This window comes from Callithrix jacchus, chromosome 3 (genome assembly GCF_049354715.1).
Source record: "Callithrix jacchus isolate 240 chromosome 3, calJac240_pri, whole genome shotgun sequence".
In the NCBI taxonomy this organism is placed as follows: Eukaryota; Metazoa; Chordata; class Mammalia; order Primates; family Cebidae; genus Callithrix; species Callithrix jacchus.
The window spans coordinates 114,655,259-114,781,852 of NC_133504.1; the positions used below are offsets into that span (position 1 = coordinate 114,655,259).

Genomic DNA, 126,594 nt, shown 5'->3' on the forward strand with positions numbered 1-126,594 from the left:
TCTCTTTGCCTGCCACCATCCACATAAGATGTGACTTGCTCCTCCTTGCCTTCTACCACAATTGTGAGGCTTCCCCAGTCATGTGGAACTGAGGGTTCTCCCATAAACCTCTTTCTTTTGTAAATTGGCCAGTCTTGGGTATATCTTTATAAGCAGCATGAAAACGAACTAATACAGTAAATTGGTACCAGTAGAATGGGGCATTGCTGAAAAGATACCTGAAAATGTGGATGTAACTTTGGAACCGGGTAACAGGCAAAGGTTGGAACAGCTTAGAGGGCTCAGAAGAAGACAAGAAAATATAGGGGGCCAGGTGTGGTGGCTCATGCCTATAATACCAGCACTTTGGGAGGCTGAGGCAGGTGGATCATCTGAGATCAGGAGTTCGAGACCAGCCTGGTCAACATGGTGAAACTCTGCCTCTACTGAAAATAGAAAAAAACAGCCAGATTTGGTGGTGGGCACCTGTAATCTCAGCTACTCAGGAGGCTGAGGCAGGAGAATTACTTGAACCTGGTAGGCAGAGGTTGCAGTGAGCTGAGATCGTGCCACTGCACTCCAGCCTGGGCAACAAGAGCAAAACTTCATCTCAAAAAACTAAAAATAAAGTAAAAAAAGAAAATGTGGGAAAGTTTGGAACTCCTAGACACTTGTCGAATGGCTTTGACAAAAATGCCAATAGCGATATGAACAATAAGGTCCAGGCTGAGCTGGTTTCAGCTGGAGATGAGCAACTTGTTGGGAACTGGAGTAAAGGTGACTCTTGTTATGTTTTAGCAGAGACCCTGGCGGCATTTTGCCCCCTGCCCTAGAGATTTGTGGAACTTTGAACTTGAGAGAGATGATTTAGGGTATCTAGCAGAAGAAATTTCTAAGCAGCAAAGCATTCAAAAGGTGACTTGGGTGCTGTTAAAGGCATTCAGTTCTCTAAGGGAAGCAGAGCACAAAAGTTTAGAAAACGTGCAGCCTGACAATGCAATAGAAAAGAAAAATCCTTTTTCTGAGGAGAAATCCAGCTGCAGAAATTAGCATAAGTAATGACAAGCCAAATGTTAATACCCAAGAAAATGGGGAAAATGTCTCCAGGGAATGTCAGAGGTCTTCATGGCAGGCCCTCCTGTCACAGACCCAGAGGCTTAGGAGGAAAAAGTGGTTTCATGGGCTGGGTCCAGAGTCCCCATGCTGTGTTCAGCCTAGGGACTTGGTATCCTGAGGTTCAGCCATTCTAGCTGTGTCTGAAAGTGGCCAACACAGAGCTTGGACCATGGCTTCAGAGGGTGCAAGCCTCAAGCTTTGGCAGCTTTCATGTGGTGTTGAGTCTGTGAGTTCACAGATGTCAAAAATTGAGGTTTGGGAACCTCTGTCTAGATTTCAGAGAATGTATGGAAACACTTGGATGCCCAGGCAGAGGTCTGCTGCATGAGCAGGGCTCTCGTGGAGAACCTCTGCTAGGGCAGTATGGAAGGGAAATGTGGGATTGGAGCCCTCACACAGAGTCCCTACTGGGACACTGCCTAGTGAAGCTGTGAGAAGAGGGCCACCATCCTCCAGAGCCCAGAATCATAGATCCACTGACAGCTTGCATCACACACTTGGAAAAGCCACAGACACTCAACACCAGCCATGAAAACATCAAGGAGGGAGTCTGCAAAGGCACAGGGGCTGAGCTGCCAGAGACCATAGAAACCCACCTCTTGCATCAGCGTGACCTGGATGTGAGACATGGAGTCAAAGGAGATCATTTTGGAGCTTTAAGAATTGACTGCCCTGGCCAGGCACGGTGGCTCACGCCTGTAATCCCAGCACTTTGGGAGGCTGAGGCGGGTGGATCACGAGGTCAAGGGATCAAGACCATCCTGGTCAACATGGTGAAACCCCGTCTCTACTAAAAATACGAAAAATTAGCTGGGCATGGTGGCGCACGCCTGTAATCCCAGCTACTCGGGAGGCTGAGGCAGGTGAATTGCTTGAACCCAGGAGGCGGAGGTTGGGGTGAGCCGAGATCACGCCATTGCACTCCAGCCTGGGTAACAAAAGCGAAACTCTGTCTCAAAAAAAAAAGAATTGACTGCCCTGCTTGATTTCGGACTTGCATGGAGCCTATAGCCCCTTTGTTTTGGCCAGGTTCTCCCATTTGCAATGGCTGTATTTACCAAATGCCTGTACCCCCATTGTATCTAGGAAATAACTAACTTGCTTTTGATTTTACAGGCTCATAGGAAGAAGGGATTTGCCTTGTTTCAGATGAGACATTAGACTGTGGACTTTTGAGTTGATAGTGAAATGAGTTAAGACTTTGGGGGACTGTTAGGAAGGCATGACTGGTTTCAAAATGTGAGGACATGAGATTTGGGGGGCCAGGGGTGGAATGTCCCTAGCCAAATTTCATCTTGAATTGTATCTCCCAGAATTCCCACGTCATGGGAGGAAGCCAGTGGGAAGTGATTGAATTATGGGAACAGGTCTTTCCTGTGCTGTTCTCATGATAGTAAATCAGTCTCACAAGATCCAATGGTTTCAAAAACCCAAGTTTCCTTAAACAAGCTCTATTCTCTTGTCTGCCTCCATGTGAGACATGCTTTTCACCTTCTGCCATGATTGTGAGGCCTCCCCACCCATGTGGAACTGTAAGTCCAATAACCTTTTTTATTTTTGTAAATTGCCCAGTCTAGGGTATGTCTTTATCAGCAGCATGAAAATGGACTAATACAAGTGGGTAGAATTTAATAAACAGGGAAAGAGGAGTGGGGTTCCTCTACCACACCGGGACTGTATCATCTTCTGAGTCAAGGTGAAGGTAAACTGCAACAGGTCATGGTCCTTAGACCCCAGGACTAAGAAAGAAATTTAAAAAGGCTGTTTACAACACTCTAGTTCTAGGTACCAGGGTTTTTTGGTGCTGGGAAATGCCAGTGAAAAGATATGAAAACTTTCAAAACTAAGCCCAGTCAGTGGTTCAGGAGCAAGATGGTTGATATAAGAACATTTTGTCATCTGTTCTCCAGGAGTTAGAACAACCAACAAAGTGGGAAAAAACCCCTGGTTGTGTCATATTATGAATATCTTGGCTGGGCAGCTCATGCCTGTAATCCCAGCACTTTGGGAGGCTGAGGTGGTGGATCACCTGAGGTCAGGAGTTCGAGACCAACCTGGCCAACATGGTGAAACCCTGTCTCTATTAAAAATACAAAAAATTAGCCAGGCATGGAGGTGGGTGCCTGTACTTGGGAGGTTGAAGCAGGAGAACTGCGAGAACCTGGGAGGTTGCTGTGAGCTGAGATTGTGCCACTGCACTTCAGCCTGGTGACAGAGCAAGACTCCATCTCAAAAAAAAGAAAATCTGCTGCAGTCCGCCACTTTTCCCTTTTCGGATGCCTCTCTCTCACAAGAGAGAGAGCTGCTCTCCTCTCTTCTTTCTCCTGCCTATGAAACTTTCCGTTCCTTAGCCCACTCCACGCGTGTGTCTGTGTCGTTAATCTTCTCTGTGCCAGATGATGAACCCAGGGTACTTACCCCAGACAATGGTGCTGCTTCACGATCACAGGAAATGTCCTCTCTATAGAGTGTAGACCGAGTAAATGACTTTGTAACTTTACTTCATCTTCTTCATTTACATAGGGCGTACATCAAGTAACCAATGGAAACCAATAGAGGGTATTTAAACTTGCAAAAATTCTGTGATGGGGCCCTTGAGCCTCTATGCTCCAGCCTGCTCCCACACTGTGGAGTGTACTTCCATTTTCAATAAATTTCTTCCTTCTTTCCTTGCTTCGTTTGTGCATTTTGTCCAATTCTTTGTTCAAGGCACAAAGAACCTGGACACCCTCCACCAGTAACACCAGTACCAATGACACCCTGGAGCACCCTGCCCTGATCTCATCCCCTTTCAGAGACAATCTGAATTTTGCACTACAATTTCCTTGATTTTCCTTACAGTTTCACCACATATGCATGAATTGCTGATCAACATACTTTTGATTAAAAAATATGTTATCATGTAACATGTACTCATGTGGAATTTCTATAAACATCATCAAATACTACATGTATTCCTCTGACTTGCTTTTTTCCACTCATTGTTACATTTTTGAGCTCATCCATATTGGTGCAGACTGCTCAGGTTCATTCACTTTCACTACAATATAATATTATTTGTCTGATATTAATATAGCCACAGCAGCTTACTTTCAGCTAGTTCCCTGGTAGACCATTATCCATCTTTTGACCTACTGAGGTACTACATATGTTCTTGACAAGAACATATAGATGTATTTGTTTACTGTTAAAATCTGATCTGGCAATTTTTGTGTTTCAATGGAGGTATTTTAATGTGATTGCTGATGCGTTTGGGGAGAAAAGTCTGCCATCTTACTTTGTGCTTTCTATTTATTTCTTTTTCTACTTCTCTTTCTCCTCTTCTTTTTTGACTTCTTTAGACTTGAATGAGTTCCCACTTCTAGTTCACCCCCCGATAGGAAATTTTTAAAACATAGAATTTTAAATGTAATTAAACTATAAAATGAAAGGGAAGAACAGAAATATGTTCAGACACAGAAGGACTCAGAAAATGTACGTCTCACTCCCACCCCATCTTAGGAAGTCACATTCATGTCACCCAGCCAAATGAGAGAATAAACCAATGAAAGAGGATGTCTGGGAATCTATAAAACCTCAGGAAACAATAAAGAAAAGTTTCCGATGGAGAGAAGAACAGCAAGTCTAGAGAAGAATCCATCCAAATGGAGCAAGACGGTAGAGGTTTCAGAAAGAAGCTATGTAGGGAAAACAGAATTCCAAAGATTTGAAACCAGCATTGAGAAAATGATTAAGATAGGTAGGGTAAGAAAACCAAAAAAAAAAAAATGATTTGAAACTCCAGAAGAAAAAAATATCCTGACCTCATCAGCTAACTTTATTATTATTTATTATTAATCTTATTTTATGATCTGTGAAGCAACTTGCCCAAAGTTAATGCTTCCTCATAGGGCTATTATGAGGATTGAGTAAGTTGATAGAATAATTAGAGTGTCCAACAATTAATAAGGGTTACTTAAGTATTGATCACATAGAGGATGGAAAATGAAACTTGGCTCTGCCCTTAGCAACAGTCACATAGTCACAATAATGTTACTATTGCTTTTTAAACTAGATTCAGCCGTGGGGCAAAATACAAATGACTTAATTACTGTTACAGAATGAGATGTAAAGTTTTATGAACTTTGAAAACATATAAAAGTTTTGAATATAGGAGACTGTTTGGTGGGAAAATAAAAACTTTGAATATACAATATAAGATATCAAAAACACAGATGACAGAAGCTGGGCAGTAGAAATGAGGGCAAGAGAAGAAAGGAAAGGTAAGGACACTGCTCACCTCCTAAAATGGAAAGTCAAGGGATACTGTCTAAAGTTGAGGAAATCAAAAATAAAGGTCCAGTCAAGTATCTAAAGTTATAAGGGAATTGGGTGGAGTACAGTGGCTCACATCTGTAATCCCAGCATTTTTGGAGGCTGAGGTAGGAAGATCACTTGAGGTCAGGAGTTCAAGACCAGCCTGGCCTACATGGTGAAGCCCTGTCTCTACTAAAAATACAAAAACTAGCCAGATGTCGTGGCGCATGAGTTCAAGACAAGCCTGGCCTACATGGTGAAACCCTGTCTCTACTAAAAATACAAAAACTAGCCAGGTATGGTGGCACATGCCTGTAATCCCAGCTACTTAGGAGGCTGGGGCAGGAGAATTGCTTGAATCCAGGAGGCAGAGGTTGCAGTGAGCAGAGATTGCACCACTGCACTCCAGCCTGGGTGACAGAGCAAGACTCCATCTCAAAAAATAATAATAATAAAAATTGTAAATAAATAAATAATAAAATAAAATAAAGCTATAAGGGAATTAAATAGGAATTAAAAATAGTGCTGTGGCTTTATTGAGGTGGGGGAAAGGGTGACTCTGTAAATGAGCTAAATCTTCCTCTATCATGCAGAAAATCAGTTAATATCTAAAATTATTAACCGAGAGATAAGAGTATCATATGTTATTTGGAGACATGAAGATAAATCCCAAAAAAGTAAATTAAAAAAAAAACAGAAACAATTAAAAATTTAAAATTAGTTCCCCCTATTTAGCAGGATTGAGACCATGGAAAAGTAGGGCAGGAGACTGCTGCTTTTCATTATAAATCCTTCTTTACTCTTTTTTCCCCACCCCGCCCCAATCCTTCTTTATTATTTGAAAATGTTTAATCATTTATAGGTACCACTTTAAAGAAAAATACAAACTTTTGTTTTTTTTGAGATAGGGTCTTGCTCTGTCTCCAGACTGGAGTGCAGTAGCATGATCTTGGCTCACTGCAACCTCCGCCTCCTGTCTCAGGTGATCCTCCCACCTCAGCCTTCCAAGTATTTAGGACCACAGGCATGCACCACTATGCCTGGATCCTTTGTTATTATTATTATTTATAGATATGAAGTCTCCCTATGTTGCCCAGGCTGGTCTTAAACTCCTGAGCTCAAGCAATCCTTCTACCTAGGTGTCCCAAAATGTTGGGATTACAGGCATTAGCCACCACACCTGGCCTAAATCTTGCAATTTTGAAGTTCTTAAGTAGTTACTATTATTTATTATCATTCATATCCTAAATTGTTTTCAACTTCAAATGAAGATTAAATTTCTTCATGATGTAGGAAGAGGTTGGAATGTTGAACAAATATATGTGTGTGTGTGTGTGTGTGTGTGTGTGTGTGTTTGTGTATTGCCAGTTAAACATCTCAGGATGGACAAATATTTTTAGTTTTAAGGTGTACCAAATTACCAGCTTTCCTAGGGAGGCTTTAAGCCTTCGTCTCTCATGGTTTTAATTATACTGTTCTTTTCTTTCCCTTGGTCAAGTATTGGCAAGTTTGCACAATAATTAAAGTTTCTGAAAGCTTCTGGAAGCTTCCATCATAGCTACAGTTTCTCATACAACTTGGTTTTCTTTCCTGGTTGGGGTGGGCAGGAAGATAAGAAGAATCAGGAGGCTTCCTTGACATTGAGGAGGAGGTTCAAGATCTCTGGAGGGTCCAGGGTCCAATAACAGAACCGAATCCAACAGCATCCGCAGTATGATGTCAGTCAAGTCATTAGCACTAGCTAAGATCCCAGGCTTCTACTAAGCCAATGATGGACAAGGACCAAGGGACACCATGGGGCCACTGTAGCTGCATCACACTTCTCCCAAATACCAGGCTGTCCTGTGCTATCACAGGCTGAATCTTGGCAGTTTCTGCTCCAGTTTATAGATAGGAATCCTGTCATTTGAGGTGACTGGTGATTACCCAGGGCCTGAACACTACACCCTATTTCAGAAAAGCCTGTCAGCAAATAAAAAGAACAAACACAGACAGCCCCAACCCTGTTCCAGTTCCCAGTTACACTAATCTCGAAGGGCTATTTATATCTCTGCCCTTAGACTTTTGTTTTTTTATCTGGTTTTGCTTCCGTTGGGAGTGGGGGGCAGGGAGTATCTAAGTGTGTTTCTATTTCATAGCCTCTCCCTAGGAAGAGTTCCCAGATTTCATGAAGACAGCACAGCCTCGCTATAACTCCACAGCTATTGAGTGCGGAGACAGTGTCCCCACCACCAAAATGAAATCTTCCATCTGGCTACAGAAGGTGGTCAGGAATGTAATCTGGAGCTAGGGGCTCCACAATGAAGATATACCTGTAATTTATCCAAAGAAACAAATGTCGTAACTTCTTCCATAACACATACTCATGATCATAGAACCATATTCTCAGTTGTAACCTTCTGGGAATGTATTTCCATCAGACGTAAAGTGACTTAGGTTACTGGCATGAGCTTGAATTGCACAAGAATCTAACCACAGAAATAGTTTTCCACAGATGTTAATATCGCAGTACATATCTTCTCCTTTACGAAGTGAGTTGTAAATGATATGGTCTTAGACCAGGCACAGTGACTCATGCCTGTAATCCTGGCACTTTGTGAGGCTGAGGTGGAAGGATTGCTTGAGACCTAGAGGTCAAGGCGTCATGATGGCGCCACTGCACTCCAGCCTGTGTAACAGAGTGAGACCTTGTCTCAAAGAAGCAAAGGGAAAGGGAAAAAGGAAGAGGAGGGGAAAGGAAAGAAGAGGGGAAGGGGGAAGGGGAAGGGAAACAAAAAGGGAAAGGGGAAGGGGAAAGGAAGGGAAAGGAGGGAAATGGGGAAGGGGAAGGGAAGGGTAAGGGAAAAAAGAAGAGGATAGGGAAGGGAAAGGGAAGGGGAAGGGAAGGGGAAGGGGTAGAGAAGAGAAAGGGAAAGGGAAGGGAGGAAGGAAAGAAAGAAAGGAGAGAGAAAGTACAAAAAAGCGTATAAACATAGCAACCACTTGCCATATTTGGCATCAACCCTAGAGTAAGAGAAGGCAGATTTTGTGACAGTATAAAAGTGCTTTATGTATAGAATACAGATTAGCAAAGACAGAATGAGAGTATATCACAGTTTCTTTAGATTTAGACTTCTTTAGATTTAAATTTGGAATTTGGATTAGAATGGATAATAGTATGGAGTGAATTTATTCCCTTTTCAGTTTTAATGTCATTTTTATTTGTTTTGAGACAGTCTTACACCATCGCCCAGGCTGGAGTGCAGAGGCACAATATCGTCTCACCGCAGCCTCCGCCTCCCGGGTTCAAGTGATTCTCCTGCCTCAGTCTCCCAAGTAGCTGGGATTACAGGGGCTCACCAATTATGCCTGGCTAATTTTTGTATTTTTAGTAAAGACAGGGTTTCACCGTATTGACCAGGCTGGTCTTCCACTCCTGACCTCAAGTGAACTGCCCGCCTCGGCCTTCCAAAGTCCTAGGATTACAGGCGTGAGCCACTGCGCCCAGGCTTCATATTGTTTTTTAAGGTATTCATGGGGAACTGGAGTCAGCAGGAAGAAATTTGTTCAAGTGCCAAATTCCTGTTTCATAAGGAAAATTTTTTTAAAAATCTATATTATATTGTTTGCCCTTAGTTCTATCAGTTGTCTATTTCTGGAAACAAACCACCCCAAAACTTAGTGGCTTAAACCACCAACCATTTATTTTGCTTACAAATCTGCAATCTGTGCAGAGCTTTGACAGGACAGTATATCTACTCCACATGGCATCAGCTGGGGTAGTCGTACAAGGAGGATCTATTAGCAAGATGGCTGGCAAGTTGGTGCAGACCCTTAGCTGGGAGCTTAGTTGGGAGGTGGTCTGGGTTTCAGTTTCTCTCCACATGGGCCACTCATGGGCTGCTGGGTTCCAAGAGTAAGCATTCCAAGAAACAGAAAGTAGAGGTGTTAGTTTCACAAGGCTGGCCCAGAAAAGGACAAGGAGTCAGTTCTGTTTTCTATGGCCAAAAAGCCACAAAGTTCGGCTTCAAGGGGAGAGGCCATAGATCTCTCCTTTAGATGAAAGAAGTATTAGGCTGGGGGCGGTGGCTCACACCTGTAACGCTGGTACATTGGGAGGCTGACGAAGGCAGATCACTTGAGGCCAGGAGTTTGACACCAGTCTGGGCAACAAAACAAGACCCTCATCTCTAAATAAAAAAACAAAACAAGTCAGGTGCTGTGGCTCAAGCCTGTAACCCCAGCATTTTGGGAGGCCAAGGCAGGTGACAGCCGAGGATCACCTGAAGCCAAGAGTTTGAGACCAGACTGGCAACACGGTGAAACCCCTTCTCTACTAAAAAATGCAAAATTAGTCTGGTGTGATGGCGCACTCCTGTAATCCCAGCTACTCGGAAGGCTGAGGCATGAGAATCACTTGGACATAGGAGGCGGGGATTGCAGTGAGCAGAGATTATGCTGTAGTACTCCAGCCTGAGTGACATGGGGAGACTCCATCTAAAAAAATAATCAAAAGTAGCAAAAAATTGGGGGAAATGTTTCAAAACTGAAACACCAGCAATCTTTGATTTTTTTTTTTTTTTGCATGGTTTGCTAAATCTACATGGCCTTTTCAGAAAATCTAGTGCAAAGAGGGAAAAAGCATATATAGACATATGTCATATATCCAACTTCAGAGCTGTAAAGTGGCTTCACAGTCAAAGTGAGGAGTTTGGGGGAAGAGAAACAAAGGGGTGCGTGAAGTATGCAAAGTGTAACAAATGTAAAAGAAAAGAGAAGGCAAGTCATAGACCGTATCACAGTTTAAATACTGGGATCAAAACCAAAAAATTAAGGAGTAAAAGTAATCATCTGGACCTATTTATTTTAGCTATTTTTCTCTCTTTCAGATTTGTGCTTATCAAGTTTAGGCGCTTGGTACATGCAGAAATGTATATGATACAGATAGCATCTTAAATCTCTGGATGGAACAATGTGGACTTTTAATAAATAGTGTTGGAATGACTGGTTTGTTGCTGGAAAAAAGAGAAAATTAGATACAGAGCTCACACTATACACAAAAATAAACTCTAGATGGATAGGGAGCTCAATGTAAAACATGACGCCATGAAAGTACTAGAAGAAAACAGGAGGCTGGGCACGGTGGCTCACACTATAATCCCAGCAATTTGGGGGGCCAAGATGGGTGGATCACTTGAAGACAGGAGTTCCAGACCAGCCTGACCAACGTGGTGAAACCCTGTCTCTACTAAAAATACAAAATTAGCCAAGCATGGTGGCACACGCCTGTAATCCCAGCTACTTGGGAGGCTGAGAATTGCTTGAACCCAGGTAGCAGAGGTTGTGGTGAGCCAACATCATGCCACTGTGCTCCAGCCTGGGCAACAAGAGTGAAACTCCGTCTCAAAAAAAAAAGAAAACATGGTTGAATTCCTCTTAATCTCAGTGCAGAGGAAGGCTTTTAAACTATAACTCAAAAATCTAGAGGCAATAAAAGAAAATATTTGACTACATAATTTTTTTTTACATTAGACTACATATATTTTTTTTAATTACATGCCAAAAAAGTACCGTGAACAAAGTCAAAAGACAACAAACTGGGAGAAGATATTTGCAACATATTCCACATTCAAAGTGTTAATATCTCTAACATATAAAGAACTCTTTAAAACTGAGGCCAGGTGTGGTGGCTCAGGCCTGTAATTCCAGCACTTTGGGAGGCTGAGGCTGGAGGATCACTTGGGCCCAGAAGTTTGAGACCAGCATGGCCAACATTGCAAGACCCCATCTCAAAAAAATAAATTTTTAAAAATAAAACAGGTGTAGTTGCAATTGTAGTCTCAGCTACTTGGAAGACTGAAGCAGGAGGATCACTTGAGCCCAGGAGTTCAAGGCTGCAGTCACTGAGCTATCATCATGCCATTGCATCCCAGCATGAGCAACAGAGCAAGCTTCTGTCTCTAAAACAAAAGAAAATTGAGGAATAAGGACCAAACACTCCATAGAAAAATATAACAAAAATATGAACTGACAATTCTCACACACACACAAAATAAGATTTTAAAACAGCCCCCTTTGGGAAGCTACGGTGGTTAGATCACCTGAGGTTAGGAGTTCAAGACCAGCCTGACCAACATGGAGAAACCCCATCTCTACTAAAAATACAAAATCAGCAGAGCGTGGAGGCACAAGCCTGTAGTCCCAGCTACTCCGGAGGCTGAAACAGGAGAATCACTGGAACCTGGGAGGCAGAAGTTGTGGTGAGCCAAGATCACACCATTGCACTCCAGCTGGGCAACTAGAGGGAAACTGTCTAAAAAAAAAATAAAAAATTAAAATAAAATAAATAAAACAGCCCAAAACATGAAAAAACGTTCAAACTCAAAATTAAAGAAATACAGCTTAAAACACTAAAATACAATTTTTCACTGATCGAATTGGCAAAAATTAAAAAGCATGAAATACATGCAAGAGAATGTTGCTGGTGAGATGGGGAAGCAGATACTCTCATACATTTCTAGTGGGACTACAACTAGTATGACCTTTCTAGTTAGCTTGGCATTACCTAACAAAACTATATATGCACTTACCTTTTGACCACAGTCCCACTTCTAGATCCTATTCTGAAGATAAACCTCCAACAATAAGAACACACACATGCATTCTGTTATTCCTTGCAGCACTGTTTATCATTGCAAACTATTAAAAACTAACTGTCCACACACAGGAGATGGTTGAATAAACTGTGATATTCCCACACAATGGAGTACTCTAGAGCTATTAACAAATAATGAAGATGGCTGAGTGTGGTGGCTCACGTCTGTAATCCCAGCACTTTGGGAGGCCCAGGCAGGCAGATCACAAGGTCAGTAGTTCGAGACTAGCCTGATTAAACTGGTGAAACCCTGACTCCAAAAAAAAAAAAAAAAAATGAGGAAGATCTCTATTAGTTAACATGGAATATTTTCTGGGATTTAAGTTTATAAAAGCAAAGTGCAAAAAAAATAGCCATAGTGTGTTATCTTTCACATAAGAAATATGCATGTATCTGCTCATTTGTACAAAAGAAGTAGGAGAATAAACCAAAAACTGAAGAAATTGATGACCTATAGGGGATGAGTAGGAAAGGAGTGGAAAGAAGAGGGGAATAGGAGTAGAGCAGCCGAGATGAGGAGGGTATAACTGACTTAACCACACTAAAAGAGGTAAGAAAGAAAAGAACTACCCTAAGGAACTTTGGAAAACAGCATTTATTTTATTTTATTATTATTTATTATTATTATTATTTGAGACAGAGTCTCATTCTGTAGCTCTGGCTGGAGTGCAGTGGTGCTATCTCGGCTCACTGCAACCTCCATCTCCTGGGTTCAAGCAATTCTCCTGCCTCAGCCTCTGAGTAAAGAAGCTGGGAATTCAGGCACACACCACTATGCCCGGCTAATTTTTGTATTTTTAGTAGAGATGAGGTTTCACCATGTTGGCCAGGCTGGTCTCAAATTCCTGACCTCAAGTGATCTTCCCACCTCAGCCTCCCAAAGTGCTGGGATTATAGTTGTGAGCCACTGAGCTAGGCCTGGAAAACAGTATTTTCACTGGATATTGTGAAGCTAAAGATGAAAGGAACTGTACACAAACACTGTAATCGAATTAGTAAATTTGTTTCTCATAGAGGTATGTGTTAGAAATTCTGAAACCATTTTAAGATTAGATAAATTATGATGATGGATAGATAGGATAGAGATGTATGTATGCATATGCATCCATGTATACATATTCACATATATATGTAACTATACATACATACAGTACTAGCTGTACTGAAGTGGCCTAAAAGCAATGATAACCCAACAGCAATGAGCCCAGCTAGCAACCAGATCTTTCTTTTTTTTTTTTTTTTGAGACAGAGTTTCGCTCTTGTTACCCAGGCTGGAGTGCAATGGTGCGATCTCGGCTCACCGCAATCTTCGCCTCCTGGGTTCAGGCAATTCTCCTGCCTCAGCCTCCTGAGCAGCTGGGATTACAGGCATGTGCCATCATGCCCAGCTATTTTTTTGTATCTTTAGTAGAGACAGGGTTTCACCATGTTGACCAGGATGGTCTTGATCTCTTGACCTCGTGATCCACCCGCCTCAGCCTCCCAAAGTGCTGGGATTACAGGCTTGAGCCACTGCGCCCGGCCACAACCAGATCTTTCTAAACACCATTCTCCAATGAAAGGAACCAAGGCTCCTTGAGGAAGAGGTTAATTCCAGGGCTGGGGGAGGGAAAATACAAGATGAACCTGGAATATCTTGTGATGCTGGAGTGTAAGAAAGTGCTCATAAAGGATGAGGGCCTGCGAAAAGGACACAGGAGCCAAGCCAAAGGAGCTCTCAATGGCCAAAGTGGGAACACTGAGCAACAAAATAAGTAAAGAAAGTATTAGATTACAATCCATAGAATAAAATAAGTAAATAAACTAATGAATAAATAAATGGGAAAAAAAAAAGAAAGAACTTTTCCTTAGAGAATTTTAATGAATGAATGAACAAAAAATGAGGAAACAGAAAATTACTTTTGCTAGCAAAATCTACTAGGGAAACTAAAATTAGTAAGTGAAAGTGACAGGAGAAACAAGATATTTGCATAGTCTCAAGTAGCTCATCCAAGATGTTTGTTGATTACAAAGGGAAAAATAGTAACTTTATAGTGGAGTCAGGCAAACACCACCTTAGCCAGTAATCAAGGTTAACACCACCAGTAATAAGACATATTGACATCATATATAATCTGATATAATTACTGAGAAAATGGCAGAGAAACCCAATTAGGTTTCTAACCCAAGAGGTAGGCCTTGTTTTCCCTTTTTTTTGAGACAGAGTTTCGCTCTTGTTACCCAGGCTGGAGTGCAATGGCACGACCTCGGCTCACCGCAACCTCCGCCTCCTGGATTCAGGCAATTCTCCTGCCTCAGTCTCCTGAGTAGCTGGGATTGCAGGCACGCGCCACCATGCCCAGCTAATTTTTTTGTGTTTTTAGTAGGGACGGGGTTTCACCATGTTGACCAGGATGGTCTCCATCTCTTGACCTCGTGATCCACCCGCCTCGGCCTCCCAAAGTGCTGGGATTACAGGCGTGAGCCACCACGCCCGGCCCTATTTTCCCATTTTTAGAGGTGAGAAAACGAGCTCAGATCCTTGAGTTGACTTTCAGAGGCCACATAGCTAACAAGTTACTCACCTAGGATTTTAGCTCATGTCAGCTCAGCTCCAAACTATGGCTGTTTTTACAATGTTGCATCCAATTTCTTTGTACCTTTTTTATTATCTTATTATTGGTGGTATTACTATTTCTTTTGAAATTTTTGTTCATAGTTTTTGAATTTCTGATTCCATAGTTTAAACTGTCAAAAGACAAAATTATAAAAAATTTAGTTTAGAGCCAGGCGTGGTGACTCAAGCCTGTAATCCCAGCACTTTAGGAAGCCAAGGCAAGCAGATCATGAGATCAGGAGTTCAAGACCAGCCTGACAAACATGGTGAAACCCCGTCTCTACTAAAAACATAAAAAAATTTAGCTGAGTGTGGTGGCACATGCCTGTAATCCCAGCTACTCAAGAGGCTAAGGCAGAAGAAATCACTTGAACCCAGGAGGTGGAGGCTGCAGTGTCCCAGGATCACCCCACCGCACTCCAACCTGGGTGACAGAGCAAGACTCCGTCTCAAAAAAAAAAAAAAAAATAGTTTAGAAGATGTAATTGGCTTTTATTTGCAATTCTAGATTCAAGCAACAATCATTCTATGAAATAGAATGAGTGTTCTGGTGAGCTGAGCAGAGAAGTTTGACTTTATAAACAGAAAAGGGCTGAAGAAAGCAGAGACAGAGAAAAGGTAGATTGGTTGTTTCAAAATTACTTTCCTTGTAGGACTACAACAGAGAGGACTTCCTTATTACACTGACTCGGCTTGAATGAAATCTCCTGGTTTTTGAAAAACTGGCCCATTTCAATGTTCAGTTTGATTATATGTCACTTAGCACAAGTGACTCTATTCTGGTTTGGTCTCATCTTCTGGGGCCTAGAGAAGGAAGCTAGTCCAAAACACTGGCCTCTCATAAATTTTGTTTAGTAAAACTTTTCAGAAATGAAAGTGAGCTGGCACAGTGGGAGGCCCGGGCAGAAGGACTGCTTGAGGTCAGAGTAAGACAAGCCTGGGCAACACAGTGAGACCCTGTCTCAAAAAAAAAAAAAAAAAAAAAGAAGGAAAGAAAGAAAGGAAAAATTTTAAAAATTAGCCAAGCATGGTGGTAAGTGCTGGTAGGCCTGCAGTCAGAAGGCTTCCTGCTACTCAGAAGTCTGAGGCAACAAGATTGCCTGAGCCCAAGAATTTGAGGTTACAGTGAGCGATGTTGCATCATCGCACTCCAGCCTGAGTGACAGAGCAAGACCCTGTCTCTAAAAAAAAAAAAAATTAAGAAATGAGAGTGGCCAACTCTCCTACCATTCACTCTGAAGTCAGTTCTGGGGGATGGGAAATGTTTCCCACTAGAACAAGGCCGTTGTGTGAGGTTGTAGAGTGAGGATGTGTGGCATTATGGCAGACTCTAAGTGCTTAGAATCCCTTTTCAGTCCCAATTCCTAGTTGCCATCTACTAGCCACTTAATATTTCTATGCCTCAGGTTCCTTGTCAAATGAAGGTAATAATTGCACCCACCCCACAGAATTGTAGGGAAAATTAAAAAAAAAATACATACAAAACATTTAAAACAGTGCCTAACACATAATCAATGTTAGGGAAAACAAAGAAACAAATCCAAAAAAGGAGAGAGAAAAAGAGAAATGTCTGATCAGATATGGAATTCCAAATAGCTTATTTTTCTTCCAAATACTAAACTCCACAATAAAAAATGGCAACATGGCCAGGCGTGGTGACTCACACCTATAAACCCAGCACTTTGAGAAGCCAAGGCGGGAGGATCACTTGAGCCCAGGAGTTTGAGACCAGCCTGTGCATCATAGTGAGACCTCATCTCATCTTTAAAAAATAAATAGGCCGGGTGCGGTGGCTCAAGCCTGTAATCCCAGCACTTTGGGAGGCCGAGGCGGGTAGATCACGAGGTCAAGAGATCGAGACCATCCTGGTCAACATGGTGAAACCCCGTCTCTACTAAAAATACAAAAAATTAGCTGGGCATGGTGGTGCATGCCTGTAGTCCCAGCTACTAGGAGGCTGAGGCAGGAGAATTCCCTGAACCCAGGAGGTGGAGGTTGCGGTGAGCCAAGATTGCGCCATTGCACTCCAGCCTGGGTAACAAGAGCAAAATTCCGTCTCAAGAAATAAATAAATGAAATAAAATAAATAAATAAAATTTAAATTTAAAAATAAAAAAGAGGGCAACAAATATATACTAAATATTTATTGCATTAAACGGGGAAAGTACATTTTAAAAATCAGTAAGCTCTGCCAAACAGGTAAAACCAATCAAACTATATAATGAATCAAACCCTTTCCCCACTAAAAAGCCATATGAGTGTACCTAACACAATATAGATAAAGGAACACACCTTATTTGGCAAGAGATACATTCATTCTCAAGATAAAAGAAACATACCTTGAAAACTACTTCTGCTGGATTGCGCTGGCCAATAAGAGCTTCTGAAACTGCTCTTTGTACTATGCACTGCAATAGAAACACAGTTACCTCTCCCCTTTCATGCAGCTTTCATTTGTAGTGAGATTCTCTCCCAGGCCACAAGACACTTCCTGCTTGGAACCTGTTTACTAATTGTAAGTATTTTACAATTAAGAATTTCTTTTAAAAACTTAGCACTGAAAAAAAATGCTTTCTTTAAAAGTTATTTGATTTTGTTTTTTCTTAATGTTATATTTTGAGTTTTAGCTAAAATACTAATGTTTTCTTATCTAATTCCTTTAAATTTATGCATTTAGTCAAATTCAACAATTTCATGCTAAGCATTTTGCCAGATGCCAGACTTTTCTAAGTAGTGTAAGATACCAGCCGTGAATCCTCATCAACTGCCGCTTTCTGCAGCAAACACGTATTATGCATTGTATTTAGTAACGTGATCATTAATTTCTCTCTTTATTTCAATATGTATGTGTGTTGACTTACCATAGTCTAATTCTTTCTGCTTTACACATATTCTATTTCATCCATTCAAAATATTTAGAGACAAGATATGGAATTTTGTAGATTTAACTAAAGAATTATAAGAATCCTTGAATTCTCACTATGAAAGTAAGAAATTGCTTCAAAATTAAATTCTGCTGCTTCATTTATATGTATAAAGAGAGATGGAGAGATTATGAAATGGAAATGCTGCACTCAAAGCAAAAAGTGAAATTTAACATCAATAAACAGTAGAAAGAAAAGAAAAATCTCAATAATATATCTAGCATCTAATCAATATTAGTAATATGTATTAATATTACTGTAATTAATATCATATTATATTAATATTCGTGTATTTTGATAAGCTAGTGGGCTGTCCTCAGGAGTGAGGTGCTCATGGGAAGGAGAGACAAATACAAGATTGACTCTTAACTAAGACTAATAGATAAAATTAAGATGTTTAAAATATCAGCCAAATAAAGCAAGATTTACATTGAGATCATTCCACAGAAAGAACTTCCTAAAGAAAGGTATTCTAGCCTCATTCTCCAAAGCTCGCCCACCAAGATTCCCATTTCCTCCTCCACCACTTTTCCTGCATTTTCCAAGGTGGCTCCTGACAGCTTTTTTATCTGCTCCAGTGGGGTTACAGATGGCACGAAACAAAACAGCTGTTTGGTCACACAGCAATGGGCAGAAATGCTGGCCATGGATAGGAAACCTCAGGCATCTCCTTAGCCCTCACTAAATCCAGCACAAGACTTTTACACACCCTGGCACACAATAAAATATTTGCCGAGTTAAATTGGATCTGTAGTTATTAGCATCAGAAGAGAAATAAGGCCACTGGTCGTGGATTACAGTGTGCCCTGCAAGGCTACTGGCAAAATAGAATCTCTTGAAGTGCCGGTGATACTGCACCGACCTCGCAGCTGGAGGGAATGGAGCTAGTTTGGAATGTACTCCTGGGTGTGGCAGGAATCAGAGACTAATGGCTGGAACGGGAGGATTTTATTTAGGTGCAACGGCTCAGCGGATTCGCATCTAAAAGCCTGAGCCTTGAACAAAACCAGGGCTTGACTTTTATACTAGCATCTGTGGCGAAACGCAGTGGCCCGAAAGCGGGTTATAGAAGCAGAAGAAAGGCAGTTTATTAAACAGCGACAGGCTTATAACTCAGGCTTTCTTGTGACTTGCTATGCGGCCTAGGTGGCTGTTAGCTAGGCTTCCTTAGGATGCCTTTATAATCCTATCTCGTGTCCTTCGCTGTGGCGCCTAAATGGCTGCGATGCAACCTTGCTCAAACATGTCTTTTGACCTCTGCGGTGCTTCTCAGATAAAAGACAGAAACTCAGTCATTAGCTACAGGAAACAGGAATCTATAAACTCATATTGCAGAGCTCCCACGGAGGACGGTGGGAATTCAAAGGGAAGTTGCTCATATACCAAAGGAAAGGAAAAAATTTTTTCTTCCCCCGTCTCCTGCTTCACTAGGAATGCGGGAGGCCAAGGTATACTGCTTTTCAAATTCTCACAGAGGCAGCTACGTGCTCACCAAGCTGTGTCTATGAGAAGGGCCACCTTTTTCTAGTTTATAGGACAAAACCATGGCATAAGGGCAGCAGCCCTGCAAATGCGTCTTACAGATTCTTAGACCCTAGCTCATTCCATTTAAATCACCATCTCTGAATAATGTCGAATTCTACATTGCACAGATTCCTCAACCCTAGCTCATTCTATCTCACAATCTCTGAGCAGTGTCTAGCATTCTACATGGTAAACAAGCTGTCCAAGTGGTTTTTACTAAGTAAGCTTTGAGGACCACTGAACTAAGGAGACAAGCTGGTACCTAAGGTCCTAGAAAATCTAGATTTTCAAGAAGTTTTCTCTCCACTTATTGTTGACCTTTTACTTTGAATGGCTAAGGCTAAAGACTTAATAGCTGAAGCAAAGAGAATTGCGGTTGTTTGGAACAAGCAGTTTTGAATTTGTTCCTGTTTTATATTTTGTCGCAACTTAAAAGATATCTCGAATTTTTAAATGATCACAGAGGCACATACAAATGAGTTTGTGTTTGCTTTCTCCTCTCAGTTTTATAACTATCAAGAAGGTATATCTTTGAATAAGGTATCTCACAGGATAAGTTATTTAGACTCTTTTTAGAATAACCTAGAAGTGATAGATGGAGGTCCTGGATAACAGTTCCCTTTAGGACTATTCTCTGCAGCGATGAGCTGAGTAGCCTTCTCCACCAATACAGGTAATCTGCACTAGAGAGGAACTTATGATAGCATCAGAAACCTCCTGGGGCTCCCCCATTGTGCTCCAGTTCCTAGTGCTAATATTCACAGAAGCACCTGGGTCCCTGCAATTTCCCACATTCAAAAGAAGAAGTCAAAAGTACGAAAGCAGTGAAGGAAACAGAAACATACAATGTTGACTGTTGGGCTAAGGACTGTTTAGGCTACTACATGGAGGAAGTAAATGTTCACACAAACTAACTGGCAGTTAGCATATGGATATTTGAGATACAACTGCCTACTACAGAATATAAAGATGGCCACTGAGCGGACTTCAAAGGCACTCAAAAAATGTTCAGGACTCAAGCTGCTGTGAAGTCTAACTTTAGCCAATTTGAATACACAAGCACATATGTAATACACGAAACAAAGACATTCAGGTAAAGGAAAAACAATTAGATAATTGCAGGGAAGTTTTTATTCTGAAATCTTCAGATTGCTGTTATTATATTAAAAATCACAATATAGCCTTCTTTTTAAAAAAAGTGGCTAAATCAACATGTTTTTCCTCTGAAAGAGTTGTAGAATCATCTCTATTTATTGAATACCAGTTTCGTGCCAAGCATTGGCTAGGGGCCAAGAGAGAGGAAAAAAAATAAAAACAGCTGTAGTATCATTTGAATGACATGCCCTTCCCTTTTTTTTCTGAGATAGAGTCTCTCTTTGTCACCCAGGATCTGCCCGCTTCAGCCTTCCAAAGTGCTAGGATTACAGGCGTGAGCCATCGTGCCCGGCCTGGACTCCTTAAAAAAAATTTTTTTTCTAGTCACTGGATTTGCTTTTTGTTTCTGAAAAGGATATTTCTTGTTTTGATTATTTTTAAAAAATGATCATACAAAAAAAAATTCTCAGCCATGTAATAGTGGCTTACACCTGTAATTCCAGTGCTTTGGGAGACTAAGTTAGGAGGATGTTTTTCCTCTGAAAAGGAAGGAGCTCAAGGTCAGCTTGGGCAACATAGTGAGACCCCCATCTCTACAGAAAAGGAAAACAAATTAGCCAGGCATGGTGGTGTGCGTCTGTAATGCCAGCTACTCAGGAGGCTGAGGTGGGGGGGATCACCTGAGCCCAGGAGTTCCAGGCTGCAGTGAATTATGATCCTGCCATTGAACTACTGCCTGGGCATGAGAGAGAGAGACCTTAACACAAAACAACAGTAACAAAAAGTCTATCAGCCAATCACTCAGGAATAACCACCTGACATTACTGACAATTAGCCTTTTATATTTTTTCTTGTATTTGATTATTAAGTTGAAATGCAGATAAAATTTAAATACATATTATCTAGCATTTCCTGTAATGCTTCTTCCTCTAAGATCCCAAATGAGGGAAGCCATCACCCAAAAATATGGTTTTGATCATGTTAATACTGGAGTTGGGATTTAGGAAGATCTTGGGCCCCACCTGTGGAGGTCTAAAGAGTCAGGTGAAATATTGACCTTGTTTGCGTTTCCAGGGCTGGGCTCTCGCCGGTGTTTGCTGTGCACCATCTGGAGCCTGCACCACCCAAGGCCTCAGCCAGGCTGGAAGCGAAAGCTAGGTGGCGGGGGCGCTAGTGAGCACCCCTGTTACCAGGTCCCGAGCTAAGGTTTTGAGACACCTCAGCGAACATAGCCCACAAAATTCCCTGGGTGGGGATTTGGGACTTACTTTTCCCAAAGCCAAGCTAATCATTGTGACAGGGGTCATGACGAAAACGGAATCATTGCAACGTCCTTACCTCCTGTTTCATGAGGTTGGCCGCACGAGTGTGTCTAGAGAGCTGTGGTTGCTTCCTCTTACACTGAAAAGTGGGTATGTACAGCAGGACTAGAATCCAGGGCCCATCTAAGAAGCATTCAAATCAGCGCGGGGAGGGGGGCTGATAGTTTCTGGTATTACTTTCCGATCTGAGTGTTGCTCAGCGCATACCAACTGATGAAAACTTTTTACAATTTAGAAACGCCAGGTGAGCCTGGGCGCCTGGGGCCACAGAGCGGCACCCGCCCCCACAGCGGCTCTTGGAGCCTGCGGCCAGGGCTGAGCTCCGAGACCGCGCGCCCGCTTTCCGGTTCACGCCAAGTCCCCAGCGGCGCGCAACCCAGGCGAGCGGTCCCCGGAGGGCAGCCGCCCGCAGGCGCCGCTCCCTGATTGCGCCAGCAACAACAGGCGGTCTCTTTGGGATGGATTCTGTGCGGGCTGCCCTAGGATTTCACCGGCAGGCAGGTCTGATCCCAGCAAAGGAGACCCAGGGGTCCCAGAGCGGCGCTTGCCGGAGGCAGGATGCGGAATGCGGGGTGCGGAGTGCGGGGTGTGGGATGCGGGGTGCGGAGTGCGGGGTGTGGGATGCGGGGTGCGGAGTGTGGTCTAGGAGCCCTGCGCGCAGCTGCCGCTCAGAGTCCCCTTCCGGGTGCAGAGCGAGCGGAGAAAGTAAGGAGCCCACCCATCCACTCCCCGCCTCCTGAAGCTCCTGCTTCAGACCTGTCCCTGCAACTTGGGAGGAGCCAGGCGGGCTCTCCGCCTCCTCGATTCTCCTCCCTGGAAGAGGCCCAAAGGCAGAGGCCGCCACGTTCGCCTCGTTCCGTCACTCGACGGCTCTGCCCCCTGCGGGGACTCCTCTGCTGCCACCTACACACCCGCTGCTCGTGCGCGCCCGGAATGATCCGCTCAGCCAGCCCCTCTGGTTTTTTGTTCACTTATTGAAACTTCTTTGGCAGAAAATCTTGTTTGCTGTGGGATCCACAATGGTCCGCCTCCCTCTTTTATTGTAAAAGAGCAATAAACGGCTATTATGGTACATTTTTAAAAAACCAAATCAAGCAGAAGCCAAACCTCTGTAATGTATATTGAAGGGCACATCTAATACATTTAAAATAAACTCCAGCTGTTCAGAATACAGTTTATAGTATTTTTATTTATTTATTTATTTTTTACTCTGCTTCCTCTTGAAGGGTATCTTTTTAAATTGCATTTTAGGTTTTGGGGTACATGTGAAGAACATGCCAGATTGTTGCATAGGTACACACAGGGCAGTGTGATGTGCTGCCTTCCTCCCTATCACCTATATCTGGAATTTCTCCCCATGCCATCTCTCCCCAACTCCCCCCACCGTTGTCCCTCCCCTATTTCCCCCCCTACAGACCCCGGTGTGTGATGCTCCCCTCCCAGTGTCCATGGGGCATTTTTATTTAAGGAGAAATTACTTAGAATGAGCCTGTTAAGGTGGGTAGGTCAGAAACCCCATTTTACAGATTAAGTGGACTTTTAAATGACTAGTCTAATATCACAGTTTCAGAAACTAAGATTTGGGCAAAGATGTTCTCACTCCGAATCTAATTCATGTTCCATGACGTAGAGAAATGAGGAGTAATCTTACCAAGTGTACTTCCTAACAAATTGTCCCTACCAGGCAGCAAGTTCTATCAGGCCCGTGCTGACACAGGATTGCAGGCTCCCAGTAAATACGAAGTGAAGGACCAGTCAGGAAGCGGGAAGGCTGGAAAGGATTGCTCATAGGAAATCCATCTAAAGCAAAAAGGAGCAGAATAAATTAGGAGCAAGAAGGGGGTATATACACAAAAGTTAAGGATGATGCCTGTTAAAACGCGCTCTCTGAATGAAGAGATCCCTAAACGGGCTTTGTGTGAGCAACACGGCTGTTTATTCACTCGGGTACCGGCGAACTGAGGCAGAAAAGGGTGTCCGTGGAGGGCGGAGGGATAAGAGTTGGTTTTATAGGCTTGGGGTAAACAGTGAAAAGTTAGAGGAGTTGGAGTTTGCGGGGTTTTTTGTTTTGTTTTGTTTTGTTTTTTTCAAGCTGGGAGGGGGTCGTAGGTTTGCAAGCTGGGAGGGGGTCGTAGGGTTTGTTGTCCCGAGGTTGGCCAAGATCAGTTACAAAGTCCAATGGGCTGTCAATTGAGGCCGGAATAAGAAACAACAGAAAATGTCTCCAAGCTAAGTAGGCGCCCAGGGGTTGATCATTTCTGCCTCTTTTCATAATCTTCCAGTTATTTCAGGTTTTCGGAAAGCCCCCCTGGAAAGCCCTCCAGAGGTGTGTGTACGGTTCATGGGAGTCGCCATGCCGTCCACGGCAAGGTCAGACCTTACAATGCCATTTCAGAGAATGCTATTTTCCATAATTCACTACTTTCGTCCACTATCACAGGTTGCTCATTTGTTTCCCTGCCTTGTGTGGATACCAGGTACTGTCTAAAAACAGTACCTGAGCGACCCTGTTCCGCTCCCTTATCCCATGAGAAGCAACTGTTCACCTTTCCAGTTCAGTGAATTCTGTAGTTTTTGGTTTTTGGTTTGTTTGTTCGCTTTTGGGTTTTGTTTTGGTTTTGTTGAGACTCCGTCTCACTCTGTCGCCCAGGCTGGAGAGCAATGGCACGATCTCGGCTCACTGAAACCTCTGCCTCCCGGTTCAAGTGATTCTCCTGCCTCAGCCTCCCAAATAGCTGGAATTACAGGCACGCGCCACCACGCCCGGCTAATTTTTTCCATTTTTAGTAGAGACGGGTTTCTCCATGTTGGCCAGGCTGGTCTCGAATACCTGACCTCAAATGATCCTTCCGCCCCGCCCCCGCCTCCCAAAGTGATGGGTTTACAGACGTGAGCCACCAAGACCAACCAGCCGGGTTTGGCGAATTCCTTCCTCCCACCCCCAGGGCCTTTATCTTGTGAGGGGCGGAGATAGAAATTCTGTTCTTCGAACAGAGCAACTTCCTCTACACTGCCTCAGCTTAGTGCCTTACTAAAGAAGGCCTTTCAAGAGAAACCTCGAGACTTCTAACCCTGCTCTTTCCCTTTTCAGCCCACAGCTTTTAAGGCCCTGCACTGAAAATGCAAGCTCAGGCGCCCATGGTCGTGGTAACCCAACCTAGACTTGGTCCCGCACCCCAGAACTCCAACTGGCAGACAGGCATGTGTGACTGCTTCAGCGACTGCGGAGTCTGTAAGTGTGGGGGGAAAGAACCCCCTTAACTGATATGGAGGTGAATTACCAGGGACTAAATCCTTCCCCCATTCCTCCCTTATTGTGTAGAAAAAGTTTCTAACTTATTATAGGTACTCTGCATGTCAGGGAATCGTATGTTTAGCAAAAACAAAGCCTCTGTACAGATTATAAGTTAGTTTTTCTCCAGCCCTTCAAAGAACAGTTCATTCCTAAAATAAGTTCTAAGTTAAGATAATAGCAAAAGAGCTGATTGATTCTAACAACGAACTGGCCTGGCCTGATTATGCATAGACCTTACATTAATTTACAAATTCCAAGCTGAACTTCATTTGTTTTAGAAAGACTGTTCTTGTAACATATAAAGTAACTTCATTCTTTTAAAGTTACATTATGCCCAGCACCCAGGGGATAGTTTTCATCTATGGTTTCCATATGCATTCAGAGAAGAACAATTTTAATTTATCTATTTAGGGGTCTTTTCTTTTGTTTGTTTGTTTGTTTTTTTGTTTTTTTGAGACAGAGTCTTGCTTTTGTCGCCCAGGCTGGAGTGCAGTGGCATGATCTCAGCTCACTGCAACCTCTGCCACCCGGGTTCAAGTGATTCTCCTGCCTTAGCCTCCTGAGTAGCTGGGACTACAGGCACGTGCTACCACACCCGACCAACTTTTTGTGTTTTTAGTAGAGATGGGGTTTCACCGTGTTAGCCAGCATGGTCTCGATCTCCTGACCACATGATTGCCCACCTCAGCCTCCCAAAGTGCTGGGATTACAGGTGTGAGCCAACGCGCCCAGCTATATTTAGTTTTATTTACACACCTGAGAATAAAGAATTCTGGAGGCAATTGGCTTGTCGTGGGGAAAAAAAATCTCTGTTTTCTTTTTATAAGCTCTTAAAGATCTCTCTAAATGAACTTGGAGGAAAGGAAGTTTGGGGTGAGGTGGGCGTTGCTGAGAGGAGCAAGGTGCTTAGTTCTCAATAATGACAAACTCACCTGCAGAAAACTTGCTCTGAAGTCTGTTTGCTTGTCTTGGTCCACATAGCACTCTAAGACAAGAAAAGAAAATATGTTATCTTTTAACTTGACAGTTGCAATTGACTTTGAATGAGAATTGAATTGAACCTTGTCTTTGTTTTTTGTTCTTTGAGACAGAGTCTCACTTTGTCACCCAGGCTGGAGTGCAGCAGTACGATCTCGGCTCACTGCAACCTCTGCCTCCCAGGCTCAAACAATTTTCCTACCTTGGCCTCTGAGTAGCTGGGATTACAGTCATGCACCACCACACCCAGCTAATTTTTGTATGTTTCGTAGAGACGGGACTTCACCATGTTGGCCAGGCTGGTCTCAAACTCCTGCCGTCAAGTGATCTGCCTGCCTTGGCCTCCTAGAATTACAGTTAAGCCACCATGCCTGGCCTGAAATTGAACTTTGAATATGTTAAGAATTATACTGAGTAGCATAGCAAGGGAAAATTACCTTGGGAATGAAACAATTGAGTTTGTTTATTCACTGTCATTGTCTGGGGTGATGACTTAAGCTTCTCAGGACACTAGTTCAATATCTGGCAAATCAAAGTGAGAATTAGACCACATTGGTGAAACACTCTAAAGATAAACATTTTAACCCTCTCACCCCTAGTATTATTACCCAATTAAATGAAGACACAAGTTCTAATCAAAGCTTAATTGCTTAATAGCAGATTTTCTTGAATGTAGATCTGATCTAATTATTCTCCCCTCTTAAAATGTTTCAGTGGTTCCTCATAACTCTCATGACACACTCTTAAAACTCACAGTTTTTCATCATCTTGTCCCCAACCTGCCTCAACCCACAGCTAAATCCTCACCCCATCCCAGGGCCCCAGCCATATTGAATAAACACTAGCCTTTGCCAGGTTGTGCCAGATTATCTCAGAGGCTCTTTTCCTTTTTGTCCACCTTTAAAACATCTAATCATCCTTCAACAGTCGGCTCAAGCAGCATTTCCTACTCAGGGCCTTTGTAGGACCCATTTTTCTGGGTGACCTGTTGGCACCTTAAGCAGATTTCTGTTGGAGAACTTTCCCTATGATCTGCCTTCACTACAAGACTTGAGCCAGGGGCACTGTCAGAACTGAGGATAATGTCTGGAAAATGACTAAGTTTTACTGCATCAATGAACAAATGAATGAAGACCGAATTATGAAAAGAATGATATACTTTACAAAGAGGTGGTCATTCCTGAAATGATTTGGAGGTGAAGGGAGACACTAATGCAAAGCTGAACACTGAAGATGGATTTTGCAGCAGGCTGTGTGGTCAAGGTCCCATGACCTGAACTGCCATTTGCGAAAGCAAACTAAACTTTCAGCTGTGGTGGGGGCAGAGTGGAGTAATGTGTACCCTTGGTTTCATGTGTCTAGGTCTCTGTGGCACATTTTGTTTCTGGTGCCTTGGGTGTCAAGTTGCATCTGACATGAATGAATGCTGTCTGTGTGGAACAAGCGTCGCAATGAGGACTCTCTACAGGACCCGATATGGCATCCCTGTGAGTCTCTTACGACACCATCTCACTCAAATATGCAACCACATTCACAATAATTATTATAAACATGGAGATCATTTGATGTATACATCTTCTGAAATTGATTGAGAAGAGTTCTCTAGCATATGCAATCTTGCATTCAGTCGTAGCAACAGATCTGGTTATGTGACCTCCTTCTAGGTTCCTGCTGAAAACTTGAAATAATAAAACTCATTTTCAATGCATGTCATACAATGGAAGAGGACTGTTTAGGATCTACTGTGCCCCACATGCATTACACATATTATCTCATTTAATCCTCACATCATCTCTGTAAAGCGGGTAGATCCACACCATTTTGCCGAAGAGAACTTTGAAGTTTTCAGAGGTGGAGTAATTCGCCCAAAGATACTCTCTAATAGTAGAAAAAGAGTCGATACTCAATTCTAACTGTCCATTCATGTACTTTCCATTACACCGAGTCCACTTTATGTAGGTAAGAGATTATATTACTTAGGGTTCTCCTAAGTGCATTAAAAACAGAACCAATAAGATGGGAGTGAATGTGTGTGTGCTTGTATGCATGTGTGTGTGTGCACGTGTGCATGTGTGTGTGTGTGTGTGTGCACATATATATACAGGCATGCCTCAGATATACAGGTTTAGTTCTAGACCACCACAATAATACAAATATTGCAATAAAGCAAGTCACATAAATTTTTTGGTTTCCCAGTGCACATAAAAGGTATGCTAATAATACACTGTAGTCTATCAGGTATGCAATAACATTATGTCTCAAAAAACAACATATGTACCTTAATTTTAAAATACTTTATGGCTAAAAAATACTAATAATAATCTATCTGAACCTTCCACAAGTCATGTTTCTCCCTGTAGAAGGCCTTGCCTCAATGTTGGTGGCTGCTGACTGCTCAGGGTGCAGGATACTGAGGTTGGGGTTGCTGTGGCAATTTCTTCAAATAAGGCAACAATGGGCTGGGCGCGGTGGCTCACACGTAATCCCAGCACTCTGGGAGGTCAAGAAGGGAGGATCACTTAAAGTCAGGGTTTGACACCAGCCTGGCCAACATGATGAAACCCCATCTCTTCTAAAAATACAGAAATTAGCCAGGTGTGGTGGCAGGTGCCTATAATCCCAGCTATTCAGGAGACTGAGGCAGGAGAATTGCTTGAACCCGGGAGGCGGAGGCTGCAGTGAGCCAGGCTGCATTCCGGTCTGGGCGACAGAGCAAGACTCCTTATCAAACAAAACAAAACAAAACAAAAACAAAGATCAAATAAGGCAACAATGAAGTCTGCCTCATTGACTGTTCCTTTCATGAAAGGAAAGATTTCTACGCTGTTTGATAGCATTTTACCTGCAATAGAACTTCTTTCCAATTTGGATTCTGTCTTCTCAAACTTGTTACTGCTTTATCAACTAAACTTATGGAATATTCTAAATCCTTTGTTGTTATTTCAACCATATTCATAGCATTTTCACCAGTAGATTCCATCTCAAGAAATCACTTCCTTTTTTTTCTTTTTCTTTTTTTTTTTTTTGAGACGAAGTCTTGCTCTGTCAGGCTGGAGAGCAGTGGTATGATCTCAGTTCACTGCAACCTCCACCTTCCAGATTCAGGCAATACTTCTGCCTCATCCTCCTGAGTAGCTGGGACTACAGGTGCGTGCCACCATGCCCAGCTAATTTTTGAATTTTTAGTAGAAACGGGGTTTCACCATGTTGGCCATGATGGTCTTCATCTCTTGACCTCATGATCCACCCACCTGGGCCTCCCAAAGTGCTGGAATTACAGGTGTAGCCACTGGGCTCGACCTCAAGAAACCACTTTCTTTGCTCATCCATAAGAAGCAGCTCCCATCTATTCAAGGTTTATCATGAGATTGCAGTAATTCAGTGACATCTTTAGGCTCCGTTTATTTTTATTTTTATTTTTTCTTTTAGGCTCCATTTCTAATTCTAGTTCTCTTGCTGTTTCTACCACATCTATGGTTACTTTCTATACTGAAATCTTGAACACCTCAAAGTCATCCATGAGGAATAGAATCAACTTCCGGACAGGAGTGGTGGCTCAGGCCTGTAATCCCAACACTTTGGGAGGCCAAGGTGGGTGGATCATAAGGTCAGGAGTTCGACACCAGCCTGACCCACATGGTGAAACCCTGTCTCTACTAAAAATACAAAAGAAAAAAAATTAGCTGGGCATGGTGGTGGGCACCTGTAATCCCAGCTACTCAGGAGACTGAGGCAGGAGAATCACTTGAACCAGGGAAGCAGAGGTTACAATTAGCCGAGATCACGCCATTATACTCCAACCTGGGCAACAGAGCAAGACTTCATCTCAAAAAGAAAAAAAAAGAATCAACGTCTTCCAATCTCCTGTTAATATTGTTATTTTGACCTCCTCCCAAGAATCATGAATTTTTTTTGTTTTGTTTTGTTTTTTGAGACAGGGTCTCACTCAGTCTCCCAGGCTGGAGTGCCATCTTGGCTCGCTGCAGCCTCTCCTCCCACGTTCAAGCAATTCTCCCACGTTCAAGCAATTCTCCCACCTCATCCGATGGAGTAGCTGGGCTGTAGATGTGCACCACCTCACCCAGCTAATTTTTTGTTTTTATTGTTTGGTAGAGATGCAATTTTACCATGTTGGCCAGGCTGGTCTTGAACTCCTGATCTCAAGTAATCCACCTGCCTTGGCTTCCCTAAGTGTTGGGATTACAGCTGTGAGCCACCATTGATGGCTGGGTATGATGAGTGTTCTTAATGACATCTAAAATTATTAATCATTTCCACAAGATTTTCAATTTACTTTGCCTAGATCCATCAGAGGTATCACTGTCTATGGCAGCTACAGCCTTCAAACATGCTTTTTTTTAAATAATAAGACTTGAACATCAAAATTACTCCTTGATTGGCTGCAGAATAGATGTTCTTCTAGAAGGCATGAAAACAACATTAATCTCTTTGTATATTTTCATCAGGGTTCTTGGATGTCCGGGTACATTGTTAGTGCACAGTACTATTTTGAAAATAATCTTTCTTTCTGAGCATAGCCCTCAATAGTGGGCTTAATATTTGGTAAACAATGCTGTCAACACATGTGCCATCATCAGGCTTTTTGGTTCCATTTATAGAGCACAGGCAGATTTAGCATAATTCTTTTTTTTTTTTTTTTTCTCATAGGGTAGGGGAAAGAGAAGTGATTAATTAGCATAATTCTTAGCGGGGCTAAAATTTTGCAAAGAGTAAATGAGCACTGGCTTCAACTTAAAGTCACCAGTTGCATTATCCCCTAACAAGAGAGTCAGCCTGTCTTTGGCAGCTTTGAAGACAGGCATTAACTTCTCCTCTCTAACTATCAATTTCCTCGATGGCATCTTCCAATAAGGCTGTTTCATTTTCACTGAAAATCTTTTTGTGTGTGTGTGTAGCCATCTTCATCAATTATCTTAGCTAGACCTTCTGGATAACTTACTACACCTTCTCCATTAGGATTTGCTGCTTCACCTTGTGCTTTTATGTCATCTTTCCTCTTTTAACTTCAAACTTTTCTTCTGCAGCTTTCCTTTTTTTTTTTTTTTTTTTTTTGAGACAGAGTCTTACCCTGTTGCCAGGCTGGAATGTGGTGGTACAATCTCAGCTCACTGCAACCTCCACCTCCTGGGTTCAAGCAATTCTCCTGCCTCAGCATCCCAAGTAGCTGGAATTACAGGCATAAGCCTCTACACCCAACTAATTTTTTTTTATTTTTAGTAGAGATGGGGTTGCACCATGTTGGCCAGGATGGTCTCTATCTCCTGACCTTGTGATCCGCCTGCCCCAGCCTCCCAAAGTGCTGGGATTACAAGCGTGAGCCACAGCACCCAGCCTCTTCTGGAGCTTCCTTCACAGAACTGAAGAGCGTTGGGGCCTTGCTGTGTGTTAGGCTTTGACTTTTGGGAATGTTGTGGCTGGTTTGATCTCCTATCCAGACTACTCAAACTTTCTCCAGATCAGCAATAAAGTTGTTTCGCTTTTTTATCATTTGTATGTTCACTGGAGTAGCATGTTTAATTTCCTTCAAGAACTTTTCCACTGCGTTTGCAACTTGGCTAACAGTTTGGCCAAGAGGGCTAGCTTTCATCCTCTCTCTGGTTTCAATAAGTTTGCCTCACTAAGCTTAATTACTTCTAGCTTTTGATTTAAAGTAGGAGATGTGTGACACTTCCTTTCATTTGAACATTTAGAGGCCATTGTAGGGTTATTGGATGGCCTAATTTCAGTATTGTTGTGTCTCAGGGAATAGAGAGGTCCAAGGAGAGGAAGAAAGATAGGAGAACAGAACAGCTGGTTAGTGGGGCAGTGACAATACACACAACATTTATCAATTACACTTGCTGTTGGTATTAGTCCATTCTCTCATCACTATAAAGAAATACCTTAGCCTGGGTAATTTATACAGAAAAGAGCTTTAATTGGCTCATGGTTCCACAGGCTGTACAGGAAGCATAGTGGCACCTGCTTCTAGGGAGGCCTCAGGAAGTTTACAATTATGGCAGAAAGCAAAGGGAGAGCCAGCACTTCACATGACAGGAGCAGGAGGAAGGGGGACAGAGGTGCTACACACTTTTTGGTTTTTTTCTGAGACAGAGTCCCGCTTGTTGCTAGGCTAGAGTGCAGTGATGCAATCTCGGCTCAGTCCAACTCTGCCTCCCGTGTTCAAGTGATTCTTCTGCCTCAGCCTCCCAAGTAGCTGGGACTACAGGCACGCACCACCATGCCCATCTAATTTTTTTTTCTTTGGATTTTTAGTAGAGACGTGGTTTCACTATGTTTTCCAGGATGGTCTCAATCTCTTGACCTCGTGATCTGCCTGGCTTGGCCTCCCAAAATGCTCGGATAACAGACATGAGCCACCATGCCCCGCCTGTGTTACACACTTTTAGACAATCGGATCTCACAAGAACTCACTATTGCAACACAGTACCAAGGGGAAAATCTGCCGCTATGATCATTCAACTCCCACCAGGCCCCACCTCCAACATTGGGGATTACATTTGACATGCGATTTGGGTGGGGACAACATGCAAACTATATCATCATCTTATATGGAGATGGGTGCAGTTCATGGTGCCCCAAAACAATTAAATAGTAACATCAAAGTCTACTGATCACAGACCCACAGACTGCCATAAAGGATATAATAAGAATGAAAAAAATTGAAATATTGCAAGAATTACCAAACTGTGACACAGAGACATGAAATGAGCACACGCTGTTGGAAAAATGGCACCCACAGACTTGCTTGATGCAGGGTTGCACAAACCTTTAATTTGTAAATTGCAGTGAGCCGAGATTGAGCCATTGCACTCCCACCTGGGCAACAAGAGCAAAACTCTGTCTCAAAAAAGAAAAAAATGTATAGCTGATTATAAAATCACCTTTTAAAGAGGACCAAAGTGAGACAATTGTCTGCAGATGACAAAAACATTTTAGGGCAGCTACAGTTAAAGCCACAATTGACAAGGAAATTTACTTCTGTGGCACATAGTAATTTAACATAATTATAATTATTACTGATAACATATACTAAGTCATATTAGAATTATAGCAGTTTTACATGATTTTGGAACACATACCAGTAACACATTTACACAAACATAGACCAAAGAAAGCCATTCCATATTTGACAATGCTTCCTCTATGATTTTGTACCAAATAAGCTATTTTGGGACTTTAGAGGACCTAATATCTAAAATATTAGGTTAGAAAGACATTAATTTGATTTTGGAAAGTTTGTCAAATATCAAAGGTTTAAAACAATGGATGTCATAAAATAGAATCCCAAGTCACCATAAGTCATTCATTTGGGAAAAATAACTCCAAAAATTTTTTTAAAGAAAACCTTTACTCTATAGAAATTTAGATTTCTAAAAAATAAAAAGAAAAAAATCAATAAAGAAAACCTTTACTCTGATAGAGGAGACCACTCTCCAAACAAGACTCAATGAAGATAGCATAAAGCCAACGGGATCTGTCTCTTCTCTCTCTCCTCCTTTCTCCTTACCATTTACCCAAAGGAGAAAACAAAACTCTTTCATTATCTTTTAACATCACATACAAACCATCTTCAAAAGAGAAAACCAAATTTTATGTTCGCATTAGTGCATCTTTAATGTTAAAGCTAGTTTTTACCTAAAATTTTGCATATCTATCGAGTTTTAATTAGTTTGACTATAAGGTAAGATTTTCATAAACTTTTTAGAATGCTTTACAATTTTCCAACCAACAGCAGATCCATTTTCTAAGAAAACTCTGTTATTTAGACACATGGGCCCAGATTCTGGCCCCACATGTGTATGATTTTAATGTTTTAACCTATGAAAAACTAATTTCTTTTAGACCTTGGCAGACTTGTTTATACTCACAGAATTTTTTACAAGATCAACCCTTTACAAATCCTTTTCACTTTGCTTAACCCTTCAGTTTTGTCCCATTACTCTTTTAGGTTAAGACAGTCTTTAGCCGGGCGTGGTGGTTCACGCCTGTAATCCCAGCACTTTGGGAGGCCGAGGCGGGTGGATCATGAGGTCAGGAGTTCAAGACTAGCCTGGCCAAGATGGTGAAACCCCATCTCGACTAAAACTACAAAAATTAGCTGCGCATGGTGGTGGGCACCTGTAATGCCAGCTACTCTAAAGGCTGAGGCAGAATCACTGGAACCCAGGAGGCAGAGGTTACAATGAGCCAAGATCGTGCCACTGCACTCCAGCCTGGGCAACAGAGTGAAACTCCATATCAAAAAAAAAAAAAAAAGACAATTTTTAAAACCCTCTGAACTACACAAAATTACATTCCCATTAACTAAAGCCATATTCCTATGCCTCCTTGTAATCTTTTACTAAAATCATTCCCTACACACCTAGTACGTAAAACCGTTTCTCCAGTGGTCTCAATGACATGTTACAACATTAAAACTCTTAGCAACTTTTATTTTTAGTGAAAAACCTGATAAGTAAGAAATTTTAATTATGCACTAGGGGTGGAGCCTAGGTCATTAGACAGAAATGAAGATAAAGTCTGACTCTTTTTAGCATAGCTCCCAGGCATAGCTCTCCATATGCCCCAGGCCTTATCTATAATCTAATGCTCCAAAGTAAGTAAATCAATTTTCAAAAGTCAAATAAACAATTTAACCTAAAAGCATTTAGCAAAGCTGATATCTGACCTTAATTTAGACCAAATGTTTACATTTTCAAGATAATTTATTTTACCAATAATCTTTAAAACTGTCTATTTCCAAAAGTTTACTAAAGCCACATGAAGAAAAAGGTATTAAAGTTTCTATTTTTCTAACAAAATATTTGATTTATGCATTTATTTTTCTAAGCCAATTAATCAGAGCTCTTTTATATATAAACATCACTCTCTCTCTCTCTCTCTCTCTCTCTCTCTCTCTCTCACATGCATGCACACACACACACACACACACAAAAACACACATGTAAATACAGACATACAGAAGATTCGGCACTTCTAAGATTTTTTTCATTTGCCAGTTTCTTGATTGGATGACTGGCTTCGGGGTGGAGCCCTTGGAGGAAGAGGGCCAAGAAAGCATGCATTTCTAGGGCTAAATAAGTAGCAAATAAGCAGCTGAAGGCAAAGACGGATCTCCAAAATTGAAGGTGCTATTTTATACTGGTTTCTAGATCCCCAAAAGCAGGGAAATACTATGGGAGAAGGCAGTGTAGTGCTTTTAACTGACTGTACATTTCATTGCAAGGCAACCCAAGCCAATCAGCCCAACCTCATGGGAGTCTCATCTCCCACTGGGGAATGGGGATGTTTTCTTATCTTCCAGGTGGCCAGGAGCATGCTTCTCCGATCCAAGTGTGCAAAGAGTCAAGTACCCCTCCATACCTAGTGTTAGCCATCCCTTAAAGTATATTTCCTGCCTAGTTATTACACACCAAAGCTCTCTCATAATGCAAAGTAATTGCTGATACCTTCAAAACTCAAAACCATCAGATAACACAATGCAAAACAGCAGAGACTTTGATTTTGAGAAGGATCTATCCACTTTTAATTCCTGGGATTTCAGGAGGAAAACAGTGGGGTGTTTTTTTCCCCCAAAACATGGTCTCTGGCGCCTCCTCTGTTTTTCCCAGTGAGTCCCAGGCTATCAGAAGTTACCTTACTTACGGCCTCTCATGTGTATTAAGGATGACAAGACAAAGAAAAAGGAAAAAAATAATTCAGTCAATTGAGAAGAAAAAACCTTTTTTCAGAAAAACAAGTCCCAAGAAGAGGAAAACATAAAGGCCTTTTAAATATACTTATAGCTTGTTTATCCACTTTTAATTAAGCTGACATTTAACCATAGTACTCTTTAAAAAATAAATCCTTGCTTCAGCCATGCCAAGCAGCCAATATTTCTGGTTTCTGAATTTTACCAAAGGTAACCTCCTAGGTGCTTCAGGGACATGATAAGCACCTGTAAATCTTTTTTACAAGATTTACAGTCTCCACAAAGGTAGTTCAGAGAAAGGAAAATTCAAGAGGGGAAATCAGAAGCTATCCATTGTGGCGGGGGAGGGACCTCAATAAATGGCAAACCAGAAAGGAATCATTCCAGAAGCCAGCAATTGAACCCAGGTTACCACCATCAAAAGATGAAGCCTTAGCTACTGAGCTATACAGCATTGAGCAGTTTCGACTGCTTTTTCCAGGAGGAGCCTAGAGACGCCAATTTTGAGCTTACAAGGCTTTTAACTGCTCAAGAAAAAATTTTAGGACTAACTGACATGAACTCCCAAATTCCTGTCCTCTGGAGGGTAGAAACCAAAAGCAAGTGTCCCACATGGTCACAAGGTAAAGGTCTTAAGGACACAAAACAAGACGCAGAAATTTCATACAGTATTGACTACCATATACCAAGTAGGAAAAATAAGTTACAGGATAGTATGACCTCACTTTCAAAAAACAAAAGAGCTCCTGAAATGCCAAACTCTATATATGTCCATAGCTGTATCTTCCTCTAATCTATATTTTTATGAGTCAGAGGCATAGAAAAAATATAAGGAAAGCAGATACACAGCAAATTACTGATAGTTCATCTCTGGTAGTGACATTGGGTAGAAAGGGGTTAGATTGTTACTTTTCGCTTAATATCGTCCTGTGTTTCAATTTGTCATAAAAATTTTCTATAGCATTTAAGTTTTTAAATTTATTTTTATTTTTCTTTCTTTGCAGGTGCTTTGAGACTAATGTATTAGAGAAAATTTTATTATTATTTTTAAACTTTGTTCACAAGTGCTAACTGCCAGTAAGCATTTTTTGCTTCTGTAATTCACAAACTGGTAAATATTTTTAAATAAAAGTATAAAATAGTTTCGGCTGGGTGCAGTTGAGCATGCCTGTAGTCCTAGCCACTCAGGAGGCTGAGGTGATGAAGCTGCCTTTGCAAAATTATGACTGAGACTGACAGAGCTCAGACTTAACTGACTCCATCTTGCTCCTAATCTCCAAGCTGTCCTTGTTCATTCCTGGGTGTAGGCTGAACTAACTTTGGGAGAAACTTAGTTTATGGTTTAAACAAAAACGTTAACAGCCCCCAAAGCAGACTTCCCTCCTGCCTGAGAACTAGATTGCCTTTGTAGGAATAACATTAGCCACAAGATAGCTTAGGAGTCATGAAGCTGGAGGTTCTGACCCTCCCTCAACTGCTCCGAGATGAGTGCTTGATATAGTTTCCAGACCCTGCACTTGATGGAGATCAGGGTTCATCTGGTGCCCTGCCCATAACTGGGTTCCGTTTCAGGTTTATTAAGTGCCAGGAATTTAAATGCCACTTTTTTCTGATACAGCTTTAATTTGTTATTTATTTATTTATTTTTATTTTATTTATCAAAACCCTGAAACAAAGTGTTTTTAAAATCATCTAATTTTACAAAGTAGTCCCCGAAAGTTTCTTCCCTGCTTCTTCTTCCCTAGACCTGATGCCTTGGGAATTTTCCTTTGTATCTCCAGAGCACACACTTGTATTGCTGCTTCTTGACTTTTACTTAGGGGCATTATCTGTTAACTTCCCACTATGGAAGATGAGAATTTAGTTCTGTTTTCTCCTCCTCCTGCACCACACACATGCACCCTCTACCCCTACCCTGTTCTTTCCAATATAGTTATATGGTTAATTCCATATTCAGTGTTTACATGATGATACCTATATTTGTTTTATTCAGCTTCAGAGCTGAGTCATACAGTAAATATGATTGCTTTTCCTGCTCAATTTTGTTTTTCCTGGTATTAGTCATTATTGGTTTTTTTGTTAGCATTTTTCTTCCATTTACTTATGAGTCCCTTAACCCCAAATTATTTGTCAGTTTTCTTTTTTTTTTTTAAAGATGGGGTTTCACCATATTGATCAGGCTGGTCTCGAACTTCTGACCTTAGATGATCCGCCCGCCTCAGCCTCCCGAATGAGCCGCCGCGCCCGGCTATTTACCAGTTTTCTAAATCTATTCCCTACACCTTCAACACATAGATGTTTTATCATTTTCATCTTTATAATGAAATTGCTTCCTGTCCTATTACCCTTTGACTAGCTGCCTTTATTCCCAGTGCTTAGCTCTCATCCTGGGATCTCCCTTCACCATAGCCCTGGAGATTCCATTAGCTTCTCTGCTGTGTTAGACTTCTGCTTCTTATGCCCGGTATCGTCCTCTTTTTTGGTTTACACCGCATTTGGTGGAGCACATGCTCTGGTAACTTACTGTGACAGGAGGTCCGGGAGAAAACAGTTTTGAAATTCTACTTCCTAAAGCTGTTTTACTCTTATTCTTGATAGTTTGGTTGGACATCTCCTTGCATTTTCAGCAATGTAAAGTATAGAAAAATATTTTCTGTCATAAAAAGAGACAACAGTTGTATGAAAAAGCAAGGTAACATTTTCCTAAATGTATCCATCCAGACTCTGAATCTGAAATATCAGTGCCTTCAGCTTCTCTTCAAGATGTGGCAAGTCTTAACTCTAAATAGGTGGATTTGATGTTTTTATTTCTTTTTGGTTTTCAAACAGGGATCTATTTGTGATGACTATTTGGCAACCATTTGCTGTCCTCATTGTTCTCTTTGCCAAATCAAGAGAGATATCAACAGAAGGAGAGCCATGCATGCTTTCTAGCTTTCTAAACACTGATGGTGAGTCAATGCAGTCATTCCTCTTGGAATATGTGGGTTTTTAGAAATATAACTAAAGACTTTGTAAATTATTCATTGTTTTGAATAATCAGCAGTAACAGTTTCTTAAGTTCCTGAAGTGCTATCATAATGTAAAGATTGGCTTTGATTTCTTCTTATGAAGAAGATAGCTCTATACTTTGAAACCATATTTTAGTAAATAAAGGAATGGTGAATTTTCTAAACTTTTCAGAATTCTGGTGATCTATTAAGGAAGAACTTTTACTTGTAAAATACTAGAGTATGGTGAGATACAAAGACATGTTTCCTGCTAAGACAAACAAGTTAACAAAAGGAACTGGTAAATATAAAATAGAAGAGCAATGAATATAACATATTATATGATATTTGGATTGATTGTGGCGTAAAGCATCTATCATAGCAAGGTGAGGTCAAATAGAAAATTTCTGCTGGAAAAGGTGAACTATGAAATAGGTGAACATAGAATTTAGAATATTTGGAAATGTTACATAGAATTCACCATCTAAAATTCAGTAAAGTCATTTTCAACTAATTTTTCCCAGGACTGTCTATTGAGGATGTAGTTAAGTAGAAATCAACATAATTTAGTCAGTCCCCTGTAGAATATATCTTGAGTATGGGAAGAAAACAGTTTTTCTAACCTTTGCAATACCAATTTCCTTCCTGAAGTGATGAGGACTCTGTATAGGTTAATAAAAATAATACTTGGAAGATATGTTAAAAAATGTTCATTTACTTAGTAATGTGTCAAGGATCTAGGATCAAGTATCGAGTATACATTATCTTAGAAAGTAATATATCACTGTATCAATATCTAGGACTATGTAAGATACTGATACGGTGTTGTGTTGAGGGGTGGGCAAGATAATAAGCTAGTCCCTCCGTCATTACAGACTTTATGCTCAAAAAAATGGGGATTAAACAAACCCCTAACTAAAATGCAGAATTGAATTAATGCCTATAGACAAAGTGGTATTTCATGTTCAGAGGAGAAAAAGATCACATCTTGTAAGATGTGTGAGTGACAGTTTCTTGAAAGAAGTAATTTTTAATTCTAAAGAAGAAGTGTGTATTAGTTCACAACCAGTAACAGGTGGCACTCAAACTGTGCTAGTTCAAGGATTTAATGAAGACTGATTACAAAGGTGTGGGTGGGGCATTGTAGGTAATTGACAAGGGATGGTGTCAACTGACAATGGCCCCAGGGAGGAGAAGAGAGATCAGTTACCTGAATCCTTAAGGAAAGAGCTGTGTGAAGAAGCCTGCCCTGAAAGAAACAGTATCCTCTCCAGAGAGGGTTGTGAGCAGCCCAAGGCAATCCACATAACCGAAAAAGTACCCTAACCTCACTTTCGGATGTCCTTCTGGGCTTCCCATTGGCGGAACCCAGCAGAAAGGCAGAGGGCAACAAGGTGTCACTGTAGTCCACAGGTTACCTCCCAGGGCACACAGCAGGATGGTCAAGGGAATAAGTGAATCAGGTGGGGCAAACAGAGGATCACTGACACAAGATGTTGTTTTAATTAATAGAAATGGAGGCTGGGTGCGGTGGCTCACACCTGCGATCCCAGCGCTTTGGGAGGCCAAAGCAAGAGGATCGCTTGAACCCAGAAGTTCAAGACCAGCCTGAGGAACATTTGAAACTCCATCTCTTCAAAAAAACACAAAAATTAGCTAGGCGCAGTGGTGCATGACTGTAGTCCCAGCTCCCTGAGAGGCTGAGGTGGAAGGATCACTGGAGTCTGGGAGGTAGAGTCTGCAATAAGCTATGATCACACCACTGCACTCCCACCTCAGCAACAGCAAGACCCTGTCTCAAAAAAAAAAAAAAAAAAAAAAAAAAAAGAGAAAAGAAAAGAAATGGAATGTTGCTTCTAATCAGCAATGTTAATGTTAATGAAACTAAAAAGGCAAAAAAAAAAAAAAAGGATAAAATAGCTCTATGATCTTAGGTCCAATGTGGCTAGAACATATGACATAAATAGAAAAATAACAAACAATAAAAGATTTTAAAAAGTGAGTTGGGGACTTAGCATGCAATGTCATGGATACTAAGCTAATGACTTGGTAGGAATTAGGAAGTTATTGCAGGCTTGAAGTAAATAAATAGAACCATACTTTAGAAATATGAATCTAAAGCCAGGCATGGTGGCTCATGCCTATAATCTTTGGGAAGCCAAGGTAGGAAGATCACTCGAGTTCAGCAGTTCACCACCAGCAACCAGCTTGGGCAACATGAGACCTCGTCTCTACTAAAAAGTAAAAATAAAAATAAGTACAATTTTTAAAAAATAAATATTAATCTAATACCAGTATATAGTACGAACTGTACAGGATGAGGCCAGAGCAAAGATGTGGAGTTAGACCATTCCAACACTGTTTACTTAAATAAATACATGAAACAATTTGGATCAAATATCTACCCACACACTCATAATAAGGAGTCCTGGTAGCTCAAATGTTTTCTTTGACCTCAGGGAAAATATCTCACTGAATCTTTAGATGGGTTTGAAGTAAAATGCCTTGGCAATCCTGCCTCCTCCTCATCAGCTTGGACCCTACAGCACTCACTGGCAATAAAACCTTAGATATGCAGATATCGAAGTGGGAGAAACAAGAGAGAAAGAGCAAGGAATAACATGATTTATGTGAAAAGAGATTGAGACGAAGGACATAGGAACCAACTGGAAAATCTCCCCATAGTCCAAACTGGGCACTTCGAGGAACAAAATAAGGTTGTGTTAGATTATAACCTGAAGTGTCAAATATCTAAGAGTTTATACTGACATAAATGATTGAATAAAATTAGAAATTTGAGAGAAAAGGTATGTGTTGAAAGCAGGGAAAACTGAGAATTTTGAGAGCAAAGGAGTGGCAGGAGAATTTCTGTATAGGGGAAGAGACACAACTCACATTCAGAACTCTAAATATTTATGTAGAAACTCCTTGCTCAAGGCTATCAGAATTATTCCCCACTCTGAAGTGGGGGTTTGCATAGTGACTTCCTTCCAAAAAGTACAATATGAAAAGTACGGCATGCAGGTAAACTCTCTATACTGTATGGAGTAACTCCATGGCGGAGAAACGTGACACAACAACCTGAGCCAGGTAATCAGTGTCACCATCATTGGTAATAAGTCAGACTGGTAGTTTGCACCCCTGATTTGTTATGATGAGAGTGGCACTTTACCTTTGTGGTCTTCTTCCCAAAACCTCATAACTCCAGTCTAACCACGAGAAAAACATCAGACAAATCTAAACTGAGGCACATTCTGCAAAATTCATGACTGCTCCTCCTGAAAACTGTCAAGGTCATCAAAAACAAGGAAAGGCTGAGAAACTGTCACCATTTAGAGGAGCCTAAGAGAATGTGTCAATTAACTGTAATGTGGCATGCTGGATGAGATGCTGGAACAGAAAAAAATAATTGGGTAAAAGCTGAGTGATCTGAATATAGTATGGGCTTTGATTAATAAGAATGCATCCGTATAGGTTCATTAGTTGTGACAAACCTACCATGGTAACGTAAGATGTTGACCAACAGGAAAATTGGGTGCTGGATACATGAGAGCTCTCTGTACTATCTTTTCAACTTTTCCATAAATCAAAAATTGTTCTGCAATTAAAAGTTTATTAAAAATTACAAGCATACATTGAGAAAATTCAAAACTATTCTTTGTATGTCCTTTATAGGTGAAAAGTTCTGATTGAAGCAACAAAAATCAGCAGACACCTCTTCAGCTTGAGTTCTTCACCATCTTTTGCAACTGAAATATGATGGATATATTTAAGCATAATTGATGGCAAGAAAAAAGTCAAATTTTTGATTTTTTTATAAATGAATCTTGTCCCTGAGCTTAGCTAAATGGTCTAGCTTAGTTTCTCCTTGCTTTCATATTATGAAATTTCCTGGCTTATAAATTTTTTAATTACACTTGAAATATAAGCCAAATAAAAGATTTTACTGACAAGATTCTTCATGCTTCTTTGTTCTCCTTAAAATGTCTTTTTCACTAGTTAATTCCAAGGGTCGGTCTCATAATTTTGTTCTCATATTTTGGCTTCTCTTTTCTTTTTTTTTAAATAGACTTGGGAGTCTTTCTGTGTTGCCCAGGCTGGTCTTGAACTCCAGGTCTCTAGCAGACCTCCCATCTCAGCCTCCCAAGGTGCTGGAATTACAGGTGTGAGTCACTGCACCGGGCCTCATACTTTGGTTTCTTAGCAGGAGATTTTGGTTCACAGTAACCCAGCTTGCTTTCGTCTAAGAACTTTAGATGAGAGGGGAAAAAAAAAATAGGCTACAGATAACCATTCCAAGGCAGTTATGGTACATTCAGCCAACATTTTGCTTCTTCTCATGTTATCTGTTAGTATTATTAATGCTGACAAAGCAAGATTTTATGCCCCCCCCGCAAAAAAAAAAAAAAACCATACCAAGCTTTACTTTTCAATTGCACACCTGAGGGTGTTATTTATTGTGTTGGTTGATTTTCTTTCCCTTTTGAATATAAGAAAACTTCAATGATTAAATTCAGTGACTCAATTTTGGTTAAATATTGATGGGTTAAAGTGTGAAATGATTTTTTTTCACAGTTCTTATTCTATTTGATCCATCAGCATCATTTTGCCTGATGAAAATGTACTTCCTAATTTCCCCTAGTTCTCCTCCTACACTTCTGATTCCATTGCATTTTGGGGGGCAGGGGAAGTAAGAGGCAAAACTATTTGTCTTACAGATTTATTGTGAAATCTCGGTGAGACAAAATGTCAAAGCACCTGGAACTTAGTAGGCACTCCACAAATTTAAGAACTCTGCCCCTCCCTCCACTTACCCTATAGATGTGGGTTTTGCAGGGTTCTAGCTTGGGTCCACTCCTTTCACATCTCACATTCTTCTTAGATAGCATCATCTACTCCCATGTTCCAATTGCCTCTTAGGACCCCAAAGTCTGTAGTTGTTTCTCTGTACTTCTAGTTTCTCCCTTACTATTGAGCTTCAGAATGTCTCTTTTGCTGCCTGTGAAAACAAGTCCATCTGGATGTCCCCTAGACCTTGTCTACCCAACAGGTCCAATGATGTCACTTAGTTCAAGGTGAGAAATCCAGGTACCAATGACCCCTGAATTGCCTCATCTCACCTTCCTCCCTTTCCATGACATTCAGTCAGGCACCCACTCTGTCACCGATACTCGAAAGCCCCAAGGGGTGATCTGTTTTGTTTGCTGCTGTATTCCCAGTCCCTAGAATAATGCCTGATACCTAGTAGGTCCCTACTCAATGGTTTATTGAATGAATTAATCTGTCCTCTCCTCTTTCCTGCCATAAATGTAGTCCAAACCTTATTATCTCTTTGGCAAATCATGTTCATACCCTCTAAATTAACCTTCCTGCCTCGAGAAACTCCAGTTCCCCTTGCCTTCTCTCCAGTCCATCCTATACACTGTGTACCATGAGTTAAATTGTGAATTTTATAAAAAGAAAAAGACCCCAATATTTTCCTTAGTTCTTCACAGTATAGCCTCATTTTACCTCTTTAACTGACTCTCCTGCCAATTCTTCACTCATAAAATTCCCAAACTTCCCTGCCTTCAACATACATACTTTTTTAATATTTCAAATTCCAATTGTTCATTGCTGGTATATAGGAAAGCAATTGACTTTTGTACATTAGCCTTGTATCCTACACTCTTGCCGTAATTGTTTATTAGTTTCAGGAGACTTTCTGCATGTGTTTCTATATGGACAATAATGTTGACTATGTTCACTAATGTGAACAAAGACAGTTTTATTCCTCCTTCCCAATCTGTATAAAGCTGTTATTTCCTTATCTGGTCTTATTAGCTAGGATACTGGTATGATGTTAAACAGGAACCTGAGAGTAAACATCTTTGCCTTGTTCCTGACCTGGGGGAAAGCAGCTCATCATTAAGCATGATGTAGGTTTTTGTGGATGTTCTATATTGGATTGATGAAGTTCCTGGCTATTCCTAGTACACTGAGCATTTTTGTTTGTTCTGATTTTTAATTAGAGACAGGGTCTTGTTTTGTTGCTCAGGCTGGTCTCAAACTCCCGAGCTCAAGGGATCCTCCTGCCTTGTCCTGCAAAAGTGCTGGATTACAGGCATACCTGACCTACTGAGCATTTTTATCTTAAATGAGGGTTGGATTTTGTCAGATGCTTTTTCTGTACCTATTAATATGATCATAGTTTTTCCTCTTTAGTATGTTGATGTGATCGGTTACATTAATTGATTTTCAAATGTTGAATCAGTCTTGCATACCTAGAATAAATCCCCCACTTGCTCATAGTATATCATTCTTTTTACACATTATTATATTTGATTTGCTAACATTTTGCTAAGGATTTTTCCATCTATGTTTATGAGAGACTGTAGTTTTCCCTTTCTTGGAATGTCTTTATCTGATTTTGGTATTAGAGTAATGCTGATCTCCTAGAGTCAGTTAGGATGTGTTCCCTTAGCTTCTATATATATATATATATATTTTTTTTTTTTTGGAAGCTATTGTAGAGAATCGATATGATTTCTTTCTTAAAAAAAAATTTTTTAAGGAAATATTTCTGGGTCAAAGGTTTATTTCTTAAATGTTTGGTAAATAATCAGTGAAGCCATCTAAGCCTGGTGCTTTCTATTGTAAGAGGTTATTAGTGTATTGATTTAGTTTAATAGGTATAGGCCTATTCAAATTTTCTATTTCTTCTTGTGTGAGTTAACACAATTATTTTATATTTATTTTATATTGCCCAGGTTAGTCCCTAACTCCTGGGTTCGAGTGATCCTCCCACCAGGTATGAGTCACACCACACTAGCCAATAATACCAAATCTTTGCAAGCATAAACACTCACGTATCCTTACAACAGTCTCATAGGTATAAGAGTTATAAGCAGATGAACTGTATTCATAAAGAAATAGGCCAAAAAGCTAAATGTATAAACATATATCATATGATTGGTAACTGTGTGCACTCAACTTTATAACTCTGGTCATCTGAAATACCAAGATGGGTAACATAAGTCTTTTGATGAAATCAGTAAGAATGCGCAGTAAGTTATCATCACACACACATTTACCCAAAGAGCCAAGATCTCAAAACGTCTTATCTTTCACAAATACAGATATACAAAAAGGAGATCTTTTACTGAGGAAGTTGCAGTGATTTTACATACATGCACAATGCTTACACGAATTCAGCTTTGTGATAATGTACTTTCATGGAGTCAAATCTGCAAAAATGCATAAAATGAATTAGAACTTTCTAAACATCTTTACACAATTTATACCTTCGTTATTAAAAATGGAGGACTTGAAATTATAGGGAGCTAAAAAAGAAAAAAATTAATAAAAAATATAAATAAATAAATAATGGTGGACTAAGGAGGCTGGGCACAGCAGCTCAAGCCTGTAATCCCATCACTTTGGGAGGCTGAAGTGGGCAGATCACTTGAGGTTAGGAGTTCGTGACTAGCCTAGCCAACATAGTGAAACCCTGATGCTATTAAAACTATAAAAATTAGCCAGACATGGTGGCAGGTGCCTGTAGTCCCAGCTACTCAGGAATCTGAGGCAGGAGAATCACTTGAACCTGGGAGGTGGAGGTTGCAGTGAGCCAAGATTATGCCACTGCACTCTAGCCTGAGTGACAGAGCAAGACTCCATCTCAAAAGCAAACAAAAAAGCCAGGCGTGGTGGCTCACACCTGTAATCCCAGCACTTTGGGAGGCCAAGGCAGACAGATCATGAGGTCAGGAGTTTGAGAACAGCCTGACCAACATAGTGAAACCCATCTCTACCAAAAATACAAAAATTAGCCGGGCGTGATGGCACATGCCTGTAGTCCCAGCTACTCGGGTGGCTGAGGCAGGAGAATAGCTTGAACCTGGGAGGCAGAGGTTGCAGTGAGCCGAGATCATGCCATGGCCCTCCAGCCTGGATGACAGAGCAAGACTCCATCTCAAAAAAAAAAAAAAAAAAGGACTGAGGAGACAGAGCAAAATGGAGGAATAGAAGAAGGCTCCAGCTCTCATCCCCCTCCACAAAGACACCAATTAACACCTTCATAAGGTATTAAAAATCAGGTGAGTACTCATAGTACCTGGTCTTAACTTCATAATGCTGAAAGAGGCACTGAAGAAATAGAAAAAACAGTCCTGAATCACTGACGCCTCCTGTCCCACTGCAGCTGTGTCGTGGTACTGAAGGTACCTCTGGGTACAGGGGAAGGAGAACCCAGCAGTTGTGATGCATTGAACTCAGTGCTGTCCTGTTAGGGCAGAAAGGAAAGCCAGACCAAACTCAGCTGATGCCTGCCCACAGAGGGGGCATTTAAACCAGCCCCAGCCAGAGGGGAATCACTGATCCCAATGGTGTGAAATTGAGTTCCTGCACACCTCACCACCGAGGGCTACAGTGCTCTGGGTCTCTAAGTAAACTTGAAAGGCAGCCCAGGCCATGAAGACTGCAGATCTCAGGCAAGTCCTAGTGCTGAACTAGACCCAGAGACAGTTTACTGGGAGGGCAGGTGACATACTGAGACACCAGCTAGGGCAGCCAAGGTGGTGCTGGCATCACCCCTCCCTTAAGTCCAGGCTGCACATTCCATGGCTCCAAAAGAGACCCTTTCCTTCTGCTTGAGGAGAGAAGGAAGAATAGGGAGGACTTTGTCTTGCATCTTGGATACCAGCTCAACCGCAGCAGATTAGGGCACTGAGAAGAGTCGTGAGGCCCCCATTCCAGGCCCTACTTTCCAGATAACATTTCTAGACATACCCTGGGTCAGAAGGAAACCCATTACCTTGAAGGAAAAGACTCAGTTCTGGCAACATTCACCACCTGCTAACTGAAGGTTGGCAGGACCCTCAATAACCCGTAGTGACATTTAGGTACTATGTCAAGGATCTTAGTTGAGCCTCTGAGACTTGTTGGCTTCAGGTAAGACTCAGCACATTACTAGCCTTGGTGGCAACAAGGCAAAACTCCCACTGTTTGAGAAAAGCAGAGAGAAAAGTAAAGGGAGCTTTGTCTTGCACCTTAGGTACCAGCACAGCTACAGTGTGTAGAGCACCAAGTGGGCTCTTGGAGTCCCTGATTCTAGGACTTGACTGTTGGACAGCATTTCTGCACCTGCCCCAGGCCAGAGGGGAGCCCAATGCCCTGAATGGTGAGTCCTACGCCAGGAAGCATTTACCAAAAGCTGATTTAAGATACCTCCATCCGGCGGAGCGCAGTGGCTCATGCCTGTAATCCCAGCACTTTGGGAGGCTGAGGTGGGTGGATCATGAGGTCAGAAATTCGAGAACAGCCTGGCCAACATGGTGAAACCCTGTCTCTACTAAAAATACAAAAAAAAAAAAAAAAATAGCCAGACATGGTGGCAGACACCTGTAATCCCAGCTACTCAGGAGGCTGAGGCAGGAGAATCACTTGAACCTGGGAGGCAGAGGTTGCAGTGAACTGAGATCGCGCCATTGCCCTGGCAACAGTGCATGACTCTATCTCAAAAAAAAAAAAAAAGATACCTCAGTCCTTAAGGGAATATTAGAGGTAGTCTGGCAGTACATCTCATGGCCTGGGTTGGCAGTGGCTATGGGGTGAGGCTTCTCTGCATTTGGAAAGGGAAAAGAAGAATGGGAAGGACTGCATCTTGTGGTTTTAATACCAGCTCAGCCACAGCACAATAGAACACCAGGTAGACTTCTCTAAGTTTTTTGACTCTAGTTCCTGACTCCCAGATAGCACCTCTGGAGCCACCTGGGGCCTGGGGGACCTCACAACTCTGAAAGGAAGGACACATCTGGCTGGCTTTGCCACCAGCTAATTGTAGAGTCCCAGGGCCTTGAGCAAACATAGGCAATAGCCAGGAAGTGGTTACAGCAGGCCTTGGTGAGCCCCACTGCTGTGCTGGCTTCAGGTCTGACCCACTGCAGTCATAATGGCCACAGGGATGCTTGTGTCACTCCACCCCCAGGTTTATGTGTCTCAGAGCAAGGAGAGCGAGACTCCTTTTGTTTGGAAGAAAGTAAGGACATGGAACAGGAGTCTCTGCCTGATAATACAGATAATTCTTCCAGATTTTGTCCAAGGCTATCAAGGCAGTACCTCTATAAGTCTGCAAGAACACAGTGTGTTACTGGGATTGGGGTGCCCTCCAAAGCAGATACAGCTTACATCACAATATCCAAATACTTTCAAATATCTGGAAAGCCCTTCCAAGACAGATGGGTACAAATAAGCCCGGACAGTGAAGACTACAGTAAATACTTCACTCTTCAATGCCCAGACACTGAAGAACATTTACCAATATCAACACCATCCAGGAAAACATGACCTCCCAAATGAACTAAATAAGCCACCAGAAACCGATTCTGGAGAGAAAGAGATGTGTGACCTTTCAGACAGAAAATATCTGTGTTGAGGAAACTCAAAGAAATTCAAGATAACACAGAGAAGGAATTCAAAATTCTATCAGATCAATTTAACAAAAAGGTTCAAATAAAAATAAACAGATTCTGGAACTAAAAATGCAATTGGCATATGGAAGAATGCATTAGAGGCTTTCAGTAGCAGAACTGATCAAGCAGATGAAAGAATTAGTGAGCTTGAAGACAGGCTATTTGAAAATACACAGTCAGGGCTGGGTATGGTGGCTCATGCCTGTAATCCCAGCACTTCAGGAGGCTGAGGCAGAAGGATCACTTGAGCCCAGGAGTTTGAGACTAGCCTGGGCAATGTAATGAGACCCCCCTCTCTTAAAAAAATATAAAAAAACACAGCCAGATGAGACAAAAGAAAAAAGGATAAAAAACAATGAAGCATGCCTAAAGGATATAGAAAATAGCCTCAAAAGGGAAAATCCAAGAGTTTTTTGGCCTTAAAAAGGAGGTAGAGAAAGAGATAGGGGTAAGAAGTTTATTCAAAGGAATAACAGAGGACTTCCCAAATCTAGAGAAACATATCAATATCCAAATACAATAAGATATATACAAGAAGACACAAATACAAAGGCAGATTTAACCCAAAGAAGACTACCTCAAGACATGTAATAATCAAACTCCCAAAAGTCAAGGATAAATAAAAGATCCTAAAAGGAGCAAGAGAAAAAATACTAACATATAATGGAGCTCCAAGAAGTCTGGCAGCAGACTTTTCAGTGGAAACCTTACAAGCCAGGAGAAAATGGCATGACATATTTAAAGAGTTAAAGGCAAAAAACCTTTTACCCTAGAATAGTATATCCAGTGAAAATATCCCTGAAACATTAAGGAGAAATAAATACTTTCCCAGGCAAACAAAATCTAAGGGATTTTATCAACATCAGACCGAGCCTACAAGAAATGTTAAAGGGAGTACTTCAATCAGAAAGTAAAAGAAATTAATGAATAATAAATAACCATCCAAAAGTACAAAACTCAATAGGAAGTACACAGAAAGACACAGGATATTATAACACTGTAACTGTGGTGTGTAAACTACTCTAATCCTAAGTAGGAAGACTAAACGATGAACCGATCAAAAACAATAGCTACAACAGTTTTCAGGACATAGTATGATAAGATATAAATAAAAACAACAAAAAGTTAAAAAGCAGGAGGATGAAGTTAGGGCAAGTTTTTATTAGTTTTATTTTTGCTTTTTTGTTGTTTATGCAAATGGTGTTGTTATCACATTAAAATAATGGGTTATCAGATAGTATTTGCAAGCCTCATGGCAACTTCAAACCAAGAAACATAAAATGGATACACAAAAAATAAAAAGCTGGAAACTAAGTCATATCACCAGAGAAAATCACCGTTAGTAAAGGAAGACAGGAAGGAATGAAAGAAGGAAGACCACAAAACAATCAGAAAAAAAAAATGACAGGAGAAAGTCATTACTTATCAATAATAACACTGAATGTAAATAAACTAAACTCTCAATCAAAGACATCAATTGGCTGAATCAATGAAAAAAACAACACCCATAGATCTGTTGTCTACAAGAAACACATTTCACATATAAAGACACTCATAGACTGAAAGTAAAGGGATGGAAAAGCTATTCTGTGCTTTATGGAATTAATATTTCCATTAATGTTTCCATTAGCCAAAAAAGAGCTGGAGTCACTACACTTATATCAGGCAAATGGATTTTTTTTAAGCAACTATGCTGGCATCCTGGGGTAGTTAACACAGAGTTGGCATGAACCAAGGCCAGAATGCCAACCGAAAATAGATTTCAAGACAAAAAGAAGAGACCAAAAAAAAGTCACTATATCATGATAAAAGGGTCAGTTCAGCAAGAAGATATAACAATTTTAAATATATATGCACCCAACACTGGAGTACCCAGATATGTAAAGGAAATATTATTAAGAGCTAATGAGGTTGGGTGCGGGCTCATGCCTGTAATCCCAGCACTTTGGGAGGCTGAGGCAGGTGGATAACCTGAGGTCAGGAGTTTGAGATCAGCCTGGCCAACATGGCAAAACCCCATCTCTACTAAAAATACAAAAACAATGAGCTGGGCGTGGTGGTGCACACCTGTAGTCCCAGGTCCTTGGGAGGCTGAGACAGGAGAATTGCTTGAACTCAGGAGGTGGAGACTTCAGTGAACCAAGATCATGTCACTGCACTTCAGCCTTGGTGACAGACCCAGATTCCATCTCAAAAAAATAAAAAAAAAGAGCTAAAGAGAGAGTTAGGCCCCAAAACAATAATAGCTGAAGACTTCAACACCCCTCTTTCAGCACTGGACAGATCTCCCAGACAGAAAAATCAACAATGAAACATCATTTTTTTTTTCAATCTGCACAATAGATCAAATGGATCTAGTAGATAATTATAGAACATTTCATCCAATGGCTGTGGAATACACATGCCTTTCCTCAGCATATGGATCATTTTCAAGGACAGACCAATTTAATAAAAAATTTTAAAATTTCTGGAACAAACGCTAATGGAAGCACAACATACCAAAACCTATGGGATACAGCAAAAGCATTACTAAGAGGGAAGCTTATAGTTATAGTGCCTATATCAAAAAAGAGGAAAAACTTCCAATAAACAATCTAATGACGAATCCTAAAGAATTAGAGAAACAAGAGCAAACCAAATCCAAAATTAGTAGAAGAAATAATAAAGATCAGAGCAGCAATAAATGAAATTGGGCCAGACATGGTGGCTCACACCTGTAATCCCAGCACTTTGGAAGGCTGAGGTGGGTATATCATGAAGTCAGGAGATCCAGACCATCCTGACAAACACAGTGAAATCCCATCTCTACTAAAAATACAAAAAATAAGCCGGGCATGTTTTTAGTCCCAGCTACTCAGGAGGCTGAGGGAGGAGAATCGCTTGAACCTGGGAGACAGAGGTTGCAGTGAGCTGAGATCACACCACTGCACTACAGCCTGGGGGACAGAGCAGGACTCTGTTTCGAAAGAAAGAAAGAAAGAAAGAAAGAGAGAGAGAGAGAGAGAGAGAGAGAGAGAGAGAGAGAGAGAGAGAGAGAAGGAAAAGAAAGAAAGAGAGAAAGAGAGAGAGAGGAAGAACAAGAAGGAGGAGGAGGAGGAGGAGGAGGAGAGAAAAAAATGAAATGAGAATGAAGTAAATAATACAAAAGTCAATGAAACAAAAAGTTGGTTTTTTGAAAAGTTAAGCAAAATTGATCTCCTTTAGCCAGACTAAGAAAAAAAGAGATCTAAATTTACCTTCAGTATTGAAAATAATGCAAAGATGAAAAATACACAGCATAGCGAGTTGGTGTTATGTGTAAAGGGGAGAAGCCATACATGATTAAATCATTTGGCAGAAGAGATTTTCTGTATTTTGGTCTGCATTTTCACTTCTATGATCTTCAAAACACTCGCTTCACTTGTATTTGGGGAATGGTTGTGGTCTACAAATTTTGTAAGTACATGTTGTCCATTTGAAAGTCTGGTTATTTCTCAGCCATTGCAATTAGGTGACTTTCTACTTTCACAGCACTAATAACAATTAGCTTTTAAACTGTTTCACCATTAAGTAGCCTCATACACTTATTGCAGCCTTTTTGCAAGGGAACAATTTCACAGATCTCTTCCATTGTATGGTAAGCAATACAGCAAGAAGAAATGATATTCAGCTTCCCCAACACCAAATCTGTGTTAGTCAGGGTTCTCTAGAGAGACAGAACCAATTGGATATGATAGCAAATTTATTAGGGAACTTGGCTCATGCAATTATGTTGGCTGAAAAGACCCATGGTGAGGCCATCCAAAAGCTGGAGACCTTGAGATACAGGTCGCCTGGCTCAGTCCAACTCCAAAGGCCTCAGAACCAGGAAAGCCGATGGTATAACTCTCAGTCTGAGGCCAAAAGCCTCAGGACTTGGGCGCTACAGGTGTAAGTCCTGGAGTCCAAAGGTTGGCAAACCTGGAATTCTGATGTTCAAGACAGGAGAAAAGTCTGTCCCAGCTCCCAGAGAGAGACCAATTTGCCTTCTCTATTTCTTCTCTTTGGGACTCTGGTCGAGTAGTTGACACCCATTAACAATGAGCAGAAAAAATAATAATAAAATAAAATTTTAAAAAGCCAGGCACAGTGGCTCACACCTGTAATCCCAGCACTTTGGGAGGTTGAGGTGGGCTGATCACCTGAGGTCAGGAGTTCGAGACCAGCCTGGCCAACATGGTGAAACCCCATCTCTCAAAAATTAAATAAATAAAATAAAATAAAAACAGTGAGAACAGATCTTCCCCACTTAGTCCACTCAGGCTCACACTCTAACCTCTGGAAACATCCTCCCAGCTACATCCAAAATAATGCTTCTAGGTATTCCTTAATCCATTCAAGTTGACACCTAAAATTATGTCCACAGTCCACCCCCATCAATCTGGCACTCATTTCCATCCCCTTAAACCATACTTAATTTCCAAAAAAAGACAAGGTTATAGTTCTGCCTGACATGACATAACTAACATGATGCAACCATCCTGTGTACAACCAAAAAACACACTAATCCCCTTCCCCAGATTTTGGCTTTCAGGGTTTCAACACTGAGGATTTTAATCTTTTGGGACTGTAATTTTCAGGATTTTAGACATTAGAGATTTAGACTTTAGAGATTTTGAACTTTAAAGATTTTGACTTTTGGGGACATCAACATTTGGGGTTTGGAATTTGGGATTGTATCTTTCAGGTTTATGATTGGTACCAGTATTTCATCTACATTATCAAATTTGTGGGCATAGAGCTGCTTATTATATTTCTATATTATCCTAGTACTATTCATCAGCTCTATAGCAATGGGCCCTATTTCACTTCTGATATTAATCATTAGCCTTCTCTGTTTTAATCTTAGTTAGCCTGGCTAGAGTCTTACCAATTTCATTGATCTTCTCAAAAAATGGCTTTTGGTTTCATTGATGACTGCTCTAATCATCTCTAACTTTTATTATTTCTATGTATTTATTGTAATTATTTTATTTAATGTTAAATTTAAAAAATACTACTTAATAGAGTTTTGCCATATTGCCCAGGCTGGTCTTGAACTCCAGGGCTCAGGAAATCCACCCGAAGTGCTAGGACTACAGGCATTAGCCACCATGCCCAGCCAATTTTTATTATTTATTTTCTTTTTCGTATTTAATTTTCAATTCTCTTTCTAGTTTCCTAAAGTGGAAGCTTAGTTTATAGCTTTTAGGTCTTTCTTCTTTTCTAAAATATGCATTCAATGCTGTAAATTTTCCTCTAAGCACCGCTTTTGCTGGATTCCATAACTTTTGATAAGTTGTATTTTCATTTTTGGTTCAAAAATTTTTTTCTTTGATTTGTGTTGTGTCTTTTAATCTCCAAATATTTAGGGATTTTCAGCTTTCTGTTATTAATTTCTAGCTTAATTCCATTGTGAGCCAGCCATGGTGGCTCACACCTGTAATTCCAGCACTTTAGGATGCCAAGGCTGGCAGATCGCCTGAGCTCAGGAGTTCAAGACCAGCCACGGCCAATATGATGAAACCCCATCTCTATTAAAAATACAAAAATTAGCCTGGTGTGGTGATATGCACCTGTAATCCCAGCTACTTAGGTGGCTAAGGCAGGAGAATCACTTGAACCTGGGAGGCAGAGGTTGCAGTGAGCCGAGATTATGCCACAGCACTATAGCCTGGACAACAAGAACAAAACTCTGTCTCAAAAAAAGAAAAAGAAAAAGGAAATCCATTGTCATCATCTGAGAATATACAGTGTATAATTTCTATTCTTTTAAATTTTAAGGTGTGTTTTATGGCCCAGCTTGGTCTACCTCAGTGAATGCTCCATGTGAGCTGAGAATGACTCTGCTGTCACAGGATGAAGCAGTCTATAGATGTCAATTATATCCAATTGGCTGGTGGTGCTGTTGAGTTCAACAGTGTCCTTACTGATTTTCTCCTTGCTGGATCTGTCCTTTGCTGACAGGCATTGAAGTTAAGGTCTCCAATTATAATAGTGGATTCATCTATTTCTCCTTGCAGTTTTATCAGTTTCCACCTCATGTATTTTTTTGATACTCTGTTGTTGATACTCTGATTTTATTTTTAAATTTATTTTATTTATTTTGAGACAGAGTTTTACTCTGTTGCCCAGGCTGGAGTGAAGTGGCATGATCTCGGCTCACTGCCTCTGCCCCCAGGATTTGGGCGATTCTCCTGCCTCAGCCTCTTGAGTAGCTGGAATTAAAGGCATCTGCCACCATAACCGGCTAATTTTTTTATTTTTAGTAGAGATGGGGTTTCACCATGTAGCCAGGCTGGTCCTGAACTTCTTGACCTGAGGTGATCCACCCACCTCGTCCTCCCAAAGTGCTAGGATTACAGGTGTGAGCCATCCCAGAAACACTCTGGTTTTAAACAAGCATTTTATTATTCAGTTTCTCTCCTCTCTTGGCATAACAATTATAATCCTTTAAAAATGTTTTTATTGGTCGGGCGCGGTGGCTCAAGCCTGTAATCCCAGCACTTTGGGAGGCCGAGGCGGGTGGATCACGAGGTCAAGAGATCGAGACCATCCTGGTCAACATGGTGAAACCCTGTCTCTACTCAAAATACAAAAAATTAGCTGGGCATGGTGGCGCGTGCCTGTAATCCCAGCTACTCGGGAGGCTGAGGCAGGAGAATTGCCTGAACCCAGGAGGCGGAGGTTGCAGTGAGCCGAGATCGCGCCATTGCACTCCAGCCTGGGTAACAAGAGCGAAAGTCCGTCTCAAAAAAAAAAAAGTTTTTGTTTTTGTTTAGTGGTTGCTTTTCAGTTCGCAATATACATTTATAACTAATCTAGGTCAACTTTCAAATAACACTATACTGTTTCATGATAGTGCAGGTACTTCATAACAGGGTATTCCCAATTCCTTCGTCCCATGGTTTATACTTGTCATTCATTTCACTTATCCCTAGGCTGTAACTATCCACACAGTGTTGCTATAATTTCTTTAAATAAAGTTATCTACTAAATCAATTTAAAAATTTTTTGTTTTTTTTTCTTCCATTTGCTCTTCTCTTTGCTTTTCTCCTTAACATTTGAAGGATAATTTTGTTGAATAAAATCCTGTTTGTGATGTTTTTCTTTTAACATCTTAAATGTTTCCATTCTGCTCTTGCTTGCATTTCTGACAAGAAATATAATGTTATTCATGTTTCTCTATATGCATTTTTGTTTCTCTATATGCATTTTTTCTTCTGGCTTCTTTCAAGATTTTATGTTTTTGGTTTTCTAGTTTAGATATATGTCTAGGTGTCAATTTTTTGGTATTCTGCTTGGCTTTTTCTTAGCTTCCTGGACCTGTGGTTTAGTGTCTATTATTTTCAGAAAATTCTTAAACATTATTTCAGCTATTTCTGTTCTTCCTCTTTCTTTTCCTTCTGGTATCCTCATCGCACATGTGACACTTTTTATATTGTTCTCCAGTTCTTGGATATTCTGTTCCACTTTATTTCATTCCTTTTTCTCTTTGCATTTCAGTTTGGGAAGTTTCTACTGACATATTTTCAGGCTGTTTCTTTTCTTGGCCAAGTAGTCTAATGATAAGCCCATCAAAGGCATTTATTTCTGTGATAGTGTTTTTTATTTCTAGCATTTCAAATCTTGAGTTCTCATCTCTGTTTATATTACCTGTCTGTTCTTGAATGTCATCTACTTTTTTCCATTAGAGCCCTCAGAATGTTTTTAATCAGTTTTAAATTGCCGGCTCTGATCATTCCAGCACTCCTGCAAGATCTCAGTCTGGTTCAGGTGCTTGATATATCTCTTCAGATTGTGCTTTTTCTAATCTTTGAGAATGCTTTATAATTTTTTAGTTGAAATCCAGACATGATGTACCAGGTAATAGGTAATTAGACTTTTTTTTTTTTTTTTTTTTTAGACAAGAGTCTTGCTTTGTGTCCCTGGCTGGAGTGCAGTGGCACAATCTCGGCTCACTGCAAACTCTGCCTCCCAGGTTCAAGTGATTCTCCTGCGTCAGCCCCCCGAATAGCTGGGATTGCAGGCATGTGCCACCATACCCGGCTAACTTTTCTGTTTTTAGTAGAGAAACATGGGGTTTCACCATAGTACCCTGGCTAGTCTCAACTTCTGGTAACAGTGATCCATCTGCTTCAGCCTCCTGAAGTGGTGGTATTACAGGCATGAGCCACCATACCCGGCCAGTAATTAGGCTTTTAATATGAGGCTTTATATTGATTTGGGTAGATGGGCTGTATTTGAGGTTTACTGTAGCTGTCATCATTACCATTTTACTTTTTTATATATATTTATTTTTACCATTTAAGAAAATTTCCAAATAGTTAACATTTTAGTGTTCCTACCAATAACTGACCAGCAGCCTCTTCTCCCAGTAAGCTGATCTCAATTATGATTCTCTGTATTTGCCTGTCTCTCCAGGGTTTTGAGTGGTGGTTTGCCCTATGACTTTAATTCTTCCATGGATCTAAGAAAAACCATTGATATTCCAATCTGTTTAGTTTTTTGTTTGTTTGTTTGTTTTGCTGTAAGGAAGGATGTGATGACTTCCAAGATCCTTCCAGGTTGGAGCTGACACTGGAAACCACCTACCTACTTTTTTAAGCCCTTTTCCTATTTTTTTTTCTATAAAGCCCAGCTAAAACAACCCTCTGTGGAGCCTTCCCTGACTTCTCTCTGCTAATGAAGAGCTACTCTCTGTGTGCTCTAGTACTTGGAGCAAATGCAAGTAGTGAACTGTCTCTTGGCTCTTTGGATGCCTGGAGAATAGGCATTATGACTCATCTTTGTATTTTTAGCATATGGCATAAATCAATGTCTGCTGAATTGAAGAAAAAGGGAACAAAATACTCTTCGCTAACTAAAAACAAAAGTACTACTTTTATTTGGCTCATTTCTCCATTTATTAGAATAACCACATTTGGAGAGGCACAAAGCACTTAAGTTTTACATGACTACAAAGTTATCACAAATCTCAAACTTTTTAGCCACAGATATTTCACCTACTCTTTTTAAAGAAAAAGCTTTCAAAACATCTGAGTTAGCTTAATACACAAAAACCCTGAAATATACGGGAACTACGTATTTTTAAATGCTTGTACTTCCAGCTCTAATAATGTCTTCTTTAAACGGAATCCAGCATAAAAGGGATTGAAATGTGTAAGGTCATGATGCAAATGCTTTGGAGATAGTGAAACTGATCTGCACAACATGGAAAAAGATGTCATGTGCACAGAAGTTCTGCAAGGATTCACTGAGCCATCTGGGCTTCCATGGCTTGTGCTGTCCATTCTGGTGCTGTTTGACTAATTTTCTCCAAAAGATTATTCACTTGGAAACAAAGTGATTGGATCTGCTTGTCCCATGTTGGCAGGGCTTCTCGTGCTAAGGGAAAAAAATATATACAAAATTAAAATTATTCTTTGTATTCATAGGAAAGGTGAGTTAAAAGATACAGACCTTTTACATGCCTATTCTTGGAACAGGCATGTTCCTTTTTAATATCTAAAAAAAAGAAAAAATACATTCAAAGAAAAAAATAAAAACAATAAATACTTTCATTAGCTTTTAAAAGTCTAAAAATCTTAGCTAATAAAACTGGCCTATTTAAACAACTGTTAAGAAAAATGTTTCTTCCTTTTTGTATTTCTAGCATTTCAAAAGTACCCAAATTACTGGCACAAAGTATAAAACAAAACAAATATACAGATGCATGTCATTACTATTACTAGTAAAAACAAAATAAAACCAACTGACCCAACAACCTCAACCACAACAAAAAGACTGAAGCCGTCTTTTCATCACTAAGGCTTGCAGATTCATAGACACTGCCACCTACTGAGGAAAGCAAGTCTATTCACACATTCAAATCTGTCTCTACTTGACTCTGAAGGATAAATATTGTAACATTTAACCCCCCAGAAAAAGTATTCTTGAATCCGCAAGGATTTTCTCTATATCAGCACTATATAGTTAGAAATAAAAAATGGAAAGGAATGCCCCATTTAAAACAGCACCAAACTTTACAAAAAACGGGCACAGATTTAGTGAAAAAGTAACCTGTAAAATATTAATAAAGGGCAAAAGATAACTTGAGTAGACACAAATCACAATCCCAGGTGGAAATATACAATAATATAAAAATATCAGTCCTTCTCCTTTAATAAATTTAAAGAAACTCCAAAGACAATCCCCATTTTCTATTTTGCTTTCTAACCAGGGCAAAATTATTAAGTTAACATAAAAAATTGGTATTTGAGAATGGCCAAGATAATTCTGGAAATGAAAATCAGTGGTGGAAGTGAGGTATATCCATCCAATGGAATGCTATTCAGCTATAAAAAGGAATGAAGCACTGATTACCTGCCATGACATGGACGAACCCTAAAGATACTATGCTGAGTGAAATCAGCCAAAAGGTCACATATTGTATGATTCCTTTTATATGACTATCCAGACTAGGTAAATCCAGAGACAGAAGATGGATTGGTGGTTTCCAGAAGCTGGGGGAAGGAAGGAATGGAGAGTAACTGCTTAAAGGGCAAGGGCTTCCTTTGGGAAGATAAAAATGTTCTGAAACTAGACAGAGATAGAGGTTGTACGACATTGTAAATGTACTACAGGCCATTAAAATGTTTACTTTAAAATGGCTACTGTTATGTTTTGTGAATTTCCTTCTTTTTTCCTTTTTTCCTATAGAAATGGGGTCTCGCTATGTTGCTTAGGCTGGTCTTGAATTCTTCAGCTCCAGCAATTCTTCCACCTCAGCCTGCCAAAGCATTAGGGTCACAATTGTAAGCCACTGTGCCTAGCCCATGTGAATTTCAATTCAACAACAACAAAAAAAAGTAGTGGGAAGCAGTAGTTGCTTTACTAGTACTAAAATTTACTATAAATTTATTATAGTGTTGCAGCTCAGTGGAACCAGAGTACAGAAATAGATCCAAACATATATGAGGAACCAAATCAGATATGTCAAAGATCACAATTTAATCAGAAAGATTGTTTTATTTCATAAATGATACTTGGATAATTCACTATTCACTTAGAAAAAAAAAACTAGATCATAACCTAAAATTACCCAAAGAAATCAACTATAGATGGATTAAATTTCTAAATGTAAAACAATAGTATTAGAAAAATTTAAGAAAACACTAGTTTTATTCCAAGGTAGGAGACTTTCTTAATACAGGAAATTCAAAAGCCATAAAATAAATAATTGACCTATTTGGGTGTAAAAAGTTTAAAAATGTATTTATGTTATGCATTTCCAGAAGAAAAGCTGCCAGAATGGAAAAAAATATTCGTAACACATATTACAAATAAAGTTAAAATTATCAGCCAGGTGGCCAGGCACAGTGGCTCACGCCTGTAATCCCAGCACTTTCAGAGGCCAAGGTGGGCAAATCATGAGGTCAGGAGATCAAGACCATCCTGGCCAATGTGGTGAAACCCCGTCTCTACTAAACTACAAAAAATTAGCCAGGTGTGGTGGTACATGTCTATAGTAGTCCCAGCTACTCAGGAGGCTGAGGCAGAGGAATGCTTCAATCTGGGAGGTGGAGGTTGCAGTGAGCTGAGATCGCACCACTGCACTCCAGCCTGGCAACAGAGCAAGACTCTGTCTAAAAAAAAAAAACAACTATCAGCCAGGCACAGTACTTTATACCTATAATCGTAGCACTTTGGAAGGCTGAGGCAGAAGGATCATTTGAGGCCAGGAGCTCAAGACCAGCCTGAAGAACAACGTGTTTGAAATAGAAACAGACATTTAGACAAATAGTTACACAACTGAAAATAACTAGGATTAATGCTAGGAAGAAATTCAGGCTGACATAAGAACATTTAATTTAAAGCCATATCTAATCTGGAGAGTCAGGAAAATAATTTCTTTTTCATGTTTGCATTTTTTTAAAGAACATAATCTTGTACTCCATGTTATGTTAAAAAGTGAAGAAAAATGAAAAATTTAAAAAAATAAAAAATAAATTTAAAAAAAAGAACATAATCATTCCAGTTGTATTAGTGAACTAGACTAGAAAGGAGAGAGAAGAGAAGAAAGGAAAGAGAAGAGAGTATGAGAAAGAAAGAGAAGAGAAGAAAGGAAAGAGAAGAGAAGAGAGAGAAGAGAAGAGAAGAGAGAAGAGAACAGAAGAGAGAAGAGAAAAGAGAAGAGAAGGTTACTTCTCAACACCTGAAGAGGTTATGACAGCAGGGTTCAGAATAGGTTGGTGATAGTATGAAATGAAGAAAAGGACCTGGTACAGTGGCTCACACCTGTAACCCCACCACTTCAGGGATTCAGGAGCTTGAGGTGGGAGGATGGTTTGAGCCCAAGGCAAGGAATATGGGAGAAAGCTAACAATGTGGTTTGGGGCTGGCTGGCTGGTTCGTTGGTTGGTTGTGGGAGACACACAGGAAGGAAGATAATATATTCAGTTTTTGATAAGTTCATGCTAAGATGCCCGTGAAGCAATCAGGTAGAAACACCCTAGTAGTGAACCACAGCCATGGGGCTGGGACTTAGAAGATTCGCCCTAGAAAGGTTAATATAGGCAATACAGAGATGGTAGCTGAATCAAAGGAAATACATGAGATTACCCATAGAAACTGTCCCATAAGTGGGACAAGGTTAGGATTAAGCCCTAAGTAACTAGTATTTAAATTTAAAGGTACTACAGATTCTACAAAGATGACTATGAAGGATAGCTGGAGATACAAGAGGAAAAGTAGAATCATATGGAAGAGATGACAAAAGTCAAGGCTGTAGTGGTGGGGAGAAGGTTCAAAAAGTAGTGAGATCAACATTATTTGATATGTTGAAAAGTCAAGATAAGATTTGGAAGATATAAGAATTTTCATTAAAATGGGGGAGCCGTGAGGATGTGTAAATATTGATGGAAAGGAGCCAATGCGAAAATAAAAAAGGATGAAAACAGATAAAAATAACTGCTAACCTCAGGTTCCTAAACCAGTGTTTTTTAGTGGGAGGGGAGAGGGACAGGGGTCAGAGAAAAGGTCCAAAGCATGAGTGGAAGAACCAGACAGGAAGATGGAAACCACCTGCAGTAAAACATGAAGGAAGAAAAAGATTCACATCTACGTCTAACAATAAAGTGTTTATACATCTGATAAAGAAGTTAAAATAGGGACAGGCATGGTGGCTCACGTCTATAATCCTTGCACTTTGGGAGGCTGAGGAGGGCGGATCACAAGGTCAGGAGATCGAGACCATCTGGCCAACATGGTGAAATCCTGTCTCTACCGAAAAATAGAAAAATTAGCTGGGCATGGTGGCACACCTGTAGTCCCAGCTACTCGGGAGGCTGAGGTAGGAGAATCGCTTGAACCCAGGAGGCAGAGGTTGCAGTGAGCCAAGATTGCACCACTGCATTCCAGCCTGCTGACAGAGCAAGACTCTGTCACAAAAACAAAAACGAAACAAAACAAAAAAGTTAAAATAATAAATTCAATGAGAGAAAAAAAATAATTAAAAAACTAAAAAAGAAGTCAAAATATTTCATACCGATAGCTTTTTTCCACCTTTGAAATAGGAAACAAGGTTTTCTACTGAGAGTAAATGGGGAGAAAAGTCAGAGATTTAAGAAAAAACAACTGAAATAGTCATTGCAAAATAGGAAAAAGAGTAGACTAGAGAAATGTACCATGAATCCCATGTAGTGCTGAAGACCTTGAATTTATAGAGGAATCAGCCTGTCTGATGCCTGACTCTTCTCCAGCACAAAAAAGGTTGTGCTAACTGGATGAAAACAGAAGAGTCAATGGACCAGAAACTCCAATAAGGTCAAGGAAGAATTTAACTGGGAGTAATGGAGACAGACCACAGACCACTAGAGAAACAAGAAAAAGGTTACGGCCAGAGTGAGATATTTCAAATAAAAATTTTGCAAGTGGAACAGTTCTGAGTACAGCAAGGTCCAGGGTACAAATGAGGTGGGAATAAGCAGCCAAGAAGGCATTAGAGAATGAAAAAGTCAAGGGAGCCACTTACCTGTGTGCCTCCATTAGTTTAATGAGTTGCTGAATAGGAAATGCAACTGTCATTCCATATGCCTGATACATGGTATGTGGTCAATAAATATTTGATGCATAAATGAATGAACATAAATGATATAATAAATGACATAACATGCACAATGATATAACAATTTGAGTTTAACATTTTTCCTTAACATAGAAAATCCTGCAGTAAGATTTGTGAATATACATATATGTGTGTATATATATATGTATATACATACATATATGTATGTGTATATATATATATGTGTGTGTGTATATATACACACACACACACACACACACATATATATATATATATTTTTTTTTTTTTTTTTTTTTAAACAGAGTCTCTCTCTGTTGCCCAGGCTGGAGGGCAGTTGTGCAATCTCGGCTCACTGCAACCTCTGCCTCCTGGGTTCAAGCGATTCTCCTGCCTCAGTCTCCTGAACAGCTGGTACTACAGTTATATGCCACCACACCTGACTAATTTTTGTATTTTTAGTAGAGACAGGGTTTCACCATGTTGGCCAGGCTGATCTCAAACTCCTGAACTCAAGTGATCTGCCTGCCTCAGCCTCTGAAAGTGCTGGGATTACTGGTATGAGCCACCACCCCCAGCCTCATGAATATAACTTCTTACAAATTATTTTAAATTACTTCTTTGGGAAATAAGTTCATTCCAGTAGTAAGATTCTGAGTCAAAGGAAACTGTCCAACATGTTTTAATCATAAATATAACAACAGTTCACTGCTATTTCATTATGACAGAAATATATAAAACCTCTTACTTTCAAAATGAACTATGCCATCAATCTGGTCAATAAATCCATTCATACGTCCTTCTGTTATCATTTGAGATGCTATCTTTTCCGCCTATTGGAGGGGAAAAAAAAATTCTGAGAAACTTTATCATTTCTTTTAGTTATTCACATACATATGATAAGAGAACTGAAAGCTTCTGGTTTAACTAACATCACTAAACTTTACATATATGTTCACCTGTCACTAGAAGAGTAAATCTTGTAAATTTGGCTATTTCTCAATTCTTGCTGTGCATAAGCCATTATTTTAAGTTAATTGGGATCTGTTTTCCTTGTGAGATTTTGGACAACAATATAACTTTTTTACCATTTTCTCCTTTGCTCAAAAGCAAATGATCAATTTTTCTTCTTACCGGGATCCACACCTCTAAAAAAACCCAAACTAGCTTTTATTTTATTTCAATTTCTACAGTATTTGCTACCCCAGAAACTTCAAAAATTGAAAGGAAGAATAGATGTTGAAATTCAAAAACGAACTGAAAGAATTTAAAAGACAAAAGGAAGTAAAAGGTCGGCTACCTAACTCCTAAAGACATATTTAGTGTTTACTATGCATAAAAGCAAACTGGATTGTGACCTGGTCATTTATTAATTTTGACCATCTTCACAATCAGTCCTATCACTCCTGAGCAGAGACTATGACTAGCATTTATTGTTAAAAATATATTCACCTCGAATAGTCTTAGCATAGATCATATCTTAAAGTCTCAAGAAGAAAGTATCTTTTCATGGTAACTTAAACCTTGACTCCCAAATTGTTCTCCCTTTACTGTGTATTTAATGTGTACAAGTGACAGAATTGTTAGAAAACTCTAATTAAAATTTCACTGCCATTACAGTGGCTCCTGCCTGTAATCCCAGCATTTTAGGAGACTGAGGCAGGAGGATCACTTGAGACCAGGAGTTCAAGAGCAGCCTGGGCAACATGTTTCTCTAAAAAAAAAAAAAAAATAGCCAGGTGTGGTGGTGTGTACTTGTAGTACCATCTACTTGGGAGGCTGAGGCAGGAAGACTGCTTGAACCCACGAATCTGAGGTAGCAGTAAGCTATGATCGCACCACTGCACTCCAACCTGGGTTACAGAGCGAGACCCTGTCTCTAAAAACAAAACAAACAGACAGACAAAAAAATTTCACTGCCAGAGAAAAGGGAATGTGACTGTATGAATGTAACTGTATAACTTTTAAGGTTTACAAATTAGCTAAAAGTAAGGTTGACTGCTTAATTTTATTTAAAATTAAGAGAATATTTTGTAAATGATACCTGCAACACATTCTAAATGCTTTCCAAGCTCGTTCTTATTGGATAAAAAATTTAAAAATAAAAGATAAAAAATAAATGCCATTGGTACTTTGTTGAAATGTATACATAGCCAACCAAACCCTACGACTAACAATAAAATTAAGTTCCCTAGTAAATCAGTCAACTTCTTGTTTTTTTTTTTGAGACGGAGTTTCACTCTTGTTACCCAGGCTGGAGTGCAATGGCACGATCTCCTCTCACTGCAACCTCTGCCTCCTGGGTTCAGGCAATTCTCCTGCCTCAGCCTCCCGAGTAGCTGGGACTACAGGCGCGCACCACCATGCCCAGCTAATTTTTGTATTTTTAGTAGAGACGGGGTTTCACCTTGTTGACCAGGATGGTCTCAATCTCTTGACCTCATGATCCACCCGCCTCGGCCTCCCAAAGTGCTGGGATTATAGGCGTGAGCCACCACGCCCGGCCATCAGTCAACTTCTTAAGTTAAATCCAAGCACAGAAGCTTGGAAATAGCCTGGGGTATTATCATATCATTCTCTCAAAAAGATGAAGCATTTAAACTTTGAGTCAATCTAGGGCACAAAAAAGTAAGGCATTTATCAAAATCTTAGTCAGAAATCAAAAACTACTATATAGTAGATTTAAACAGACACCAAAGGTATTCTCAGAAAATGGGTGTCATAACCTGAAACTCCTGGAAGATTTCTATTCTATGTCACCTTGTCACAAAACAAAAAACACCAAAAACAATTACACTAATTAAAACACCAAAAACAGTTACACTAAGACAATTACACTAATAAACACTAGGCCTATTTTAACATTTAAATAATTTATTTACTTTACTTGTGGCTTATGTGTGATTCTGTTGTTTCCAACATTTATCAATTATATATTTTATTTTCTCATTATCTTAATAGTTATTAACTTCCTTTTTATGTATTGGAATCAAGAAAATACCTTAGCCGCAGGAATCTCTAAAAGAGCTCCAAGTTCTTCGAAGGTAATATTATTATATAATTTACTTGCAGACAACAAATTGTGTTCAATAACAGCTCTGTCCAAGATGCTGGAACCTTAAATAAACATAAATAAGATGGTTACAAGTTTGAAACTAGTTTTATACTCTAAAAAGATGCATCATTTTTTCTGAAAATTTCTAGGCATGTAATAACTCATCCTCTTTACTTCTCTGATCAAAATTTTAAAAGTAACCAATGTATGATATAGTTTCATTAATATACAATTAAATAAAAATAACATTTAGCAAATGAGTGATCAGCAAATAATTATTAACTAAGTAAATAAATCTAACCCTTTGGGTTTGGAATTTTGCTTCTTTATGCTATCAAATTCACTAACTTTTTTGTTTTTTTGAAAGAGTTTCACTCTGTTGCCCAGACTGGAGTATAGTGGCACGATCTCTGCTCACTGCAACTCTGCCTCCCAGGTTCAAGTGATTCTTGTGCCTCAGTCTCCCAAGTAGCTGGGACAACAGGTGCGCACTACCACACCGGGCTAATTTTTGGTATTTTTAGTAGGGACAGGGTTTCACCATGTTGGCCAGGTTGCTCTCACCTGGCCTCAAGTGACCCACCCACCTGGGCCTCCCAATGTGCTGCATTTACAGGCATGAGCTGTGGCATCTAGCCCATTAACTTTTCTTTCTACCAACAAACTTTTACTAGCAAGCAGCAGCACCACAATCATGCAACCTGTTCTGCAAGACTGATAAACTGTCTGATGTCTATTCTTTTGAGCACTCCACAGGCATCAAACCGAGGCAAATGTGAGAAATAACTGGAAGGCATGATCAGGCTAACCTTCCTGAGAGATCAGGCATAGAATCCTCTTTTAAGTGAGATCATACGGTACCTGATAACGTCCCAAAGTGGGACCCAAGATCCCACTTTGAATGTATTAGATCACTGGGCTCACCAAATGCTTACATATTTCTGCTGAATACTTACTACCATAATGGATGCAGTAATACAAAATATACTTAGAAACTTCAAGAGAAGTATTCTGAGAATCCCTTTTTCTTATAATGCCTCATTTCTCCTTTTCCAGAATTACACCCATGATCTGCTAGTTTTTCACTTAACTGCTATCTCCTACTCTCCCTTGCTGGTTCCTCCTCCTTTTCCTTATCTCGAATATTAGAGGGCTTAATTTTGCACCTAGATCTCTTTTTACCCCACATTGTCTCAATACCATCAAAATGCTAATAATGATGAGATACATACTTCTAATCTAAACCTCCCTTTTGAATTCAGACATATATAGCCAACTACCTAATTAACTCTCCAATTCAGTAATTTACAAATATCTCAAATTTAATATGTTCAAAAAAGCAGCCAGGCACAGTAATTACCCATGTAATCCCAGCACTTTGGGAAGCCAAGACGAGAGGACTGCTTGAGCCCAGGAGTTCATGACCAGCCTGGGCAACATGGAGAGACTCTGTCTCTACAAAAGAATTTAAAGATTAGCAGGGTAGTGGTGGCACAGGCCTATAGTCCAAGCTACTGGGGAGGTGGAGGGATCATTTAAGACCAAGAGGTCAAGGCTGCAGTGAGATGTGGCATCATGCCAGCCCCAGCCTGGGCAAAAGAGTGGGACCCTGTCTCAAAAAAAAAAAAAAAAAAGGACTGCTTAGCCAGGCACAGTGGCTCATGTCTGTAATCCCAGTGCTTTGGAAGGCTGAGGTGGGAGTATTGCTTGAGGCCAGGAGTTCAAGAGTAGCCTGGGCAACATAATGAGACCCCAACTCTACAAAAAATTAAAAAATTAACCGGGCATGGTGATGTGCACCTGTACTTCCAGCCACTTTGTTCCAGCCTGCGGTGGGCATAATTGCACCACTGCACTCTAACCTGGGCAACAGAGCACAAGTGTGACTAACCAAAAAAAAAAAAAAGAAAAAGAAAAAGAATAAAAACTTCTCTCCTCAGTTGGTTCCTCTCCCAATCTATCAGTACAGCAGGCAGAGGGGAGGCAAGAATAAGGAGTTTAATAGGTACAGAGTTTCAGTTGGGAAAATGTAAAAGGTTTGGAGATGGATGTTCGTGATGGTTGCACAACAATGTGAAAGTGCTTAATGCCACAGAACTGTACACCTAAAAATTATTAAAATGGGAATTTTTATATTATATATACTTTATCACAATTTTTTTGTGCCTGGGGCAATCACAGCTCACTGCAGTCTTGACCTCCTGGGCTCAAGCAATCCTCCCACCTCAGCCTCCCCAGTAGCTAGAACCATAGGCATGCATCACCATGCCTGGCTGTTTTTCTTTATATTTTGTACAGCTGAGGCCTCACTATGTTGCACAGGCTGGTCTGAAATTCCCAGGCTCAAGCAACGCTCCCGCCTTAGCCTCCCAAAGTGCTGGGATTACAGGCGTGTGCCACCTGTACTATATATATATATTACAGCATATATATAGTACTATATATATATATAGTACAGCATATATATAGTACAGTAGTATACCTAGTTAAAAAGATTGTATTGCTGGGCACGGTGACTCACACCTGTAATTCCAACATTTTGGGAGGCTGAGGCAGGCAGATCACCTGAGGTCAGGAGTTTAAGACCAACCTGACTAACGAGGAGAAACCAATCTCTACTAAAAATACAAAATTAGCCAGGCATGGTGGGGCATGCCTGTAATCCCAGCTACTCAGGAGGCTGAGGCAGGAAAATTGCTTGAATCCAGGAGGCAGAGGTTGGGGTGAGCTGAGATCATGCCATTGCACTGCAGCCTGGGCAACAAGAGCAAAACTCCATCTCAAAAGGAAAAAAAAAAAAAAAAAAAAGACTGCCTCTTTAGGTGGGAAGGGAGAAAATAAAATGCTGTAGTTAACTTTTTAGAAATCTTATTTCTCAAAATTATGTGATAAGTGGAAAATTACTACTATATTCATTTAGTAGTTCAAAAACAGAAACAGTGCTTAGTAGTGGCAGAAGTAAAATTCCCCAAAGGTGGAAGTTGTAAAAATCTATGTATCCACAAAAATCAAGTGTATTTCTTTTTTTTTTTTTTTTTTTTTTGAGACGGAGTTTCGCTCTTGTTACCCAGGCTGGAGTGCAATGGCGCGATCTCGGCTCACCGCAACCTCCGCCCCCTGGGTTCAGGCAATTCTCCTGCCTCAGCCTCCTGAGTAGCTGGGATTACAGGCACGTGCCACCGTGCCCAGCTAATTTTTTGTAATTTTAAGTAGAGACGGGGTTTCACCATGTTGACCAGGTTGGTCTCGATCTGCCGACCTCGTGATCCACCCGCCTCGGCCTCCCAAAGTGCTGGGATTACAGGCTTGAGCCACCGCGCCCGGCCCAATCAAGTGTATTTCTATATACCCTCAATGAACAGGCAGAAAATGAAATTAAGAAAATAATTTTATCTAAAACAGCATCAAAAAGGGCAAAGTTCTTAGGAATACAAATGCAAACCTTACAGTCTACAAACTATAAAACACTGTTGAAACAAATCAAAGAAGATCTAAATAAACAGAAAAACATGGAAGTCTAAAATAGTCAAGATGGCAATGGTCCTCAAATTGCTCTACAGATTCAATGCAGTCCTCCTATGAAAATCCTAGCTGGTTTCTTTGCAGAAATTGACAAGCTAATATCAAAACTCATATGGAAATTCAAGGGACCAAAAAAAGCTAAAACAATCTTAAAAAAGAACAAAGTTGGATTCACACATCCCAATTTCAAAATTTACTAAGAAGATACAGCAACCAAAACAGTATAGTGCTTGCATAAAGATAGACATATATATTAGTGGAATAGAATTGAGGGTCCATAAATAAACGCTCACATTTATGATTCACTGATGATAAGCAAGGGTGCCATGACAATTCAAAGGGGCAAAAATAAAAGTCTTTTCAACAAATAGTGCTGGGTCAACTGGATATCCACATGCAAAAGAATAAAGTTGGACCCCTACCTCACACAACATGCAAAAATTAACTCAAAATGAATCAAAGACCTAAATGTAAGTGCTAGAACTATAAAACTTTTAGAAGAAAACAAAGCAAGTTTTCTTCATGACCTTGGATTAGGCCGTGGTTTCTTCAATATGACACCTAACTATAGCACAACAACAAAAACAAATAAACTGTACTTCAAAATTTTAAACTTTTGTGTTTCAAAGGATATCATCAAAAAATGAAGAGATACATACAGAATGGGAGAAAACATTTGTAATCCTTTACTAATAAGAGACTCGTATCTAAACTACATAAAGAATTCTTACAATTCTATAGTAAAATGACAAACTAATTTAAAAAATTGGCAAAGGATTTGAATAGACATTCCTCTGAAGAAGATACACAAATTGACAGTTAGCACATGAAAAGGTATTCAACATAACTACCTATCAGGAAAATGCAAATCAAAATCACACTAGAATGGCTAACTTAAAAAGGCACATAATAATAAGTGTGGAGAGGGACGGGCCTGGTGGCTTATGCCTGTAATGCCAACACTTTGGGAGGCCTAGGCCTAGGCCCAGCAGTTCAAAACCAGTTTAGGCAACGAAATGAGACTCTGTTTCTACAAGATACAAAAATTATTTGGGCATGATGGCATACACCTGTAGTCCCACCTACTCAGGAGGCTGAGATGGAAAGATCATTTGAACATGGGCAGTCGAAGCTGTAGTGAGCCATGACTGTGCCACTGTACCAGCCTAGGCGACAGAGTGAGACTGTCTCAAAATACTAAGTGTGGATGAGAATGTGGAGAAACTGGAACCTTCACACACAGGTGGAGGAAATATAAAATGGAGCAACTGCTTTGGAAAACAGTCTGGCAGCTCCCTAAAAGACTAATAAACACAGAGTTATTATATAACTCAGTAATTCCATTCCTAGGTACATACTCAAGAGAATTAAAAACCTATATCCTTACAAAAACTTTCACATCAGCTGGGCACAGTGGCTCATCCTTGTAATTCCAGTAATTTGGGAGGCAGAGATGAGTGGATCATTTCAGTCCAAGAATTGAAGGCCAGTATAGGCAACATGGCAAAACCCTGTCTCTACAAACAATACAAAAAATTAGCCAGATATGGTAGTGCATGCCCGGCTACCTCGAAGGCTGAGGTGGGAGGATTATCTAAGCCTGGGAGATCAAGGCTGCAGCAGTAAGCCTTGATGGTACCACTGCACTCCAGCCTAGGCCACAGAGTGAGACCCTGTCTCAAAAAGAAAAAAAAAAACCTTTTATATGAATGTTCACAGTAGCATTATTGATAGTCCCAAAGTGTAAACAACCTAAATGTCTACAAACTGATGAATAAACAAGATGATACATCCATATAATTTATTTGGCAATAAAAAGGAACGAAGTGCTGATCCGTATTAAAACATGAATGAACCTTGGAAAAATTGTGCTATGTGAAAGGAGCCAGTCACAAAAGGCCTTATTTTGTAGGATTCCATTTATATTAAATGACCAAAATAGACAAATCTACAGAGCAGAAAGCAGATTGATAGTGATATTGCACTACTGATAATATACCAAAAACCACTGAAATATAATTTTTTGAAAAAAACTTGCTAGCCTAGGGTTGTAATACCTTAAGCAAAAATCTCCAAAAATGTCTAAGAGAAACAGTAAGGTTTAAAATGGAAGACGAAGAAAACAAACATCTTTCCCCGACATACAGTCCCAGGTGAGAATCACTTGCTCCACAGAGATCCTAGTGAGTATGTTTCTTTTCTGAAAACAATTATCAAATTAATTATATATTTTCACTTTTCTCTCATGGCCAGAAAGCTCAAGTCAAATCCGAAGCCCAATTACATCAATTCTGGAAACTTTTAAAAGTTTGTCCTGCCTTTGAATTGTGTATCAGACGTCTTTCAAAAAGAACGTATAGCTGTCCAGAATAGGCAGAAGACAGAATTTAAAAGTAAAAAGGAGAACCCAGAGTAGCAACATACATACTATTCACAGGTAGGCCACAAATTTAATCTGAAGCTTTCTAGGAGCCAACCAAAATAAGAAAACCAATGAGTTTATCGATTCGCAGTGTGTTTAAATAAGGTAAAAAACGAATTGCTCAGAACAATCACAACTAAGATTAAGGCCAGAAACTAATTTTTCCTAAGGATATGCATAAAAAATACCCTATGGAAATAAAAAGTCTCCTTTAGATCGAAAGATGAGAATCAACTGACTAGCTTCTTAACATATGATTAAATGAAAGCAACTCAATAGGAGGTCAATACAATGCCTTCACTGGTCTGGTTTAACTCAGGGCAGTAAATTTGCATGACCTGTATGTACATCTTTCAGTCAGCCTCTACATAAATGACTCTTTACAGCTAATTTCTCTTCTCTATAGGATGACAATGAACCCTAGGCAGAGAGTCTAACAGATCTGCATTTTCTATTTTTTTGAGACAGCATCTTGCTCTGTTGTCCAAGCTGGAGTGCAGTTGTGCAGTCCTCCAGGTTCAAGCAATTTCCTTCCTCAGCCTCCCGAGTAGCTGGGATTACAGGCAGCTGCCACAACACTTGGCTCACTGTTGTATTTTTAATAGAGATAGGGTTTCATCATGTTGGACAGGCTGGTCTCGAACTCCTGACCTCAGGTGATCTGCCCACCTTGGCCTTACAAAGTGCTGGGATTACAGGCATGAGCCACCGTGCCCAGCCCAGATAAGCATATTGCTCTTGACCTTTTGCATGTTTCTGGTTGTCCTACATCTATACTTTTATTATTGTGTGAGTTATCATTACAAACTACTTTAAAACCTCTGTAGGCAATCCTCGATAAAAATATATGTTATGAAGAAATAACTATTCTTTCCTGGCCAAGGCAGTGTGACTTAAGCAAATACATCCCACATCACCCTCAACTAGGAGATATAACAGTAAATTCTATTCTTATTGGCAACACTTTATACTGAGTAACCTTGGGACAAACTACTAAGCCAAATTTCGCTCTAAAATAGGAAGGGATAATTACGCTCTGTTATAATTTAATGCTAAGATAAATTTTTTGGGGGGGACGGTATTTCGCTCTTGTTGCCTAGGCTGGAGTCTAATGGAACAATCTTGACTCACTGCAACCTCCGCCTGCTGGGTTCAAGTGATTGTCACACTTCAGCCTCCCCAGTAGCTGGGATTACAGGCACCTGCCACCACACCCAGCTAATTTTTGTATTATTAGTAGAGATGGGGTTTCACCATGTTGCCCAGACTGGTCTCGAACTCCTAACCTTAGGTGATCCACCCATCTCAGCCTCCCAAAGTGTTGGGATTACAGGCATGAGCCACTGTGCCTAGCAGATGATGCTTAAGTTACTTACAAATGGTTTGAGTATTTTTTTAGGTCAGGCATTATAAGCATAGTCTATAATTTTTCTGCTTTTACAGTTTCCAAAAAATGCATTATTTCACAAAATGCTTTATGACAGGGCTATTATTTTTAATACCATAAGCCCAGATCTGTAGGCACTTACCTTCAGTCAATAATTCCTCTTTTTAGCCAGGCACAGTGGCTCGCACCTGTAATCCCAGCACTTTGCAAGGCTGAGGCAAGCAGATCACTTGAGACCAGAAGTTCAAGACCAGCGTGGCCAAAATAGTGAAACCCTGTCTCTACTAAAAATACAAAATTAGCTGGGTGTGGTGGCACATGACTATAATCCAAGCTACTCAGGAGGCAGAGGCAGGAGAATTGCTTGAACCTGGGAGGCCAAGGTTGTAATGAGCCAAGACTGCACCATTGCACTCCAGCCTGGGCAACAAGACTGAAACTCTTATCTCAAAAGAAAATAAAAAATAATTCCTTTTTTTAATGAGGAAATGTTATATAAAATTATTATCAAAAGACAGCAAGATGCTTCTAATTTAACATGATTTCCACTAGTCTGTACCTAAATACTGACTACCATATACACATAAGACATGATCATTACCATCAGCTGTAGTTGCTTTTTGGTGAGGCATCAGCATGGCAGCAAATTCTTGAAGCTGATTTCCTCTGATGATCCTATCCAGGTACATTTTCTCTAGGATCCCATAGGCAGCAAGTTGCTGGCACCTTTCATCCTTAAAAAGAGTAGCTAGCATCCGAGAACGCTGCTGTCCTAAAGCAAACGAATGAGCATCAAATGTTTTTACAATGTTTCATCAGAAAAAAAAATCTATCTTACAACTTCATTTTTGCCTACTAAATATATAGTTAATACTCATTATTCATGGTAATTATGGTCTGTAGTCACTGACAATGCTGAATTATCAAACACCAACCTGCTACTCCTATGGGAATATAAGGTTAGGTTCTTGTGAGCATCTGGTCACAACATTTTTGTCTGCCAATTAATCTGTAACCTTGTTTTATGTGTGTTTCTGTTTAAAGACATCCTATTTAATATATACTGTGATTCATTAACATTGAACTCACGGACAACACTATAAATCATACATAAATGAAGCTATCTAACACACATATTTTCTCCATAAGGCACTTAAGAACACCTCCCAGACAGCACTTCAGCACTACGGCCTGGTACCATTTTAAACAGCAAAATCACTGATAACAGAACAAAAGTGTGAAAAACGTGATCTTAAACATACCATAAAAAGGACATCTGTGTACACTATAAAAGTAAAACAGCAAGCAGGAAATCTACATGTTCAACCTCAGGTGGAAACATGTGTCAGGACATTCAAATGTTTTGCCACCCTGCATATATCTGCAAATGACTGTGGAAGTGCTGCAAGTATTGACTTTGAAATTATGAATAAATTTTAGCAAGGAGGAAAATTCAGAAATATGAAATCCACAGATAAAGAGGAGCAACTACATAGCCAATCATGAAAACTTTGGGATATATGCCAAAATGTTACAAGTGGTTGGAAGAACAGGTGATCTCTATTTTCCTTTTCTTATTTGTATTTCTATAATAAACATTCATTATTTCATTATTAAACATTAATTAATTTTGTTAATTAAAAATTTACAAAAGATGAAAAAATATCTGATGGGAAACTTGATATTCATAGTTTCAATTTATATTTTCTAGGACCTTTAATGACAACTGATGACATTAAAAAAAATCAAACTCATTAAAATGATCTGATTAATGACCTTTTTCTTTTTAAATATATTTCCAGCTCTTTTTACCAAAAGAGCCTAACCACAATGACACCCAGAAGCAGTGAGCATATCTACTCATATCTACATATCCAAATCTTGGTAGCTCATTAAAAAGAGCTAGGAATCCTTGAAAAATAGCTGATTTCAAGTCTGAGGCAGGGAAAACACAAGATAAATCCAAGTCATCTTTTTCTACTGATTCACAGGAAGTATTCAAAGATTAATGGGGCCATGTCAAAAAGACAGAACCGGCTAGGCACGGTGGCTCATGCTTGTAATCCCAGCACATTGGGAGACCAAGATGGAGGGATTCCTTGAAGCCAGGAGTTTGAGACTACCCTGGCCAACACAGCAAGACCTCATCTCCATTTAAAAAAAAAAAAAAGACATAATCTAGTCATGTTTGGAACAATTTGATCATCAAAAAGAATAAAAATTGTAACTTATTGTCATACACTGAATAAATAAAAAGGTGAGTCAAATATACAAGAATGTTCAAAGCAGTACTATTCCTAGCAGCCAATAAGAAATTAGGATAAATGAATTGTGGTATATTCATACAATGGAATATTATATAACAAGGAAAATGAAGAAAGTACAACTACACATAGCCACATGGATATATTTCATGAAATTGAGCAAAAGAAGCAAGACAAGAATGAATACACTATACTATATGATTTCACTTATCAAACAAAATAAGAAGGCTAGTAATAGTGATTACTCTTGTAGCGTTAGGGCTAGTGACTTGTAGAAAGTATAAAAAAGGCCTCTGGGGTGTTGGTAATATTTTGTTTCTTGTTCTGGATGCTGGCTACATGGAGGTGCTCAGTTTGTGAAAATTCATCAAGCTGTATGTATACTTTTGATATGTGTATTTTTCCTGTGTGTATATCATACCAACAGAAAATAAGCAGGAAAAAAAAGTACAAAGTAAAAAGTTCCAAATAAAAGTACAAAAAAGGAAAAAAAAAAGTTCATGCAGTAGAATTAGCAAATCACCATTTTGTAACATACAATGTAACGAATGACCCAGGCAAGGATTATTACTAATTTTCTTTTTTTTTATATGGAGTTTCACTTGTGTTGCCCAGTCTGGAGTACGATGGCGTGATCTCTGCTCACCGCAATCTCTGCTTCCCGGGTTCAAGCAATTCTCCTGCTTCAGCCTCCCGAGTAGCTGCGGTTACAGGCATGTGCCACCAAGCCCAGTTAATTTTGAATTTTTAGTAGAGATGGGGTTTCTCCATGTTGGTCAGGCTGGTCTCCAACTCCTGACCTTAGGTGATCTGCCCACCTCGGCCTCCCAAAGTGCTAGGATTACAGGCATGAGCTACTGCACCCTACCCCACACAAGGATTATTAATGGATGATAATTTATTATGTAAAAGAAAGTAGAGAACAGAAGGGATTTTTTTGTCTTTTTGTTTTTTTTTTTTTAAGAGATGGGGTTTCACCATATTGGCCAGGATGGTCTCAATCTCCTGACCTCGTGATCCACCCATCTTGGCCTCCCAAAGTGCTGGGATTACAGGCGTGAGTGACCTCACCCAGCGAGAACAAGTTTTAGTATCATGGAACACAAAAAGTTTATTGATATGGTTTCAGATTCCACATTGCTACTAACATGTAAGAAACCAATCATTTGTCAGCCAGGCATGGTGGCTCATGCCTGTAATCCCAGCACTTTGGGAGGCCAAAACAGGCAGATCACAAGGTCAAGAGCTGGAGACCAGCCTGGCTAACATGGTGAAACCCCATCTCTAAAAAAATTTAAAAATTAGCCAGGTATGGTGGCACATGCCTGTAATACCAGCTACTCAGAAGGCCAAGGCAGGAGAATTGCTTAAATCCAGGAGGCAGAGGTGGCAGTGAGCCGAGATCATACCACTGCACCCCAGCCTGGGCAACACAGCAAGACTGTCTCAAAAAAAAAAAGAAACTATGCCATCTGTCAAGTATAGTACCAAAGAATATCCACAATTACCTGAAAATGCGATTAAAATGTGCTTATCTTAATAGACTGGATTGGAAAAATGTGGCACATATACACCATGGAATATTATGCAGCAATCAGAAATGATGAGTTTGTGTCGTTTGTAGGGACATGGATGAATCTGGAGAACATCATTCTCAGCAAACTGACACAAGAACAGAAAATGAAACACCGCATATTCTCACTCATAGGCGGGTGATGAAAAATGAGAACACATGGACACAGAAAGGGGAGTACTAAACACTGGGGTCTATTGGGGGGAAAAGGGGAGGGCCAGTGGGAGGGGGAGGTGGGGAGGGATAGCCTGGGGAGAAATGCCAAATGTGGGTGAAAGGGAGAAGAAAAGCAAAGCACACTGCCATGTGTGTACCTACGCAACTGTCTTGCATGCTCTGCTCATGTACCCCAAAACCTAAAATCCAATAAAAAATTAAAAAAAAAAAAAAATGTGCTTATCTTTTCCAGCTACATGTCTGTGTGAGGCTGAATTTTCTTCATATACTTTAACTAAAACAACTTATCAAAATGGAGTGAATGTGGAAGTACCTATAAGAATTGAGCTCTTTTCTATTAAGCTATACACTGAAAAAATTTTTTAAATGTAAAACAATTCCATTCCCAGTAACATTTTTTGCTTTGGAAAAAATATAGTTATTTTTCATAAAACTATGTCATTTATGTTTATAGGTAATGGGTCTATTACTGTTAATTTAAAATAAATTAATAAATTTTCTTAAATTACTCATTTAATTTCTAGTAATCAGTAGATATAATCTATATAAACAAAAGTTTTCAGGTTCTCAATACTTTTTCAGAGTATAAAAAGGTCCTGACACCAAGGAATTTAAGAACCTAAAGTACTGAAAGAAAACATGGGGGAACTTAAAACTGCATATAATTTCATAGTAGGGAAGACTTTTTTAAGCAAGTCAACAAAACCTAGAAGCCATTAAAGAAAGATTAATAAATGTAATTAAGTAAAAATTAAAAGGTTCTGCATGGCAAAAATGTCATAAATAAAACCAAAAAGGAGACAAGTCAGGAAAAATTTTGACTGTCCTTTATATCTAAAGAGCTTTTACAAGTCACCCAGAAAAGACAACTCAAAAAATGACCAATTGACATAAATGTATAATTCACTCAATAAAGAAATACAGATTTTTTAACAATTTTTTAATCATATGAAAAATACTCAAGCATTCATAAATGCAAATTAAACCCAAAGTGAGATACTGTTTTTCATCTACCAGATCAGAAAAGATTTTTTAAAAAAGTAAAAACAAAATTGAAAAAAAAAGTGGTAATACCTGTGTGAGGAATCAGGAGCTTATGTTTCTGTTTGGAGTGTAAAAGTATAAGGCAATGTGTAACATCTATCAAAAATTCAGAAGTATGTACCTCTGGATCCAGAAAGTTAACCTATACATATACTCATACATGTACATAATCACTATATCGCTGTGACTGACTAAGTGAATTATGATAAAGCCAGACAATAGAAAATCAAAAAGAATGAGTTATATGTACTGACATGTAAAGATCACTATGATGATATATACAGTTACAACAAAAAGGCAAGTTGCAAAAGTGTGTATACCATGCTACCATTTGTATTGAAAGAAATGTAAGAAACCAGTAAAAGTTCTTTAGAAAAAGAAGCAGTACCATGTTCGTGTACTGTCTTTTCAGTAACAAAAAATAAAATAAGATTACTTGTCTATAAAGAATAAAATGGGATGGGGTAGTGGCTCACACCTGTAATCTCTGCACTTTGGGAGGCCAAGGCAGGTGGATCACTTGAGCCTAGGAGCTTGAAACAAGACTGGGCAATGTGAAGAAACTCCATCTCTACAAAAATACAAAAAAAAGCTGGGTGCAGTGGCTCAGGCCTGTAATCCCAGCACTTTGGGAGGCCGAGGCGGGCAGATCACAAGGTCAAGAGGTTGCAGTGGGCTGAGATTGCGCCACTGCACTCCAGCCTGGCGCCTAGTGAGAAAGCAAGACTGTCTCAAAAAAAAAATACAGGCTGGGCACAGCAGCTCACGCCTATAATCCCAGCACTTTGGGAGGCCAAGGCGGGTGGATCATGAGGTCAAGAGATCGAGACCATCCTGGTCAACAAGGTGAAACCCTGTCTCTACTAAAAACAGAAAAATTAGCTGGGCATGGTGGTACGCGCCTGTAGTCCCAGCTACTTGGGAGGCTGAGGCAGGAGAATTGCTTGTACCCAGGAGGCAGAGGTTGCGGTGAGCCAAGATGGTGCCATTGCACTCCAGTCTGGGTAACAACAGCGAAACTCCATCTCAAAAAAAAATACAAAAACATTAGCTGGGCATGGTGGTGTGTGCCTATAGTCCCAGCTACTTGGGAGGCTGAGACGGGAGGATCACTCAAGTCCCGGAGGTTGAGGTTATAATGAGCAGTGATTGTGCAACTGCACTCCAGCCTGGGTGATAGAGTGATATAAGAAAAGCTATGGGTAGGCCATGCATGGCAGCTGCGCACACCTGTAATCCCAGCACTTTGGGAGGCCAAGGCAGGGGGATCATGAGGTCAGGAGTTCGAGACCAACCTGGTCAACATGGTGATGAAACCCCATCTCTACTAAAAATACAAAAATTAGCTGGGTATTGCGGCAGGCACCTGTAGTCCCAGCTGTTCAGGAGGCTGAAGCAGGAGAATCCCTTGAACCCTGGCAGCGGAGGTTGCAGTGAGCTGAGACGGCGCCACTGCACTCCAGCCTGGGCGACAGAGTGAGACTCCTTCTCAAAAAAAAAAGGGCAAGAAAAGCTATGGTTTAGAATTAGCATTTCCTCTTAATGCCCTTTCTACTTCATAAGTGATTTACATGCTATAATTTAGTAAAAAGAACAAAGAATATTTATTTGTTACATGTATTGGAGAAAAGGATGAATACCAGATTTAAAGCTGAGGCTTGAAAGTTAAAAAAAATTCCAAAAGCAGTACATTAATTATCATTTCATCAAGCTATAGACTTTAATTTTTGTTTCACTCTGCGTAATTCTCACTTAATTTGATATCCATTTCTTTCTTTTTTTTTTAATTTTTATAAGAGACAGGGTTTCACCATGCTGCTCAGGCTGATCTTAAACTCCTGACCTCACGTAATCCACCTGCCTAGACCTCCCAAAGTGCCAGGATAACAGGCGTGACCCACCATGCCCAGCCAATATCCATTTCTTTAGTAAAATTTTAGAACTAAACTTTACATTATCTCCTTTAACTATTCTTAACACATATGCATAATAGACTAATATGAGCATATTAAATTATTTTAACAAACCATTTTATTCGTTTTTATTTAAACACTTAAACTACATTTACCATAATTGTATTAAGACATCCCTTTGAAGAATAGTTCCTTGCTAAATTTCCCAATAGTAACCAACCTCAAGTTATCAAGCAAAGGTAACTGTTCATTTAAGCATAAATTACTACGTGTTTACCTGCTGATGCTAAGATGGTACAGTGCAAAGCATGTTTTAAGGCCTCTAGTCTTTCACTTTCATGGACTATTGTCTTGTAAGAGAGCTCATTGTACCTTTGTGCAGCTTCAATGAATTTTCTTCTATAATCAAGAACACGTGCATAGCATACCTACAGAGGGAAAATGTTTCAATTAGGGGGAAAAATTAAAAAGTGAGAGTAAAAAAAAACAGAAAAAGAATTTCTAATATTTAAGAGCATCTATCAGATGTTCTGGAACATCTTAGTATGTCACAATTTCTCCAATACAAAATTAATTCCAAATCAACTCAGCTGTTACCTTATAATGTATCTGTAACTGTTCATTGGTTGATTCATTCTGAAGCAACGATGCCCGATTTATGTAAGCCTCCGCCTGGACTGGATCATCATCCTCCAGATATAGCCTAGCAATCTTCAAGTAAGTCTCCAGTTTATAATCTACATTGTACTGTCTAGGATGTAACATAAAAACACATAATGAGTCAACATTTTGTCAAGAAAATTTTAGGAATAATAGAAGATATGCTGCTTTTGCCTCATATATATTCTGGTACCATAAGGGAATCAAACTTTTTACTGCATTATACAAAAACTAAAAAGTAAGTTTTATTGAATTTTTATCATCATTGATCCCATTATATCTTAGCTGCTTTTAATCCTCAGATAATCTTACCAGCTAAAGCTCTTACAAGAACAACTTCCCAGTTTAGGGGTATATCATATATAACTAGTGAGACAACTTTCCTAGAAAACAATTTGGAAATATGCTCTCCAACTATCTGTTGAATCCTTTAAAACGAATATACCCTTAACCCATTATACATTTATCTTTAGAAAATAAATCCTAAGGCCAGGCATGGTGGCTCATGCCCATAATCCCAGCAATTTGGGAGACCTCGGTAGATGGATCACCTGAGGTCAGGAGTCTGAGACCAGCCTGAACAACATAGTGAAACCCCATCTCTACTAAAAATACGAAAAATTAGCCAGAAGTGATGGCGCACACTTGTAATCCCAGCTACTCAGGAGGCTGAAACAGGAGAATCCCTTGAACCCAGGAGGCGGAGGTTGCAGTGAGCCAATATCGTCCCATTGCACTCCAGCCTGGGGGACACAGCAAGACTTCGTCTCTAAAAAAAAAAAAAAAAAAAATCAAGAAAAGAAAACCTAAAAAGATAGCCAGGGATGTCCACACATACGCACCTAAAATGATATTCATTTGTAAAGTTATTTATAAATACCTATGCTAGGAAAAAAATGGAAATCACCCATTATGACATTATTGGTAATCAAGTTGTACATAAAAATGGTAGAACGCTGTATAATTATAACCATTATTATGTGATAACAGTCATCATGTATTTTTGCTAAGTAAAAAAAAAAACTAGATACAACAGTACGTAAAAAACTATCAAAATATATTTCTATATACATATATCAAAATAGTAACAGCAATTATCTGTGGGTACTGAGATAATAAGTGGTTTTCATTTTCCCCTTCATCTCCGTGGTCACATTTTATGCCAGAAATACATAACTGAAGATCTCACATAATTCAAAACTCATATAATTCAAGATTAATCCTAATAGAAAAATTCTATTTACCTGTAAAAGTGGTGCCACCATGTGGCAAGAACACAGTTTATAATTCACTTGGCCCCAGCTTTGAAAATAATTCTATACTTTATTGATGTGGGAGGGAAGGGAATGGGAGGAGAAATTCATGCAACTTTGTTTTGCATATATTAATATTCTGTACTTTTTTCCATTCACAATTCAAATTTACATTAATTGCTATGTATAGCACTATACTCGAATTTTCCAACTTTTTGCCATGTAACTGTTATGTCAATTACTTTCATAATCAGAATGAATCATTTTTTGAAAGAAGATGTTCCCATTTATTCAAAGTCTACATTTAGTCACTTTAACTTGTTTAGAAAACCAATGACATTTTTATCTCTTTGGTTTCCTCACAGATAAGCTAGAGTACTATTAAAATGATAATTATGACCACTGAAAAAAACAGTATCTAATTTCATATTTATTTCAACTACCACTGAAAATAAATCAATTGTCCTGTGCTAGGGAGAAAATATAAGATCAAAGCAATCAAGAAAATCCTTCAAACTACGAAATTATTAAGGGGACCTTGAAATGCTAAATTCAACATCTATATATGAAGGCTTTTTTTTTTTAACGAACTGGCTGCTTTTTCAAAGAGCATCATTACCTAGTAATTTCATAAATAATGCAAAAAAGGCAAGATGTCTGAAGCAGTGTCTGCCTCACTATTGCAAATATTAATGAAGATCAAAAAAAGAATCCCTCCATCACAGGTGAAGTAGAGAGTCAAGGAGTAGAGAGGCAGATGAAGATATTTTTAAGTCCTTCACAGTTGGTGCCATTTTATACTTGCCAACTCAAGGAAGTGTTTTCAATACAATAACCAACAGTCTCACACCTTTCATCCTTCTCATACAATATACTTAGGAGAAATGTTTCATAAAGAACTATAAATTTTTTTTAAAAAATTATACACATCAAGAGGTAAGACTAGTTGGGTAAGAGTTATAAACCATCTTTTTTTTTTTTTTTGAGATGGAATCTCACTCTGCCACCCAGGCTGGAGTGCAGTGGCACCATGTCAGCTCACTGCAACCTCCATCTCCTGGGTTCAAGCAATTCTCCTGTCTCAGCCTCCCAATTAGCTGGGGTTCCAGGTGCCCAACACCACACCCAGCTAATTTTTTTAAATACTTTTAATAGAGACGGGTTTCACCATGTTGTTGGTCAGTCTGGTCTCGAACTCCTGACCTCAGGTGATCTGCCCACCTCAGCCTCCCAAAGTGCTGAGATTGTAGGGATGAGCCACCACGCCTGGCCCCAACGTTTTTTGTTTTTTCTTTTTTGTCACCCAGGCTGGGGTGCAATCACATGGGTCTTGGCTCACTGCAACCTCCACCTCTTTGATTAAAGCGATTCTTGTGCGTTAGCCTCCCCAGTAGCTGGGATTACAGGCACATGCCACCACATCCAGGTAATTTTTGTATTTTTAGTAGAAACAAGGTTACATCATGTTGGCCAGGCTGGTCTTGCCTCAGGTGATGTGCCCACCTTGGCCTCCCAAAGTGCTGGGATTACAGGCATGAGCCACCATGCCCTGCCATCTTAATATTTTTCAATTGTTTTTCCACCTCACTTTCTCTAGTATCTCAAGCCCAACAATCTTTGAATCCCACTGTGCCCTCCAAACCACTTTTCCCTTACATGTCACTGCCTTTCCCCATAAAGGCCTCACTTCCCTCTTTACCTAGCCTAACTCCTGTGGTCACTCATTTTAATCACTTATAATCATTGAATTGCACAGGTACTCATCTTCCTTGTCCCTCTCTTGCTGTCATACTTTTTGGGAAAAAATCCTAACTGTGGTTAAATCTTATTGTTTGCTTACTCCTTTCCTGCAAACAGTTAGATTGTAATTGAACTGTTCAATTATGTAGCTGAACTGTGATGGGAAAAAGCACCAAATCAAATTTTTTTATAGAAATGGGGGTCTCAGTGTGTTGCCCAGTCTAGGCTCAAATTTCTGGGCTCAAGGGATCCTCCCACCTCAGCCTCTCAAGCAGCCGGGACTACAGGCATGAAGCCACTGTGCCCAGCATGACTGATCCAATTTTAATCATTATGACCTTCAAACAAGTCCTTAATGCTGCCAAGTTTATATGCTGAGTCCATTCACTGTCCCACTCTCTTAAGGGGATTACTTCTCACATTATTGTCTCTCCTCAACCTCACGCTCCACCCCCATCCACCCTTCCAGATGATGTCTCTCATTTCAACTTCATTAGGTATATTAAAGCAAGGCTGGCTTTATATTTACCAACTTCATTAGGTATATTAAAGCAAGGCTGGCTTTATATTTACCAACTTCATTAGGTATATTAAAGCATGGTGGCTCACACCTGTAATCCCAGCATTTTAAGAGGCCAAGGCAGATGGACTGCTTGAGCCCCACAGTTTGAGACCAGCCTGAGCAACACAGTGAAACTCTATCTCTATTAAAAATACAGTAAATAATAATTATTAAATAATGATAGACTACTTAATAATAAAATAGTAATAAATTAGCTGGGCATAGTGGCATGCACCTGTAGTCCCAACTACTTGCGAAGCTACGAGATGGACGTTGCAGTGAGCTGAGATCATGCCACTGCACTACAGCTTGGTTGACAGAGCCAGACCCTCTCTCAAAACCGAACGTCCAACAGAAAAAGAATATTGAAGCAATGCATTGAAAGAGTACTTGCAAAAACTCCACTATATCACTAATATATCTACCAATATTTTTATTGTCACAACTAGGAACAGCAGTACTACTGGCATCCAGCAAGCAGAGGACTGGTGCTGCTAAAATATCCTGCAATACACAGGACAGCCTCCACAACAAAGTTTCTAGCCGAAAATGCCAGTAAAGCTGAGGCTGAGAAACTCTGCCACAGATGAACTACCCTTCTCCTATCTAAAGCCTATCCCTGTGCTAGATTCCTTCCTCTCTTGTCTACTCCTGCAAGAATCCTCTCCCCAATTCCCCTATACCAAATTTTTGCTCTCTATAGGATCATAAAGGAAAAAGTAATCCCTAAGCCTAACATCTGCTGTCATCTTCTACCCTATTTTTTTGCTACCTTTTCTAAAAACTCCCCCACAGGGCTGCCCATACTCACTCTCTCCAATTCTTCTCTTCCCATTCTCTCTTAAACCATGTAATCAGACTTCCATCATTTCACAAAAATCAGCTCTTGTTAAGGTTATCAGTGGCCTCCACACTACTAATGCCAATAGTTAACCCATACTCCTTATCTTACTTGACCTATCGACACCATAGCTCATCACCTGCTCCTTGATACATTTTTCTCATTTGGCTTCTAGGACACTACTCTCCACGCTATTCTAATTTCCTTCTTACCTCAATGGATAATCCCTATTGGCTACATGTTCCCCCAGCCCCTGACCTCTTTTTTTTTTTTTTTGGAGACAGAGTCTCTCTCTCTTGCCAGGCTGGAGTGCAGTGGCACAATGTCAGCTCACTGCAACCTCCACCTCCCAGGATCAAGAGATTCTTCTGCCTCAGGCTCCTGAGTAGCTGGAACTACAGATGTGGGCCACCACATCCAGCTCATTTTTGTATTTTTAGTAGAGACGGGATTCCACCATGTTGGCCAGGATGGTCTCAATGTCTTGACCTTGTGATCCACCCGCCTCAGCCTCCCAAAGTGCTGAGATTACAGGCGTGTGTCAGCACAACTGTGCGGCCCCTGACCTCTTAACATTGAAGTGCTCCAGGCCTCAGTACTCAGTCCTTTTGTTTATCTACATTCCCTTCTTTAGTCATCTCATCCAATCTAATGGCTTTAAATTCCATTTATATGTCAATGACTCCCAAATATGTTTATCTAGCCCAGATATCTCTTCCAATCTCCAGACTAATACATTCAACTCCTTAATACATATTTCCACTTGGATATCAGATGTCCAAAATGAAACTCTTGATATTCCCTATAAACCTATTCTGCCCCACTCCATCTTTCCAATTGCTCAGGTCAAAAATCAGGACTTATCTGGACTCTCTTTTGCACACTCTACATACAAGCCATCAGGAAATTTTCACTCTACCTTAAAAAAAAATATCTAGATTCAACACTTCTCACAATGTCCATCTTATCTGTGGTACTATATAAGCCTTTTTTAAAAAAGACATGGTCTTGCTTTGTGCCCCTGGCAGAAGTACAGTGGTACAATCATGGCCCACTGCAGCCTCAAATTACTGGGTTCACACAATCCTTTTGCCTCAGCTTCCCAAGTACCTGGGAGTATAGATTCATATCACTAGGCCCAGCTAATTTTTTTTTTTTAATTTTTTTGGTAAGGATGGAGGGGGGTCTACAATATTGCCCAGGCGGTTTCAAACTCCTGGGCTCAAGCAATCCTCCCACCTTAGCCTCCCAAGTCGCTAGGAGTACAGGCGTGTGCCACCATGCCCAGCTATTTTATTTTATTTTATTTTATTTTATTTTATTTTATTTTTTGGTAGAGATGGGGTCTAGCTAAGCTGCCCAAGCTGGTCTCAAACTCCTGGGCTCAAGCAATCTTCTCCCACCTCAGCCTTCCAAAGTGCTTGAACTATAGGCATGAGCCACTGCACCTGGTCTCATAAGCCTAACTAATATCCCTGCTTCTATCACTGGTTGCCTACAGTTTATTCTCAACCCAGTAGTGAGAGTAATTATTTAAAACAGAGGTCAGATCATTTCACTGTTCTGTTCACAATTCTCCAATGGCTCCCCCTCATTTCACTTAGTGGAAAGCCAAATTCCTTACAATAGCTTATAAAACTTAACCTGGCCCTCAGTGTTCTCTCTCTCTCATTCCTCATCTCTTGCTCTTTTGCTCACTGTACTCTATCCACATTGTCCTCCTTGCTCTTATTAAGAAAACACTTCAAGCTTGCTCCCATCTTAGGGCCTCTACACTAGCCATCTCCTCTAAGAGTACCTAGTGATGATATTCAGCCAGGCATAGTGGCTCACACCTGTAATCCCAGAACTTTGAGAGGCTGAGGTGGCAGATCGCTTGAGGTCAGGAGTTCGAGACCAGCCTGCCTAACCTGGCAAAACCCCGTCTGTAGTAAAAATACAAAAACTAGCCGGGCATGGTGGCACACACCTGTAGTCCCAGCTACTTGGGAGGCTGAGGCAGGAGAATCGCTTGAACCTGGGAAGCAGAGGTTGCAGTGAGCTGAGATCATGCCACTGCACTCTAGCCTGAGCAACAAAGAGCAAGACTCCATCTCAATAACAACAACAACAACAAAGTATCTAGTAATATAGTGATATTCTTCCCTCAGATCCTTGTAGCTACTCCCTTACCTCCTTCAATTAGAACTACTCTACCACCCCAATCACCCTATTTAAATATACATACAACTGTCCTTACTTTGCCCTTACTTTTCTCCACAGCACTTATCACCTTTTAACATACTATCTAATTGTTTATCTGTTTTCTGTACTAGAATGTAAGAAAAAATATAAGTGAGCAATCATATACATCCTATATATAGTCATCCAATATCCACTATTTACTATACTTTTGTCCTGTTTCCAAAGGAATTCCCACCAACACTTGGGCTGCATTTCTCCAGTCTTCTTCTTTCTCATATATGGACGCAAGATGCTGTCTTATGGAAGCAACCTGGAATAATAGGTATACATGTCAAACTATTGCAACTGACATAAGTAACTAATTAAAATAAATAGGAAAGTTATTCCCTATCATGGCAATTCAACATACTAAGTTGCCAAGCAAATAGTAAAAGTTTATATAGACCATCCAAGTTTTCCTATAAATTTTGAATTTACAGAATATCAAAGTAGTGAACTGAAGCAACACATTTCTGCAATGTGGATTATGGCAAAATATTATAGTTTAAATGTTAAATTTAGTTTGTATGTTCCTTGTGTACATGATGCTGAAGTTTTCCTGTGTTTTTAGCTTAAATACCAATTTTACTGATTTAAAAAAATTGTCTAGAGAGCAATATTTGGTTCACAAAATGAAATTTTAATTTATAAGCAAATGTCAGTTGGAGTTGTAACATCCTAATATTTATCTGATTTTGCATCATAAAATGCTGTTTGGAACACTGTTTTGTCAGAAATGAAATTGTATGATTATCTCCTCTAAGGATTTAATAATATCAGATTCTCAAAATAACTGCTGTTATCTCAAGTTAAAAAACCACTGCTCTAGATTTTTACCTGCTCCTCAAATGAAATGACTCTAGGCTGGATCTTTTCCAAGGTGAAGTGATAGATTTCTTTGGCTGTGCTATCAGGCAGGTTAGGGAGATGTGTGCAAAAATCAGTCAGCAACTGCCTCGAGATCACAAGACTGACATTCTCATTAACCACTTGTTAAAAAAAGAGAGAGATAAGAAAACATGAGCTACTTATAAATTGTCATTAAGCAATCAATCTTCACTTAAAATTAATACTAACAACAATCTATATTAGTGCAGCCTTCAATGCATTATTCAAGGATTTCCATACCCCTATCATTTTATATTACATCTACAGTTTTCCATATGCTGAATTAACTGATTACATAATAATAACTACACAGAAACAGTAAACATAGGCCATGCATGGTGGCACACGCCTGTAATCCCAGCACTTTGGGAGGCCACGGTTGGCAGATCACAAGGTCAAGAGATCAAGACCATGCGGGCCAACATAGTGAAATCCCATTTCTACTAAAAATACAAAAATTAGCCAGGCATGGTGGCACAGACCTGTAGTCCCAGCTACTCGGGAGGCTGAGGCAGGAGAATTGCTTGAAACTGGGAGGTAAAGGCTGCAGTGAGTCAAAATTGCGCCACTGTACACCAGCCTGGTGATAGAGTAAGACTTCGTCTCAAAAAAATTAAAAATTAAAATAAATAAATAAACTTTTTTTTGAGCCACCACACCTGGTCAAAATAACATAACTTTTCTAAAAAACAGAAATAGTTGAAAAAAGTTTTAATAGTTGAGAATTTTGTCTTCTTTAATTTTCTACAAAGTAAAAGCACAAAAACACCTATATTTTTATTTTATGTGCTTATAATCCCACCTTGTTCAAAAAAGAGTTTAAAAAAAAACAGTGAAATAATTTTCATGAAATTCATGTAAAGCAAGTGCTGCCAGAACGGTTATTGCCACTTATACTTTCCCAGTAAAAACAACAAATAAGAACTTCAGGCTGCGCATGGTGGCTCACGCCTGTAATCCCAGCACTCTGGGAGGCCACGGTGGGCAGATCACAAGGTCAGGAGTTGGCGACCAGCCTGACCAACATGGTGAAACCCCATCTCTACTAAAAATACAAAAATAAGCCAGGCATGGTGGTGCACACCTGTAATCCCAGCTACTCAGGAGGCTGAAGCAGTACAATCACTTGAACTCAGGAGGTGGAGGTTGCAGTGAGCCAAACTGCACTCCAGCCTGGGCAACAGAGACTTGGTCTCAAAGTAAAAATAAAAAGAAAAGAAAAAATATATAAATATATATGTATATATATAAAAAACTCTATCAAGACAGTAAAAGAATAAAAAATAAAAGAACTTCAGTGAGCACTAGATGTATTATTTATAAACATTTATAAGGTGTGAATTAAGCACTGGAGCAACACTGCTTCTATCACTACTAACTATATGGCTTCAGACAAGAAACTTAACTCTCTGTGCTTCTGTTTCCTTATCTGTAAACTGAGGATATCACCTATTTCATAAGGTTGTTGTGAAGCTTAGATGTAATAATATACACAAAGCACTTTAAACAATATCTGGTACATGGCACTCAACAATGTTACTATTATAACTATTACTACCTTTTTAAATGCATCATTCTTGTGAGCCATTGCTTTCTCAGCTCTTAAAGCACCAGTTACTGTGAAAATAAGTGATTCGAAAACTGTTCAGCTGATGAACATGATTTTAATAGTAGACTGCTTTTCTTGGTGATTCACTGGATTCGAAGTTTATACCAAAGATCCGTGTGTGTGTGTGTGTGTGTGTATGTGGGTTTTTTTTTTTTTTTTTTTTTTTGAGACAGTCTTACTGTTAGCCCAGCTGGAGCTGATGCAACCTCAGCTCACTTCAGTCTCGACCTCTGGGGCTCAAGCGTTCTTCCCACCTCAACCTCTCAAGTAGCTTAGACTACAGTCATGTGCTACCATGCCAGGGTAAGTTTTGTATTTTTTTGTAGAGATGAGGTTTCTCCACATTGCCCAGGCTGGTTTTAAACTCCTGAGCTCAAGAGATCCCTTGGCTGGGTGCCATAACTCACACCTGTAATTTCAAAGTGCTGGGATTACAGGCATGAGTCACTGTGCCCAGCCAAGATCAAAGTTTATACAAAGCACTATTCTCTACTACAGTGCAGTGTTCTCAACAAACCACTCCTAACAGTTTTTCTGAAACCATTGTTATTTATCTCACACTGGAGGCCAGGATTCTTTAAGCAGTAACCTTTTCAGCTTTAAGGCAGTAACTTTTTAAGGTGGTAATTTTTTAAGGCAGTTGTATCATATATTAATTGGAATTCATTATTGGGTAATTCTGGATGCAACTGAGAAAACTGTTTTATTACAGGTGCCATTAGCCACTTAAAGGTACCATACAAGCTAGTATTACTCAGGGAAATATAAGCAAGTAAGAGTAGTGTATCAGAAAACCTAGTTTCTAATCTGGACTCTGCTAGCTAAATGTCCTTGGAAAAAAGTCACTTAATCCTGAGACTCCTCTTACAATATATTACACAGGAATATCTGTACCTATACAGTCGAGTCATGGGGTTATTAAATGGAGCCTATGTGACAGATAATGTGTGTGAAAACACATTGCAAACTGTAAAGCACCATCAATATCATTAATGTTGTGAACTCACTATAAAATCCCAGCCTAAATTTTGAGTAATTTTCAAGATAACTAGATATGTTTGAAGTCAGGTACTGTGGAAAGTGTCTGGAAGAATGAAAATTTATAGTTCCCAATTCAAAAAACATAAACATTAATAACAGCTAATACTTATATAGCATTTATTGCATGCCAGGTACTATTCTAAGCACTTTATTACGTATATTAACTCATTTAATCTCCCAATAATTCTACAGAGTATCATATTCCCATTTTAAAGAGGAAAAGGAGGCACAGAGAGCCTAAATAATTTACCCAAAAATCACACAGCTCATAAAATAGCATAACAGGATTTGAATCCAAACTATTCTCTTTACTATTATGCTATATTGTCCCTTATCAGCTATTATAACAATAACCATACAAAACTTTAATTGGGATTGTAATTCTGAAGATAATTCATTGAAAATTAATCAAGTTGTAAACAATTGAAATTCTAAAATCAATCTCAATGCATATTTAATATTGATAATTTGACATAAAACAAGGCTTGAGAAAACTTTAAAGTCCAGTTCAGTATTACAAGGTAAGCATGAAATTTCCATTTCACTTACTCGCTTCCACAAAAGCTTTCAAAGCTTCTAGTTGTTCTGCTCCAGATAACTGAATGGCTTTTTCCAGGATCTGACGATACCTACAACGACACCAAATGAAAATAATGTTCTGAGGATACTCTATTTTCTAATGCAAACTTTGAGGTTTATTTACTCATTTCTAATGCTAATTTTTATGTGTATTTATTCATTTCTACTTACCCTGGTTTCCTTCACAGTACTATAATTTGTTGTTTTCTTTAGAGTATACCAGAGATTTTTTTCTAAACAGTTTCTAATCTATCACAGGATATATTAAATCTATAATTATAAGGTGCTACTTCATCTAGTTTTCAGTATACTATGCCAGAATTTTTAAAATTTCAAGCTCATCACAAGAAAGAGTGAATCTATAATTCTATTACTGAATCAAAGGTGTCACTTTTTCTTGAAGGTTTTAGTTTTGAATTTAAACTACGAAGTCAATTTCCTTTCAAATGCCTTAAAAGATAAGCAGTATTTCCTTAAACTGCATAATACACAAAGACACAAAAATATTGCCAGAGATGATCTTATGGACCTAATGTATGTAGGATCACCAACAATAGGATAATGTTGACTAGGCAATGAAACCAAACATTAGAGATTGAATGTCTTAGTCTGTACAAAATAAACTCCACCAAGCTAAACGCACTGATAGAATACCATGTATGATGTCAGACAGTACCTATTTATTCTTTATTTGCATTCAGATCTAATAACTATTCTACCTAATATCTGTGGCAACACAAGCTCCACGAGGACAGGAATTTTTGTGTTTTGTTCTCTGCTATGTAGACAATATCTCAAACAGTTCTTCGCACATCACAGGCACTCAAATATTCAATGGTATTGGTAACGTTTTATTTCTTTATGAGTGGTTAGTACATGAGTGTTACACTACTCTTTAGCTCTTTTGTCTTATAATCGTAATTTTTTTTTTGAGATGGAGTCTCATTCTGTTGTGCAGGCTGGGGTGTAGTGGCACGATCTCAGCTCACTGCAACCTCTGCCTCCCAGGTTCAAGCAACTTTGCCTCATTCTTCTGAGTAGCCAGGACTATAGGTATGATGCACCACCATGCCCAGCTAATTTTTGTAGCTTTAGTAGAGACAGGGTTTCCCCATGTTGGCCAGGCTGGTCTCAAACTCCTGACCTCAGGTGATCTGCCTACCTTGGCCTCCCACAGTGCTGGAATTACAGGCATAAGCCACTGCACCCGGCAGATCGTAATATTTTTTTAAAAGCATTAAATATATTTTACAAACCTAATAGCATTGCAATTATTCAGAAAGTCATCTAGAATAGAGTTAAGAAATAAATATACAAAAATAGGCCAGGCGTGGTGGCTCACGCCTGTAATCCCAACACTTGGGAGGCCAAGGCAGGTAGATCATGAGGTCAGGAGATTGAGACCATCCTGGCCAACCTGGTGAAACCTGTCTCTACTAAAATACAAAAAATTAGCTGGGTGTGGTGGTGCACACCTATAGTCTCAGCTACTTTGGAGGCTGAGGCATTGGAATCCCTTGAACCCTGGAGTCAAAGACTGTAGTGAGCCAAAATGGAGCCACTGAACTCCAGCCTACAAACAGCAAAACTCTGTCTCAAAAAAAGAAAGAAAGAAAGAAAGAAATATACAAATCTGGGGCCTGAACTCATTCAGATTTATGACTTCTATTTTGTAGGGCACATCCTCAAGCTATCATTCAGCATTACTGACTTTCAACTCATACAAAATTCTCACAACCTTGGGTTATCTGATTTCTAAGTCACAATCAATCAAAATGACTTTAAGAAAGCAGGTATACTGATAGAAAAATATAACAAATTCCAAAAGGATAAATAAATTAATCTAAGATAGCAAGGACATATTAAGTTTTTAGAAAATTATATTTTCAATATTGCTAAGCTTGAGTGTCCTTCAAAGATAAAATTCAGTTATCTGAAAATTCACTGGAATCTTACCCTCTCTATCTATTTACATTTATGTGCATACAAACACACACATATATATACACATACAAAGTAAAATTTTCTGTATGTTTATATTTATACATTTACTTTATGGCCCTGGGCATGCTTTCAGATAAGTTATACATTCAATGATTTGGTTTTTTAAAATTTTTTCATATTTAATTAAATCTAGATTTATGGCTAAGCTCTTACATTTATATCCTCATATATTTTTTTCTCCTTTCTTTTTTTAGAGATGAGGTTTTACCATGATGGCCAGGCTGGTCTTGAACTCCTGACCTCAGCTGATCCACCCACCTCGGCCTCCCAAAGTGCTAGAATTACAGGTATGAGCCACCACACCCAGCCATCCTCATAGATTTTATACTAATAATATTATATTCAAAGATAATAGTGTCTCACTTATATAAATTTGCTAATTAATCTAAGTTGTTTTGCTGTTGTGTTTTTGGTTTCTTTTGGAGACAGGGTCTTGCTCTGTCACCTAGACTAGAGTGCAGTGACATGATCATAGCTCACTGTAACCTCCAATTCCTGGGCTCAAACAATCCTCCTACCTCTGCCTCCTGAGTAGGTAGGACTACAAGCATGTACCACCACTCCTGGTTAACTGTTCTTCTCTTTTTGTAGAGATGGGGTGTCACTACATTGCCCAAGTTGGTGTCCAACTTCTGGGCTCAAGCAATCCTCCCACCTTGGCCTCCCCAACTGCTGGGATTACAGGCGTGAGCCACTGTGCCTGGCCTAACCTAAGTTTTAACACATAGTTTCATAATTTATCAGTCAACTAATCTATATTGGGAAGAAAAAATGAGAGCCAACCAACCTAAAAAGTGATCCAAGTTTTATACTCATCAAATTATATAATTTATAGCAGCCTTAGAAATGGCCTATATAAATTCCTAATTTTATAGATTAATAAAGTGAGAGCCAGTGGCAGTGGCTCACACCTGTAATCCCAGCACTTTGGGAGGCCAAGGTAGGTAGATCACTTGAGTCCAAGAGTTTGAGACCAGCCTAGGCAACGTCGTTAAACCCTATCTATTCTTTTTTTTTTTTTGAGATGGAGTTTCACTCCGTCACCAGGCTGGAGCGCAATGGCATGATCTCAGGTCACTGCAACCTCCGCTTCCCAGGTTCAAGCAATTCTCCTGCCTCAGCCTCCTGAGTAGTTGGAATTACAGGCATGCACCACTACGCCCAGCTAATTTTGTATTTTTTGTAGACATGGGGTTTCATCATGTTGGTCAGGCTGGTCTCAAACTCCCGACCTCAGGTGATCTGCCCACCTTGGCCTCCCAAAGTGCTGGGGTTACAGGCATGAGCCACACCTGGCCTAAAACACCATCTCTACAAAAAAAAAAAAAAAAATACAAAAATTGGCCAGGTGTGGTGGCTCATGCCTGTAATCCCAGCACTTTGGGAAGCCGAGGCAGGCAGATAGCTTGAGCTCAGGAGTTCAAGACCAGCCTGAGCAACAAAGTAAAACCTCATCTCTACCAAAAATATAAACAATTAGCCAGGCACAGTGGCATGCACCTGTGGTGCCAGCTACTCGATAACCTGAGATGGGAGGATCACCTGAGCCTGGGAGGTGGAGGTTGCAGTGAGTTGAGATGTTGCCACTGCAACTCCAGCCTGGGCAACAGAATGATGTCTCAACTCAAAAATAAAAAATTTTTAAATAAATATAATAATAAAAAATCAGCCAAGTGTGGTGGCATGCACCTGGACAGAGCAAGAACCTGTCTCAAAAAAAAAAAAAAAAAAGTGAGGTACAGCACTATGGCTACATGCTGCCTTATTTCTTCTCTAATACGTAAATTCTAGTATCTAAGAACAGAGATTACTTTTTCACAAAAATAATATACAATAACTAACAAACCTGTTTTAAACCTGGAACTTAAGTAGAAATCTAATACTATAATATAAAATCATACCAAAGTGCTAACTGAGTGAGTCCTTAGATATTTTAAGATGCTATATAAGATTCTGTGTATGATATTAAAGTTTTTAAATGATGTTAGTCTTTGAAGATCTTATGGCTGAGAAAATAAAGGGGATGATTAAAAATAAAAAGTTGAGGTGATGCATGGTGGCTCACACCTGCAATCCCAGCACTTTGGGAGGCCAATGCAGGCGGATCACAAGGTCAGGAGATCAAGACCATCCCGGCTAACACAGTGAAACCTCGTCTCTACTAAACTACAAAAAATTAGCTGGGGGTGGTGGCACGCACCTGTAGTCCCAGCTACTCAGGAGGCTGAGGCAGGAGAATTACTTGAACCTGGAAGGCAGAGGTTGCAGTGAGCTGAGATTGCACCACTGCACTCCAGCCTGGGCGACACAGCAAGACTCCATCTCTAAATAAAAAAATAAATAAATAAAAATAAAATGTTAAGTAATATATCAAGTATTAAATTACAATATGGCCAGGCACAGTGGCTCATGTCTGTAATCCTAGCACTTTGGGAGGCTGAAGTGGACAGATCACTTGAGGTCAGGAGTTTGAGACCAGTCTGGCCAGCATGGTGAAACCCCACCTCTACTAAAAATACAAAAAGTAGCCAGTCATCGTGGCATGCAATTGTAACCCCAGCTACTCAGGAGGCTGAGGCACGAGAAGAGCTTGAACCTGGTAGGCAGAGGTTGCAGTAAGCTAAGATCCCACTGCTGCACTTCAGCCTGGGTGACAGAGTGAGACTGTCTCAAAAAAAAAAAAAGTATTAAATTACAATAATACAAAAACAAAAGTTACAACAAAACTGAACAATATAAGCGATATGACAAATGAAGAGGCAATATATTAATTCAAAAGAAAGTAAGGCCAGGTGAGGTGGCTCACACCTGTAATCCTGCACTTTGGGAGGCCGAGGAAGGCAATCACTTGAAGCCAGGAGTTCAAGACCAGCCTGGCCCCATCTCCACTAAAAATACAAAAATTAGCCGGGCATGATGGTGCACCCCTGTAAGTCCCAGCTACTTGGGAGGCTGAGTAGGAAAAATCACTTAACCCGGGAGGTGGAGGCAGCAGTGAGCCAAGACTGTACCACTGTACTCAGCCGGTGACAGAGTGAGAGTTAAACCGAAGGGACTAGATTTGTCAAAGAAGGCTTCATAGATAATAATAGCTTTTTTTATGAGTGCTCAGTATAAAAGAGAACTGTGACTGGTATTGAGAATATGACAAGTACCAAGTATTTTCCTCCTTAAAATTTGGGCTGGGCACAGTGGCTCACGCCTGTAATCCCAACACTTTGGGAGGCTGAGGGGGGCAGACCACGAGGTCAGGAGATCAAGTAGAGACCTGTCTCTACTAAAAAATACAAAAAATTGGCCGGGCATGGTGGGGCGCGGCTGTAATCCCAGCTACTTAGGAGGCTGAAGCAGAAGAATCACTTGAACCCGGGAGGCGGAGGTTGCAGTGGGCCGAGATGGCACACTGCACTCCTGCTGGGGGGACAGAGCAAGACTCCATCTCAAAAAAAAAAAAATCACAATGGGTGGTAAAGGCAGTTATTAATAGATCTTTCACTTACAGTAATGGTGAACTAGATGACTGGACCAATCCTACCTCAAAAAAAAAAAAAAGCCAACATAAAAAGCTGAAAGAAATGAAAAAAAAATTAATTGCATAAAATCCTAAAAACAAAGAGAAAACAGGGAGAATAAGATAAACTATATATTCTGTCTGAAGGCATTTGCTGACTGTGGAAGATAGCCGAGAGGTAGAGTGACACTTCTTGTAGGGAAGAGAAGGTGGGCTCACGGCAAATCTGCTGGAAGCACTGAGAAGTAAGCTGGTAGACTAACAGCTGCATAAATGGGAACGGAAATTCCATATCTGCCAAAGGAGGAAACACACACTTTGGAAGTAAGGTTACAAATTCTATTCCAAGACCACCTAGGTAAACCAAAAAAATTCTGAAGCCTTGGTTCTACACTGTTAGCACCCTCAAGTAATGAAATTTCTCTCTCGAATCAATAAAAGCAACAGACAATAGCAACAACCAATGACTTCAGATATTAACTGGAGTTATTAGAAAGACCAATATACAATTTTTATTTTTGAGATGGAGTCTTGCTCTGTCACCCAGGCTGGAGTGCAGTGGCATGATCATGGCTCACTGCAACCTCCGCCTCCCAGGTTGAAGCAATTCTCCTGCCTCCGCCTTCTGAGTAGCTAGGATTAGAGGCGCACTCCACCATGCCCAGCTAATTTTTTTTTTTTTTGCATTTTTAATAGAGACGGGGTTTTGCCATATTGACTAGGCTGGTCTCGAACTCCTGACCTCATGATCTGCCCACCTTGGCCTCCCAAAGTGCTGGGATTACAGGCGTGAGCCACTGTGCCCCGCCCCAAAATATAATTATGTTTACTATGTTCACAGAGATAAAGACAAGCTTTAAAGTTTCAGCAACAAACCGGGAGCCATAAAAAGTAACACTGGAAAAAAAGAAAACCACCAGAATTTACAGAGCTAAAAAATACTATAACCAAACTTAGAAACTCAATGGGGTACTTAACAGCAGATCAGACACAGCTGAAGAAGTGATAAACTAAAAGGTGGGTCTGAAGAACTAATCCAGAATAAAGCACTGAATTGGAGAAGACAGAGTAAGAGACCTAGAGGTTACAGTCAGTGGGCCTGACAGGGATGTCACTGGAGCCTAGAGGAGAAACAGAATGGGGCAGAGGCAACATTTGAAGAGATAAAGGCCAAGCACAGTAGCTCACACCTGTAATCCCAACACTTTTGTAGGCCAAAGCAGGAGAATCCCTTGAGCCCAGGAGTTTGAGACCTGTCTGGGCAACACAGGGAGACTCCATTTCTACCCAAAAAAAAAAATGCTTTTGAATTAGCCAGGCATGGTGCCATGTGCCTATAGTCCCAGCTACTCAGGAGGCTAAGGCGAGAAGATTGCTTGAGCCAATCATGTTAAGGCTGAAGTGAGCAGTGATTTCTCTATTGCACTCAAGCCAGGACAACAGAGCAAGATCTTGTCCCTAAACTAAAGCGATATAACTGAAGACATCTTAGGACTGATGAAACAATTTAATCCACTGATTCAGGAAACCCAGTGAAGCTTAACCAGGATATGTGACAGAGTACGTACAAAAAACAGCCAGAACAATTTCACTCACAGTACCCATGTCCCTTTACAAGAGGACTCTGTAGCTCTTCATATCAAAAGGTAGAGTTTATTTCCCTACCCTTTGAATCTAGGGTTATTTGACCAATAGAACATGGTAGAAATGAAGTGCCAGTTCTGAGCCTGGACCTCAAGAGGCCTTGTATGTATTTGTCTTTTGGAACTCTGCTGTAGTCACATGAACAGGCCCGGGGTAATTTATTGGCTAATGAGATATGTAACCCAATCAACTATACTGTCCCAGCCAACAAGCCAGCCAATCCACAGAAGCAGAGCTGCCTACCTGGCCTGGCTGGCAGCTAACTACAGACCCATGTGGGAGCCCATGTGGAACCAAGACCACGTGGAGTAGAAAAGAACCATACAGCTGGGCCCAATCCAAACTACCAACCTACAGAATTATGAGCTAAATAAATGACTGTTGTTTTAAGCCCTAAGTTTTGGGGTTTATCTCACAGCAAAGGGTAACTGACATAGAGAAGTAAAAACAAATCCACAGATATACCATAATGAAGCTGCACAAAATTAAAGACAAAATCTTAAAAACAGGTAATGCTAATATAATTTTTAGAAGAGAAAAATCATTGGATGAGGTTGATCTTTAAACATTCTAAGTATTTCAACTTAGTAACAGTAGGAAGACAGGCATTCTAGGCAAAACAGTAGGAAGACGAACATTCTACACTATCTGAAGTGTAGCCAATTTTTTTTGGTGAAAAGAATGTAAGGCCAGAAAGGTAGATGTGTTTGTTTAGAGTTAAGAGCTCATAGGCAAGCAGACATGGGCTGTTTTCTAGGTTCACCACTAGCTGTGTGACCTCAGAGCAAGGTAATTCAACTCGGTACTTTGGGGTTTTTGTTTTGTTTTTTTTTTTTTGAGACGGAGTCTCGCTCTGTCACCAGGCTGGAGTGCAGTGCAGTAGCAGACCTCAGCTCACTGCAACCTCCGCCTCCCAAGTTCAAGCAATTCGCCTGCCACAGCCTCCTGAGTAGCTGGGATTACAGGCATGCACCACCACGCTTGGCTAAGTTTGTATTTTTTTTAGTAGAGACAGGGTATCTCCATGTTGGTCAGGCTGGTCTCGAACTCCCAACCTCAGGTGATCCGCCCACCTGGGCCGTCCAAAGTGCTGGGATTACAGGCATGAGCCATCATGCCCAGCCACTTTTTTCTTATTATAATGTAAATAATATCACCTACTCCTACTTGTTAAGGATTTTTAAATGTAAGTAATGTGCTTTGAACAGTCAAACTCTAGATGTTATCAACTTTAGAGATGAAAACCACTAAAACTGTTGTTTGGGACAACAAATAGAGAATCAGAATCTGAGTTATCTGATTCTCTATCCTCAAAGGCCCCTTCCAATATAGTCTTTCCTCCATTGTGACTCTCCTATTCTAAAGCTTTATGTGAGATAACAAACACAATGCATAATATGAACAAAAACAGCCAATAAAATGGGTGAAAATGCTTTTTCTCTGGCTAATTTCTTATATAAACTTTAGACAGCTGTGTTACTTCATAGTTATGGGAAAGCACTTCTAATTGAGTTTTTAACAAGAAAAACGAGCATAGTCTGGTAGGTTTAAAATGAGCATTTTAGAATAGATGAACCTAGGTTCAAATACAAGTTCTGCCCCTTTCTAGCTATTCATTAATTCAACCATGTTTATTGAACAACTACTGTTATAGATATCCCAATTGCTGGGAACACACAGTATCGATGTTTTAGAAACCAATATACTCCATTATTCTTTAATATGGAAACCTTTGTTACTCAGCTTCTAAAGAAAAGCAAAAACCTTCATTAAAAGTACATATAAGAAAAAATAAAGTTAAAAAAGAACACGAATACATACATTTCAAGGGTCTTTCTCTTAAAGCACATAGCTGGTAGAACCGATGTTGTTATGAGGATAAATATCCTGATACATTCTTGCCCAGATAGGAACTGCAGGCAAGGCCAAGACTTTTCTCAAAAAGCAGCTCTGAAGTAGTTACTGGCTAACAGTACACTGGCTATCAGTTATCAAGCACATTATTTCATTTAATCTTCACAATAACACCATGTGATAGACTGCTACAGAAATGGCCTCCAATGAATCCTGTCTCCTTCTGTCCAGGCTCCTTTGCAATCTAACTTTGCCACTAAAGAGGTAGTAGTAGGCTCCATTTCCCCTCCCCTTGAATCTGGGCTGGCTTTCTGATTTACTTTGACCAGTACTAGAGAACTGACGTGAGACTTCCTAGGCTATCCTTAGGAGGTCTTGCGATTTTCCCTCTCATAGCCACGTATAAGAGAGCCCAAGCTAAACTACTGAATGAAATCCTATATGTGGCCGGGCACGGTGGCTCACGCCTATAATCCCAGCACTTTGGGAGGCCGAAGAGGGTGGATCACGAGGTCAAGAGATCGAGACCATCCTGGTCAACAAGGTGAAACCCTTGTTTTCAGAGAAACCCCCTGTATTTTTCTCTACTAAAAATACAAAAATTAGCCGGGCATGGTGGTGCACCCCTGTAGTCCCAGATACTCGGGAGGCTGAGGCAGGAGAATTGCTTGAACCCAGGAGGCGGAGGTTTCGGTGAGCCGAGATCGAGCCATTGCACTCCAGTCCGGGTAAAAAGAGTGAAACTCCGTCTCAAAAAAAAAAAACAAGAAAGAAAGAAAGAAAGCCTATATGCACAGAGAGAGAGAGATCCAGTCAAAAGCAAAATATACATGTAAGTCCAGCCCCAGGTGAGGTGCCAGCTAACTATATCTGCATGAATGAGCCCAGCAAAGCTGCCCAGTCCATCCATAAAATCCTGAGAAATCATAGTTGTTTTACACTGGAAAGTTTTTGGTTTGTTACAAAGCAATAGATAACGGAAGCACTCTATAAGTACTACTGTTAACTCCAATTCAGACCTGAAGAAGTAAATACTTAAGTTTCAGAATTTTGCAAATACTTGAAAAGCTCTATTTATTCTGGTAACTAATGGACTTATTTTTCTTTTACAAAATAAAAAGTAAAGGAAGCATGGGAAAAAATATTAGCTGGTTTTACTTTCATCCACATCTTTAAAAATTACAAGCAAAAAGGATTGGGCCATGAAGACATATTTAACTTACTTCCGACCCATACAATAAGTGAGTATGTATTATACTGACAGCTTAATAATAGTAACAACAACAATCTTATGGCACTTTCTATACGTCAGGTGCTGTTCTAGGTGACATTAAGTGTGGTAAGTATATATGCACACACATACTCATCTTATCCTCAGATAATCTCAGGCAAGAATAAGTCCTATTAGCTTCATTTTTCTGAGTGGGAAAATGCAGCACAAAATAGTTAAGCCTAAATATACAGCTGAATTTCCCACTGATAAAAGTAGATTACATTCACCACTAGAGAAAAGGCAGCCCAGCCTACTTAAAACGGTCAGAATTTCAACGACCAGGTTAGAGCAAGTGTATCCCATTAATATAGATCAAAGTTATTTCAGCTGTCAGGATGTAGCTATTAAGATCAACTTGAAAGACATCCTTTATTTACTTATTTCTTTATTTCTTTATTTATGGAGATGGAGTCTCACTATGTTGCCCAGGCTGGTCTCAAACTCCTGGCTTCAAATGATCCTCCCACCTCAGCCTCTCAAAGTGCTGGGATTACAAGCGTGAGCCACCGCATCCGGTCTAGAGAGGCATACTTTTAAACAGAAAGCAGGTTCGTTATAAAAGAGCAGTGCTGTGACATCTACAAAGAGAAAAGGAACAATATACATCTACCTACCTATGCTTAATTAACACTGTTGAACAACTGCTTGCAGAACAGACACATGTCACACATTTTAACTTGGAGTGGACCTAAGCATTCTATATAAATTTAGACAAAATTCAGATTCCTGCAAACGTCACTACTCTAGACATCCTTACCCACGATATGAGCGCATTCCGACTATGTGCCTTCAGAGTTGCTGGCGGAGAAAATACCCGAAACACAAGGACCCACAGAAGATGGTCTGAGTGGTCTGGACGACGTGACAGCGGCCATACCTCCTCAGCCTCCGCCAGCCCCAAGAAGCCATCTCCCTGAAAAACGCAGCATCAAGGCCCCAGAATATAAATTTTTCTGAATCAAAAAAGGAGGAGGAAGGTCCAAAGAGGGACCAGATTCGGTGTGAGGCCGGCCAGCGATGAGAAGAGGTATCAGGGAAGGCTAAGGCCAGGGTAGCAGTCGTCTCTCAGACCACTCTTCCAAAATCCTAAGGGACCAGAAGGATTCTATCAAAAACTGAACAAGGTGACAGTCATCCCAAGTCTATGGCCTCGAGCTTTCTGCTTCTCCCAACATTTGCTTCCCTAGCCGATCTCAGGCCCGCCCCCTTCGTCGTCAGGCCAGCTCCAAGCTTCATGCCCGAGAGCCGTGGTCAACCTAAAGAGATTACGGCTGTGGCTTTCTTTCCCCACCTCTGTACTCTCATGCTCCTGGGAAATACTCACTTGCCCGCCAGATCTTTATGAGAACCGCTCGAATTCATGAGCTGGGCCAAATCCTGTCGCACGGCTGCCGCCATCTTCCTCCCAGCTCAGCGGTGGATGCGGGGCCTCTGGCAGGCAAAAAGAAAGCGAGTGTGGTCCTCCAGAGTTCAGCCAGAGGGAACCTGAGATGCTACAGAGTAGCGTCTGTGTGGGCCAGAGCGCCGGGTGTGGGAGCCTGAGCGAGCTCCGCCCCCAGGGTTGAGTGACGCGGAACTCCACTCCTCAGGTCTGAGGGCCGCCCAGGCAGCTCCTACAGGCTCTGGCGCTCACGCTCGGACTTTGGATTGGCTGATTAACTCCAGGAGTGAGTCACTGGTGTAACTCCAATAAGTACCCGGTACGTAAAACGACTGCATTTTCGCGAAGTTCCATGTCTGACGTCTGTGGTTTGCCGTCCCTCGGTCTTTCAGGCATCGCTTAAACTGGCTGTGGTAAAGAACGAGTTTTGTTTCCAATTAGCCACAGACGATACTTTTTAGAAATACAATTAAAAAGTCCCCATTCCTCTTCCCACTCCGTGCACTTTATAATGGCTGATCAGATATTCCAGTTTGTCCAGTACGAGGCCATTTTCCCTCTGTCGTCCTGGAGGAATGATTAATAATATCCCCCTTTCATTCTAGAAACCGCTCAATTTCAATGGACGAGTATATGGTCGCCTACGTTTATATGTTATTACATTCAATATTCATGTATCCTTGTAGGATTTCTGCAAATACAAACAAATATTAATAAATGTAATTTTTTTTAGATGTAATCTCACCCTGTCGCTCAGGCTGGATTGCAGGGTGCGATCTCGACTCACCGCAACCTCCACCTCCCGGGTTCAAGCGATTGCCCTGCCTCAGCCTCCTGAGTAGCTGGGATTACAGGCACGGGCCACCACGCCCGGGTAATTTTTGTATTTTTTTGTAGAGACGAGGCTTCATCATGTTGGTCAGGCTGGTCTCGAACCCCTGACCTTATGATCTCCCCCCCTCCACCCCGCGTAGGCCTCCCAAAGTTCTGGGATTGTAATCCACGCCTGGCCAATAAATGTAAATTTTTACTCTTTCACAAAAGTAACACACCATATAATTGTTCTACCTTTATTTGTTTGTTTTTGCACTTTTACTGGTACTATGGTTTGAAATATTTGTCTTCTCCAAAACCCATGTTGAGGGCGGAGCGCAGTGGTTTATACCTGTAATCCCAGCACTTTGGGAAGCTGAGGCTGGTGGATCATCTGAGGTCAGGAGTTGAAGATCAGCCTGGCCAACATGGTGAAACCCTGTCTCTACAAAAAATACAAAAATTAAGTCCTGGCGCGGTGACTCACACCTGTAATCCCAGAACTTTGGGAGGCTGAAGCAGGTGGATCACGTCAGGAGATCGAGACCATCCTGACTAACATGTGGAAACCTGTCTCTACTAAAAATACAAAAATTGGCTGGGTGTGGTGGTGCGCACCTGTAGTTCCAGCTACTCAGGAGACTGAGGCAGAACAATTGCTTGAACCCGGGAGGCAGAGGTTACAGTGAGCTGAGATTGCACCCTGCACTCCAGCCTGGGCAACAAAGGAGACTCCATCTAAAAAAAAAAAAAAAAAAAAGTAGGTGGGTGTAGTGGCTGGGGCCTGTAATCCCAGCTACTTGGAAGGCTGAGTCAGGAGAATCACTTGAACCTGGGAGGTGAAGGTTGCAGTGAGCTGAGATAGTGCCATTCCACTTCTAGCCTGGCTACAAGAGCAAAACTGTCTCCAAAAAGAAAACAAACAAAACTCATGTTGAACCTTAATGTGGCAGTACTGAGAGGTGGTTAAATAGGTGATTGGATCATGAGGGTAGAACCCTGAGGAGTTGATCCATTCATGAATTAATGGATTCATGGGTTATCATGGGAGAGGACTTGTGACTTTATGAGAAGAGGAAGAGACCTGAACTAGCATGTTAGGAAGGTCACTCCCTTGCCATGTGATGCCCTGTGCTGCCTCTGAACTCTAGCAAGTCTCCACCAGCAAGAAGGGTCTCACTAGATGTGGCCTCTTGACCTTAGACTTCTTGGCCTTCATAACTGTAAGAAATAAATTCCTTTCCTTTAAAATTACCCAGTTTCAGGTATTCTAGTGTAAGCAACAGAAAACAGATTAAGACAGCTGGACATCTTACCATATAAGTCCAGTCTTTCAAAGTCACTCTTTTTAGAGCTAGAGAATATTACATAGTGAGGGTATGCCTTAGTTTATTTAATCCTTATAGGACACAAGTTATTTTTAATTAATTAATTGATCAATGCTGTGATGAATAACCTTTACATACATTATCTTATGTATGTACAGGTAGAACATATTACCAGAAATGAGACAAAGGATAGACATACGATTTTGGTAGATATTGCCAATTTGCACTTTATAGGAATGGTATCATTTTTCCTTTCTACCAGAAATATATACATGAGTTTTGAAGGGGATAAACATTCAAACTATAGCACTGTATGAATTAATCTCACTAACAAGGCTATGTCCCTGGTGAAGAATCTCCCATTGTTGCAGTCTACTAGATGATCTCTACCTTCTCACAACCTCCCTACAAAGATGAAAAAGTAGGGCCGGGCGTGGTGGCTCACGCCTGTAATCCAAGCACTTTGCAGGCCAAGGCGGGTGGATCACCTGAGGTCGAGAGTTCATGACCAGCCTGACCAACATGGCGAAACCCCGTCTTTAAAAAATAAAGTAATCCAAGAGTCTCTTCCCTGACACATATTCTACTTTATGCCCACTGTGCCCAGCCTGAATATGCCTCGCTGTAGAAGGAAAAAGCGTAAGTGATTGTACAGACGAACAGTGCTGTGCTTTCTTCTGCACATGAATCCTTCCTCTATACTCACTCCATGTGTTGCTAGTGCTATGTGACAGTTGGTTTTAGAATCATCTGGTGTATTTCCTGCCTAGATCTAGAATTGGTCATTTCTCCAAGAAGCCTTTTTCCTTTTAGACGGGATGATAGTTACAAATAGTAGTCCAAGTGCTAAGGATGCTTGCTGCTACTGTGTCAGTCATTTAGAGACCTTTTTGTAGGACAGAACTAGGAAATATGTACATATTTTGAGGGTGAAATGATTCAGGAGGTCATAGTGATAATTCCAATTTAGGTGGTTTTACTTAACCTCTTCTATATTACATCTGTATCTCCTTATTTTCACACCCAGAATCCTGGTTCACAGCACATAAGGAATATTCCATAATTATTCATTTTATTCATCCCACATTATACACACAACAGCCTTAGAATAACAATACTTGGCTGAGCGCGGTTGCTCAAGCCTGTAATCCCAGCACTTTGGGAGGCCAAGGCGGGTGGATCACAAGGTCAAGAGATCGAGACCATCCTGGTCAACATGGTGAAACCCCGTCTCTACTAAAAATACAAAAAAGTAGCTGGGCGTGGTGGCGCATGCCTGTAATCCCAGCTACTCAGGAGGCTGAGGCAGGAGAATTGCCTGAACCCAGGAGGCGGAGGTTGCGGTGAGCCGAGATCACGCCATTGCACTCCAGCCTGGGTAACAAGAGCGAAACTCTGTCTCAAAAAAAAAAAAGAATAACAATACTTACACTACCACCTCCAATATGATTACTGTTAATAGATAAATATTTTCCCACATTTCCTCTTTTTTTATAATTGTACAATAGCCATATTGTAAGCACATATAGCCATTACAAACTCTTTTTTTTTTTTAATTTTTTAAGATAGGAGTCTCACTCTGTTGCCCCAACTGGAGTGAAGTGCCATGATCTCAGCTCACTGTAGCCTTGACCACCTGGGCTCAAGTGATCCTTCTACCTCAGCTGCCAGAATAGCTGGGACTACAGGCATGTACCACCAGATCTGGCTAATTTTTGAACTTTTTGTAGAGACAGGGTTTGCCATATTGCCCAGGATTGTCTTGAACTCCTGAGCTCAAGCAATTCATCCGCCTTGTCCTCTCAAAGTGCTGGGATTACAGGTGTGAGCCACAGCACCTGGCCTTATTTTCTTCCTTTTAATTTTCATGTATTCTTTTTTTCTTTTTTCTTTTTATTTATTTATTTATTTTTTTAAAGACGGGGTTTCACCATGTTGGTCAGGCTGGTCTTGAACTCGCAACCTCAGGTGATCCGCCCACCTTGGCCTCCAAAGTGCTTGGATTACAGGCATGAGCCACTACACCTGGCCTCTTTTTTTTTTTTTTTTTTTTGAGATGGAGTCTGGTTCTGTAGGCAGGCTGGAGTACCATGGCATGATCTCGGCTTACTGCAATCTCCACCTCCCGGGTTCAGGCGATTCTCATGCCTCAGCCTCCTGAGCACCTGGGATTACAGGCACGTGCCACCATGCCCAGCTAACTTTTAAATTTTTAGTAGAGACAGGGTTTCATCATCTTGGCCAGGATGGTTTTGATCTCTTGACCTCGAGATCCACCCACCTTGGCCTCCCAGAGTGCTGGGATTACAAGCATGAGCCACTGCACCTGTCTAATCTTCAGGTATTCTTAGTTCAGTAAGTACTATATATTGAATATTCAGCATCAGCTCTTTTGTTGATATATCTCTAGTCTTTGGTTGTCTATTAAAGAAGCTAGTTCGTTAACAGGTTATTCAGGAAGGTCTCAGAATCCATATTCTTTGCATGTTCTGAATGTTGGTAACATTTTGTGCCCTTTATATTTGTATCAGTTTTGTTAGATATAATAAATCTCGATTCACTTTTCTTAAGAATCTTAAGGGGGAACGATCCAAGATGGCTGATCTATAACAGCTTGGGATTGCAGCTCTCAGTCAAAACGCAGAGAACTAGAGGACACCACACTTTCAGACAAATTCTGGTCGCTCATGGAGCAGAAGATCCCCAGTGGAGGAATCACACGGGTCGCCAGCGCGACTCTTGTGGCCGGCACAGCAGTTTCGCCGGCACCTAGGCGGGGCAGCTCTCAGAGCAGAGTAAACAGGGCTGGCTCCCCTTCCAACCGAGGTTTGGAGGACCCACACGGGTCCCCAGCACGACTCCTGAGACCAGCGCAGCGGCTGTGATGACGCCTCAGCGCGGCAGCTCTAGGCGCAGAGTAAACGAGACTGGTTCGCCTTCTGACCGAGGTTTGGAGCCCGGGGAAGGCAGAGTCGCCCATTACGGACACAAGAAGGAAGCCAGAGAGGAGAATCCTGGGTAGAAAAGCACCATCAGTCTTAACGCCTCCGTTCTGGCCCTGGGAACTAACAACTTGGACGTCCAATCAAGAGACCTAATCTGAAAGTTGGTAATTTCAAAGACGACAGGAGGATAAATTTACAATGATAGGAAGAAACCAGCGTAAAAAGGCTGAGAATACTCAAAATCAGAGTGCCTCTCCCTCTAAAGATGATCACAGTTCCACATCAACAATGGAACAGGGCTTGATGGAGAACAAGCGCATCCCAATGACAGAATCACTCTTCAAGGAATGGATAATAAGAAACTTCTGTGAGTTAAAAGAACATGTTGTAGCCCAACGTAAAGAAACTAGGAACTTTGAAAAAAGGTTTGACGAAATCCTATTGAGAATAGACAACTTAGAGAGGAATATAAGTGAATTAATGGAACTGAAGAATACAATACAGGAACTCCAAGAAGTATGCACAGGTTTAAACACTCAAATTGTTCAAAAAGAAGAAAGGATAACAGAGGTCAAAGTCCAACTTAATGAAAGAAAACAAGAAGACAAGATTAGAGATAAAAGGATAAAAAGGAATGAGCAAAGTCTCCAAGAAATGTGGGACTATGTGAAAAGACCAAATTTACGTCTGATAGGTGTACCTGAATGCGATGGAGAGAATGAATCCAAGCTGGAAAATACCCTTCAGGATATTATTCAGGAAAATTTTCCTGAACTAGCAAAGCAGGTCAATACTCAACCCCAGGTAATACAGAGAACACCACAGAGATATTCATCAAGAAGAGCAACCCCAAGGCACATAATCATTAGATTCACCAGGGTTGAAACGAAGGAGAAAATACTAAGGGCAGCCAGAGAGAAAGGTCAGGTTACCCACAAAGGCAAGCCTATCAGACTTACAGCAGATCTCTCAGCAGAAACTCTACAAGCCAGAAGAGAGTGGGGGCCAATATTCAACATCCTCAAAGAACAGAACCTTCAGACCAGAATTTCATATCCAGCCAAACTAAGCTTCACAACTGAAGGAAAAATAAAATCTTTTATGAACAAGCAAGTACTCAGAGATTTTATTACCACCAGGCCTGCTTTACAAGAACTTCTGAAAGAGGCATTACACACAGAAAGAAACAACCAGTATTAGCCTTACTAAAAATATACCAAAAAGTAAAGAGCACCAACATAAAGAAGAATTTTCATCAATGAATGGATCAAACAGCCAGTTAATATCAAATGGCAGTAACCCTAAATTTAAATCGACTAAATCCCCCAATCAAAAGACACAGCCAAAACCCAACGGCATGTTACATCCTGACTGTTTCACATGCAAGGATACACAAAGACTCAAAACAAAGGAATGGAGAAAGATTTACCAACCAAATGGAGAGCAAAAATAAATAAATAAATAAATAAAAAGCAGGAGTTGCAATTCTCGTAGTGGATAAAATAGATTTTAAAGCAACAAAGATATAGTGGTAAAAGGATCAATACAACAACAAGAGCTAACGATCCTAACACCCAGATACATAGAGACTTAGATTCAATGAGACAGAAAATTAATAAGGATATCAAGGACTCACAGATCCGGAACAAGTAAACTTTTTTTTTTCTTTTTTTTTTTTTTTTAGGGAAAAAGAGAAAAAGAAGGGGAAAAAAAGAAAAAGGGGGAAAAAGGAATATTACTTCATTCCTAAAATGGGTTTCAATAATGGCCGATCAATATTTTGAGTGTTTAAAGTGGTTAATGCATATTTTATGTGTTTAAAATGGAGACCTCTATTGTGTTTATTTGTTCTGGCTCTGAGTTCAAATCCTGGATATCATTATCAATTTGTTGTCTCGTTGAATCTAAATCTATGTGTCTTATGTATCTGGGTGTTAAGATCTCTTATTGTTACATTAATCCTTTTACCCTTGTATCCTTATAGCTTTGAAATCTATTTTGTCAAATGTGAAAATTGCAACTCCTGCTTTTTATTTATTTATTTTTGCTCTCCATTTGGTTGGTACGTTTTTTTTTTTTTCCAACCCTTTATTTTGAGTCTATGTATATCTTTGGATATACCGTTGGATTTTGTCTGTATCTTTTGATTGGGAGATTTGGTTGATTTAACTTTAGGGTTGCTGCCATTTGATATTAACTGGCTATTTTGTCCTTTTGTTGATAAAAATTCTTCTTTATGTTAACGCTCTTTACTTTTTGGTGTATTTTTAGAAAGGATCATACTGGTTGTTCCTTTCTGTGTCTAATGCTTCTTTTAGAAGTTCTTGTAAAGCAGGCCTGGTGGTAATAAAATCTCTGAGTACTTGCTTGTTCCTAAAAGATTTTATTTTTCCTTCAAATGTAAAGCTTAAATTGGCAGGATATGAAATTCTGGGCTGAAAGTTTTGTTCTTTAAGTATATTGAATATTGGCCCCCACTCTCTTCTAGCTTGTAGGGTTTCCGTTGAGAGATCTGCTGTAAGCCTAATAGGCTTACCTTTATGGGTAACTTGATCTTTCTCTCTGGCTGCCCTTAATATTTTCTCCTTCGTTTCGATCTTGGTGAATCTAACGATTATGTGCCTTGGGGTTGGTCTTCTTGAGGAATATCTTTGTGGTGTTCTCTGTATTGCCTGGGGTTGAATAGTGTCCTGCTTTGCTAAATTAGGAAAATTTTCCTGGATAATGTCCTGGAGAGTATTTTCCAGCTTGACTTCATTCTCTCCGTCACATTCAGGTACACCAATCAAGCGTATATTAGGTCTTTTCACATAGTCCCATATTTCTTGGAGACTTTGCTCGTTCCTTTTTATCCTTTTTTCTCTATTCTTGTCTTGTCGTTTTGTTTCATTAAGTTGGTCTTCTACCTCTGATACCCTTTCTTCTGCTTGATCCATTCGGCTGTTTAAGCTTGTACATATTTCACTCAGTTCTCGTGTTGTATTTTTCAACTCCATAAGTTCATTTGTATTCCTCTCTATATTGTCTATTCTTTTCAACATTTCATCGAACCTTTTTTCCAAGTTCTTAGTTTCTTTACATTGGGTTAGAACAAGTTCCTTTAACTCCCAGAAATTTCTTATCATCCACCTTTTAAAGCCTACTTCAGATAATGGAACACAGTCCTTTTCCATCAGGGCTTGTTCCGTTACTGATGAGTCCTTTTCCATCAGGGCTTGTTCGGTTGCTGATGAGTCCTTTTCCATCAGGGCTTGTTCCGTTGCTGATGGGTTCTGATTTTGAGTATACTCGGCCTTCTTAGGCTGTTTTTTTCCCTTCATTTTAGATGAACCGCCTTTCTAATTAGTTTTCTGAGTCGACGTCCGACTTACTGATTCCCAGTGCTGGGATCCGAGCCACCCACTGTGGCAGCCTAAATAGCAGCGATAAGACTGATGGTGCTCTTCTGCCCGGGAATCTCTGGTCTGGCTTCCCTCTTGAGTCCGCAACAAGCGGCTCTGACTTCCCGGAGCTCCAAACTCTGGTCAGTAGGGGAAGCAGTCCCGTTGGCTCTGCGTGAAGAGCTGCTGCGCCGAGACGCCGGCAAAACCGCTGCAGCGGCCACAAGAGTCGCGCTGGCGACCCGTGGGGCTCCTCCACTGGGAGTCGGCTAATCGGTGAGTGACGAAAATTCGTCTAATGATGTGGCGTCGTCTCGTTCTCTGAGCTTTCACTGGGAGCTACAATCCTGAGCTGTTAGTGGTCGGCCATCTTGGATCAATTTCCTACAAGTAAACTTAATAAATATTTATAGAGCTCTCCACTTTAAATACATAAAATATACATTCTTGTCAATACCACATCACACCTACTCATAGGTTTAAATGAAACATTCATTGGCCATTATTAATACCCATTTTTTTCTCAGAATAAAGCAATTTTTCCATTCACCCTCCCTCTCTCTCTTCCTCTTTCTTTCTCTCCTTTACTCATTTTTTTTTCTTTCCTTCTCTCAAAAAAAGAAATCAACTTGTAAACCTCTAGATCCAGGTCCGCAATGTCTCTCTCATTGCTTGAATTCCTTCCTTCCCTTCCCTCCCTCCCTCCCTCCCCCCTTCCTCCCTTCCTTCCTTCCTCCCTTCCTTCCTCCCTCTCTTCCTCCTTCCCTCCCCTCCTTCTTCCCTCCCTTCCTTCCTTCCCTACCTCCCTAAAAAAAAAAAAAAAAAAAAAATCTTAAGTGTGGTGCTTTGTTTTTTGGCATAAAGCATCACTGAGAAATACCTGATTAGAGTCTAATTTTCTCTCTCTCTCTCTCTCTCTCTCAGTTTCTGTTTTTTAAGAGACAGGGTCTGGCTGGACAAGGTGGCTCACGCCTGTAATCCCAGCACTTTGGGAGGCTGAGGTGGGCAGATCATGAGGTCAGAAGATAGAGACCATCCTGCCTAACACGGTGAAACCGCATCTCTACTAAAAAAAAAAAAATACGAACAATTAACTGGGCATGGTGGCATGAGCCTGGTGATAATCCAGCTACTCGGGAGGCTGAGGCAAGGGAATCACTTGAAGCCAGGAGGCAGAGGTTACAGTGCACCAAGGTCTCATCACTGCACTCCAGCCTAGGCCACAGTGAGACTCCTTCTCAAAACAAAAACACAAACAAAAACAAAAGACTGAGTCTTGCTCTGTCACCCAGGCATTAACCCATTAATATATTAATCCATTCATGAGGATAGACACCTCATGATCCCAGTAACCTCTTAAAGGCTTACCTCTCAATAATGCCACATTGGGAATTACCTTTCAATATGAGTTTCGGAGGGGATAAACATTCAAACAATGGCATTATATGAGTGCAGTGCCATGATCATAGTCACTGCAGCCTTGAATTCTTGGTCTCAAGCAGTCCTCCCACCTTAGCCTTCCAAGTAGCTGTGACTAGAGGCACATTGGCCACTACACCTGGCTAATTCTTTACATTTTTCCTAAGGATAGGGTCTTGCTGTGTTGCCCAGGCTAGCCTTGAACTCTTGGGATCAAGCAATCCTCCCACCTCAGCTTCCCAAAGTGCTGGGATTACAGTCATGAGCTACTGCACTCAATTTTCTTTCTCTTACAAATCACTTGCTCTTTTTACTTAGATGTCCCAAGTTTTTTTCTCATGCCAGTAATCCCAGCACTTTGGGAGGCTGAAGCAGGTGGATTGCTTGAGCTCAAGAGGTGGAGACCAGCCTGGGCAATGTGACAAGACTCTGTCTCTACAAAAAATACAAAAATTAGCGAGGTGTGGTGGCATACGCCTGTAGTCTCAGCTACTTGGGAGCCTGAGGTGGAAGGACAGCTTGAGCCCAGGAGGTTGAGGCTGCAGTGAGCTGTGATCATGCCACTGCACTCCAGCCTGGGTGACAGAGTGAGACCCTTCTCTAAAAATAAAAAATAAAGATGTTGGAACTATCCAACAGGAACTTTAAGAAAATTATGTTTACTGTGTTAAAGTTTCAATAGAAAATGTAGGCCAGGCACAGTGGCTTACACCTGTAATTCCAGCACTTTGGGAGGCCGAGGCAGGTCAGTTGCTTGAGCTCAGGAGTTTGAGTCCAACCTGGGAAACATGGTGAAACCCCATTTCTACTAAAATACACGCAAAAAATTTAGCCAGTATAGTGGTATGCGCCTGTAGTCCCAGCTACTTGGAAAGCTAAGGTAAGAGGACCCTCTGGGCCCAGAAAGTTCAAGGATGCAGTGAGCCATAATTGCACCACCGTACTCCAGTACAGTGTTGCACACTGGGCAACAGAGCGAGAACTTGTCAAAAAAAAAAGAAAGAAAATGTATACTACATGAATGAACAGATGAGGAATTAGAACAGAAGGTAGAAATGAAAAGAAAATGTAAAAAGGAAATGCTAAAAATAAAAAGACTGATCCACAGAGACAAATGTTTTCAGTGTGCTCAAGAGTAAACTTAACACAGCCAAGGAAAGAATCAGGGAACTTAAAAGACAGGTCAATAGAAAGAGCCTAAACGGAAAGAACTAAAGTAAAAAAAAAAAAAAAAAAAAAAAAAAAAAAAGTGGGAGCAGATAGAGAAGGGAGAGTGCTGTGGTTTGGTTATTTGACCCCTTCAAACTTCCTGTTGAAATTTGATCTCCATTGTTGAAGGGAGGGCCTAATGGGAACAGATCCTTCATGAATGGCTTGGTGGTGTTCTCATGGTGATGAGTGAGTTCTTGCTCTAGTAGTTCCCATTACAGCTGGTTGTTAAAAAGAGCTTGGTACCTCCCACCTTCAGTCTCTTGCTTCTCCTCTTGCCATGTGATCTCTGCACATGCCGGCTTCCCTCCCTTTTCTTCCAGGAGTGGAAGCAACCTGAAGCCCTCACCTGGAGCATATGCTGTTGCCATGCTTCTTATTCAATATGCAGAACTGTGAGCCATATAAGCCTTTTTTCTTTATAAACTACCCAGCCTCAGGTATTTCTTTATAGCAACACTAAGTCACATTAAGAAAGAAAGTATCTCCGAGAGCTGTGGAACAAAATCATCCAACATACATATAATTGGAATCTAAAGAGGAAAAGAGAGAAAGAATTATGCCAAAAAAAAGATTTGAAGTAGCAAATATTATCCAAAAAATATGAAATATATCAAACCACACATCTAGAAATCTCATAGAACCTCCAAAAAAAATGAAACATACACACACACACACACACACACACAGGCACATAATATATAAATTGCTGAAAACCAAAGATAAGTAAAAAAGGTGTTTTTTTTTCTAAGAGAGAACCTCACTCTTTTTCCCAGGCAGGAATGCAGTGGCACCTTAGCTCACTGCAGCCTCAAACTCCTGGGCTCAAGCAATCTCCCTGCCTCAGTCTCCTGAGTAGCCAGGACTAACAGACATGTACCACCACACCCAGCTAGTGTGTGTGTGTGTGTGTGTGTGTGTGTGATGAAATCCTGCTCTTTTCACATGGGCTGGAGTGCAATGGCATGATCTCGGCTCACTGCAACCTCTGCCTCCCAGGTTCAAGAGATCCTCCTGCCTCAGCCTCCTGGGTAGCTGGGATTACATGTGCCCACCACCACACCCATCTAATTTTTGTATTTTTAATAGAGACGGTGTTTTACTATGCTGGCCAGGCTGGTCTCAAACTCCTGTCCTAAAGTGATCTGCCTGCCTCAGCTTCCCAAAGTGCTGGGATTACAGGCGTGAGTCACTGTGTAAAGATTTAAGATTTGCCTAAAAGAAAATCTTAAAGGCAGCCAGAAAAAAAAAAAGGCACATTACTTACAGAGGAATTAAAGCAGACTTCTGGTCACAAATTATGCACCTCAGAAGGTAAGGGAGTGTCCTGCTGGCCGTGGAAGGGAAGGCTTCTGGAGCTTACATTCTAATGGTTCTCCCTTGAGATGGCTCTTCCATTTGGGGATTCTTCACTTAAATGTGATTGCCCCCATAAACAGAAACTAATGGCCACAGCTCTCCCATAACATTCTGACACACATGTGGACATTAACTCTTCCTTTAATTTACCTGAGCAGCAGTAAATAACAGCGTATTAGTCCATTTTCATATGGCTATAAAGAACTGCCTGAGAATGGGCAATTTATTTATTTGTTTGTTTGTTTGTACTTTAAGTCTGGGATACATGTGCTGAATGTGCAGGTTTGTTACACAGCTATACATGTGCCATGGTGGTTTGCTGCACCTTTCAACCCATCATCTAGGTTTTAAGCTCCGCATGCATTAGGTATTTGTCTTAATGCTCTCCCTCCCCTTGCCCCCCATCCCCCGACAGGCCCCAGTGTGTGATGGACCCTTCCCTGTGTCCATGTGCTTTCATTGTTCAGCTCCCACTTATGAGTGAGAATATGCAGTGTTTGGTTTTCTGTTCCTATGCTAGTTTGCTGAGGATGATGGTTTCCACCTTCATCCATGTCCCTGCAAAGGACATGAACTCATTCTTTTTTATTACTGCATAGTATTCCATGGTGTATATGTGCCACATTTTCTTAATGCAGCCTATCATTGATGGGCATTTGAGTTGGTCCCAAGTCTTTGCCATTGTAAACAGTGCTACAATAAACATACATATGCATATGTCTTTGTGTTAGAATGATTTATAATCCTTTGGGTATATACCCAGTAATGGATTGCTGAGTCAAATGATATTTCTGGTTCTAGATCTTTGAGGAATCGCCACACTGTCTTCCACAATAGTTGAACTAATTTACACTCCCACCAACAGTGTAAAAGCATTCCTATTTCTCCACATCCTCTCCAGCGTCTGTTGTTTCCAGACTTTCTAATGATTGCCATTCTAACTGGCATGAGATGGTGTCTCATTATGGTTTTCATTTGCATTTCTCTAATGACTGACACTGGGTAATTTATAAAGGAAAGAGGTGTCATATACTCAGTTCAGCATGACTAGGGAGACCTCAAGAAAATTACAATCATGGCAAAGGGTAAAGGGGAAGCAAGGCACCTACTTCACAAGGCTGTAGCAAGGAGAAGTGCCGAGCAAGTGGGGAAGAGCCTCTTATAAAACCTTCAGATCTTGTGAGAACTCACTCACTATTATGAGAACAGCATGGGGGAATTGCCCCCATGATTCAATTACCTCCACCTGGTCTCTCCCTTGACACATGGGGATTATGGGGATTACAGTTCAAGAGAGATTTGGGTGGGGAAACAAAGCCTAACCGTATCAAACGGGATCATTGAACAGTGGTTAAGATTTTCCTCAATGGTTGGGGAAAGCAAAAGGAAAGTACATATATACGATGTGGCTGACCCAATGCTGGTAATGGCCTTTCCTCACCTTCCAGGTGAATCATAATAGCCTATGCCAGAGACTGCAAACTTTTTCTAAAAAGGGCCAAATAAAAAATGTAGACTTTAGGGCACATGTGGTCACTGTGGCTGCTGCTGCTTTCTCTTCTACAATCCTTTTAAAATCTAAAAATCAAAACCAAAAATGTTCTTACCTTATGCACTGGACAAAAATCTAAAATTTTTATTTAGGTCACATATTGTCTCTTTAGTGCTGCTGCAGCTGCAGCAGTTGCTGCTATTGCTTTTTCCTCTATAATCCTTTAAAAATGTAAAACACATATATTCTTAGCTTACAGTCTAGACAAAAATAGACGAGGAGCTGGATTTGGCCTGTGGGCCTTCCTTTGCTGACCACTGCCTTGGGCCATTTTTTTTGGCTAGTGAATGGTTTAAGGACAATATATGGCCCAGGTCTGAGCAGCATATCATGATGGTAAGCATTCTGGGGAACAAGTTTAACTTGCTTATGGAAAGAAGCACATGGAAGAATACTCTTCCTCTGAGGTGGATATCTATGTATTGTGCGCAGTATTTTCTTTTCTTTCCTTTTTTTTTTTTTTGAGACAGGGTTTGCTTTGTTGCCCATGCTGGAGTGCAATGGCATGATCTCATCTCACTGCAACTTCTACCTCCCAGGTTCAAGCAATTCTCATGCCTTAGTCTCCTGGATAGCTGGGATTACAGGTGACTGCCACTATGCCCAGCTGATTTTTTTGTATTTTAGTCGAAATGGGGTTTCACCATTTTGCCCAGGCTGGTCTCAAACTCCTGAGCTCAAGTAATCTGCCTGTCTCAGCCTCCCAAAATGCTAAGATTACAGGCATGAGCCACCACACCCCACTCTGTGTCGTATTCCTTTGTATGATGCTAGATGACAACCATGAGAAAGAAAGCCTTAGAACAAAGGCAAAACCTTGAGGATGGTGGCATGCAAAGGAAATCAATGTATTTGATGACATCTTTTCTCTGTGGCACTATCTTGGAAAAGCCTATCTCTACGCTATTCATTTTATGAGACATAAAGTATAAGGACTTCTTTTTGTGTGTATGACTTGCAGCTGAAAGCAGCCTAGTTACTATAGACAGTAAGTTACTCCGGGTGCGGTGGCGTGTGCCTGTAGTCCCAGCTACTCTGGAGACTGAGGCTGGAGGATCTCTTGAGTCCAGGAGTTCTGGGCTGTAGTGTGCTATCCCAATCAGGTGTCCTCACTAAGTTTGGCATCAATATGGTGACCTCCTGGGAGCAGGGAACCGCCAGGTTGCCTGAGGAAAGGTGAACCGGCCCAGGTCGGATACAGAGCAGGTCAAAACTCTGGTGCTGATCAGTAGTGGGATCGTGCCTATTAATAGTCACTGCACTCCAGCCTGGGCAACATAGCGATACCCCATCTCTAAAAAAAAAAGTAAGTTACAATTATGTAGCAGAGAGTTTTGTGGGTAGTTTTGTGAGTTCCAGGCCCCAGAATTTTTACACTGGAGGAGCCAAGAGCAGTAGTTTGATTGGTTAAGAAAGTTAATGCTATATAGGCATTAATTTCTTATGTATATGAAATCATATACATAAGATCTGTCACTTGTCTATGTCAAAGAAAAGGGTGTTTTCATGGAAAATCTAAGATCTAAAATACTCTAATCCTCTCCTATCCTGCTACACATCCAAGGGTCTTTACAGTTGTCTCTTGTAGTTTGGATCGTTGCTCCCAAATCTTTATTTCCTCTTTGTGTTGGAATTATACATCTACACCTTTTGCCATGTACCTTTGCAGTACCTTTCACTAGAGTAGAAAGAATATATTTTTTCCACCTCATTGATGTTGGACTTTGTACATAGGACTTGTTTTGGCCAATGTAATGTGGACTGAAGTTACAGTGCACCAGCTGGTTGGTGATGGGGTAGCCTTAAAAAGGGTATCATTGGCTAGGCTCAGTGGCTCACACCTGTAATCCCAGCACTTTGGGAGGCCAACGCAGCGAGTGGATTGCTTGAGGACAGGAGTTCAAGACCAGTCTGGCCAACAGGGTAAAACCCTGTCTCTGCAAAAAAATACAAAAATCAGCTGGGCATGGTGGTGCATGCCTGTAGTCCCAGCTACTCAGCAGGCTGAGGCAGAAGAATCGCTTGAATCCAGGCGGTAGAGATTGCAGTGAGCAGAGATTGTACCACTGCACTCCAGCCTGATTTACAGAGCGAGACTCTGTCTCAAAACATAAAAATAAAGAAAAAAGGACATCATGTTTCCATTCAGTCCTATGTTCCTAGGAGCCACTAGAAGAAAGCATATCCCAGGTTGCTAATGCCCTAACAGCTTGGGCCCCAGACTGAGATATGTGGAACACAACCATAAATCTGGGTTCTAACCTGGCCTACCTGAGCCTAGCCTAGATATGTGAACTTAACCAATTCATGAAAAAAATAAAAGCTTGTGTTTATAAGCCATGAAGATTTTTAAGGTGTTTTGTAATAAAACCTCCACCTAGTTTCCAGTCTCATTAGGGGCAGATATTTTCTTCTCCTTCTGAGTAAAAAGTGGGCACATTATCAAGTCAGCTGATAAGCAAACTAAAAAAAAAAAAAAAAATGGGCTGGACGTGATGGCTCCTGCCTGTAATCCCAGCACTTTGGGAGGCTGAGGCAGATGGATCAACTGAGGTTAGGAGTTCAAGACAAACCTGACCAACATGGTGAAACCCCGTCTCTACTAAAAATACAAAAATTAGCCAGGCATGGTGGTGTGCACCTGTAATCCCAGCTACTCTGGAGGCTGAGGCAGGAGAATGGCTTGAACCTGAGAGGCAGAGGTTGCAGTAAGCCGAGATCGCACCATTGCATTCCAGCCTGGGCAATAGGAGCAAAACTGTGTCTCAAACGAACAAACAAACAAAAAATGGGTACATTCCTTCAAACACATTAAATGCTTTGTGTCCAGATCCAGATGACCAAGGCCTAGAGAGAGCAACCATTTTCCTCTCTCAGTCTGAGCTCGCATATCATATCTTAAAATGTGTTTCCCTTTTCTCAGGATGACTGACGTTAACCATATCTACTTCCTTCAAGGGGACCCACTCCTAACCACAGGAGTGGTTATACTCCTAGCAGCACAAGTACATCAGAACATTATAGAGAATCCTCTACTTCACTTCTATCCATTTTTTTTTTTTTTTTTTTTTTGAGACAGAGTCTTGCTCTGTCACCTAGGCTGGAGTGCAGTGGCACGATATTGGCTCAGTGCAAACCATGCCTCCTGGGTTTAAGTGATTCTCCTGACTCAGCCTCCTGAGTAGCTGGGACTACAGGTGTGCACCACCACACCTGGCTAATTTTTGTATTTTTAGTACAGACAAGATTTTACCATGTTGGTCAGTCTGGTCTCAAGCTCCTGACCTCGTGATCTACCCACCTTGGCCTCCCAAGGTGCTAGGATTACAGGTGTGAGCCACTGAGCCCAGCCTACTTCTATCCTTCTAATTATAAAAAACAGGCGGCCAGGCGTGGTGGCTCATGCCTGTAATCCCAGCATTTTGGGAGGCCAAGGCGGGTGGATCACGAGGTCAAGAGATCAAGACAATCCTGGTCAACATGGTGAAACCCCGTCTCTACTAAAAATACAAAAAATTAGCTGGGCATGGTGCGCGCGCCTGTAGTCCAAGCTACTGGGGAGGCTGAGGCAGGAGAATTGCCTGAACCCAGGAGGCAGAGGTTGCAGTGAGCCAAGATCGCGCCATTGCACTCCAGCCTGAGTAACAAAGGTGAAACCCCGTCTCAAAAAAAAAAAACCCAGGCAAACAAAAACCTATATTATATAGATAAAGAAATCTCATTGTGAGAGGAAAAGCAAATGAATCTTTCCTACCATCAACAGATTATCTTAGCGGTTGATTTAATTTTTTGGGTGGCTTGACATTACTAATCACATTCTATTATACAAAGCAAAAAACTTGGGGTATGTTCAAAATGATACGAGTCTATATTCCCTTATACAAAACCCTTGGGTCCAAATGTGCTTTAGAATTAAAAATATTTTGGATTTTAGAGAAAATAATGCACAAACCATTTTAAAGTTCGCATTTTTTTCTCTTAAAACCAATTTTATTGTGATATAATTTACATATGCTAAAATGCATCAATTATAAGTATACCCAATGAGTTTAGGCCATTGTATACGCTTGTACAACCACAATCAGGGTCAAGAACATTCCCAACACCCCAGAGAGTTCCTTCCAATCCTTTTGGTCATAATCAAATCCCACAATTAAACACACTGAGATTTCTACACTGACATATGTGAATATTGACATTAAATGGGATAAAGAATATTAATGTCTTATGTTATATTGGGCCAGGTTTTCCTAATAAATAAGCTTGCCAAAAGCTTTCAGAAACCTTTTAGTTTTCAAAACATCTTGGATTTTGAAATCGTTGGTAAGAAATTATGGGCCTGTTGTAAAAGAGTTATGTGATAATGAAAAAGAAATAAAGGCGATAATTACTCTTACATATGCATGTTCATTGCTTGTATTAGAGACATCTGGGATTTATAAACAATGAACTCATGAACAAAGGACCTTCTGAATAATCTTTTGAAAACTAATCTATTTTAAGAAAATTTTGTTAATGTATACTGTCTTCTTAGTAGTATACCTGGCACATAATAGATACCCAGTAATACAGTTTTAGTTTTTTTTCTGGTGATTCTACCGGACTCATATCTCCATACTCCATACTGTTTTTTTAATATTAATATATGCCTCAGAGACCTCCTCTGTTTACTTTAAAAGCTCTCATTTTTTTCTTTTTATTTATTTATTTATTTTAATTTTGGATGCTATCTCCAGATAAGCTCTAATTTTTTTCGTACTTATTGTCTGGCACATCTTCTAGAACTCTCCAATAATACTGTAGTAATTAGCACATGTGGCTATTTATTTATTTTTTTCTTCTAGGCTGGAGTACAATGGTGTGATCATGGCTCACGGTAACTCCTGGGCTCAATCGATCCTCCCACCTCAGCCTCTCAAGTAGCTAGGACTTTAGGCATGTGCCACCATGCCTGGCCAATTTTTTTATATCACGTTTTTTGTAGAGAGGGTTTCTCATTATGTTGCTGGTCTTGAACTCCTGGGCTCAAGTGATCCTACAGCCTCAGCCTCCCAAAGTACTGAAATTATGGGCATAAACCACCACTCCGGCCACATACGGCTATTTAAATTTAAATTAGCTGAACTGGGTGGCTCACGCCTGTAATCTCAGCACTTTGGGAAGCCAAGGCAGGTGGATCACCTGATGTCAGGAGTTCAAGACCAGCCTGACCAAAATGGAGAAACCCCGTTGTTACTAAAAATACAAAAAATTAGCTGGGTATGGTGATGCATGCCTGTAATCCCAGCTACTTGGGAGGCTGAGGCAGGAGAATTGCCTGAATCCAGGAGACAGAGGTTTCACTGAGCCGAGATCCCTCTTGCAACAAGAGCAAAATCCGGTCTCAAAAGAAAAAAATTAAATTAATGGCAATTAAAAAGAAAAAGTCAGTTCCTTTAGCCACACTAGCCACATTTCAGTTGCTTGATAGCCACATGTGGCTAGTGGCTACGGTATCAGATAGTGCCAAATAGCTCCACCATTGCAGAATGTTCCATTGGACAGAATTGTGCTGTCTTGTTCACTACTTTATTTTCAGTGCCTTGCACAGTCCTTGGGATCCAGCAGATAATCAACAAATATTTGCTGAATAAATGTTTGTAGTTCATCTGGAAACACCATCATGCAAACGTAAAGCACAGAGTTTCTTCTGAAATAGATGTTTGAATAGCAGAGGTTTTTGTTTTTGTTTTGAGACAGGGTCTCGTGGTTGCCCAGGCTGGACTGCTGTGGTACCATTATAGCTCACTGCAATCTTAAACTACTGGGCTCAAGTAATCCTTTGTCTCAACCCCCAGGTAGCTGGTACTACTGGTATGTTTCACCATGCCCAAGTACTTTTTAAATTTTTATTTTGCAGAGATGAGGTCTTGCTATGTTGACCAGGTTTTGTTTTTTGTTGTTGTTGTTTGTTTGTTTTATGCAGAGTCTTGCTCTGTCACCAGGCTGGAGTGCAATGGCACGATCTCAGTTCACTACGAACTTTGCCTCCCGGGTTCAAGTGATTCTCCTGCCTCAGGCTCCAAAGTAGCTGGGACTACAAGTGGGTACCACCACCCCCAAACAATTTTTGTATTTTTAGTAGAGATGGGGTTCATTATGTTGGTCAGGATGGTCTCGATCTCCTGACCTCAAGATCTGCCTGTCTCAACCTCCCAAAGTGCTGGGACTACAGGCGTGAGCCACTGCGGCTGGCCTGACCACACTTATTTTATGTATTTATTTTTTTGAGATGGAGTTTTACTCTGTTTCACAGCCTGGAGTGCAGTGGGGGATCTCAGCTCACTGCAACCTCTGCCTCCCAGGTTCAAGTGACTCTCCTGCCTCAGCCTCCCTAGTAGCTGAGATTACAGGCATGTGCCATCATGCCCAGCTAATTTTTGTATTTTTAGTAGAGATAGGGGTTTCACTGTGTTGGCCAGGCTGGTCTTGAACTCCTGACCTCAGGTGATCCACTTTTTCCACCTCCCAAAGTGCTGGGACTACAGACATGAGCCACTGCACCTGGCTGACCAGGCTGGTTTTGAACTCCTGGCTTCAAGTTATCCTTCCACCTCAGTCTCCCAAACTGCTGGGATTATGGGCATGAGCCATTGCATCTGACCTAAAATGATTTATTTGAAAAAGTAAAACATTAGATTAGATTTAGACTGTATTTAGTTTTGATTATTAATAGCCTTCAGACATTGAGTGCTTACTATATGCCAGGCACTGTTCTCAGTGTTTTACACATATTACCTCATTAATTTTCACAGCAACCTTATGATGTATGCACTATTCTCAGTTTACAGATAAGGACACTAAGACACAAGAGGAAAGTAAATTGCCCAAGTTCACTTTGAATCACGAAGACTTTGAAGTCTTCATGATTATTTTTAATAAGGGCTCTTAAAATGAACTCTTTGTGAGCCTGGACAAGGTGGCTCACACCTATAATCCCAACACTTTGGGAGGCTCAGGTGGGTGGATCAAATAGGTCAGGAGTTCGTAATCAACCTGGCCAACATGGTAAAACCCTGTCTCTACTAAAAATACAATACAAAAAAAAAAAAAAAAAAAAAAAATAGCCAGGTGTGGTGGCCCCTGTTATCCCAGCTATTTGGGCCTTTGCCTGAGGCAGGAGAATAGCTTGAACCTGGGAGGTGGAAGTTGCAGTTGGCTGAGATCTCGCCACTGCTTTTTAGCCTGGGCCAGAGTGAGACTCAAAAAACAAAACAAAAACAGAAAAAATAACTCTTGATGATGATGATTTTTTGAAACGGAGTTTCGCTCTTGTTGCTCAGTCTGGAGTGCAGGGGCGAAATCTTGGCTCACTGTAACTCCACCTCCTGAGTTCAAGCCATTCTCCTGCCTCTGCCCCGGAGTAGCTGGGATTACAGGCATGCACCACCATGCCCAACTGATTTTGTATTTTTAATAGAGATGGGGAGTTCTCCATGTTGTTCAGGCTGATCTTGAACTTCTGATGTCAAGTGATCTGCCTGCCTTGGCCCCCCAAAATGCTGGGATTACAAGCGTGAACCGCCGGGACTGGCCTAACATGTTTTATTTATTTATTTAGAGATGGAGTCCTCGCTCTGTCACCCAGGCTAGAGTACAGTGGCGTAATAGCAGCTCACTGCAACCCCTGCCTAGTTCAAGTGATTCTCCTGCTTCAGCCTCCTGAGTAGCTGGGACTACAGGTGTGCGCGGGGTTTCACCATGTTGGTCAGGCTGGTCTGGCAATCCTGATCTCCTGATCTGCTCGCCTTGGCCTCCCAAAGTGCTGGGATTATAGGAGTGAGTCACCACGTCCAGCCAAATTCTTTTTATTTTTAAATATGTTTTTGTAGAGATGGAGTCTCACTGTGACCAGGTAGATCTCAAACTCCTGACCTCAACCCATCCTCCTGCCCTGGCCTCCCAAAATCCTGGGATTACAACAGATGTGAGCCACTGTACCAGACCAATAACATCTAAATACTCAATTTTGCCTTCATAAAAAAATCCTAGTGAGAAAGGAAATTTCTGTTCTCTCTTTTGGGTACTGTTTGCCTTGGGTTTTAGTATGAGAGTTATGCTGCCTTGTGGAATAAACTGGGAACATTTCTCCCTTTTTTGGTCTCTCTAAAATCCAGCCAGTTTTGGGTACTTCATCTCACTCTCTTCTTCCAGAGGTGCCTCAACAGCACCATCAATCATTTTACAGTGAGGATCTCTCACACTAGCTCTCAAGGTTCCTCATAAAGTGGGCTCACAATGTTGATCTCCAACAAAGCCTTTATACCATTCAACTTTATCACATTCCTTGCACATGTCACAGACCTTCCCATTTTCAAGGCTTTGCTAATTTCATGACATTTGCCTTGTTAAATCCTATTAGAGTTTGGGCTGGTACGGGGTGTTGATGATTATGGCACAAGGGAACTAACATTTCAGGCAGAGACTGTGTACTTGCTTAACACCCTTCATTTTATTTAACCATCAGAATCCTGGGAAGTTTCGTTATTTTTATTTGCTGAATAGGAAAATAAACGTTATACACTAATAAACGGAGGTGCCACTAAATACTAGTACTGCATGATTCCAAAGTGATTGCTGCTTCCACTACACTGTTTCGCCTCCTCCATTGTGTTCCCTAGGTGGTCTCTCATGCTGACCTTACGTCCTCCGCGCTCCATTAGCAAATTATAACTGTACCACACCTTACATTTACACTATTGTATTTTCTATTGTTTCATCTATGTAGTTCTTATCTCACATACAGCAGTTAATAATAATCTCTCAGAATAATCTTTTTTTCTCAGAATAATCTCTCAGTATCTGTTCATCCGACTCCGTATTTGGATATCATATAAATCGCGGGAAAAAAATAAAAGGTGATTAAATACAAATAATTTTGACTGTGTTAGTTTTAGCTGTGTGTTGTAAGAAAAGCAAAAGGTCTCTATCAAAATAAGTTTAACTTTCAATGATCTCCCTGAGGATTTTTAGCGACCCTTGCAAAATTAGTGCCTAAAAAACACAGTGACTTGCCATTTGTGACTACTGGTCACCCCCTCACTCAAGCACATCAAAGAGCAGGATACGCTGGAAATCGCACCTACAGTCCCGACTCCCTAACAAGGAAAGCTAGACGAAGGGACGGTCTCTCCCACCCGCAGCGCGATGCGG

At 40.5% G+C, this 126,594-nt stretch overlaps 2 protein-coding genes and 1 long non-coding RNA gene across 6 annotated transcripts; 1 reads left to right on the forward strand and 2 right to left on the reverse strand.

Moving 5' to 3' along the window:
* Window positions 1-11,194: 11,194 nt before the first annotated feature.
* On the reverse strand, window positions 11,195-21,679 carry LOC108590863 (uncharacterized). 2 transcript variants are annotated; one of them, XR_008480164.2, is made up of 4 exons: window positions 21,503-21,679; window positions 16,961-17,029; window positions 11,961-12,005; window positions 11,195-11,330 (listed from the first exon to the last, which is right to left on the reverse strand). It is a non-coding gene; the product is annotated as an uncharacterized LOC108590863 (long non-coding RNA). The 2 variants fall into 2 exon arrangements; XR_004740810.3 differs by lacking the exon at window positions 11,961-12,005.
* Window positions 17,078-42,417, forward strand: PLAC8 (placenta associated 8). Of its 2 annotated transcripts, none has more exons than XM_008993058.4 (5): window positions 17,078-17,136; window positions 24,578-24,718; window positions 27,122-27,246; window positions 38,304-38,425; window positions 42,140-42,417. In XM_008993058.4, the coding sequence occupies exons 2-4, from the start codon at window positions 24,607-24,609 to the stop codon at window positions 38,406-38,408; spliced, it is 342 nt and encodes a 113-aa protein (XP_008991306.3). In that variant the 5' UTR covers window positions 17,078-17,136; window positions 24,578-24,606; the 3' UTR covers window positions 38,409-38,425; window positions 42,140-42,417. The 2 variants fall into 2 exon arrangements, with proteins under 2 accessions (XP_008991306.3, XP_078223066.1); XM_078366940.1 differs by lacking the exon at window positions 17,078-17,136 and adding an exon at window positions 21,508-21,576.
* Window positions 42,418-57,794: 15,377 nt separating this feature from the next.
* COPS4 (COP9 signalosome subunit 4) lies at window positions 57,795-103,467 on the reverse strand. Of its 2 annotated transcripts, XM_035293384.3 has the most exons (10): window positions 103,341-103,467; window positions 91,701-91,780; window positions 88,451-88,602; window positions 87,781-87,884; window positions 80,932-81,085; window positions 80,612-80,762; window positions 73,965-74,135; window positions 65,979-66,094; window positions 63,726-63,810; window positions 57,795-58,299 (listed from the first exon to the last, which is right to left on the reverse strand). In XM_035293384.3, exons 1-10 carry the CDS (start codon window positions 103,412-103,414, stop codon window positions 58,166-58,168), a joined length of 1,221 nt encoding a protein of 406 aa, XP_035149275.1. In that variant the 5' UTR covers window positions 103,415-103,467; the 3' UTR covers window positions 57,795-58,165. The 2 variants fall into 2 exon arrangements, with proteins under 2 accessions (XP_035149275.1, XP_002745694.3); XM_002745648.6 differs by lacking the exon at window positions 63,726-63,810 and having other exon boundaries at window positions 58,099-58,299.
* Window positions 103,468-126,594: the final 23,127 nt, after the last annotated feature.

What these genes read in the sequence shown, in the direction of transcription:
- PLAC8 (XM_008993058.4), top strand. Translation starts at nt 24,607, where the DNA reads ATGCAAGCTCAGGCGCCCATGGTCGTGGTAACCCAACCTAGACTTGGT. An exon ending in CTTCAGCGACTGCGGAGTCT is followed by an intron (nt 24,719 to 27,121) that starts GTAAGTGTGGGG and finishes TCATGTGTCTAG; the next exon opens with GTCTCTGTGGCACATTTTGT. An exon ending in GGACCCGATATGGCATCCCT is followed by an intron (nt 27,247 to 38,303) that starts GTGAGTCTCTTA and finishes GTTTTCAAACAG; the next exon opens with GGATCTATTTGTGATGACTA.
- COPS4 (XM_035293384.3), bottom strand. Translation starts at nt 103,414, where the DNA reads ATGGCGGCAGCCGTGCGACAGGATTTGGCCCAGCTCATGAATTCGAGC. An exon ending in GAAAGCTTTTGTGGAAGCGA is followed by an intron (nt 88,603 to 91,700) that starts GTAAGTGAAATG and finishes TTTTTTAACAAG; the next exon opens with TGGTTAATGAGAATGTCAGT. An exon ending in TAGAGATTCCTGCGGCTAAG is followed by an intron (nt 63,811 to 65,978) that starts GTATTTTCTTGA and finishes CCCCTCCAATAG; the next exon opens with GCGGAAAAGATAGCATCTCA.